We start from the raw sequence: 139,444 nt of genomic DNA on the forward strand, positions 1-139,444 counted from the left end.
GCCACAATGCCCGGCTATTTTTTGGTTGCAGTTCAGCCGGGGCTGGGTTTGAACCCGCCACCCTCGGTATATGGGGCTGGCGCCTTACTGACTGAGCCACAGGCACCACCAGAGAAGGGAACACTTTTACACTGCTGGTGGGACTGCAAACTAGTACCACCTTTCTGGAAGGAAGTATGGAGAAACCTCAAAGCACTCAAGCTAGACCTCCCATTTGATCCTGCAATCCCATTACTGGGCATCTACCCAGAAGGAAAAAAATCCTTTTATCATAAGGACACTTGTACTAGACTGTTTATTGCAGCTCAATTTACAATCGCCAAAACGTGGAAACAGCCTAAATGCCCACCAACCCAGGAATGGATTAACAAGCTGTGGTATATGTATACCATGGAATACTATTCAGCCATTAAAGAAAATGGAGACTTTACATCCTTCGTATTAACCTGGATGGAAGTGGAAGACATTATTCTTAGTAAAGCATCACAAGAATGGAGAAGCATGAATCCTATGTTCTCAATTCTTATTTGAGGACAATTAATGACAATTAAGGTTATGGGGGGAGGAAAAGCAGAAAGAGGGATGGAGAGAGGGGGGTGGGGCCTTGGTGTGTGTCACACTTTATGGGGGCAAGACATGATTGCAAGAGGGACTTTACCTAACAAATGCAATCAGTGTAACCTGGCTTATTGTACCCTCAATGAACCCCCAACAATAAAAAAAAAAAGAAAAGAAATGTGGAGGTATATATATGAGAAGAAAGAGATAAAGAGTAAAAAGAAAAAGTGGTTTCCTTTGGAAGGCACCAGAGTACAGATTTAAAGGGTCCATCAAGTGCCCAGTGCAATAAATTTCAAAATGATGGTTACAAATTTGTATACATATTGGTGAGTAGGAGCTGGTGGTGGAAAGAAGAGAACATAGCTGCATTTTACTAGCAACCTTGTATTAGAATTTAACTTTTTATTTAAAATTAAATTTTAGAAGTAACAAAAGGAGAGTTTTCTATGAAGAAAAAGGAAACCAGCACAAGGAATGCATTGGTATTTGCCCCCCAAAAGCCTGGGGGCGGCTTGCTTTCAGGTGCTGTGGGATTCAGCGCCTTGGATGATGTTACCAGGAGCCAGGGTGGCCAACTCTGCTTCATTTGCTTAAAACTTTCTCAGTGTTGACACTGAAATTTCCACATCCTGAGAAAACCCATCAGTCCCAGGCAAACCAGGATGGCTAGTCAACCACTCAAGGGCCCAGTTTTCCCTATTTTCTAATCCACCTTCCATCGGTCAGCAGCCTCATGCTCAGATCCCACAAGGTGGCCCCTGGACACATTTGTGTAATTGTCCCATCCCAGACACCTACCACTATTGACTTTTCTGCTCATTTTAAAAGACATCTTACTCCAATTTTATTTTTAATCCTTTCATTTTTCATGTTTAAGTTTTAAGTTTACGTTTTTTCTTTTTTTTTTTAAGCCTCTCACAAAAACATTTTTTTTTCCTTTTGGAAGTAGGCCACCTATAAATCCTAAATAAATAAATGCATCACTCTCCTTTCCACAGCTGTCTTGGCAGAGCAGAGTTCAAGGCAGAGCTGGCAGGCTCCTCGATAGGTTGGGACCGCCAGAGCAAAGTGAATTTTGTAGCGTAAATTATCAGGTTTGCTCATCTAGAGTGGCTAGAGGGCAGGACAGCTGCCAAATCTCCTCTTCATGCTGTGCTCGGTCAATTGCCAATAAAATCACTTGTTTTTATTTTGTTTTATCCACATACAGGTTTGGGCAAGAAGCTGCTTCCCTGGATTCCAGTTCATGTTCTCAGATCTATGGGCCTCCACGTTTGTGAAGTTCAAGGCCTTGAGCAGAAGCCAAGAGGAACAAAAACCCGTCATTCATTTGCAAGAATAGAATCTAGGTCCTCCCTTACCTCAGCAGGGGGACCATTCCAATGGACAGAATCAGGCAGGAGTTAGGAGCTGGGATGGGAGAAGAACAAACCTGGGTTCAGATCTGGCTCCCAGCTTTGAGGACCTGGCTAGTTACTCACTCTGAGCCAATATCTTGTTCTCCTGGCCATCTCTAAGCCCACTGTGTTTTTTTGTATGAAGAGGGAGGATGCAGCCCTTCTGTTTGGATGTAGCCCTACACACAGCTTAGGAGTGAAGCTGGGCTCAGTTTCTGCCCCCACTGTTAGTTGGAGCCACTAACAGCCTCCTCCCATCCAGGCGGGGCTGGGGGAATGGATAGGAATGCTCAGACCGCACCCGGACCATGGAAGGTTCACGGGCACAGCAGCACTACCTAGCAGAGACCTTGTTCTTTTTCTGTCTCTTGTCCCAGTTGTGCTCCTAAATAGTCACGTATGATTGTGAAGCCTCCCCCAAACGAATTCCAATCTGAAAATTCAAAATTCAATGGAACAGCTCACCAGAATCTGCCAAATGAAAAAAAAAAAGATAGTATCCAGCATTGGCGAGGATGGATGTGGAGTGAATGAGATGGTACCCAAATGCTGCCGGTAAAGGTGCAGAGAGAGTGTCCCCACTTGCTCGGAAAACAGCATGGCAGAATGGACTCAAGTGGTGAGTCACAGGTCCTGCGACCCAGCTATGCTCTCTCATTCTTCCAGTTAGACCCATAGAATATATTCACCAAAAGACGTGTGTCATAGTGTTCCCAGGGTGTCCACAGTAGCATTTCCTACTGAGCCAGAAACAGGAGAATGGAGAAACCAGTCTTCTATGCTCCCTTGATGGAATATTACACAGGAACAAACTGGATGAGCCACAGCTAACACAACACCATGGACAAGCCAACCTCACAAACGGAATGCTGGGAAAAGAGGCCAGAGACACAAGAACATGTGTTATAATATTTTGTTTACACAACTTTCTAAAACAGGCAAAAACCCATCCACAGAGTGGGAACTGGGGCCGTGGTTACCTTTGGCAGGAAGGGGGTGATGGCCGGTAGGGCACAGGACAGCCTCTGGGGACTGCAATGTGGCTTCTTGATCTATCCCAGGTGGGAGTGCTCACTTGGGAATATTCATTCTGATGATGTGGTGTCCTTTTCACATGGGTTTCATGCTTCGGTGGAAAACTAAAAATAAACACGATTCACATAAACAGGGTCAGGTTTCCTCTGTGAACAAGGGGTTGTGGGACTGGGTTGACAGTGACTCCCCTTGTCACTCTGGGCTTAGCTGAAATGTTGTCTTCTCGGATGAGCTGTCTCTGAAAACCTGTCCCACCTCCCCAGGGCTCACAGGCCTCACTCTGGCTGAGGACACATGGGCAGAGGTGGCAGCAGGTCACCACGCTCACATGACTGTAGGGGGGCACCAGGTCCCAGGTGTGCCAGGCCCCACCACTGATGTCACACCTGCACAATCAGACATTGAGCCACCAGACTGTTTATACTGCTCGGAATGTCATCAGGCCAATCTGGAAGCAAAGACCTTGGCAGCTTCTCCGAGGCCCATGGCCCCATCTCAGCTGAGGACTGCCGGGTGGACACCGCCCAGCCTTATCTGCAGGAGCACTCCACAGATAAGGAGCCCCTGCTTGGCCCCGCTAATGGTATTATTTTAGGGACCACTCAGAGGACAGGTTGGGATGGGGGCCCAGGTCATCTGTCATCCTTTCCTTCATTGACACACTAAATGAGGGTGGAACAAAAACCAGTGCCTGTTTGGACAGCGGAAGAGACTCTGCAGGCTGGAAAATCATCCTCTCCGAAGGCAGCTGGGACAGGAATTTGCTCAGAGTAGCTATTTCTGTCCCTCTCACAGCACCTCTGGGTGCCACCCTACACACAGACCAAGGTGACCTTGCAGGGTGAAGGGCAAAGCTGCTGCTGTCAACTCTTGGCTGGAGGGCAGGTGTAATATGCTTTTTGATAAAACCTTCTAAAATAGATCTCAGGTCTGGATTCAGTTAGAAAGGGTCGGAGCTCAAATATGTAATTTCTCTGCCAATTTCTCTTTAGCATTTGAAACCAGTTTTACTCAGCATTTCTCTAACTTATTAAGTTATATATGCAGCATCCAGGGTCAAGTACAAAGGTGGGGCCTCTGAGTAGATGATGGTCCAAAGGGCCACCCTCACCCCATAGTTGTCCCCATCACACACACATAAACTTCTGGGACTATTTAGTCTGCAACTCAGCAGCTTGCTTGTGGCATTAAACAATGACATTGAGTTTGAGCGGACATGCATCTAAGGTCAACTTCATCATTCTTACTTGCCCTCAGCCACTTCCTTTCTAGAATGAAAGCAGAGAAGGCAGCTGTGGTTTCTGGGGTGCAGGTGAAATCACTGCTTCCAGGCACAGCTGAGAAATCTTCCCCTGATGATCCCAAAATGCTGCCCAGCGATGGCCAAGGAGACAGTCGGAAGAAGCTGGCCTGGGAGTCCTGATGCCAACCTCCCTCTGAACTGGAGAGGCCCAGAGGACCAAGCTGCAGCCTCTCTCCAAGGCAGAGCCCTGTCATCTGATCCCCAGCATGAGTAACAACAGCACTTACCCATCAAAGTGTCAGGTAAGCTCTGCTGTGTGCTCAGCCCTCCAGAGCGCCAGACCAGCCACGTTCTACATGGCATCCCATGTGTTGGATGACATGGCGTCAAGGACGGAAAGCAAGCGACAAGAAAGCAAAGTGCTGGGAGAAGACTCAGGCAGCAAGAAGGATCAGAGGACTCTGGACAGGGTCCCTTTGGGCAAAGACCTGAAGGTGATGTCAAGCAGCCTGACCACTGCCTGCAGGGACGCATCCCCTGTCTCGGGGCAGAGCCAGCACCAAGGCCCCGAGACAGGAGCCTCCTGGGGCGTGTGCAGCCGCAGCAGAGCATGTGAGGGGACAGAGGAGATGGGTTGGGTTTTGGTGGACTGAATAATGGCTCCTCATAGATGTCATCATCCTAATCCCTGAGACCTATGTGTGTCACTTTACAGAAGATGGCATGTGTTACCATATATGAATTCACTCACACTTCTGACACCAAATGTGTGGGTTGCTTCTCCCACAACAACCAATTCTCCCACTCTCTGGACACCAACTACATGTCATTCAATTCAATTCAATTCATTCAATTCAATTCAAGTTATTCGGTTCAATTCTGACACTAACTATCCAGAGTTAATGCAGACCCCAGAGGTTAAGGGGGTCCCACAATACTTGCCCTCAACTCAGATGCCAATCAAAAGTCTAGGTTGTCACCTGTGCTTTTGACTGATCAGCTATAAATCAGGGGTTCCCACAATCTTTTCCTTGGGTTTGATAATTTGCTAGAATAGCTCACAGAACTCAGGAAAACATTTAACTTACATTTACCAATTTACCAACCTACTGTAAAGGATATAACTCAGGGACCGCCAAATGGATAGGGTGTGGGGTGGGGCTGCAGAATGTCCACACCCTTTCTGGGGGTTACGCCCTCCCAGAACTTTAGCATATTCACCAGCCTGGAAGCTATCAGAACCCCATCCATTAGGGTGTTTATGGAAATTCCATTGCGTAAGCATGATCAGTGAAATCACCGACTGTTGGTAATTAGGCAACCCACCCCACCCCCAGCCAGCCTCTCACCTCTCTCCAGAGGAGGTCAAGGTTGAAGCTGAAGTTCTGACCCCCTGATCACAGGGTTAGTTTTACTGACCATTCAAGAGCCACCTAGTTAGCATCAATTCAAGCATGGCTGAAAGAGTGACAAAAGATGCTCCAATCACCTCTACCAGAAAATTTCAGGGGTTTCCGAAGCTCTGTACCAGAAACCAGGGACAAAGACCTGATATTCATTTTTTATGATATCACACCTTATACAAAAGACTTTGCAGGTTGATGAAGTTAAGCATATTGAGACAGAGCAATTATCCTGAATCGTGTGGGTGGTCCCAGTAGCATCACAGGGTTCCAGAAGAGGATCACAGAAAGAGCTGTGACTGAGCTGAGGTCTGGGTGAGAGCAACAGAGGGGCAGACACTGCACTTTGGAGATGGATGGAGGGGCCACAAGCCAAGGAGGGCAGGGGACCGTGAAGGCTGCAAAAGGCAAGACTCATGGGGCTCCAGAAGGAACCAGTTCTTTTTCATTTTCTAAGAGAATAAATTCGTGTCATTTTAAGGCACTGAGGTTGTGGTCACTTATTACTGCAGTCACAGACTAATGCCAGGAAGGCACAGGCCCTGGAAGATCTTCTGAGGGGTTTGCTATGAGTGAGGCAGCAGCCCTGAAGCGCTTTGAGGCCAGGACTCTAATAGGATCATTTGACTGCTGCAAGACGCCAGGGCTACGATGAGCACTCTGCTTACATCATCTTACTTAATGCTGCCAACAGCTCTAAGGGCTTATTACTACTGTGCCCATTTTATGGAAGAGGAAACTGAGGCTTGGAGGAGGTATGACGCAGTGTGCCTGAGGTTGCTCAGCTCATAAGAGGCTCCAAATTCTTCCTTTGATAGGAAATACATCATTTGTGTCCTTTGTCCAGTGGCCTCACTTGCTATAGGAGTTTTCCTTCCACTGTCCTCTAAAACTGACCTGTAGCTCCCCGCTGCCCCCTCCCTGCTCCCTGTGGATCGCCACAGCCCTCTCAAAGAGGCAGGCGATGCTAGACTCATGATCGCCAGCCTGGCAGGTGGATGTCACTGGGGTGTCTTCAGTGGCAAAGTAGGGGCTCCAATCCCTGCTCCTTCACTTAAGAAAGTAGACCGACCCTCCCCCCTGAGAAAACACCAGCTCCTGTCTCTCTGGCCTCTGCTTCCAATGCAGTGGTTTGCAACTGGGACTGATTGTGTCCCCCAGGGGACATGTGGCAAAGTCTAGGGACCCTAGTGGTTGTCACAGCTGGAGGATGCTACTGTATCCAGTAAGCAGAGGCCAGGGATACTGGGAAATGCCCCCCAACACACAGGATGCCCCCATAGAGAATGATCTAACCCCAAATATCAGTTGGGCCGAAGCTGAGGGTGCCCTCTTGAACTCAGCAACCTCTCCTCTAGACCTCCTCTGACCCTCTTCCGTGGGACTCCCTCAGGGCTCCCCTCATCCCTTTGGGCTTGGGGCGTTACACGTCGGAGTTTCCGTGCACTCTCCCGTACACGCCTCTGTGCACATCTCTGTTCTTTCCTGACACCCTCCCCATTACCTTCTGGGCATTGACCTTTGACCGACCCTTCCCTCCTTGTTTACTCACTAGCCTGTCCTTTCTGCCACTGGCTGTACCATCCGAGAGCGTAGGTCCTCCTCTTGCTGCTGGCCACGGCATGTCCTCCCTGCCCAGAACACTGCCTGCAGCTCCAGACGCTGGAAAAGTACTTATTGAACAATGAGCGGGGCAGAGACGGAGTCCAGACCCCCCTCCGTAGTCGGAGTCTATGAGTCCTTGCTCTACACATAGACCAGCTATGGGACCGCAGACTCAGGGCAAAACAAAAATGTGAGGCCTTGTTCAAAAGTTATTAATAAATTCAAGATGGCAGCAGCAGAGCACGACACCAAACTCGGGGCTTTCCTGAGTGCAGAGCCCCCATCATTTGTGTCTGTCTTGCAACACGGGCCACCATTCCTGGGCCGGTGATCTGCGGACACCCTCAGTCGTCACGCCAGCCTCTAAGCAACCAGTACGGGGCCAGTTCTGGGCCTTGCATTCCACCCGAGTCCTCTCCTCACCTTGGCTACCCCTAGACAGCCACATCTGAGAGGCGCTGGGAGGAGCCTGGAGACCGAGGGAAGGAGGCCCAGCTCTGCAGCCCAGGTGTATGCTCCTCTGTCCAAACAGCTGCCACAACTCCAAAGCCTTTGGAGAGTTCTGTGTTTTTCCTGTTCTATTTTTATTTCCTCAAATCTGAGACCAAGAGAGGCCAGTGCCAAAGTCTTGAAGGAGTCTGAGCTGGGAAAAATGGACCCACAGATGAAAGGGAAAACAAAGGCCTAAAAGAGATCACCGTGTTGTCCTTGTCAGGAGTGGACGGGCTCCAAGATCAAGTGTGGGACTGGGCTCTGACAAAGGCTGGGCCCTATGAGCAAGGGTCCATCTTGACATCAGATAACCCCTGACCTGGGACTGACCAGGGTCATGCCACATTGCCCTCACTGTCGCTATTGAACAGTGTCCCAGGGTCATGCGGGCTCCAGTCCATGCAAAATCATTGACATTCAGCAAACTGTTAATGGTGCTACTCCTGCTTCCCCGGGCTTCAGTCCACAGTGGGAAGGGTGGTTTGTGTAGGGAGCTCGCAGGCTTGCAGTGAGCGTCCAATGAACTCAAGGGTAATGCACTTTTTTGTGGCTTGAGAAGGGTCCCTGGCCCCCAGGCCCAGAGGGAGCGCTCAGAAGCTTGAACTGTGTTTTGCAAAGGTTCAGACCAGACATCCTCTCATCCTTCCCAGACACAACGCAGACGTAGCTGGGGTGACGAGCGACTTTATGAACAAGTTTGAGACCATAGGTAACAATTTCTGGCACGTCAACCTCACAACTCAAGTTGCTCAAATCCTTTGTCAGGAGGGGAGGTTTCTCAGTGGGAGGAGCCCTGGTTCAGCCGAAGTCCTCGTTACCTTACTGTGTGCCTGTTGTGTGCTGGGTCCTGTATTATCAATGTAACTCGGAGTGTGGTGTGGCTTAGGTACTGTAGGGAGCAGAATTCTAAGAGGGATTCCAAGATTTCTGCCCTCTGTATAATCTCCTCCCCTTGAGTGAATGTGGTGGTTATCACCCCCAAAGGTGAATGGATTTTGCCAATTTAATGAAGGCCTCTAATCATTTACTTGAGTTAATAAAAGGGAGAGCGTCCTTGGGGTTCTGACCTAATCTGGCAAACTCTTAAAGGAAAGAAGAGAGATTTCTCCATTGGCCTAGAAAAATGAGCTGCCATGTTGCAAGAGGGCCATATGGGAAAGAATCGAGAGAAGCCTCTAGAACAGCGGTTCTCAACCTATGGGTCGCGACCCAGTGCTGTAGAAGCTGAAGGTGACCCAGGGCTGATGGCCAGCAAGAAAATGGGGACCGCAGTCCTACAACTCCAAGAATCTGAGTGTGGCCAAACCCCACATGAGCTGGATGAGGACCCTGACTTCCAGATAAAAACACAGGACCAACACCTTGCCTTTAGCTTTGTGAGATCCAGAGCAGAGAACCCAGATAAGACATGGTGGGGCCCTTGACCTGAGAAACGGTGAGAGAATAAACGGGCGATGAGTTAAGCTACCAAGTTTGTGGTAATTGTTATGTGCATATAGTTCATTGCCAGTCACCAACATCCTTAAAATGTTGATGGTAATAGGACTATGGCTTCTGATTTTGGGCTGTGCACATTGCCACCCAGAATAAAGGTCTATGGTTCCCAGTTTCCCTTGCAGCTAAGTGTGACTGTACCTTTACTAAATGAGAGAGTGGACCTTTGTGTCTGATCTATGGGAAGGTTGCTTAAAGGGATTATATAGCCTAGAATATAGATACGATGGCTGGTACTCCAGCAGCTATTTTGGACCATGAGGTGGCTTGAGAGGTTGGAAGCCATAAATTAAGACACAGACCAAAGGGTGGTGCCTGTGGCTCAAGGAGTAGGGTGCCGGTCCCATATGCCAGAGGTGGTGGGTTCAAAGCTAGCCCCGGCCAAAAACCCAAAAAAAAAAAAAAAAAAAAAAGACACAGACCAGAAAGATAGGAGCCTAAATCCCCAACGGCACAGGAGAACTACCATGCTGACCATAGGTGACTGGCCTTCAGACTTCTTTTAAAGGAGAAAAGTTTATTTTCTTCTTTAAACTACTATTACTCAGGGGTTTTCTGTTATATGCAGCTGATCTTAAATATTCTAAATAAGGGTAGGCACCACACCATCTCACAGATGAGGGAATCGAAGCACAGGGAGCATAAGGAAGAGCCGATCCCAGGCCCCTCTGCCCAGCACACGCTGCCTCTTGCTCTGTGGCATGAGAATTCTCCTCTATCCCAGATAAATATTTGTAAGAAGGCAGCAGATGTCTTCCTTGGGGGAAGTGAGTGTTTGTCCTCTCAGCCGCCTCCACATGTGAACTTAACCACATGCTGTTTCCCACCCCAAACACCGGAGCAGCCTCCCCAGAGGAGGAGCGGCTTGACAGGCACGCGAGGGGACAAAATGCTGCTTCCTCCTTAAAGCTTCTCGTGCCTCTTAGTGTCCCCGCCCCCAACATCATGTCTCAGCTCTTCCTATGGCCCCTACTACACTGTACATGGAGCTCAAAGTCCCCGCATGGCCCTCAGAGCCAAACACAGCAGCTTCCACTTTCCCCCACTGATTTCCTCCTGACCGACTCACCTGTCAGCCACGGCCTTCCCACCATCCCTGAGCAGGCCCACCTCAGGGCCTTGGCACATGCTGGTCCCTCAGGCAGCAATGCCGTTCCCTCTGGGAAGTCCACCTTCTCATGACCTTCAGGTCTCAGCCAAAAGGACCCCCTCAGAGCCCTCTCTGACCACCTTGTCCTCTCTTACTTATTACTTGGCATGGAGAGGCTCACGCTCAGGACACGCTTCTTCATAAAATTCAGTAGACACAGTGCCCAGGGTGGGGGTGGGGGACATGGTACTGCTAAGGGCCCACAAGGATGGACACTGTGCACATTGCCACCCAGAATAAAGGTCTATGGTTCTCAGTTTCCCTTGCAGCTCACTGTGATTTTAATGTCTTTTAAAATCAGAAAAAAAAAAAGAATATCATTCAGCCTGGCTTATATTCCTTTTTATAACCATGCAGTCATAACAGAAATTTTATTATTATTTCTATGGAAGAGAGGCCCCCGGTGTCTTGGTGTGGTGCTGGTTACTATTCGTTTGCTGAATGGAAGCTTCCCTGTGTCCACTGCCCTCACGGTGCCAGCCACACAGTAGACACAACACACAGGAGGAAGGGCTTTCGCTGGTGCCTCCGGAGGGAGTGCAGCCCTACTGACACCCTGATTTTGGACCTCTGTCCTCCAGTCTGTGAGGATGAATTTTTATTGTTTTAAGCCGCTGGATTGCAGTACTTTGTTATGGCAGCTCCGGGACACGCACACATTCACCTTCTCCAAGAGATATGAACAAAGGGTTGCACTCAAAATACATGTGGGGGAGTCTCTGCTGCAGATGGCCCCAGCAGCCCCGACTAACCCACCCAGCAACGTCCATGCACCTGCTGTCACCAGGCGACAGAGGAGAAGGCAGAGGGCAGGGATGACCAGTGTGAAGGTGGGAGGTGTGGCCCGTAAGGCCGTCGGCCCCAGCCATGGGGAAGCTAAAAGCTAAACGTCAGGTGCATAGATGAAGGGCCTCCGGCACTGTGGACACAGAGGTCGACTCCTGGAGCTGGGGGAGGATACAGGGAAGGTCAGAGCTGGGGCCAGGAATCCTGTTTCACCTGCAGCTCCAGGAGACTCCAGCTCAGGTGAGCCTGGGATTGAGCCCAGGCTAAGGGGTTCAAATTCTAGTTTCAGTAACTATGATATCAGCTGGGGGACTTGGAGGAAGTGCATTCACCTGTCTGGGTCTAATGGTAAGCAGGATTGATGGGAAAGGCAAGAAAATGCCCTAAAGGAAAAATGAGTGAAAGAGGCAGAAACCAGGGGAGGGGAAGATGAAGGCAAAGGTGAGGCCATCTGTGGTGCTGCAACCACAAACACCTGTGCCTTACGGGCCCTGCCCCAGAGTGGGGGATGGAGGAAGTGGGCCAGCAGTAAACAAAAGCACGTTTGTCCTCCCTGAAGTACCTGGTTCTCCCAGTTTAGCTTTTACTTTGCTACTCTCAAGGGGAACATAGGTACTAATAATTAGGTATCTACAATTTTAAAAACAGTAACTGACATTTGCTCCTCTGTATAAGACAATAGGGAGCAGTGGAGACTGTGGCATCAGCTGCCCCTCTGCTACAGCCATGCAGGGATGGGGCTCAGGGTGGCTAGGCCTACTGATTTTGCAAGAGAAGCCAGATTTGGGAAGGTTTTTGTTCACTCCAATCTTTTGATTTTTGAAAACATGTTGGCAATGAATTTGCATTTTGAAAAATTAGTATAAACACCAAGCAGGGGGAATAAGACATGTCTATAGGCCACATCTGGACCTCTGGTTTGTGGCCCTGGTCTTGAGCCTGGAAAATAGAACAAAAGCTAAACTGTGCATCAGGACAATGACAGGAGGGTTTGGAAATCATAGGGGCTGGAACTTGTTAGGAGAGGCCGCTTCGTTTAAGGCCACAAGAGAAGAGGGGGCAGGCTGACCAAGTAGGGGCTGGGATTCTAACAGCATCCCTCACTGCACGCTTCAAAGCACAGTGCACACTTCCACACTGCACAGTATGGCAATGGGCCCCTGGTGCCTTCCCCAGACCTGCTGTGGCCATCCACATCCCCGTCCAGAGCTGGGCTCCAATGGCAGCCCTAACTGCCTGGATCACTGATGCTGGACAATGTCGGCCCGGGGGCTGGCGCTGCTTTCAAGTTTTGGGTGTGCACCATTCGCCCTTTTCTCTCTTGTGCCTCTATTTTATTGAGATGACTAAATCTTTCAACTATGTTAGCAGTAAACACAGCTAATTTACCCCCTGCCTCTTTGAAACAGCTGCTGACAGCTGCACTGTAATTCAATCAAGGATCTTTGTAGTTGAGCCTACCAAGTTCACATTTGTTGTTTGATTCCATCTCTCCTGCCTGGAGCCCCAAACAGCTGCAGCAAATACTAACGCTGACGCGTGCCTGTTTCTCTCCGAGACCTGGAAGATAAAGAGCGTGTTAATGGTGGAGGCGAAGGCAGAGAATTCTTAGCAAACTGAGGGAATTTCAATGTCTAGGCATGGAGAGAAAAAACCAACACACACAGACATACACGGGCCCAAGAACCAGAACCAAATGTCTCCTTTTATTGCAAAGTCAAACCCTTTTTATTTTGTCTATTTATACAGCATTTTCACTAAGAACTGCTCTATGTAACAGCCGTGGTACATTGGTCCAACCATTAATAAATAGTCTTAAATAAGAAAACAAACAGGTCTAAGGACAGCAAGCTTATCATCCTGAACAGGGATTAAAGGAGGGTTTAAAAAGGGCTTCAGGTGTTAATAAATAATTTCTTTGTCTTATAACAACTATTTACATGTTTAAATGTACAAATGATGCTAACCAGAGGCTGATTGGGTGATTAAGTAGTAAAGAAACTTGCACCAAGAGGGAGTCACACAAAAGGACCCAGACTCGCCAATAAACAAAGCAAAATGCAGTGACTGTGCAGAGTAAAAGCTGTAGCCCCAAATACCGAAGAAGGAAAAATAAAAGAAAATAAAAACAGAACCCCAGTCTTTCTGGGAACCAACTTAATAAAAATGGAGAAACATTTCCCCAGTAGATTGGATTCCGCATGGACACAAGTCTTGCGGGGATAACTTTGTTCTTTTTGTAGGTGCAGGAAATATTCCCAGACAACCCAGCCCTCCCCAAGGCCTAGTGTTTGCAGCCGGAGCTGGGTGTACACCATGTAGGGACCCGCTGGCTAATGCAAGGGGGTCTTGTACCAAAATCCAGGTCAGAGATGCCCCCTCCACATCAGGATGCTTGGTTAGGGTGTCACCCTCAACACAGCTTCTAGATCCTTCTGTTTGCAATTTGAGTCCAGCACATCCTGCACCCATCAGACCTCCTAGTGGGCCATCTCTCCCTTACTTTAAGGAGCTGATTCGTTTGCAGAGCCTGTAACAGGGATCCTCAAATGAAAAGAGACAGCCACCGACACCCCTGCTGGATGGGAGCGTCAGAGCACAGTGACAGCTGGAGAAGGGAGGACTCCACACAGAAGACTGGCAGAGGCCCTGCTCACCAACCCCACTGAGAACCGGCCTTCTAGGACTGCTGAACATCAGGGTCCTATTGCAAGTTCTGTCTACTTGCTGTCCTGGTACCCTCTGCAACTTCACGTGGATTTCCTACCCCGGGGGCAAGCTGGAAGGCCAATCTCAAATGTTGCCCACGCCTATTTTAATTCCTGCCACCACACACCCAGCTAGACAATGGAACCTAGTTTTCCTTCAGGGTCAACAGCCTGCCCTCCTCCGAGCAGACATCTACCCTCTCTCCTCCCCACCAGATCTTGGATTTGGGCGAGTCTGGGTAAACACTGGGGACTTGTAAGCCTCAGAGTGAAACCTGCAACACCCCACCCCTCTGTGGGACGCAGCTTCTATTTATGAATCAGAATAAACCAAGACGTAGGGATAAATTGTTTAGGAAAATATATCTGTAACATCCTAACCATTTTCATTCATTCGTTTTATTGTGACATTTATTACAGGAACTTCCGCGTCAGTTTTCCTTCGGCACAGACACCAAAGTGCCCACCCCTCGCCACGCCCCCTTCCTCTGCTGCTGGGTGGCCTGGCTGGCTGGCGGGCACTCATAATTACCTCTGGAAACGAGTCTGAACACAGCTGAGACTTCACAGCCAGTGACCTTAGCCAGGCAAATTTTCTTTATGTTTTTTCCTGCTAGGTTTTGCCCGCAGCAGCCTGTAGGATCTTGCCCATTGGATGGTGCAGCCCCAAACCTGATCAAAAGCCATTTGCCACTCAAATTCCTTAATACGCTTACACCTTTAACGATGGGGCAGGGGAAGGGAAGGTCCCACAAAAGGCGGCTGGTCTGCTGACTCCCAGCCAGGCTGGGCAGTGGACGATCCAGAAGATCCCCTGAGGGTCTGGTTTTCAGGAGGGGTTAGTGGCAGCCGCAGGCCCGGACCACCATGTTTCTGTATTTTTTCAGGATGACGTTGGAGCTGTCATCGAAGTAGAGGACAGAGATGGCGTTGAGCTGCGTGGGAGCACAGCAGGGCTTGGGTACTGTCTCCGGGTTGATGAAGTGGACCTGAAACACACGTGGAACAGTGACAGTGGGGAGAGGCAGGGAAGCCCCGCCATCCAGCCCCAGTGTTAATGCAGGGAACATTCACTGCCTGGGCAGTGACCACAGGCAGCTGTCACTAAGTAAGCCCCAGTCGAGGCACCTGACTTGTACAACTCAGTTCTAGACTGTCCCTGGTTTACAGACGAAGGGACCAAAGTAAAGAGAGTCTTCATAGCTGGTAAGGAAGTAGCTGGATTAGACACCAGGGGCCAGATAATTCTTCCTTGTGACCCATGGGATACTAAACAAAGGAATAAAATCCTCAATTCTTATCACTTTTGCTGTTGGTAATAGAGCACTAATCATAACATCTTCTGAGTGTCACCCTGGGCTGGGCACCGTAATCTCATCATCATGTTAAATCTCCCCAGTGGCCCCACAGTTTAAAGTGAAATAGACCCACAGGACACCCACCCCCCTCCTCCCCGAGTTAGCCTGCTTGCCGCCTTCTCAGAACTTTCCCCTTCTCTGAAACTTCTCATCTGGTTACTTGAATGTTTCATCCCCTGGAAAATGAGGCCCTGAGTCCAAAGTCACATCTGTGCTACCCCTGCAGTGCCCTCGGCTCCCAGCGTAGATTCTCGATTGACACAATAAATACTGCGAATGACTAAACATCGAAGCTCAAGACTAGGAGAGGATGACAGGGGCTCTGTCCCGGGGAAGCAGGTGGTGCTGGGGTTGGAGTTGGTCCGGAGGCCTGAAATGACTCTCCCTGAGCATGGAACTGATGTGCCCTGACAGCCTAGGACAGTGGACCCCCAGCCAGAGGCCAGGCCAGGGCCCAGGGCTTGGTTAGGCACAGTAACAACTTTAGAAGCCCACGGAACAGTTTCATTACTTTTACAATTAGAACTTCATGGTCAGAAATTATGGAGATTATCTTTACACCAGTGCAGTCATTGGTCAAAATATAATTCTGGATTTTCTTTCTTTTTATGGAGCGAGGGCCCCGGATCCTGTGGCCCCCTCAGCCTGCCCCACCCGGCTGACCGTACTCAGAGACCACAGGACACCCACCAGCGTCTGCACGATGGCGTGGTTGGTGGCATTCATGTAGGAGTTCAGAGGGAAGGCGCATTCCCCCTCACAGTAGTAGGCGGCATAGCCTTCGGGCGCGATGATCCAGTCCTGTGGGAGGGAGAAGAGAGCTGGGAGTGGCCTGGGCGTGTCCACAGTCTCACAGAAAACCTGAGCCGTAGGCGAGATGCCACCACGCTAAGCCACATCCCAAGGGCAAAACCTCGGACCACGCCCTCCTGAGCAGTAGGGGCTGCAGTGGCAGGGGGTAAAACCAGTAAAAGATGCCAGGGGCTGGGCCAAGCCTGGACTGGGCACCCTGGTGGCTGCATCTCCTGGACAGCCACGGGCACAGACAGGATGCACAGATGTCCTAGGAGCCGGCCCTGGCACCAGCTAAGCTCCACAAGGTGGCAACACATTAGCAGTTTGCCTTAAACAAAACCTCCTCTGCCTTTAGTGCACCGCCTGCCAGAGAGGCTACCAGCCATAATGGCCTAGGGGGACGGCGCAGACGGCCTTATACAGCACCTGGCGTGCCACGCCGTGCCTGCCTCTCAGAGATACTGCTCAAGCAATCAGGACGTGCCTCTGTGATTCTTAAGTGCACGGAATCTTCCAGCACATGCCCCAGCAGTTTGGGATCTGTTCCAGCACCTGCCCAGCACCCCTTTAAGGGTGGGTGTGGTCATCAGGGCCAAGGACAGGCTCCCAGGAGGGCCCTGAGCTGGCTGTGGCCACAGGGGCCATGGAGGCCCTGAGTGTACCTGGATATGACACCAGGGAAGAATCCGGACTCTCTAAACTACAGGCTGCCAAGAGGCAGGAGATACCACCCCTTGCCCTGAAGACCTGCCAGTGCCCTGCCCAGGGATGTCTGAGCTCCGTGGGACAGACCATTAGTACAGCGCTCACACACATCTCTCATGCTCAGAGCAGGGCCCGGACATGAGGATGCCCCAGAACTGCTGGGGTATGAACCACACAGGAGCTAACCGCAGGTGCTCACCCAGGGCTCATCCCCTGCCTGTGGCCACACTTCATCCAAATGGCTCCAGAGGGAGCAGCCTCATTCCTAAAACAAACAGCTGACGGATTCAGCACCTGCCCCTGTCAGTCCCTTCTCTGGGAATCTGAACAGGGCACACAGGGAGAAGGGGGTGGTGGCTCTCCGCAGGAGCTGGGTTTGGGGACAAGGCTCACCCAGAGAGGGAGGCTCAAGTTCACAGTGTCAGGTTTGAGTCTCAGCTGCTTTTCTGCTCTTGGCTTTCATGAGACCCTGTGTCCTTAAATTCCAGGCCTTTTTATTTGTTAGGCCACTCGACACCTAGCAGCACAGAGCCCAGAGGCACTGCAGCACGGCCCCGGCACTCACCTGCCAGCCCAGGTCGCGGAAGCTGACGTACAGCTCGTGCTTCTTGCAGGCCTGCCTCTGGTCGCTGCTACTGCTGTCTGCATGGCAAGGAGGTGAAACAGGACCCGGGGAGGGGGAGAAATCACACACATTAAGTTCCCTTGGCCTAGGGCAGTGGTGCGAGCAGCAAGCCATGCAGACAGCTGAGGGTGAATCTGCCGACACAGAAGCCACTCCCTGTAGTCTTAAAACTCACTATATCCCCAGCAAAAGGCCCTAGTAAGGGGGGGCGGTGCCCCCATCCCCTCTCACACAGCCTTAGCTCACAGCACCTTTTCTGGACCCTTCTGAGCACACTGGTCACTTTGAAACAGGTGTGCTGTTGAAACGCTAGCGTCTGCCTGGCAAACCCCATCCTCATCCTGCAACACCGGCAGCAGGAGCCCTGCTTCCAAGCAACCACGTCCTGTGAGGCCAGCCTCTCTGGAGGGGCCAGGGGCGTCCAGACAGGGCTGGGGACAAGGCCCCCATCACCACCACCAGGAAGGAACAAGAGAGCAGAACATCAAATCCCACTGACCTTCCCGAAAAACATATTGCTGAGGTTTCTTTGAAGAAAGAAAATTAGGCACTGGGGTTTTACAGACATTTGTAAGTTTATAAGCACTGGGGTCAGGGACTGAGCACTTGTAAACACTGGGGAAATATGTCCGTCTGTCCCTCATACCCACACAATATACACCTTCCCTCCACTCTGCAGCTAGAGGGACTGTTTTCTTAAGCATGACCTGTCTTCCCTCCACCTCGGGTTCTCTGTCACCCCCACAGTGGTGCCCACACAGGCACATAGACAGAGGTGGGGGTCAGTGCTGTGGCTTCTGTCCACTCCTCTAGTGTCCTCAAGTCCCGGGAAGGTAATAAAGGCCAGCGGATGGGGCGAAAGAGAAGAATGGAGAGGAAAGGGCCAGAGATGACCCGGGCCTGCCTTGCTCACCTGACCCACTGCAGGAATTCCGGAGGCATCCTGTTCCCATTACTCATGCAGATGGGCCTGGGGATAGCCCTCCTGGGACTCTGGTGCAGACTGTCACAGCAGCTGCACATCCCACCCCTGGGATGGGTTTAAAAGCACGGGGCTAGGCTCATCAGCACACATCCTATTGCTGCAGGCAGGAATTGTTTTGGGTAAGGACAAGTGACCCAACTCAAACCAGTGGAACTTAGGGGCTTCTGGAAAAGTTTCCTCATTGCTAAGAAAGACCCAAGGGAAGGAGCCCACTCTCTTCCTCCTAATGCCCCAGAATAAAAACTAAAGAAGCCCCCTGGCTACGTTCAGGCGCAGCTTCCAGATAGGGCAGCACTGAAGACAACGGGGTGAGGACAAAGGAGCCAGACCTTGACACATGGCTGAGCTCTGGGGTCAGCCCTCCCTCGGGCCCGCCCAGCCTCAGTTCTGTGGGGCCATGTGTTGAAAGAAGCCTGTTTGACTTGAGTTTCTGTTACTTGTAGCCAACCTATCCCAACTGGCCCAGCCAGGGAAGGTTCATCCCAACTCAGGGAGTGAGTGAAGGTGAAGACCCCTGGAGGTGTAGACCCCAGAGCATAGCCAGCCTCTGAGCAGGGCCTGACCAGCAAGTCAGAGCCAGGTAAGGGGGACTGCCCAGGTGTTGAACCCTGGCTCTCCTGGACACTAGGCTTGGTTTGCAAAGTGGAGAGAGAGAACTTGCACCTCCCCGGGAGCCCTGAGCATTCACACTGGTGCCGAGCTCACAGAGTACAGTTACTGCACTGTTAGTTATTACTTTTCAGCACCCCCCTCATCAGGAAAGCCTACCCCCTCGCACACAGCCCACTCACACCCACATATGAGCTTCACGACTGCTCCCTCCAAGTCCACGGGCATGCCATTAGGGTACGTGGCAAAGAGCGGAACACGCTCAACGTTCAGCCTTCTCCTGACCCACAAGGACACTTTCTTTGTGGCTTCCAGGTTAGTAAGAAGTGGCATGATAAGGTCATCACCCAATTCTGTTCCCTGGGCCTTGGTCTCCTCATCTATAAAATGGGTGTGATGGGATGTGGTGATTGGGCCTCCTACAGCTGCATAAGCACAGTGACCAGATAGGCTGGGCATTTTGTTAGTCCTGGAAACCTGCAGTGTGCAGCCCTGGTTGACCCCAGGGCTGAGAACAATCCTGAGGTGACATGCAGGGGACAGGTCAGGGTGGGAAGGAGAAAGAGGGAGAAAGAAGACTGGGTGGAAGAGGCAGGAGGGCCCCGCAGCCCCAGGCAAGGCACTCAGGTCGGAGAGGAGGACGTGGTCCTGTTGGGCTGAAGCACGAGCTACCTTCATTTTCATCAGCTTTTTGGAACATCACCAATTTGTACACCCATATAGATAAAGCCAGAAAAGCGATTTCTGAAGATATACAAACCAACGAGAACATTACATTAAACACACAAGGGATCCTATGCGGAGGAGACACTCAGGACTAGCAGGGAAGTGAGGGGTTAGGGGGTGTGGCCTCCAGATGCCCTGCCCTTGCTACCTGCATGCCATCCAATCAGAGCGCCGCGGGACGTCTACTGGCATGCAGGCGCCCCTGGGTGCCTACTGGGGCACAGACATTGCTGTTTCAAGCTTTAGAGGAACCTCAGGTGTGAATAAAACAGAGCCCTGCTCTTCAGGAAGGAAAGCAGATGATAAATAGCTAAGCGAGTGCACATGACATCTACGGAGGTGGGGACGCCTGAGAGACCCCAGCAGGAGAGGGCAGGGTGAGCTTGCTGCCGGGTGTGTGCTGAGGCCTCTTCTGAGAAAGAGAGAGAGCAGGCCAGGGAGGTACCCAAGGGGGGCATTCCCAGATGGGGACACTGGGGGCACCCCTCTGACTGAGGAAGTCAGACTCGCTCTGGGCACAGAAGCTATCATGGAAGGAGGATGCTGAGGCCTGGGTCACAGCTGCAGAGTAGGGAGTGGGAAGGATACTGAAGCTACTTGAGGGCTCAGTGAGAAGAAAGTGCCACAATTGATTAGCAATGTCTGCATGAGCAGAGGAGGGGTGAGATGTGGCCTGAGAGCCACTTTCTATAACCCTGTTTTTGGCTTAATGTTCAAACCCAAGGCCCAACAACCCACAGCTGAGCACAGCACGCAAAGCCAGTTGTGGCATGCAGGTAGTGATGGGCACTGGCCCTGCCATCAGGGTCCCCAAACACCTGCACTGCACTTTCAGGTCTCTCTGGATCATGGCTATCCCAGGAGAAAGTGGCTGGAACGCCTAGGTATCACAATGACTTCTTATTAGCAGGAAAGCAAGCAAAGCAAGCAAATGAGAGACCCCCAGTTCCCCTGTCCCTCCACTCCTCCCCGCCCACCCCAAGCAGCAGAAAGCCAGCACACAGGAGACGGAGCCAGGTGTCAAGGCTGTTGCTTCAGAAGCCTCCATGAACCCCTGCCTTAGTAGCCCACAAGTCACAACTGGTGCTCAGACTCGGCCCCTGCCCCCGTGGGTCATCTGGAGAAGTGGCTGCTTACCAGGGAGCTGGGTGCAAACCTAGGTGGGGAAAAGGAAGCAGAGGGAGGCAAGGGACCCTCAACTCCAACTGCACCATCTGAAGAGACGTTGAAGACTTTGGGGGAGAGGAGTGGCCTGCAGGGAAGAAAGCTCTATGGTGGGGTGGCATGCCGGAGCACATGTCCCCAACCCCAGCACACCAAGAGCTCCTGTGCAGGCAAGGACTCAACTTCGGCAGCCCCAGGCAGGCTCCCCGGCCTGTCATGTGAGGGGGAAGCATTTCAATGGGCTCAGACACACTCACTCACCCTCAGGGGTTCAGGCTTCAAGACGAGGGTGGGGTCCAGGCCTCGGTAAACTTTTGGGCAGGGGTTAGAAGACTTAAAACTGGGCCCGGGTGGAGAAATCAAAAGGAAGGAGGCAGATTCCAAGAAGGCAGAATAGTTCCATGTGAGGTGGTGAGAGCCCTGTCCCGGGGCTATGTAAGTAGAGACTTCGAGGCCTAGTTCCTTCCCCCTCATTACTGAGGTGCACCTGATAGAGCTCTGAGATGCAGGGGTCCTTGCTGGGTGGAATCTGCCTGTACCGCCTGCCTGGCTGATTTGCTCTGAGCCCTGGCCTCTGCACCCCACCCAGCTGTCTCCTTTCTCAGAGCGACCAGAATGATCTTATCACCTACCCCTACACCACAGTTTGAAACTCAACAAAAGACTTCCAAATTTGTGTGGGATGAAGTTCAAACTCAAGATGTGGCTCCCAAGAGAACACCTGACCCTGTTTATGGCTCAACTCTGCTCCCCCACATTGGCTACCATGGGCTCCTCCCCTCTGCTGAGAGCTGCCAGGAAACACTCCCAACCCAGGCCCTTGCCCCGCAGGTCCCAATGCCCAGATCATTGCATCCAGATCAGCCTGGCCTCAAGGACGCCTATCAGGCCCAGAGCGCTCAGCTCACTGCCCATGGGAAGTCTGGTCTGCTCCTGGCCACCACCTCCGTCTCCGAGACTACTATTATACATGAATGTGAATTAGTGCCATGAGGGTAGTCCGGGCTCTACAATGGAATCCCAGCCCCCAAAAGCCCAGCATGGGGGACTCCCAAATATGAATGAAGGGATTCAGTTGGGTTTTGATTTGGTAAGTGGGGGGGAGGGGGGTCACAAACTCCTTTCAGAGGCCTAAAGATGGATCCACCTGCCAGACAAGTAACCACACAAGATTCCTGCACACACACTCTGGAGCCAGGCAGGCCTACTGAAGTCCATCAAGGGCCCCAGAGACATGCCAGGCCAGGAAACTGCTCCTAAAGAGGCCACCAACCATAGCAGAACTGCCTTCTCCCTCAAAAAGGAAAAGGATCATAAATTCCAAGATAGGTGAGAGAGCTCTGTAAAATGGGAAACTATCACCTTCAAAATCGTCTCCCAACATTATGGGCTAAAAGCAACATCCACTCCACAAAGATGGCCATTTATTATATAGTTCAACCCCTGAACCTTTCCTTTGGACAATGCATTAACTTTGCTTCTATGAATCTTTGAGTTGGCTTGCAATGAAAATGTTATTTGTCTTTAATCTTTTTTTTTTTTTTTAATATATATTTATTTATTTATCTTTACAGTTTTTTTGGACAGGGCTGGGCTTGAACCCTCCACCTCTGGCATATGGGGCCGGCGCCCTACTCCTCTGAGCCACAGGCGCCACCTGTCTTTAATCTTTTTAACTTAAAAAAACATTCCAAACAAACATACAAGTATCCCAAATGATATATTCTAAAAAAACTACCACTCAGAAGTATTAACATTTGCCATGAGTTTCAAATACTGTTTTACTTTAGGAAATAAAATTAAAAATGCAACAAACTCTCTCCCCACCCTGTGTCTTCCTCCCCAGCATCTTCCCACACACATTCCGGGTTTCCCTCCATAGCCCCATATCTAAATGTGGTTGTAAGTATAGCTATTGTTTGGTCTATTAATAAATTTACACGACGGGCACCTTGTTATAGGAATGTTTTCCTATTTGCACCTCTTTTTTCCCCTACAGATCTGGTCTAACCATCTCACCCTGGCTGCAGTGCAGTGGCACGATTACAGCTCACTGTAACCTGGGCTCAAGCGATCCTCCCACCCCAGCCTCCCTAGTAGCTGGGACTACAGATGTGTGCCACCACACCGGGATAATTTTTTCATTTTTTGTAGATACAGGGTCTTGCTATGTTACTCCTGGGCTCACGTGATCCTCCCACCTCTGTGTCCCTAAGTGCGGGGATTACATGTATGAACCACTACTGCCACTTCTAAACTAACTTACCACTTTTACAGAATGAAGACAAGGAGCTCTGCGCAGGAAAGGATCTGGGGGCATTTACTTCCTGCTCTATTTGCCCCAGAGCCGCCTGCGGACTCCAGGCGGAGCCCCTGGTGGTTTCCGGGCCAGGTGCTGCCCCCTCCGCCCAGCAGTACCTGCCACGTTTGCCATCCTCAGAGCCTCCTGGTTCTTGGGCGTCTTGGAGCGGTTCTGGCCGCGTTGCTTGCTGCCCGCGGACCGGACGCTGCGGAAGTGGACCTCCGTGGCCTTGAAGAAGGCCACCATGAAGGGCTGCTTGTTCTGGGGCCCGTGCCGCCCAATCAGGCCCGCCAACCTGGGGTTGATGCTCTGCCCTGGAGAGGAAGCAACCGAGAGCAGAGAAGAGGGGTCACCGGGGTCACGGTGCACAGGTGAGGGGCTGCAAGGAATGTCATCTGTGCCTCATGACCACACGCACGTTCATCGTTGGTCATTTACTGAGTTCTCACTGTAGGCCAGGTGTTGTCTTAGGGGCTTGGGACACAGCTGTGACAGAGGTGAGAAAACTCCCTGTTGGCTGTGTGTCCCTGCTGGTGGGGAGGCAGCAGGAAACTTGTGCCACGGGGACCAGGAATGCTGGCCTGGGCTCCGCTTCCTCCCTCACCAGACCAGAGCTCATCTTCCCTATCCATCGGGCCCAGGCCCATTTTTCCCTGGCTTCACCCGTGACGGCCTGGGGGGTGAGGCCAGGGAGAAATGGGCAGATCCTCAATCGTTAGGTTTTGAAATCCATCTTAAGAATTTGTTTTGGTTTTAACTTTGTGTTTTGAAATAAGCACATATTCACAGGCAGTTGAAAAACAATGTCCAGGGAGGTCCCGGGCACCCTCCTCCAATGCCAACACTGCAAATAACTAGAACACGACCTCTGAACCAGGAAGTGGCAGATGCTAGCTATATTCTGAAAGAAAAACCTATGAAATTAGTTAAGATTATAAAAGGGGAGAGAGTCATCTCATGAGGCTTATACACTCTTGGCCCAAGCCTCGGGAAGAGGGGGAAACCATGAAAGAGGCCGGGGTTGCAGTATTAGCTGGAGAGCAGAGGGCAGAAGGTGAGATGCAGAGTGGGTTAGCAGCCGTTGTCCATAATCCCCTCTTGACATCCAGGGAAGCTGACGGGTGAGTGTGGACCACTCCAGCCTAGGCCCAATGAATGGGAAAGATGAGCTCTGGTCTGATGAGGCAGGAAGCGTGGCCCAGCCAGCATTCCTGGGTTCCAAGTCCTGCCTTTATCACCAAATGTGCAGATGCAGCTCAGAGCAGAGCCCTGCACATCGAGAGAACTCAGAAGGTGCCAGATTAGACTGCGGCTTGGAAACCACAGGAACCCAGGCATCCTCAGCACAGAGACGGGATTTAAAACTGGGAGACTGACATGCTCACTTGTGGACAGCATGTACCGGGGCAAAGTAACGTGAAGACCGAGCCCAAGTGGCCTCTCTTTTCCACCAAGAGATCAGAGGAATGTGGCAGAGACTGTGTAATAGTGTCCAGAAGGAAGGATCTGGAAGAAGTTTGGACAGGAGACAGGGAGACACCAAGAAGATCTGGGGTCTCAGAAACCAGGGGAAGAGAGTTGAAGGAGAGATCTTGGTGTCCTGAGCTCTGCCACTGGGTCCAAGGGGCAGACTCAATTAGCTCTGACAACCATGAGGTCATTGGCAAATATATACTTAATGTCACGTCTGGTGGTGGTAAGTATTCCCAAGGAAAAAGAGAAGCATCAGATGGAAACAAAGTCAGAGAGGCTAAATAACCCGCTTTAAGGACACCCAGCTGGGAAGCAACAAAGCCCACTCTGAGCCCAGGTCAGGCTGGCTGAAGAGTCAGGAAGCCCAGGCACTGCAGGTTTGATGCCCCCACCTTAGCTGAGAGGGGTCAGAGGCCAACAAAAGCGATGGCTTCTAGAAGGTTCCGGGCCTGTCCACATCTGGAATTAACTTCACCTGGCATCCCCCAGACAGGCCAAAAGTCAAGAAACCCAGCCTCCCGCCCAGATCGGCACCAGGAGGTTCGCTTTGGTTTTTTAACAACTAATGTTTAAGAGAACAAGTCTCCCCCCATCCACCACTATTTTGCCTTAACCCCTTTTAACGCGCAGCTTTCCTGCATTCTTGAGTGGGGTTTTCTTGAGTTCACCCATCTATAATTTGAACGATTCTATAAAAGAAACCATTAAAACTGAGCCTCTAGGAATTGTGTTTCCCCCCTTGAAGGGTTTTAGGGCAAAATAAAAATGCCTGGCCTGAAAACCTGATGCTCCTCCAGATCCTTCAATCCCAGGGCTGTGCCCAGCTATTTGCTGTGAGGCTTGCTCTTACAGCTGTCAGACAGCCATGTGCAGGGACCCACGGCCCCAGCAGGGACAGAGGGGAGAGAACAGGGTCTCCAGGGTGTTCAGACCCACACAGGTGCCACTGACCTTCCTGGCCGAGGGGAGGGCAAATGCCAGGTCCACAAGATGCATGTGGTATGTTTGAGCACAGTGAGGCCACGAGGGAACCTGAGATGAGGCGGGCACACAGGCAGGGGCCCTCAAGGCCTCCAAGAGCCTGGCCGGGGTTTGGGCAGGGAGTGACGGTGACATGGCCGTAGCTCTGCAGCAGGAGGTCCATGCCGATCACTGTGTGAGAACTGACGGGTTGGGCAAGAGAAAGCAGAGAGAGTGGTGGTCTAGGAGCCATCTCCTCCTGTCTACCCCTGCGCCAGGCCCCATAACGCTCTGGCTCAGCCCTGGGGACGCTCATACCACTTCCTCCTCCTCCAAGTCCGACAAGTTAGGTAGGGACATTCCTTATTTTTTGTGTGTTTTTGGCCAGGGCTGGGTTTGAACCCACCACCTCCAGCATATGGGGCCAGCGCCCTACCCCTTTGAGACACAGGCACTGCCCCGGGACATTCCCTTTTACCCACTGCTCCAGACAGGTGCCAGCCCTAACTCTGAGCCCAAAGCACGTTCACTAGCCTAGCGTGGCCAACACAGCAGGCCAGCCCCACTAGGGCAGCCCAGACATGGAGCTGCATGATCCTCTTGTGGAGGGGGGCTGCCTGTGCTTCACAGGACCTCAGCACCCCCCAGGCACTCTCACTAGCGCCAGTAGCACCTCTCCACAATGCAACAATCACATGTCCCCTGAACATCCTGGGGGAGAGCCAGCTCTCCATACCACTATGTGGACCAGGCGGCCATGCAGACTAAACCGCAGGGCCTTAGAGACGATGGGGTGCTCCGTCACAATGAGGTCAATTAAATTAGGAATCATATCACGAAGTAAGGAATGCTGCCTAAACAACTCGCATCTCAGTTCGGGACCCAGCTCTGCTCTGCAGGCACAGCCAGAACCAGGCTGCCCCGACTCTGGGCTCTGGAGGGAACAACAGAGGTAAAGTTCCCTCAGACCAGCTGCTGCTAGATAAAGAGCAGAAGGGACAGACACAGAGGGACATGCTTGGGATGAGGGTTTGGAACAAGTACTAACACAGGTGGTTATGCACATGCATAATGTCTCAACCCCAGGAGGGCTGAAAAAAGTTATTTTAGGGGAGAAGAATTCCTTTTTGTTTTATGATGTTACAATATATCAGCTTTAGTTCATGTGTATAATTATTTGATTATTTGTATGTAAGTGACCCAACGAGTCACACTAACTAGGAAGCCAGACCAAACTTACAAGACACACAGGTTGAGGTGGGCGGATTAATTGATCTAGGCAGGAAGACTAGCTATACACAACATATTAACTGTAAAATTGACATCTTTGGGAAAGTTAGAAAACATTTTCTTTTTTAGCTGAGGGTTAATGAGATTTTAAAAAATAAAATAAAAAGCCTACAGATTCCACACACTGCTCCCCTCTGTAACCTCTCAAGGTAGGAACTGTGGCCCCAAATTTACAGATTAGGAAACAAGGTCTCAGGTGCAAAGTCAGCTATGTGGGACCCCTGCTAGGGAGGGCAGAGATGTTGTCCACACACTGGTCCAGCTGACTCAAACCTGTGGCTTCAACCGTGCACCACTTGCCAACAAGTCCAGCCAGATGTGGGTGGAGGGGGGCAGTAAAAGACTCCCCAAGTTCTGAAAGGATGCCCAGGAGTGGGCATAGGGGAGCTACCAGGTCTGCAAAGGCAGGAAGGGTTCACTGAGGCCCAGAGGGGGTGCCTTCTAGAGATGAGCCAGGTAGATGCAGGACTCAGGGAAGGTGAGTTGAGGATGGGGCAGCTAGTGTGTCATGGCTCTGCTGGCAGACCCTGGACGGCCCCCGCAGTCAGCAGGCTAGCCTAGAGGGGCATGGCCAGCTCTGCAGGAGGATCCCCCAGCACAGGCAGGGAGCACAAACGGGGCCGGGGCTGCTCAGGAACATCAGGGATGCAACCCACCCACAGAGAGGGTAGCATCTTGGCTTTCTTGTGGCTTCTTTGTTTCCAAGCCCAAGGCAACTGGCTGCCCCTTCAAGGCTCAAAGGATAAGAATGTGCCTCATTAATTGTGGAAAACATTAATTCCAGCCACTACTCTAGATGGACCAAGGCCCAAGTGAACTATGAGAACTATGTTCTCACTTGTGACATCTGCCTGGCCCCACGTACCCAATTTTGTCCTCACCTCCTCTGCCTGCCCAGCCCTGGAAGGGCTGACCCCAGCCGTGGGTCACTGGCCTCTTCTTTTCTCTCCCTTTCCAGCTTCTGAACAAACAGGATGTGAAGCAATCGAGGAGTGAAGGCACCTTGAAGCCAGCTGTGCTGTGGGCGGGATCACTCAACAACCTTGGCTTTCTGGGCTTAGTTTCCACAGCCGCTGCAGGCGAGCGGCACACCTCCCTGTTCCTCCCCAGCTGCGGCAGCTGAGAGCCACACTTGGACAGCACATGCCCCGCAATCCCATCCCATTCAATCTGGGGTGATTAAGAAGTAGGACACGTGCTCTCATGTGCCAGAGGAGAGATGCTTGGAGCTTGGGGCTCTGTGAGTGCAGGGACCTCCACAACACATGTTTCTGACCCCCAGCCTTCTTCAGGAGGCAGAGAAGTCGGGGAGAGGGAAGCTCAGGAGATGTAGGGCACATGGAAGCAGAACTGGAGAAATGGGTCCCTAGCGAGGAAGGGTGGGATGGGACAGAGGAGGCCGTCAGATTATCATCTTGCATCAGAGGCAGGGGCTGATTGGCATGTCCCTCCTGTGATTCTTCTGTGACTAAGGGTGAGAAGCAGACCCCAGTGAACCAGGACAAGATTCTGGGGTCCTCTTCATGGGAGCAAATAACCAGGTGATTCCATGTCTTCAAGGATGAGTGTCTCTCCAGCCCAAAGCGATCTTCACCTCCCCGCAGCAGGCTTTCGAGGAAACACCAGAGAAAACAGGTGTATTGAGCTGCAGAACAGCAGAAGCCCTCAGAGCTGCTCAGCACTTGACAACGTATCCTCACAACCCTACCCTGACCTTCAGCATATGGTCCCCTGTGCACCATCTGCTTCCTCATATGACAGCTCTTGTCCCTTGTTCCGTGCCAGCTGTGCCCCTAGTGCTGGGACAGTCCTCGGCACATCACATCACAAATGTTTGTTGAGTGAATACATGTTCTTCCAAGGTGGGTGAAGAGGCTGTTGCCTGTGGGTTCTAACAACTGGACACTGGGGCAACAGAGACCATCAGTCAGGGTCAATGGTGCTTTCAGGCACCCTCAAAAATATTTTAATGTCTCTTAAAAATCAGAAGACAGGATGAACTTTTAGTAGTGAAGAACACTTTAATTTTTAATTCAGCTAAGATGTATTTATCTTGATACCCACATACTCTTTAATTTTCTTTTAGTAGACAGAAGAGCTCGTGAAAGTCAAATGCTGCCTCAGCCATTTCTGTGAAGGGGGCTTCTCGGGTCAGTCCTGCAGGAAGCCCACCATCTTCCGGGTTCTTTAGAAAACACTTTCCTTCTTGGCCGAGACCCAGTGCATTCTAGGCCTGTCTGCGCCCACATGGCCCAGCAGGGCACCCCCCCAGGGGCTCACTGTTAACCCACCACCCCTCCAAGCCCCAGTGGCCATACACCATCATGGAAGATTTTCCAGGAAAGGGCGAAAAGCTGGGTCAGAATCCCAGGTCTGCCCCTGGGAGCCAGGAGACTTTCAGTCAAGTTCCTCAACTGCTCGGCCCTGCTTTCCTCATCTGTAAAATGTGGGTGACATTGAGTGTGCTACTCAGCAGGGTTACTGTCCGTGCCAAAACAATCAACAATAATAATATCAACATTCGTGAGCACAGACAGGTGCCCAGCCGGGGCTCAGCACCCCGTGAAGTCTCCTTCTTCCTCTTCCCAGTCACCTTCGGAATGGGTGATGTTATTACAGCCAAGAAAGAAACAAAGAAACAAGGCTTCCAGAGTTTGGACGGGCTGCTGAGACCATAGCGGTGACTCAAGGAGCTGTGCCTAGCCTGGGCAGGGGCCACTAGCCCATCCTGGTTCCAGAAGCCGCACATGCTCCCAGAACTCAGGGCCTGGCCCTCAGCAAGATTCCCTCTACTTAAAGGTGCCTCTCCTGCTGTGCCCAGGTCCCCAGCACCAGTGTGGGGGCGGGACATGCCTGGGCCGGGGGTGGGAAGCGTAGCCCAGTGGCCTGCCCAGGGGAGCAGGGGGCCTCTCCTCTCTTCTGTTCTGAGGGAGAGAAACAGACTCCAGCCCTCATGCCTGAAGTGTGTCCCTCCCCAGGGAAGAGCCCAGCCTCCCCAGTTGCTCGCCTCCTGATGAGCCGCAGGTGCCCGAGGAGTTTATGGGCTTCCCCACCCCCAACCAAGAGGGCACGCTGGCCCGGAGCAGAGCCCCAACTGTGCTGCTTCACAGGGTGACCACCAGGAGGGCCCAGCTGGGAGGAAGAGGGAACAGATGCATGCTGGCTGGGTGGTCGGGGAAGGGAAGTGAGTGCCCCGCCTGGGCTTGAGAGTTGTGGATAACTCAGGCAAGCAGGGGCTCGCCTGCGGCCAACCGTCCACGGCACCTGCACCTCCCTAGAATGGAAGCCAGCTGGTCCACTTACTCCCATCAACGTGCCTATTGTGTGGGTGAGAACACTGAGGCTCCTGTCAGGCAATCAGACCAGCCTCCATATTCAGGCAGCTGCCAGGGAGCCCCCTCTCCACTCACATGTGGTGTAGCTGCCTGGTAGCCGAGAGATTCTGCCTAGAGTCAGGGCGAGGGTTAGGTGGCCCTGCCTCCTCTAGCTCTCCTGGCAGACAGGCTGAGATGCAGGGCCTGAGTGGAGCCTGCCAGCCGGGCCCATCTGATAAACAGGGACCCCGGGAGCCAGGCAGGGCTCTGCCACAGTGTCGTCACTGGGCCAGGCCCCAAACTACCCAAAAGGCTTGTGAACAAAGCCTATTCCTGGGCCTATCCTCAAGGATGTGCCATTAGTGGGTGTGGGGTGTGGGGTGGAGCCCAGGAATCTGCATGTTCTGGTCCCTCCCGGGAACCCTGACAGTCACAAGGCCTGAGAACCTTTGCGGGACAAAGAAATTTCACAGCCCTGAGCCTGAGGTCTCAGAAACGCTGGACTCACTTGCTTCTTAGCTCATCCCCAAAAGGGCACAAAATTCGCACAGCCAGCTGGTCATCCCACATTCTGCCCTCCACAACTTCCTAGGTGGGTGGTCCTTTCCTGACCTGGCAACCCACAATACTCACTGCCCAGGCGTGCACAGCCCCTGGATGGGCCAAGTCCCCGGGCAGTGGGACCCACACCCAGTCCCCTGTGCTCTGCCTAGGAGGTGACAGAGTCCTAGTGAATCAGGGGCATAGCATCTAATCCTTGCCCTGACTCTAGATAGCATTTTGCCACTGGGCTAAAAGGAACAGACAGGGGTCTCCGAGTGGGCTGCCAAAATGCAGAGCCCCAGTTTCCTCACCTGACCACAGGACGTTAGTGACAGCGCCTCCCTGGTTGGGTAACTGTGACAATTTCAAGAGGCTCTGGTGTAGAGCTGCCACACACTGAGCAACCAATCCCTTTCCTGCATGAGCTCATCTATAATTAACCCCATTTCCCAGATGGAGCACATAAAGTGACACCCTGAGTCATATGGTAAGAGACAAGAGGGCTGAGATTCGAACCTGGGGAGGCTGACTCCTCCAGAGCCCAAGCTGACACCAGGGTGCTCAGCCAAGGCTAAGCCTCACTGACAGTGGGGCGCAGGAGGAGGGAAGCTGGAGGCAAAAGGGACCCAAGATTCTAACTTGGTTTGGGACAGGAAGGTGAGAGAAGAACTGACACTAGGCTGGTGTCACTCAGGAGAAAAATCAGGGGCCAGCAAGATAGAGAAGCCCCAGCAAGGTCCAGGTGGGAGGTCTGGCCATCGTCCACAAGTCCAGGGAAACAGTTACTCTGAAGAGGGGAAGGACATCGTCTTAGCCACATTACTTCATCTTTTTTTTTGTTGTTGTTGTTGTTGTTGTTCAATAAAGTTTTATTTTTCCAAATATATGGTTGGTTGGACCCTGTTCATGCATCTTCACCAGCAGCTGGGGCATCTCCACCCTTGGTATTTCTGGTGTAAATTACTTGAGCTCTGTGCTTTGAAACCAGTTTGATAAGGCCTTTACTAAGGAGCTCCTGAAGGGCTGCCCTGGCCAGGGAACCTCGAATTTTCAGTCTCTCAGAGACCACAGCTGGAGTGATAAGCTTATAGTTGGGAACTTCCTTATAGAGTTTGTCATACGTAGCTTTGTCAAACAAGACTAGGTTGTTGAGCTTGTCCCGAACTTTGCCTTTGGACCACTTCTTTTTGGCCTTGCCTCCAGATTTGTTCACTGGGTCTTTGTCTTTCTTGGCCGACTTTCCGGCATCTTTCTTCTTCTTGTCGTCCTTGGGCAGCATTGCGAAGCTAGGAGAGGAGCTGCCACTACCGCAACCTGGCTAAGATGAACACATTACTTCATCTTACTCTTACCCCAGCATGTCCCCCAGGGGCTTTTAAAGAACAGTTAGAGTTGAATGATGCAAGGTACCTTTGGAATCCCTGTATGCAATTTCCTATCCAGAGACTCACATGGATGTCAGCAAAATAAATGCTCTGATAAGTCCCGCAGAGGAACTTGTTTCATTTATCCAGCCTAGGGTTCCTCACCTGCAAGTGACCATGAAACCTGTGCTTTTTCCTGGGATATCTGTTGACATTTCATGGAACCAAAGTTTGAGAAATGCTGGCATGGAGCAGAGGTCACCAACTATTAATATAAACCATTCCTGAAAATAATAAGCATTTTCAGCATGGCAGGCCATAGTGTCTTGTGTCACGATGACTCAACTTTCCTGTTAAAGCACAAAAGCAGCCCTAGATTATACATCAGCAAGTGAGTGTGGCTGTGTGCCAGTAAAATGTTATTTATGGACACCAAAATGTAAATGTCACACGATTTTATGTGTTACAAATGTTATTCTTCTTTTGATTTTCCCAATCATTTAAAAATGTGAAAACTGTTCATAGTCCACAGGCCACAAAAAAAAAAACAAAAACAACACCCTAGGTTGTGGGCTGAATTTGATTGTGACTGGCAGACTGGCAGGGTATAGCTGCCAACCCTGGTTCAGAACAGAGGGTGCTCCAGTGCCTTCTGGGGTACCCTTTAGGTCTCAGGACAAAGAAAGGGGAAGAAAAACAGGGAAGGGGAAAGTGAGGGTACCACCAGTAGAAAGGGAACAGGAGTGTGGCCCTCAGCTCTGAAGCCCTCTCATATGGCATGTGACCTTAGGTGAGTAATTCTGGTTTTCTGAAACTCAGGCACAGGGAATGTTCTGGATAGGTGAGACGGACCTGCTTTCCTCACTAGACCTTCCACAGGTCCTCACATCCTACCGCCATGTTCCTGAGCTAGAGAAAGAGATCAGGGCCTCCTAAACCATGCTTTGAATAATTCATCCCCATGATTCTGGCCAGGCTTTTCCCCCAAGCTCCAGACCAAAGCAGGGACCTCTGATGGGGAGGAAAAGAGGCCAAGTCCAAGAAAAATGAAGGAAAAGGTGATTCCGCTTAGCTACACTGTCTGAATCCACTTGGCAAAAATCCAGCATGAGCAAAGTCAAAAAAATAAAAATTAAAACTGGGAAAATGTTTGCTGCTCAAATTGCCAAGACCCACAATTATGAAGAACAACCACCTCTTGGGACACAGGGTGAAGGACAGGGACAGACCACGTGTAGCGAAGAAAGTACAAACGGCTCGCCTGAGAAAATGCTCCACCTCACACAGAGTCCGACAACAAGACACCATCTGCCACCTATCAGGTTAGCAGCAATGGATGAATGAGAGGCTTGAACTGGCAAGAAAGGGACACGGTGCTCTCATGCTCTGCTGGCGAGTGAGCAAGTGGAATGGCCTCTGAAGAGGACAAAGTGACAAGGTCCATCAAAACCACAAATAGACAATGCCACTTTCAGGCACTTATCCGAGAGTTTCACTGTCTCAACTGAAAAATGCCCCATGCACCAGCTGTCCCACTGCAGTCCCATCTGTGAGAGCAAAACACGGAAACACCAAGAGGTACACTGGAAGAGGGAGGGTAGATAAGTCAGTCTGGGCAGTGGTAACAACAGTTGTGATAACAGCTCTCATTTAGGGTGTATGATCTAAGCCCTTACTACTCAAAGTATGGCCCCGGAGGCAGCAGCCTCTGCACACCTGGGCGCTGTCTGGGGATGCAGGTGCCCTCTGCCCCAGACCTGCTGCATCAGAGCCCGTATTTCACCAGAGGGTCCAGGGGACTCCCATGCACATTACAGCAACTATTTTTATAATAAAACTCTTTCCATATTAACTTACTAAGTCTCATAACAATCCAATGACCCAGGCCCTTTTATCACCGCATGTTGAGATGAAGAAGCCAAGCCTCTGACGGGTCAGGGAAGCTGTCCAAAGTCACACAGTGTGTGAGAGCCTGCACTATGTGGACCCAAAATACATCAGCCTTAAAATGAACAGGGAAGCTCTTCAATGGCTGATGGGACCAATCTCCAAGATAAGACACTAAGTGAAGAATATTGTATATACCAGGCCACCATTGGTGGGAAGAAAAAAGGAAAAAAAAGCAGAATCTCTACGTCATTGCTTAAATACCCAGAGAGCATCTCTGAAAAGATACTCAGTGATGGAAACAGCAGGTGCTCCTGGATGTGGAACTCTGTGAGAGTGTGTGAGCTGTTTGACTTTGGAGCCAGGGGCATGTATTACCTATTCAAAAATAAATGGGAAAAACTGTTTTTCTTAATGCTGGTGTAAAGAAGCTACAACAGTGAAATCACCTTCACTCTTTAGAAACACACTTTGCTGGGGGAGGAATTAGAATTGCCAGGCATTGCCCCAGCGCCCCCCTTACTCTCCGTCTGCCCTTCTCAAAGGAGGCATGTCCATGATGGGGGGAGGTGAGGACGACGGGCTAACGATGGACTTTACAAGATTGGGACTCAAGACAGCCATATTCAGTTCTACCAGGGGAGGGACTAACACCTTTCACCAGGGGCAATTTTGCTTCACAGGAGACATTTGGCAATGTCTAGAGACAATCTGGGGTGTCACAAGTGAGAGCATCTAGTGAGTGAAGACCAGGGCTGCTGCTAACCATCCTACAGGGCAGAAAAGTCCAGAATGTCCTGTGTCCCAGGCTGTCACCAAGGGCTCCAGTTAAAGTATAGGTTATGATGCAGCAAATAGTTGGGGGGGTTGGGAGTGGGGAGTAAGATTGTACATTTATAATAAAAGGGATGCCGCCTGCTGACATGAGAACCTTTGAGCAATGAGACCCAATTCAGCTGTGGCCAACCATGTGATCTTCTCACGCAAAGAGGGGAAGGGGCTGTATTTGGTTTGGATCAAAAGGCTGAACATTGAGTACTAGTTGGGGGCCTGCAGGAAACCTGCTCTTGATGGAGAAAAGCATGAGCCGTTCTGAGGTCCTCCTGAGGCACAGGCTACCATAGAACTGGTGGCCACATGGCCAGGGACTCACCATCCAGAGTCTCCACTGAGAGCTGCAGGCCCAGGTTGTGGCGCGGGTTGACCACCCAGTGGTTGCTTGTGGCTGTGATGTCAAAGACCAGCCACCCCTCCTCCGAAGCCCAGAGTGTGCGGCTGTCCAGCAGGAAGAGGTCTGATTCCCTGTGACAGAGGAAGAGAGAGACTCCTGGTCAGATAGGCCACATAGCTCAGCGCCCCGACAGCCAGCCACTGATGGACAAGAGAGTCTCTTGGGGTGGAGCAAGTGGAAGGGAGCCCAGGGTGCCCCAAAAGTAGGTTCACCAGACCAAGATCCAGATGCAAAGACCTTTGAGTATTCAAGAGGTACGGTGATATGCAAAAGGGGAGCTGCTGTGAGGCAATTGTGAGGGGAGATCCCAGGGGGTCAGCGCTTAGGAAGGCAGAATTAGACAGCTTCCATACTGCTGGTGAAGTCTCATGAGCAGAAGTTGACACTGGTCATAGTATTCCTCATTTACCAGACACGTCCTGACAGCTCTACATATTATCTCATTCAATTCTCACAGCCCTAATTTGCAGGGATATGATTTCCATTCAAAATGCAGTAAATACACTTGCCCAAGGCCATTTAGTTGGGAACTTGCCAAGTCGGGATTTAAGCCCAGGTAACTGAGCACCAAGGTAGCAACTTCATGAGCCTACCAAGTGTTAGAATGTGAATTCCTAGACTGATGTTATTAACAGAGGACATCTTTTCATTCTCTCTTCCTCACACCTTTTGAAGTAGCAAAATGGATAACGCCAGAATTAACCTTGAAGTAGCAAAATGGATAATGCCAGCATTATCTTTGTAGGGCAGTGACTTTCAATTTCACTGGTATGCTATGAGAGGATCTTAGGTGTGCCATGAAGATTAATTAAATTATTTTCAAAAGAAGTTCAAAGCACGGTAAGTATATTCTTTTTTTTAAATCAACATAATTTAAGTGTGCCGTGGAGGTTTATAGGTTCAAGTGTGCCATGAGATAAAAAAGATTGAGAACCACTGTTGTAGTGGTTAGAGGATGGCTGGCTGGGTGAGTGGATGAACAGATGTCTAGGAGTGGGTGGGTAGGTGGATGGATGGATGAATGTGTGGATAGATAAATCTTTACATTCTGGAAATAGAATTCTAGTATTCAAGGTCTTCATAGCATCTCTTGTGCACCTTTAATGATAAAGATTCTAAGTTTTGATACTTTAATTCCTTCAACAGTCAATTAAATATCTGAACCCCTATGTTGTGCCAGGTGCTGGGCTGTAACAATGAACACCACCACACTGGCTCCTTTCCTAAGCCACTGATCTCATCATACGAGAGTTACCTAGTTTTCCTGAGAATGAAGGTGAATTTTCTCTGCTCACACATAGATGGCAGACGTAACAACTATTTATTGAGCACTTACTCTGTGCCAGGTTCTAGGTTGAATGCTTCACCAGCATCATATCACTGTGTCCTTCCAACAAGTCTCTGGGTAAAGGATGATATCACCCACATCAAGGTGCAGAATGCAAAACTAAGGCTCAGAAACGTGGAGTTGTTTGTCCAGAATTACACCATTAGTACAGTGTCCAGGTAGGATGAGAACCCAACCAGGCTACCTACAACCCCAAGCTGGCAATGATACACGGGGACGGTTTTCCTGGACATTACTTTGCTCAGGCATAGCTGTCACCATTGCGGAGTCTTTGACAAATCAGACTTGCTGGAACATAACTCAATGAGCCATCAGCAGGAGCAGAGCAACAGAAGCCCCTTTAGATGAGGCACCTGTCTCTAGTTGGCCCAAGCCCCAGTGCTCCCAACTAAAACTAGTGACACAGCCATACCCATTTACCTTTCCTGACTGGTCCGGGGACCTCAGCTGCTGAGGTCCGCCAAATTATAATTCTGCTGTATTACACACGATACAGTAGACATCTGTCAGACACATCAGTATGTACAGGGTTCAGAGAAGACAAGCAAGAAATAAATCCATAACATTAGCTGGTTTCTTAAATTTATTTTTGCAATGAAATAAAATAACAGGGGGATGAACAGGTCCCTCAGAGAAGCCAGCACAGGGAGGAAGAACCAGGCTGAGAAAGACAGAAGCTGAGGCAGGTGTGTGGGAGCAGGGCTGTCACACTAAGCACATCAAAGAAGGAGCAAATCTGAGCCGTTTCCCCTGGGTTGCTTCTTTCCAACCAAAAGTCTGAGGCCGGAGAATCTTGTCGGTGCAGTCAAATCATGTGCCTGGCTCCTGGCCACGTGAGTGCGGGCACTTCACAGGTATGGGCAGCATTACCAGGACCACAGAGGATGGCAGGGGTCACCCCTAGAAACCCCACTTATTCGTAATACTCAACAACTCCCAGAACCCGATTCAGAAAATACTTAATTATAGTATTGCTGCGATGTAAGTGTTTGCACTCCTCCCAAAACTCATGTTGAAACGCAATCCTCGACGTAACAGTATTAAGAGGTGGGACCTTTAGGAGGAAATTAGGCCATCAGGGATGGATTAGTGTCTTTATAAAAGAGCTTAAGGGAGAAGGTTTGGCCCCTTTTTGCCCTTCCACCGTCCACTCCTTGAGGACACAGCAACGAGGTGCCACCTTGAAGCAGAGAACAGCCTTCACCAGACACTGACCCTGCCAGCACGTTGATCATGGACTTCCCAGCCTCTAGAACTGTGAGAAATACATTTCCATTATTGATAAACTACCCAGTCTTGGGTATTTTGTTATAGCATCACAAATGGGCTAAGATGATTATGCTGCATGTGTGAATGCCACATGACTTCTGATCTTACAACCAAAAATTCATCCCCACGATACAAGGCAATACATCGTCCCCCAGCCCGAAAAGCCATAGTCCCTCATCATATGTAAGAAACTTACTCTCATCTTTAACATAGAGAGATTACAGAAGTAAGGAAGTCTTTTTAGAGACACATAGGATTTTGAAGACCCTAAGTTTGACTTTCATGTCTAAACCGAATTAAAATAATGAGACGACTTTTCTTTTTTTTTTTTATTGTTGGGGATTCATTGAGGGTACAATAAGCCAGTTACACTGATTGCAATTGTTAGGCAAAGTCCCTCCTGCAATCACGTCTTGCCCCCATAAAGTGTGACATACACCAAGGCCCCACCCCCCTCCCTCCATCCCTCTTTCTGCTTCCCCCCCATAACCTTAATTGTCATTAATTGTCCTCATATCAAAATTGAGTACATAGGATTCATGCTTCTCCATTCTTGTGACGCTTTACTCAGAATAATGTCTTCCACTTCCTGAGACGACTTTTCATGACTCTTTTACTTCTTCCTCCTCGCACTATTTCAGAGGTGATTTCAGCCTGGCTTGGGGGATGTCCATACAGATTTTAAGCTTGCAAACAAGACTTTCCTGCTGTCTTCATCTCCAATTTGCCTTGATGACTGTCCTGGCTCTGGAATGCTACCAAGGTTGTCAAGGAACCAGTTAGCTGTTCTCCACAATTAACAGATGAGAGAAGAAACACCACTCCAAACCAAAACAATGTCTCCTACTGAATCAGGCTCCCAGGGCCCCTGTAGGAAACATCTTATACCATAGCACAGAAGTCACACACCCAGGTGGTGATATTGCTGGAAAATTGTTATTTGGAGGAAAATGTGACCAGATATCTGGACAGTTCCTCATGGATGGTAAAACAATGAATGGTAACTGAGGGAACGGGATTAAGCCTTTGAACAGAGAAAGCCTTGCCAAGCGATGCTAAACATTCTCTTGTTGCCGGCCATGACATTGAGGGCCAGACGTTACAGGCCAGCGTTGACTCACCGTGAATCAGGGTGATCCACTCAGCTCCCCTCCCTCAAGTCACATTTTGCATTTTGTTCCAGGTACGCTTAGAAGACCCAAACCTCCATCTGAAGGCACCAAGAGAGGGGAGCCTTGTTGAGATGGGTAGAGTGTGAGATGTTAACACAGGCTCTGCTTTTCGTTGTACATCCCAGGACCTCATGAAAAGGACAAGGAAGGAATTACTCAGCAGCTGGGAAAGTGGGAATTTCTAGCTACCACCTGGAATATCATAAAGAACACTGGTTCTTACAACCAGGAGAGCACTGAATGAGCCCTTTGTGACATTTTATTTACCTTGAACACACTGGCCTCCCTGACCCAGCCCAGGTGGGAAAGACTCAGAGTGCAGGGCCTCAAAGAACCTAAGTGCATTCTTTTACCTTTACCACAACTGAGAAGCTAGGCGCCTCCCAAGCATTGGTTTTCCGAATCTCCCCACCTGTCCAATGTCTTGCAAGGATGATTATTCCCACTTTACAGATGAGTAACGTGAAGATCAGTGAGGTGAAGACAACGTCCACATTGACAGGTTTTATAAGCGTCAGAACCAGGCTACAACACAGGAAACCTGTCCCAAGAACTTGAGCACCTAAGCCCTTGTCACCTCCTTAACTCACCAGGGGACAGGAGAGACACAGGAAGTTGTCGAATCCTGTCTGATGCATGTTGTCATGACATTGTATGGGGCAGAGAAAACAGTAGAGGGGGATGAAACCCAGGCAGTGGGGAATGGGGAAGGCAAGATGATCAAGCCAGCTAATTCCTGAGCCTCAGTTTCCTCTTCTGTATAATGGGGAAAATGCCATCTTTTTCAGGGACTGGGGACAACCAAGTTATGACTCACCTGGCAACAACTCCTGGGGCTCTCTGGGGAATACCTACAGTTATTACAAGCTATGTCAGTGTTGGTATCTATTCCCTGCTAAACTTCAGGAATTCTAAGATGGGAACACACCTTATGTGTCTTAGCCCCAGAGATTATGTGACTAGCTTGAGATCCTCCAGTTAACAGACTACATACCTACTCAAAAATGTTCACCTTAGACTCCAAAATTCACCACAAGTATATGAGGATCTTCACAGTAGTGCTAGATTTTCCAATAAAGCTGTGGCTCCTATTGCTATATCTGCTTGCTATTCTCTAAATAAAGCTGTGGAGTCTGTTCCCCATCTCTGATGTCTATGCTGACCAAGAGACCAGCTGTGACCAGTAGGACCAAAAGGAAGAGAGTCCCTGTCAGGTCCAAGGCCGGGACTTCAGAGGCTTAGAAGTTTCTGTTCTTGCTCTCAGAAAAGCTAATCACTAAATCAAGAAGTCTGACTACAGTACTGAAGAGAGAGACCACGCAGCGAGGAGGGGGCAGAGGGAGTAAGGATGAGACTCTATAAAGAGAGGGAGGGAGAAAGAACAAGCCCCAAGGTTCATCAGTGACCACAACAGACATTACAAAGTGTGGAAGAACCGCCCAGCCAAGCCCTGCCCAAATTCCTGAGCAATAAAATGATTTGTTACTTTAAGCCACTACGTGTGGGTGGTTAGTTTCGGAGACAGATGACCCAAAACAAAAGTTACATTGTTTACAACAGAAAAACTGAAAACTAGCCTCTACCAGTGGGGACTGGTAAACCACATGGCGCATCCAAGGCAACAGAACCCTATGCAGGTGCATCAGGGACCATATAAATCTAACATGTTGCCAAGGTAGAAACATAGAATAAAGGAAAAAGCTGTTAAAAAACAGAATGCATAGTATGTAAATTTAGGGGGAAATACAAAATGCTAAAATCAGTGCAAAAAGAAATAGAAAAGTTGGGCTGCCCAAAAGAAACTGAAATAAGAATTTTAAAAAGGCTTTTCCCATCTCCACACCCCAGAGGGTTTTATACTGCAATTCACCTAATTATCAATAGATAATTCCTGCTTGTACAGAAGTCTGGAATTCACATAGTAAAGCTGGCATGCCACTGACTAAAAATGGAGAAGGCCCATTTGAATAGACATTTCTCTAAAGTAACTAGTGAACATCTAAAAAGACCCTTCTTTAGCTATTAAGGAAATGCAAATCAAAACCACAAGGAGATAGCACTTTACACCTAGGAGGATGGCCAGAGCTAAGAACCCTGACCATGACCAGTGTTGTGGGCAAGAAGATGGAGAAACCAGAACCTCAAAAGGTGAAATATAAAGTAGCAATTCTACTACCCACAGAAATGAAAATATACACCCACACAAAATCGTCCGCAGAGCATTCATAGCCGCAATAGTCCTAACAGTCAAAGTGGAAACAGACCAGATGTCCATCAACTGATGAATGGATAAACAAGAGGGTAAATTCATACAATGGAATATGTATTTTACTATGTGAATTACTTATAGTTTTGGCCATAAAAAGGAATGAAGTATTGATCATTCAACGGCACAGATGAACCCTGAAATCGTCACGCAAGTAAAAGAAAGTGAACATGAAAGATCACATAAACTTAAGATTCCATTTCCAGCACCCAGAATAGGCAAATCTCTAAAGACAGGAAGTAGATTAGGGTTTTCCAGCAGCTAGAGAGGGAGGGAAAATTCGAGCAGCTGCCAATGGGAAGGGAGTTTCCTTATGGCAATGTTTTTCAACCTTTTTTTTTTATCTCAGGGCACACTTGAACTTATAGTTAAACTTACACAGCACAATTCAAGTATGTTGATCAAAAAAAGAATTTTAAAAAGTTATATATATATATATATATATATATATATACTGTGCTTTGAACTTCTTTTGGAAATAAATTAATAATTTAAAAAAATTTTTGCAGCACAGCTAAGATCCTCCCGTGGCACGCCAGTGTGCCTGGTACACGGGTTGAAAATCACTACCTGTGGGGTCATGACACAGTGGGTTGGTCGCACAACTCCAAATGAACTAAAAGCCACTGGGTTGTGCACTTTAAAAGGGTGTATTGAATGAACCCCAAACATACTGAACAGTGCCTTTATGCTAATAATTGTTGTAGGGTTTATATGCACATACTTCAGAGTCTCGGAGACAATCCCCACTGAAGGGTGCTGTTCCCCTTTACAAGCTAACACACGTCAATCAATACTGTCTCAGTTTAGCGAACACACCCTATTTCTGGAAAAAGCTACATCTGAATGGGGTAATATATTTCCATCCCTACTCAATGGGCAGGACACACCTGGACGAGGTGGCAGGCATGGCACACAGCCCCTCCCACAGATGTGTAACATTCTGCCAGCTCCTCTAAGTTCCTAGAGAGGCAGCAGAGACAAGGGTATGGGTCACAGGTCTTTTGCCTACAGGCTTGATGTTCTTTCCACTTTCTCATGCTGCTTCTGATTTACAGAAATAGCACAAGACTCTGAATGTCTTCCCTCCTGCAACCAGGCTTCACTGAAGCCCCGCTCTGTCAGGTGTGAACCGCAGGTGACCCCAACTCATCCGTGCTGAGAGGTGTTAATATTTAATCACCAGACTGGGGATAAAGTGTGTTGCCAGGGCTGCGGCACTTCCCAGGGACATGGATGCAGCACGCGGCTGAAATCTAATCCCAGAGGGAGGGGCAGGAAGAATGCAGCCCCCAGAGCGGGTTTCTAGGGCCCCTAAGCCCACCTTCCCCAGAAAGTCCTACCACAATGGAAAAGTGGGTATTTTAAAATCTCAAACGTGAGAAGGTGGAAAGTCATTGTTTTGCCCTCTGGCTACTTAGAGGCTATTCCCAGTAGAGTAGGATTCCCATGTAGGATGCAGGATGTGGCTCCCCTGGGCCTCAGAAAAACTGTTACTGCTTAAAGCTTGGGGAAGACAGCCCTGAAACTGGCTCTGCCAAGAACCAGGGCAGAGTTGGGAAGTCTGAGGTTTCTCTGACTCCAGGCGGGAGGAGCTGCCACTGGAAACACAGATGCCAACTGGGTCACGCTGCACCACCGCCTCGTTCCCTGAGACAGCTGCGTCCTGTCTTAGGACCCAGTGTTTGGGTCGGAGGGGGGAGAGATTCCTTCTTCAACCTCCTACCCCTGGATCCAGCCATCCAGGGTCTCCACAGCCAAACAGGACCCTGGCAATACATCCCAGGCATTTTGGTTTTCAGCTCAGAGAGTTTCTGTTTTCACACAGGCTACTGATGGCTGAAGGGGCTTAGGATTCTGTTCTGGGCCATAATTTAGGTGACTGTGATGAGAAAAGCTCTCGCCAGCACAGCCTGACAACCAGCCTGATTTCCCCCAGGGACCCTCAGCCACCGTCCACTAGGGAGCAGGCACAAGTCAGGGTTTGTTGGAGACACATTTGGAACCATCCCAGGGTTGTCGAGGAGGCCCGGCTGGTGGGCAGGAGCCTGAGCATCCCAATGCCACGACCTGGACACCTACCGTGCACCTGGGCACCAGTGGCACTCTCCCACCTCACCCCACTCCTCCAGTGAGGCAGCACACTCTTGACCCCATGTAACAGATGAGAACACTAGGGGACAGAGGGGTGCAGAGAGTACCCAGTCCTTCCTCCCCATCGGCCATCAGCGTTCAGACAGGAACTATCCCTGCCCCTAGGCTGAGGTGGGGGCAGAAGAGGGTGTGGTCACACCAGTGCCAAGTGGCCCCACCATTAAGGAAAGGAAAACAGACTTCAGACTATGCGGCAGGCAGAATAATGTCCCCCTCAAAGATATCTGAATGCTGAGCCACAGACCCAGGAGGATGCCATAACACACGACCAGAGGGACTTTGCAGACACAATGTCAGTTGGAGACTTAAGAGGTGGGGACTATCCTGGGTTATCCTGATGGGCAGAGTAAATATAAGGGTCCTTCTAAGGAAAAGAGGGAGGAAGGAGGCTGGAGAAGATGTGACAACAAAAGCAGAGGTCAGGGAGGTGACTGCCACAGGGGCGATGGGCCAAAGAGCGTGGCAGCTTTGAGAAGCTGGAAAAGGCAAGAAACAGACTGTCCCCAGAGTCTCTAAGGAGACACTGTCCTGCCGATGCCTTGATTTTGGCCTCGTAAAACCCAGTTCGGACTTCAGGCCTCCAAAGTGGAAAAAGAATAAATCTGTGTCTTCTTAAGCCACTAATTTGGTGTTTACTTGTTACAGCAGCTAAGAGGAACTAATACAGCATCACTCCTGAAATCCACACCAGGATGCCTCATCTACCAGGAGCTAGCGAAGCAGTGGCAGCCAGACTCGGAGTTCTAAGCCTGGAGGTGGAGAGCACGGCACAAGGAGGGTAATTAAAACCCTAATTAAGTGGCATAAAGAAGAGAAAAGTCCTCTGATGATCAAGACAAAAGTAAAGGACTAGTCTTGGGGCATGGAGGTAGGCAGGGAGGAAATCCCTGGGGAAGCCTCTTTAAGGGAGCAGGGATAAGCGTTCCCAGCAGAGGGAACAGAATGTGGAAAGTGTGATGAAATTATCAAGGAGGGGTATAGGTGCACAGCGGCCAGAATCTACAGCGAGCATGGCCTCGGGAAGCCACGTCCTGAGAGCTGGGAAGCTCGGGATAGTTGTGAGCAGGGGTGGGGATAATCTGACCTACCAATCGCAGCTCCACTCCTCCTTTGACCCTCGTCCAGCTCACCCTACTGTTCTTTAGAAAACTGTGAGGCTGGACCATGTGAAGCCCTGAGTGTTGTGAACTGCTGCCGGGCTGCAAGAACATTCCTCAGAAGAGAGCGTGCAGGGGAGTGGGCCAGAGCCTGTGAGCAGGCGGCCAGCGTGCTCCCAGGCTAGTATGATGTCAGGGAGAGACAGCAGACATGTGGTCGCTGAGGAAGCAGTGCTGGGAAGCAGCCACCCACCACACACCTGGACCAACAGCAGACTCTGCCCTGTGGGGAAGCCAGGGAAGGAGACCAAAGGAGCCCAAGGAAGAATTTGGCCCCACCTGGCCGCCAGCTCTTGGGCTCAAGGGGAGCCTCTCTTGACCTCCAGGCCTGGAGCACTAGCCCAGGCCCGGCTCCCCCACCCCAGTCACAGGGAAAGCCCTGCTTTCCTACCAAATCACCCGAACAGGTCCTGGCATCCCCCAGATAGGAAGATGACGTCAGTAAGGTCAAAGACTTTTTTAAAAAATACATTTTAAGACTGCACATATCCAGGAAGACTGAAATTAAGTCATTTGGGAGAAAGATGGAAAAATACACAAAGGAGCACAATATCCTCCTGCCACAGACGCGTTCAGGAGGCCAGCCCACGGCCTTCCACCCTCCAGGATCATCTGTGCCTGTCACTGGGCAGGGCCAGCTGACCGCAAAGAGAGCCCACTCGCCCATGCATTCACGGTCAAGAACACTCCTGCCCAGCGCCCACAAGAGCTGTGTGGTCAGAGACAGAAAGAAGAAAGTCAGCAGCTAGCAAGTTCTGGGCCTCAGTCTCCCCGTTTGCAAGACAAAGGGTTTAGAGTCATTACAAAAGTTTTGAGATACATAAAAATCAAGAAACCTAAAATCTACACTGATGAAAAGAAATGAAGCCTTCCCAGAAACAATTTTAAGCAGAGAAAGCTGAAACTTGCATGGTGAATCAGAAAGGACGCCGTCAGCTGTGTTTCTTGAAAGTAAAATAATGGACCATGACACAAACCATCTCAAAACTTTCATAGTGATCTACAAAAACTGCATCTTAGGATATGTAGAAGAGGTAAATGAGAGGGTCAAACCCCCCAAAAGCCCTATAGTTAAATAAGGCTAGGAAGCATCATATGATACATTGCTCCTTAGAGATTTCATAATGTAGAATAAGCTCTGTAAAGCCTCTGAGAAGTGCTGCTGCAAAGACTCTCTGGCAGTGGAGTGTGGGAAAGAGGCTCTCAAATTTGTGTCTGTGTGAGGGCTCGGAGGTCCTGATGAAAAGGATCATAGTCAAAAATGGAAGACTCTCCCCCCTCACAGATGCACTTGCCAGCAGAGATGACCAGGATGTCCGGGGGGAGCCCAGGACCCTCTTTGCAATGAAGTCCCCAGGGTGATCCTGGGGTCACACTTTGGGTGGTCATGGATGTAGGAATTATGACACAAGGCTTTGGGGTGGAGAAAGTTGGAGTCAAATCCCAGGAGAGTGACCTTGGGCAGGTCCTTCCAATTCCTTTGTTTGTTAAATTAACAGTGAGGATGGTTCTAAACATGGACTCGGTGGGATAACACGGTCAAGATGCCCCATCAAGACAGGCTCTGGGCTCCTAGGTGGCTGCAAAAGGCCTCAATGTCTGTGTGAACTGACAGCCCCCACCCTAAACCAAGACCGCAGCTGCAATGTGCTGACCCTGACTCAAGATGTAATAATCTAGCCTAGCTCTGCCCTAGGTATCGTACGATACTTAAACTGAAGGTGCCATTGTCCACCTCACAGGTGGGAGACAGAGGGTTAGAGAAAGAGAAAGCCAGGTGTACATACAGGTGGCAACTGTAGCTGGCCTGGAGCTCCTCATGTTGTGAACACAGGGAGAGCTGACTGGAAAACCTCGGGGTCCCAGCTCTACCCTTCCTGGCCCTCCCTTTCCCTGCCCCAGCTGCTTGAGGGAGGAGCTACCCTGCCTTATAAAGCCCTTAGTATAAGAAACCAAACTCCCTAATGAACCCCACAGTAAGGAAGACTGTGTAACTGATGGTCCAAACAGGGAAACTGGGGAGCCGGGGGGCTTTAGTCACCCTACGTTGGAGGTTCCAGGTGGCCCAGCCGTTTCTCCACACTCTCCTCCTGCCCCAGCCCCCTTTCTCGTCTGTGCCAGACTCTAGCCCACCATGGGTCTTCACACCCGCTGTTCCCGCTGCCCCCACCGCTTTTCCTCACCTTTTCATTTCCATCACATCTGCCCATCCTTGACTTCCCGAGGAAGTGTCTCCTGATGGATGCCCTAATGGCGCATCCACATTGGACACCCTCCGGGCCCTCCTCTCTGGGCACCCAGGCTGAAGTTTAAGTTTGTTTGCACAATGCTTTGGGTTTTCCTCCTTCCCCACTAGATTTCCAGCTCCCTGTCGGCAAGACCCAGCCCTATTTTGCCCCACGCTTCACAGCCTATCACCCAGCACACAGCATTGGCACACAGCTGGTCTTCACAACACAGACGCTGTTGTCTTCTGAGTATTCCCACCAGTCAAGGAGGTTTTCTATTTCACTTTTTTAAGTTTATATTTTTTCAGATTACTTAGGTACCTCCAGAGATGGCTCTGTACCTCCTTGTTCCCTGCGGCCTTATCTCCCAGGTCATGGGCACCCAGCCACATGGTCTCACTGAGGTTGACCTTGTCACCCCTTGGGCACTTCTACACCCCCTGTTTCCCCGGGGGAATTAAGGGGCTGTGGAATTTAGGGGCTGTCCACTTACCCCATTCTGGCCCCAGGTGGAAACTGCCAGATGGTAAGGGCTTCCCCCATGCCCACCACCTCTACAGGGCATTTCCTTTCCTAACACTCAGCAAAAAACAAGAGGACTCAGGTAGGCAGAGAACAGCCATAGGGAAGAAAGCGAATCTCCAATTTACTTTTGGACCCAACTCTTATTTCCCTTTGGTTAAGATTCCAGGGTTTAAGCCCCAGAATTTCTGGAAAATTGAAGGTCCTGTCATTCCATTCAACCTCAATGTGACCCACACGGAAACCCAGGAACAGGAGATGAGTTACTGTTGATTCTGACGCACAGATCAGATGGATTTATGGGGAAACATTCAGAACTCTGGGAGTCACCCCAGAAAAATCAGGCCTCGTGGGAGGCATTGCGGAGCCTCTGACATAGCTCTGGGGAAAATCCTGCACGGATGGGCAGCTGCCCACATCTGGCACCGTGGAGGTGGGCAGGCAGCCAGGAGCAGTAAACTCGTCTTTCTAGACTCCCCTGGTCGCCCCATTTCCTCCATCCTCCAGCTACAGACCAAAATAGAATGAGGTAAATTCAGCCTCTTTCACACACATTCAAGGAACAAACAACACAAACACAGTTTTCATGATGGATCATGTTTCCAATCCTTTTTTTTTTTTTAAGAACCACAGGCTGTTTTAGAATTCCAAGCCCAGAGACAGAAAAGTGGAGTGAAGCAGACAGACAAAGGGGAAAGGAAATGAACTTAACAGTGGAGTTCACAGACAGAAGTGAGCCACACCATTAACAAATTCAAGAGTTTCTGGATGTCTACATGTAAAAGACTGAAACTGGACCCACACCTTTCCCCACTCACAAAAATTGATTCAAGATGGATAAAGGACTTAAATTTAAGGCATGAAACAATAAAAATCCTCAAAGAAAGCATAGGAAAAACACTGGAAGATATTGGCCTGGGGAAAGACTTCATGAAGAAGACTGCCATGGCAATTGCAACAACAACAAAAATAAACAAATGGGACTTCATTAAACTGAAAAGCTTCTGTACAGCTAAGGAGACAACAACCAAAGCAAAGAGACAACCTACACAATGGGAAAGGATATTTGCATATTTTCAATCAGACAAAAGCTTGATAACTAGGATCTATAGAGAACTCAAATTAATCCACATGAAAAAAGCCAACAATCCCATATATCAATGGGCAAGAGACAGCAATAGAACTTTCTCTAAAGATGACAGATGAATGGCTAACAAACACATGAAAAAATGTTCATCATCTCTATATATTAGAGAAATGCAAATCAAAACAACCCTGAGATATCATCTAACCCCAGTGAGAATGGCCCACATCACAAAATCTCAAAACTGTAGATGCTGGCGTGGATGTGGAGAGAAAGGAACACTTTTATACTGCTGGTGGGACTGCAAACTAGTACAACCTTTCTGGAAGGAAGTATGGAGAAACCTCAAAGCACTCAAGCTAGACCTCCCATTTGATCCTGCAATCCCATTACTGGGCATCTACCCAGAAGGAAAAAAATCCTTTTATCATAAGGACACTTGTACTAGACTGTTTATTGCAGCTCAATTTACAATCGCCAAAATGTGGAAACAGCCTAAATGCCCACCAACCCAGGAATGGATTCACAAGCTATGGTATATGTACACCATGGAATACTATTCAGCCATTAAAAAAAATGGAGACTTTACATCCTTCGTATTAACCTGGATGGAAGTGGAAGACATTATTCTTAGTAAAGCATCACAAGAATGGAGAAGCATGAATCCTATGTACTCAATTTTGATATGAGGACAATTAATGACAATTAAGGTTATGGGGGGGAGCAGAAAGAGGGACAGAGGGAGGGGGGTGGGGCCTTGGTGTGTGTCACACTTTATGGGGGCAAGACATGATTGCAAGAGGGACTTTACCTAACAATTGCAATCAGTGTAACCTGGCTTATTGTACCCTCAATGAATCCCCAACAATAAAAAAAAAAAAAAATTCAAGAGTTTCAAAAACAGATGCCAGGTCACAAAATCTAGAAGAACAGGGGCCTTCTGTCCAGAATAAGTGTCTAAGGCTTCTGATGGCAGCATCTCCAAACCAGAGCAGGGTTGGGAAAGAGGGAATGCTGAGGAAATGAGTAGGCACTTGCTGGCTGCTTCAAAGTAGGTCCTCAAAGCAGACCCTGGGTCAAGGACATGAATGCAAGTAGTTTGAGAGGTGAACTGGAGGGGGCGGGCCAGTGAGGCAGGCTTGGAGATCAGCCAGATGGGACACAGTGGCTCTGGGGCTCATGCCCAGGAGACCTCTGGGGGGCTGTGCTCTTGGGGATGCCCTGTGAGCTTGGAGGCCAGGGGATTTACCTGAACTCCCACTCAATGACAGATGGCTGCTCGAATGGGCCTTGACTCCTCAGTAGGTCTAAGGTAGCCCCAGGGCAGAGTCCCCACAAATGGAAAGGTGAGTACTAAGGGGAAGCACTGGGGTCTATGGCTCAACTGGGCCATCCCTCTAGGAGGGGTGGAGGCCCTGTCCCAAGTCACAGCTAGAGAGGTTAACATAGTGGGAGTCATCCAGCCTGGGTGGCCAGCAACTGCTTCCCAGGCTCACGGCAGGGACCCCCACCAAGACGACCTATGGGGGTGGTGCCTGCAGAGAGCAAAGACTCAACACCAGTGCTGATGTGGAAGCTGGGGGTTCCTCTATGGTCCAGCAGCAAGATTACAGGCTTCACAGTTTCTTCTAGCAACTCATCCCTGGGATGCTCCCCAAGCCCCAGCAGTGCCACACGTGAGGGTAAAAGGCTCCCAGGCAGGGATGGCTGGAGAGAGCCTGGCACAGAGAATCCCAGTTTCCCTTCCCTTGACCGTTACGGGTGTCCCAGGTGGCTCCTGGCTCTAACTTCGGTCTCTTTTGCAGACTTGATTCCCAAACCACCCCCACGCACCCTCTTCCACCTGCAGGCCCAGCCTCAAAGCAGAAGGCCGAGCAAATCCCTAACCCACAACACACTGGGGAGAGAAGGCCTCTTTGGAACTCCAAGCGTCATCTGTAAAGAGTCCTTAACTTGGCCCTGGAGAAGAGAGAAGGAAAAAAGATCTTACCACTTAAAAATGCTCTTATAATCTAATTTCCATTCACGAAGCAAAGCCATGTGAGGGGGTGCTGTGCAGGGTACTGGGGCGTGATGGCTGACAGCCCAAAGGTTGTGGGGACTCCAGGGACCCAAGACTGTGGTCACCTGCTGTCCAAGTTCAGAAGACAGTGAGACCACAGGCAGGGAGTTGAGTTTTACAAGTTTACAAGTGCACAATTTGGCTGAGATAGACTAAGCGATCTGTAGTTGGAGAGGAGAGCACATCAATTTCCCATCAAGAGCTTGTTGATGGTCAAGGTCATCAGAAACAAGAAGGGCTGAAGAAACAAATCCACTGGGAGAGCAGCCTCGGGAGACACCAGGACTAAATGGCACGTGGTGCCCTGGCTGGGACCCTGAACAGAAAGACAGTAAGATACCAACAAAGGGAACCTGATAAAATGACTTACTAAGTTAAGTTACTAAGAATGAAGATTGGGTCACTAATTATAGCAAATGTTCCGTACTAATGTAAGATGTTAATTCCAGGGGAACTGGATGTGTCTGTATTTCAGTGTATGTGCACGGTCTGTGTGTGTTTCCATGTATCTGTGTGCACAGGAGATAGCTGGAAATGAGGCTGGGATTGCAAGCTACAAGCCGACCATGGTGGGGCTTGGGCACTATGGCCCCAGACAGGTGCCTATGGAACAGCTAGCTGCATAGCTGGAGCCGGGCAGTGTCAGAGGGCAGGCAGCAGCAAGCGAGATGAACGGGGAAAAGTGGGGAGAACGGGAGTCAGTAAGTACCGTCTACTCCTGTACTGAGGGCTGAAATTTCTAGGCATGGATGAGAGGTGTCCAGAACCACATAAATGTCAACAGACACCCACATCCAGGGGGCTCACGGGGCTGGCTTCTCGGGCACCTTTCCAGGGCAAACAGGGTCCCACACAAGGAAGGATTCTGTGCTTTTATGTGTTCTAATGCTCTGCTCTTGCCATCTTGAAGCCCTTCCTACATTTTTAACAAGGAGCCCTGTGTTTACATTTTGCATTGAGCCTTGACAGTTACGTGGCCAGTCCTGGAAGCTTGTTTCTAAACATTAGTAACCCTTACACCAGACCTGCTGGGGTTAGACATGGGCGTCAGTGTTTTTCTCTTTACATGTTCCCGGATGGTACTGACCACAGTGGGGCTGGGGCACTATGGCCCCGGACAGGTGCCTGGGAACAGCTAGCTATACCGCTGGAGCTGGGCAGTGTCACAGGGCAGGCAGCAGTGAGCGAGATGAACAGGAAGGTGGGAAGGACAGGAGTCGGTAAGGAGCGTCCTACTCCAGGTGAGGCTAGCCCTGGCAGCATAGCCTGGAGCATGTCCCAAAATGCAGAATTTCAAGATCCTTCCACCTGGACACTGAGTCTCCCAAGCCCTCAACCAGAGCGGACATCCCTGGGTCTCGGCATCCTCTCCTCCACCCTGTGCTTCTCACTCAGTGGCCATTCTGCCCCCCAGGGGATGCTGACAAAACTAGAGGCATTTTTGGTTTCATACCTGAGCTCGGGGAGGGCTACTGGCACCTGGTGTGTAGAAGCCAGGGAAGCTGCTAACCTCCCTCTGATTCACCAGACCCCAGTGCTGACAGTGCCGAGGCTGGGAAACCAGGCCTTAAAGGGCGAGCTAGAAATACTTCAGCCCCTTTGACTCGACTGGGGTGAGGGTGTGACTTTCTCTCCGGGACCCCATGCAGGAACGAGCCCACGCCTCCCTTTGGGGACTCTGTACAGCACTACCCCCTTACCTGGTCCCCTCCCTTTGGGGTCCCACTGCCTCACATACCTACAGGTCTTTCCCAGAAACATCTTCTGATCATTCACTTTCACAGCCACACAAGACTTGTCTCTGGGTTGGCTTCAGATAAACCTGGCCTGAAACCAGGGGTCAACAGTTTTCCCTCAGTGGCAGCTTCCCTCAGTCAGCAGCTGCCTCTGTTAGTGGCACTGTCCTGAGACCCAGGTGAAACCCAGGTTGGGCAGGAAGGAGTTCCCGGATCCATTAGCAATGCCTCAGTCCAGGGTGGGGGTGGGAGGGAGAGGTAGGGAGGGGTGGCTCCCCAGAGCACATGCCAGGTGTCAGTTCTCCTTCCTCCAGCTTGGAATGACAAGATGGGCATAAGGAAGAACTTTGAGCATTTACCCAGATACCTACTCCTGACCCGAAGTCAGGAGGCTGCGTTCACCATGGTCGTGCTGGTCAGCTTTGTCTCCTGGTCAGCTCGCGCTCCCACCTTACTTAGAGTTCATATTTGAGCAGGCACTTTTCTTCCTAGCTACAGATGACTGCTTATGACCAAATTGAAAAATATTAATTCTCTTTGTCTCCTGCCAAAAAAGGCTAAAGCAATTACAGATCCTGATTTGAAACACAGATGTTAATACATTTGGAAAAACAAGCTCCTATAGGCGAGCAGAGGCCCAGGTCCAAGCACCAAGCGCTTTTGGAATTCTACCGAGAGCCTCCCCTGCAGTAAAGCACGTTCTCCCAAGATGCTCCCTACCATGAGGAGCCCAGGGCCGAGGTGCCCACGCGGGTGTTTTCCCTGTTTGCAAACAAGAGCCAACCTACCCTTGGGCACTCACTGGCACACAGCTCTAAATAACATAATTATAATCATCGCAAGGAAACTTTCAGAGGATCGAAAAGTATCATAATTGTAGGCAATTTTCACTTTGTGGAAATTGGGCTCAGACGCTGAAGGAAGAAGGCAGGCCAAGTGCTCTCGGGTTTCAGTTCTGGAAGAGAGAGCACGCTGGAACATTTGCTGGAATGGACCAGACCAAGGACAAAGATGCTGGCCGCTACCAGCTCATCCAACAGGTATCTGCTTGTACACGGACTTGGGCCAGCAGGACATATGGCATAGTCTGTGACTTTGGGACATTCACAACCTCCATGGCAAGTCCAGGTCATTCCTTCATCCCTCTGTGCACCTGATATCTTACTGACAGCCTACCATTCGCCAGGCTCTAGGCACAGTGGATAAGACAGTAAGAAAAACAGACAGCACCCTGGCCCTCCAGAGGCCCATCTGCTGCTGATCTTTGATGTGCAGCCTGAGAGGTGGGGAGGCCTGCAAACTACCCAAGTTCACGTGACTTCCAAGTGGTGGAACAGGAGGCAACTCCACGTGGGTCTCCAAAGCCCACAGTCTTTACTACCTAGCCACGCAACCTTGCTGGACAGGTTGGGTGGGTCATTCTGTTTTCTCGGCCTTAGTTTTCTTAGGTGGAAAATACAATTCTCCCCACCATTATCCAATTCACAGGATTGCCATGAGGTGAAAGGAAAATGTGTGTCCACCAGCCAAAGGAAACTATATATGACCGGGGAAAGATGTGAGCCTCTCGTCCTCCGTCCCCGAGGACTGTGCTGCAGTTTCCCCATCTGTAAAGTGGGGTGTGGAAGGACACATCCATGGGGGACTGCACACATCAGCTCTGTCATCACAGACCAAAGGTGGCCATTGCTCGTCCCAGTACGGAGAAGCATCACTAACCAGAGGAGGCTCACAGACTGTGCTGTAAATTTAGCCAACCCCAACAAAACACAAAGTGGGTCCCCAAGAGGAGGAAGACTGACCACTTTTTGGGGACTTTGCTTAGCTTGGCCCCACATGACCTAACACTCATGTGTGCCACCTGCTGAGCATCAAGGGACCATCGCAAGAACCCAATAGATGGAATCCGTCACCAGATTCCCTGACCACCACCCATACTGTCCCTGCAAAGCCAGGCTTAGGATGAATTACAGAAGGAAAAAAAAGGCACAAAGATTAACAAACCCACCGAGGCCCACCAGACGGCCTCAGACCACAGAACAGGAAGCCAGCAGGCATGTGTCCTTGGGATGCTGAGCAGGTCATGTTAGCTGTGTGTCCAGCACAACTGGACTGGACATGGTGGCTGCTCTCTCTGCTTGGGATGTGGGGGATGCTGAAGGCAGATTTTTACCCAAGAGGCAATAAAGGCTCCTCACTCCTGCTCAAGCAGCTCCAGGCTGGGATTTGGAAAGGGTCCAGAGAAAGGTGCTGGGAGGAAAAGTGCCCCGGTGTCATTGACCGAGGCTGCTCTCCTCTGACCTCCCAGGACATCCTAGCGGCTCCCTGGAGGTCAGCTGCCCACTACTTGCCCTCTGAAAAGGCTACTCAGGAAGCTGAACCAGCACGTCCTAAGAAGGCAGCCTGAAACCAGAGCTCACGCCCTGAGGCTGAGGTGTAGTGGAGAGGGGTGGAAGCCAGGAGATGTGGAACCAGGCACGTAGGCCTCAGGAGCAGCGAGGAGACTCTGGAAGCTTCCGGAGCCAGAGAGTCCAAAGGATCTCCACCCTCAACCAGCCCTTTTTGGTGCCCTTGAGACCGATAATCATGGTCTGGACCACACTTTGGGTTCAGTCCTGTAGGAAAGAAAACAGTGTTCTCCGAGAGACCAAGCCAAGGGGAACACGGTCCCACGCCAGGAGGAATCTCTCCCCTTCCATCCCCTGGGCATGGAAGGCAGCTCACAGAAGAGAAAGAGGAAATCTCAGCCACCTGCCCACAGCCGTGGCACGCAGGGCCTCACACCCTGCTGGCTCAACCCTCATGTATGGGCGATTTAAAAGCCCCCAGCTGACTACAGTGCACAGCCAAGGTGAAGACCCACGGCTCAGACCCATCAACTGGCCCAGGTGAGCCCCAGGTGAGGAAATCAGCACAGTGAGAAGCTTTGAGGTACCACCATGGAATTCGGGGACCCAGGTTTGAGTCTAGGCTCCACCACTCCCTAGCTGTGTGCTCTCAGATAAGTCACTTACCATCTCTAAGCCAGTCTCTACCAGGCATCCTCAAACTTTTTAAACAGGGGGCCAGTTCACTGTCCCTCAGACCGTTTTTAAAAAAAAAAAACCAACAACTATGAACAAATTCCTATGCTCACTGCACACATCTTATTTTGAAGTAAAAAAACAAAACAGGAACAAATACAATCACACCACCTCATGTGGCCCACAGACCTCAGTTTGAGGACCCCTGCCTATAAAATGGAGTGACAAGTCTTCATGGGATCATTTCCAAGGCACATAACAGAGAAGTACCCAGTACGTAGTCACAAACCGTAAGTGCCAAATAATGAGAAGCCTCGACCACAGAAGTGCGACGTGCTCTGACACGTGACCATGTCCGTCTGCCCAAACATGCCCGTGGTAGCTAACATCAGATCCAGACCTGCCCAGAGTCTTGCTGCCAGGCTCTAAACCTGCACAGGGTGTTATCACTGCTGCCCCCCAAGTCCCCAGGAGAGGACGGGGCAAGGTCCCACGACCTGACATCCTGAAGCCACCCTGGGGTGTAGGGACGGCTCCCAGGCTTCCTTCTTTTACACCTGGCCCTGTGTACTTGCACAAGTCTGTGAACCCAAAGCAAGAGGGCACACCCCCAGAACTCGTCAGAAATGCAAGAACCAGGGCCTCCCACCCAGACCACTGCATCAAATCTGCATTTTGACCTGAGCCTGGGGGAGGTGGGCTAGAGAAGAGTTGAGCTGAGCTGCTGTGAAGGTGAGAAGGCAGGCTGGGTCAGGATGCCCTGCACGAAGTGTCCTTAACCAGAGGTGAAGGCAGGAGCCTATGGCTGGGCGGGGTGCCTCACGCCTATAATCCCAGCACTCTGGGAGGCCGAAGCTGGTGGATCACTTGGCTCAGGAGTTTGAGACCAGACTAACAAGAGCGAGACACAGTCTCTACCAAAAACAGAAGAGCTAGCCGAGCTTTGTGGAGGGTGCCTGTAGTCCCAGCTACTTGGGAGGCCAAGGCAAGAGGATTGCTTGAGCCCAAGAGACTGAGGTTGCTGTTAGCTAGGCTGACACCACTGCACTGTGTCCAGGGCGACAGAGTGAGACTCTGCCTCAAAAAAAAAAAAAGGCAGGGTGTGGGGAGGAGCCATAGGCCTTGGAGGGCTGGGGGCACTGGCTGGGGAGGGAACTTCTAACACCTCCTCACTGGGGGAGGGCCACTAACCAGGCTGTGGTTATAGACACTCCCACCCAAAAGCCCCTGCCGGGAGCTTTCGGCAGTCAGAGAGCCAAGCCTCAGCCTCCTCTGCCAATGCGCCCACGTGGTGGGGACAGTTCCCTCTTCCTCTGAGTGACTCAGGCTATGGCTGATCCAAATCTTGGCCCTGGAGACCACTCTGAGGTCACCCTCCTGGCAGCCAAAGTCCCTGAGATGGACCCAGGGACATTTTTCATCCAGCTGTCGACATCATCTCGACCTTGGTGGCGGCTGACTCCCTTGGAGCTGATTCTGCTGCCCTGGCTGGCCTCGGCCTCCCAGGGCTTCTCAGAGCACAGCCAGGTCTCATCGCCTCCAGATGCAGCAGCACGGTGGTGGGGGGCAAGCCCGGGACATGGCACGCAGGGGTGGCAGGGGGAATGCTAGGGTGGAAGAGCTGGGTCTCAGCTTCATGAATGGAACAGGTTAGTAGCATGACGCATCCCAAATGCCTGCACCTGCAGCTGGAGCCGGTGCAGCTCCGGAAGCCTGGCCCAGCTGGATGCAGAAGACGAGGATGGGGCTCCGATCCTTCAGCCACTCCCATGCTTCCAGCAAGGCCTCTGGAGCCAGGGCCACCATCCACAGACCTGCCTCTCAGCCCCCACTTGCTCCACAGCCCGCCAAGGGCGGCTCCAGCATGTCCTTCCAGCTGTCTGGGGCCATGCTTCAAGCAGGGCTGGAGGGCCGTGGAAGGCCTCCAGCCTGGCTCATTATTGGAATTTAATCTGGATTCCGAGAGATCAAGAGGGCTCGGTGGAAAGTGACTCCCACAGGGGAGAGAGGCTGAGGCCGACCCAAAGCCAGCTAATCCCCGGCACCCCCAGGGCTTTCCTGGAGCTCGGGTAGAGCTCGCCAGAGAGCCAGATGTCCCAGCCCTGCACAGCTGGGCAGCCTGCAGTAGGAGGCCATGGCTCCCTTAGCACAGGGACCCTGCACAGCAGGGGCAGGGACAGGAGCAGGCTCCTCTGGGCTCAGACCAGGGGAGCCCCTCAGTGGAGGAGGGGCACGGCTCCTGCTCTGAGGACACACAAAGGAGGTCCCACACCCCTCCCCAACAGGCTTCAAAGAGCATTCAGATCTCTAGCCTGTGTTCCCACCACAGGCTACAGAATGAAGTGGCTTAGCACAAAGTACCCGGGATGGTGGCCATCAGCCACAAGGCAGAGCTCTCTCCTCCCCCAAGATGGTCTCTCCACTTCCACCATGATGATGACATTTACAGAGCACTTACTGTGTACCAGGCACTTCTAAGCATGTTTACCTCCCTGCATCCTCACCACAACCTGGGAGCAGGGGAGATCCAATTATTATCCCCATTTTATAGAAGAAGAAACTGAGGCTCCAAGGGGTTATGCTTTCCCAGGGCCCTGCTAGAACCTGGTGATAGGATTTCAATCTATACTTTTAATAGCTGGTTTTTCCCAGCTGGGGAATTATACAATATCATCTTGATTCTAGATTGAAAAACAAAACAACCAGCCCAGGAGAAAAATGATGTATTTTTTAAACGTTACCCTTTTGACTTTTGAAGAATGGGGCTTCCTCTCTCAGGCACAGAAAGAAAAACTGGAAATCTAAAGAGACCAGCCCTTTCCTCCCCTCCTGCTGCCTCTCTTCCCTATTTGATGAATGCTCTCCACCTGCAACACCATGGCCTCTGCTCCTGATGAGCTCCCAGGGGGTATTAATGGCCCCATGCACAGCACACAGCAGGTGCTCAAATATTTGCTGAGCAGGTACTGCTCCTAACAAGCCAGGGGGCCCCAGGAGCAGGACCCTAGCACCAGAACAGGCACTCCCAAGCCCAAGTTGCTTCCTGTAAGTGACCTGCCAGGGAGCTGAGGGTGCCTGTAATGCCACCCCTCTTCCAACCACAGGGGCTCAGTATGTGCCCCACACTGTGGCAGGACCAAGTGTCCACAGTTCAGCAGGATGAAGTTGCTTCCTGTAAGTGACCTGCCAGGGAGCTGAGGGTGCCTGTAATGCCACCCCTCTTCCAACCACAGGGGCTCAGTATGTGCCCCACACTGTGGCAGGACCAAGTGTCCACAGTTCAGCAGGATGACACCGCAGAACGCTAGAACGCTGAGATGCTGCTGGAGCCAGTTGGGAACCGAGACAAGAGCCTCTACCCACAGGTGTCCAACATTTTTCCTTCTCTGGGCCACATTGGAAGAAGAGTTGTCCTGGGCCACACATTAAGTACACAAACGCTAACAAAAACTGATGAACAAAAGAAAAAATAAATAAGATCTGTGCATAATTTTCCTGATGTCTGCCACCACAGATAAGCAAAAAAGTTCTCATGTAATAATCCCAATAATGCAGCAGCCCATTCAGAGAGTCTTTTAAAACTGTTGAACACTGGCTTGGCACCCACGCTCAGTGGTTAGGGTGCCCTTCACATACACGAGGCTGGCAGGTTCAAACCTGGCCCAGACCTGCTAAAAGACAATGACAACAATCACAACAAAAATAGCCAAGCGTTGTGGTGGGCTGAGGCAAGAGAACTGCTTACGCCCAAGAGTTTGAGGTTGCTGTGAGCTGTTATGCCACAGCACTCTACCAAGGGTGACATAGTGAGACTCTATCTCAAAAAAACAAACAACAACAACAACAACAAAAAACTATTGAAAAGGTTCTCAGTTTGTGATCACTAATATAGAAAATGTACGTATCTAAGTAATAAAATGTCTTTGGCTTTTTGATATTTTTTATTATAAAAGTAAAAGTGGGTAACATAAAACTAACAGGAATTTTACATTGTATTTGAGAAACTCATGCATCCATATCTGGTTTGATGGCCATAGCTGCCCTTCTCAGTGAGTTCTCAACGTGCTCTCAGAATTCTGGTTCTATAGTCGCTCACAAATGCAGGCACTACCAAAAAGTAATGACATGAAAAAGGTGTGATTGTGAAGTGAGGGCTATTTGTCTCTGGGAAGACAGGACCTATAAAAGTCCAGTCAAGAGACATGATCAAATTTTTCTTTAAGTTGGATGTCAGACTTTAGCTCTATGCATTCCATTTGAAAATTGGCAGGTAACATATTTACGTCAACTGAAAATGGAGTTGGCAAATGCACCAAAATGTTATTTTTCCAGAAATCTTGAAATTAGATTTCAAATTCTTGTATCAAATTGAAAAGCTAGGGTGCATATTTTCTACTGATCTCAGGACTAGTGTTAGCCAACGTTTCAAAATGTTTAAAGTGATTTGCCTTGATTTGAGCTTCCATAACTTCAGTTTTGTTTGGAATGCTGTTAGGGTTTGAAACATCGTATTGATAAATTGGTTTTCACCTTAGAGACACGTCTATGTTTCACCTCATAGTCATGCTAAATCTGTAAGCCGGTTTTTGTCATCACGTTCTGGCACATATTTGGTTTTTGATACCATAAAGGACTTGATAGCATGTCATAAATCACAAGATCTTTTCAACATTTGGCCTCCACTTAGCCATCTCACTTCTGAAAAGTTAATGATGTCGCCACAGTCAGCATCAATACTTTTAAGAAATTCCTGGAATTGGCAATGATTCAATCCCTTGTCCCTTATGAAATTCACAGTCTTAATGACGACTTGCATGATGCTACCTATCTAAAAGCTTTTGTGCATAATTTTTTTGATATACCATGCATCAAACATGCAATGGCATTGTCTTCTATTTATTTTATGAGAAGCTCCGTCAATAAATTATATCAGATACATTGACCATGCACCAAGAAAATCACTGTCACGTATTTTTTACTGCTTTGTATAAATCTCCTGATTTAGTTGTGTCTTTTTTTTTTTTTGAGATGGAGCCTCAAGCTGTCGCCCTGGGTAGAGTGCTGTGGTATCACAGCTCACAGCAACCTCCAACTCCTGGGCTCAAGCAATTCTCCTGCCTCTGCCTCCCAAGTAGCTGGGAATACAGGCGCCCACCACAAGGCCTGGCTATTTTTTGGTTGTAGCCAATCATTGTTTGGTGGGCCTGGGTTGGATTCGAACCCGCCAGCTCAGGTGTATGTGGCTGGCGCCTTAGCTGCTTGAGCCACAGGCGCCGAGCCTTAGTTGTGTCTTTTACTGGCAGTAACAAAGCCATTTCTTCAATGACATTATACTCATCTTCAATATCTAATAAAAATGGCAAGTTGAGCTGTATGTGCAGCACCAGTGCTGTCATCCATCGCCAAGCATAAAATTTTAATTTTACTTTTTTTTATTCTTAGTGGGAGCACACCAATCCCCCTCCCTCTTCCCCTCTCTCCTTCTCTCTCTCCTCAACTTGAATTAAATTGAATTTTCCTCTTGTGAGAGCACGTATTAGATCGTCTACTGGCTTCATATTAGTATTGAGTATATTGGATATTTGGTTTTCCATTCTTGTGATACTTTACTAAGGAGAATGTGTTTCTACTCCATCCAGGTTAATACAAAAGATGTAAAGTTCCCATCTATTTTATGGCTAAACAGTAGTCTGTAGTATACATACACCACACTTTATTAATCCATTCCTAGGTTGATGGGCATTTAGGTTATTTCCACATCTTGGTGATTGTAATTGAGCTGTGATGAACAAACTAGTGGAAATGTCCTTACAAGAAAACGATTTTTTGTCTTCTGGGTAGATGCCTAGTAATGGGGTTGTGGGATCAAATGAAAGATCTATTTTAAGTTCCTTCAGGATTCTCCATACTTCTTTCCAAAGAGGCTGCTTTACTTTGCAATCCCACCAACAGTGTAAAAGTGTTCCCTTCTTTTTGCATCCACAACCAGCATTTGCAGCTTTTCAAATTTGTGATGTGGGCTATTCTCACTGGGGTTAGGGGGTATCTCAAGGTGGTTTTAATTTGCGTTTCTCTGATGATTAAGGACAATAACATTTTTTAGGTTTGTTAGCCATTCATCTGTCTTCCTCAGAGAAGGTTCTGTTCACGTCTCTGACCCAGTGATAGATGAGATTGTTTGCTCTTCTTTTGTTGATTGAGTTTTCTATAGATTCTAGTTATTAGCCCTTTATCAGATTCATAACATGCAAGTATCTTTTCCCATTCTGAAGGTTGTCTATTAGCTTTAATTGTTGTGTTCTCAGCTATGCAGAAACTTTTCAGCAAAGCATAAAAATTTAAGTTAGCAGCTTTACTCTCCCGACTTTTTTTTTTTTTTTTTTTGCAGTTGTTGGCCAGGACTGGGTTTGAACCCGCCATCTCCGGCATATGGGGCCAGCGCCCTACTCCTTTGAGTCACAGGCACTGCCCCCAAACTTCTTTTTATAGCTTTACCAATTTCTTCATTTCACCTGGCTGTCATCTGGTGAGACAGACTGATTTTAGAAATAGCCCCCCCCTTTTCCAAGGCAAATTATATCTACCACGCTTTCCATACCTTGCTTAAAACTCACCATCAGTAAATGGTTTTGACATTTTGCTGTTAAATATGCTACCACATAACTAGCTTTTACAAGGGAATCCTCATAAATTTTAGCTTTCAAAAGTTTTTAAAAACAAACTTTTGTTGAGAAGGCAGACCTTTTTTCATCTCTGCCCTTTTCTCGTTTTGACGCAATCCTTCGCATGCAGTGAATTTGGCACTATGTTTCTGCATATAATGTCCTTTCAAATTATAGTCTTTGAAAACTTGCACAAATTCCCTACAAATTAAGCAGCGTGTCTTACTGTCTTGATGAAGAATCTGTCCACTTTCATTGAACAATTTTCATTTTTCTTTTGGGTGGGGTTGTGTTTTCTTTTGAGACATTGTAGAAACAATGCTGGGATTAAAAAATAGTAATAATACATAAGGGATTATATTTACTTTTATTCTAAAAATTAACTGACATTTTTTAGGTTTGGAGAAAGCACAGTTTGGGCCCTTCCACATCTCAGCTACTGATGCAAGCTGAGGCAAAGGGATGATTGTGAAGTATGGCGGGCAAGTGTGAGGTACCACCGAGGTGTGGAATTACCTAAACATCAAATAAGAACTCCCCTGACTCCTACATCACATTAAACACCCATGTGGCTATGGTAGGTTGAAATATTATTGATTGTCACTGCCTCACCAAGTCACGGCGAGCACATGGAACGTCTGACAGTGTTAGTTCGACCATCTGAGCTTAGAAGATAACACACAGGAAGCTGAGCACCACCATAAAACTGAAGCCACATAGGCGTACAAATACCGCATGTTTATTTTACATGACGTTGCAACATGACATTGTTGTCTAAATGCTCAAGAACCATGCAATAGAGTTCGACCAAAAAATATCACAATAAAAATCTCATGATGTTTGAAGTAAGTTGATGATTTTGTGTTGGGCTGCATTCACAGCCATCCTGGGCCACATGCAGCCCACGGGCCATGGTAGCACACCACTGCTCTACACAGAGACTACTGTTTTGTCCTAAGAAAGGAGTAAGCTGCTTACCCCGCCCTGGCCTTCCTTCCATCCTCCCTACAATCCATGTTTGCCCCACCTTAGTGCTGAAGCTCTAGCAGTTTCCCTGAGACCCTTTTCCCCCTGCCCCCTGTTGCCAGGTCCACCTTGTCAGTCAATCATTCCTAATTCATCAAGGCCATCAGTCAGCAAGACCCTCCCCTCTAATGTCCACCCCATCACATCATCTTACCTGACCACTCACAGCAATCAGCTTGTCTATCCACTGTCCCTCTTGTTCCCTGTCCATCTTCTTGTTCTAGATGGAACTGTAGCCCCTAAAAGACACATCCGAGTCCTAACCCTCAGTAACTGTCAGCGCATGCTTATTTGGAAACAGGATCTTGTGAGTTGAAATGAGATTATGCCAGAGTAGGTTGGGCTCTGGTCCAAGATATGAAGGGAAAGAGACACACAGGGAGACACCATGTGAAGCCAGACGGGGCCAGGTGATGCGGGAGGCAGAGGCTGGACTGATGCGGCTGTAGGCCAGGGAACACCAGCAACCCACGGCCAGAGGCGAGGGAGGGCCTCCCCTACAGGCTTCGCCGCCCTGCGGACACCTCGATTCTGGACTTCTGGCCTCCAGCGACTCTGGGAGAATAACTTCTGTTGTTTTAAGACACGCAGTTTGTGTTGTTTTGTTACAATAGCTCGAGGTCCCTCATACGCGTTCACGGTTCCTGCTGTTGTGACATTGGCTCGTTTGCTCCCACGGACTCAGTTTTAAGGGCAGGGCCCACCTTGGCAGCAGCCAGTAATAGTTATACAGGCGATGGCTGAGCTCACAGGTCTGTCTCTCTGTAAACGCCGTGGCCTCTGCTCCCACCGTGCCCAGCCTGCCAGTCACTGAGCCTCCAGAGCCTTCCACATGTGGGGAGCAGGGCAGGTGCACACAGGCGGGCAGACCCAGTGAGCACCGGCACCAGCGGCTCTGAAAGGGGAACACATTCCTGCCTGAGAACTCAGAACAGGTACATCGGTAACCCCAGCTGACCCTTCCCACCCTGTTCAGCCAAACCCACTCAGGGCCGCCACATTCCTGAAGTTAAACTCTCGATAGAGCTTTCTGGGGCAGGGCAGGGAGCCTGCTAGGAGACCCCGGGGCATGAGCTGGGCTGGGGCTCTGCACGAGTGGGCCCATCAGGTACCTGCCTCACCCCATTAATCATCCTTCATGAGAAAGCTCAAACACATGGTCTTGTTCAAAGCCTCGGAGAATTGGCCAAAGTAAACATGTGTAACTCCTGAGAATGGGCGCCACCTCTCTTCCTGTAGTTAGGCCCGGGGCCCAAGGCACGGCCCCCCAGGGTCCACTGGGACACCTGAGTAGTAAGATTTAGAATTGACTGCCAAGGCTGTAGGCCCCACCCCCACACCATCTCTTGGCAGGAAAGAAGTACAAGGTAGTGCATGGGATGGGGGGGCTCCAAAATACAAATTTAAACCACACTGAGATGCCATTTGTCACCCATCAGCCTGACAATGAACACACAGGCCTAGTAATGACCGTCTTCCCTGCCTGCTAGGTGTAGAAACTGACCCCGGCTCCAAGCAGAGCTGCTCAGCAACATGCACCAGGGTCTCCAAAGTGTGTTATCCCACTGACAGACTTGCACAGGTTCATACGGGAGGGACCACCACACTCACACGGGGAACTAGGGGAATATCTCCTGTTTTGTGGTGAAGGTTCCAAGGACAAGGACACTCCTTGTGAACCAACAAGGAAGCCACAGCAAGTGTGAGCATATGGTGGACTCTGTCTGTGGAAGTGCAGAAAAGCACACGTGTACTTGAAGAGACTTAAGAAACTAGGACATGGGTGGTGCCTGTGGCTCAGTGGGTAGGGCACTGGCCCCATATACCAAGAGTGGCAGGTTTGAATCTGGCCTTAGCCAAATTGCAACAAAAAATAGTCGGGTGTTGTGGTGGACACCTGTAGTCCCAGCTACTCGGGAGGCTGAGGCAAGAGAATTGCCTAAGCCCAGGAGCTGGAGGTTGCTGTGAGCTGTGATGCCACAGCACTCTACCGAGGGCAACAAAGTGAGACTCTGTGTCTAAAAAACAAAAAAGAAAGAAAGAAACTGGGCCAGGAGCTGCCTCATGGATGGGACCTGGGGCTCGGAGATAGAAAGCAGCCTTAATTTTCACTGTAGTTACTTTTCTTTCTTTTTAATTTTATACCATACAGCCGTCTTCCCTATTCAAAAACAAATTTTCAAACAACTGCTTTACGTTGGCACAGGCTCCAGCTTTCCAAACACAGGCTCGAGCCCTAATGTGGCCATTTCCTCTCTGGGTGGCCTCACTCCCCGGCTTTGGGCCACTTCTATTCTCCCCTACTTTGCAGTCACCCATCTCAAAAGGCTCTTGTGAATATGAAATGAGATAACCGATGCAAAACACTGCAAACACTCTAGAAAAGTCTTCTTTTCTCAGTATTTCAGATGACCCCCCCCCCAATAACAGTGCTTGGCAAACTTGGGGGAGAAGGTTCCCCTGTCCCTGTCTGCAGTAACCAGTCCCCCGTCTCACTGAAAATGCTAGGGCTGACCATCAGAGGGAGCCGCCCACACCGCCCTTCTTCCCTTGTCTCCCACACCAAGGCCTACGGGCAGGGAGGCCACAGAAGCCGGGAGTCCAGCAATCCACGACTGAAGAGTGTACTTGTTAGATGGCCCAGACCTTCTCTTATCCTTCTTACCTCTCACAAGACCTGGCAATTAAAGGGCCTCAAGAAATTTCAGCACAAACTTTTGGTTCCTGACCTAGGATTCTTGGGAGGCTGAGAGTTCTCTGTTTTTGATTTGGGATTTTTTTCCCCCTCACGCTTTAAGGCCAAGGGCCACTTAGATTTTTTGCCTGACATCTTGTCCTGGGTTTCAGCAACGTTTTTTCCTCTTCTCCTTCTCTTCTGTGCCAGATCCAGACCGCCCAGAAGTACCCACAGGGGAACACATACCCCCGCGCTTCCTGGCCTGCTGCTATTCCTACCTGAAGTCACTGATGTTGACAGTTTTAAGAAACAGTGATACACACCATACACCTCCTTGTAACATGGTGTCTTTACAGGGCCTGGAATGTGGTTGGTATTCCAGGGCCGAAGCCAATCTGGCTGGTCCTCCAGCCATTATCCCTCCCAGGCACCAGCCCGGCACCCACCTGCTCAAGTGCTCCTGGAGCACCTGGTAAACGCTGATCCGGAACGTCTCATTATCGAAGCGCTCCCTGATGTAGTCCTTGTAGATCCGGAATTCTGCTGCAGTCACAGCTTCCCCCTCTGGGATCTTGGAAAGATCAAACCGGAACTCCCGATGGTGGTAGCGCGGGTGGAAGAATTCCTTGTCATGTTCCACTGGACGGGGAAGAAAACACACACCAGCACCAAAAAACCATTAGTATCTGGTTTTCTCCCTTATCTCACAGCCCAAGCATCTTGCCTAAGCTAGATGGAGGCTTGCCCACTGCCAGCAACCCCTGCTGGTAAGTGTCTGTCCCACAGTGACCCTGTAGACAGGAGGGCCACAGGCTCAGGCCCATGGTCATCTTGACAAGAGCATGACTCTGCAACCAACCTGCTGGGAAAGTGGGGCACTGACCATAGCTGTCCGAGAGGTCCTGGCCAGACTCAGGCCTGTGCTAGAATCCAGCCTCAGCCACTAGCCAGCTGTGTGGCCCTGGGCAAGGTGCCAGGCAACCTATCTGGACCTTAATTTCTTCATTTAAAAACTGGGGATAATAATCCCCTTTCATGGGTTGTTGTCAGGGCAGAGTGACCTAACTTATATAAATAGTTAAACATCTGTTAGGGCTAGATAACTATTAGCTACTGTCAGCAAGCATAAACCTTACTATGAATATCATAGGATGCCTTGGGGCCAGTAGTTCTAGGGCCTGGGTGCACGTGAAAGTCACCAGGGAAGCTCTTAAAAAATATTGATACCCAGCGGTGGCTGGTAGACGTTTCATAACTGGTTCTCTAGGAGCTGATCTGAAGTATTTGCCAATTTCCATGGTGTAAATACTGCCATGTTGGCAGATTTCAAGCTACCAAAGTGAGGCCACTGAGCTTGGAGCTGGGAAGGGAAGCAAACACTGAGATCCAGCATCTGGCTGTTCCTACCCCACCCTGAACCAAGGGCGTCAGTGTCTTTCAGGAGGGATCTGGAAGTCTCTACCTTTTCAAGCACCTACAGATATTCCTAATGAGTAGCCAGGGCTTACAACCATAGCCTCAGACTAAAAGTTGTAAAAGAGGTGAATGGCAGGGCGGCGACTGTGGCTCAGTGAGTAGGGCGCCGGCCCCATATACCGAGGGTGGTGGGTTCAAACCCAGTCCTGGCCAAACTACAACAAAAAATAGCCGGGAGTTGTGGCAGACGCCTGTGGTCCCAGATACTCGGGAGGCTGAGGCAAGAGAATCGCCTAAGCCCAGGTGCTGGAGGTTGCTGTGAGCTGTGACTGCATGGCACTCTACCAAGGGCAATAAAGTGAGACTCTGTCTCTAAAAAAAAAAAAAAAAAAAAGAGGTGAATTGCAGAGCCCTGGGGACTTTTTAAAATAACTATAGGACATAACAAGGCAAAAGGCCTCAGCCCGTCCTCACACCTGCAGTGACATTAGAGTAGTGTGGGGGGGTGGGGCACAACTCTATATTGGGAGGTGCGTACCTGAGATCCAAGGTGCCCAGTGGTCTGCCAGGGTAGGCCAGAGAGCCAGGACTCAAAGCCAGGTCCCTTGGCCGTGTCCACAGCTTGGCAGGGAGAGTTCCTCTGCTGATTTGTTAGAACTTTTTTTTTTTTTGAGACAGAGTCTCATTATGTCACCCTCGGTAGAGTGCCATGGCTCCACAGCTCACAGCAACCTCAAACTCTTGGGCTTGAGCGATTCTCTTGCCTCAGCCTCCCAAGTATCTGGGACAACAGGTGCCCACCACAATGCCTGGCTATTTTTTGGTTACACGTCTCATTGTTGTTTAGCAGGCCCAGCCGGGCTCGAATCCACCAGCTCTGGTATATGTGGCTGGTGCCCTACTCACTGAGCTACAGGTGCAGAGCCTATTAGAACTTTTTAATTACACTAGTACATACACATAGCGTGTGCCCAGAGCCTGCGTGTGCAGCTCAGCAAACTGTCACAAAGTGAACCCACTCGAGGGAGGTTCTTCTTATATCAAGAAACAGAACATCACCAATCCCCTCTCCTTCCCCAGCTTCTCCAGCCAGGGTTAGTTTTGGCTGTTCTGGAACATTCTATGTGGGGTGTGATACAGCATGTGTTCTTTTGTCCCTGGCTTCTTTCATTTAATGGTGCGCATGTGATGCGCCCATATCACTGTGAATGTCCACTAATCCTTGCTGTCGTATGAGACTCCAGGATTTTATTAGGCCACAATTCACTTAGCCGTTCTACAGTCCATGGACATTTGGGTAGTTTCCAAATCGGGGCTGTAGCACAAAGCAGTGCTCCACTGAACATGGGATCATGTACCTAAAAGTGGAATTGTGGACCGGGCGCAATGGCTCACGCTTGTAATACTAGCACTCTGGGAGGCTAAGGTGGGTGGACTGCCTGAGCTTACAGGTTTGAGACCAGCCTGAGCAAGAGAGAGACCCTGTCTCTAAAAATAGCCGGGCACTGTGGCGAGAGCCTGTAGTCCCAGCTACTTGGGAAGCGGAGGCAAGAGAATCGCTTGAGCCCAGGAATCTGAGGTTGCTGTGAGCTGTGACACCATAGCACTCTACTGGGGGCAAGAAAGAGAGACTCTATCCCCAAAAAAAAAAGAAAAAAGTGGAATTGTGAGAGTGTGTGGCCAAGCCATTTCCCCAGAGTGCTACACAGCTGAGGAGTTTTAAGAACACACCAGAAGGAGAGAAGAAGAGGTCAGGCCTGCCCTAAACAGGAGACGGCGCAGTCTGGGGACGCTCACGGACTCCTCAAGTGCTTTTCTCCCCAGGAGACCAGGAAGGGTAAAGCTTGGATAAAGTCTCATTCCAACCCTCTTCCCTTCTCCTCCCCAGCACGACCAAACCTCCGGAGGCTGGGAAAAGCCCTGGAGCGTGCAATGCTTCCACTGTTGGGGCTGCTTCAGCAATCATGCCCCAAGCACCAAGCTGCCGCCCCCAGGACAGTAAGTCCCGGGTAAAGCTCAGCCCCCTTGCTCCTGATGAGTCCTGGTAGACCTCAGCTCCCCTGCTCCTGATGTTGGGGTGGGCTGCACCTTCAGAGCAGCTCCTGGTAGAAACATGGATCAACTGAGCAGAAAACTGCCTGGAGGAGCTCCCCGTCACAAATGAGGGTGGCTGGAGAGCCCAAACAGGCAAAAGGCACGTTTACTGAGTGCTTAGTCTGTAACCAGCCACACCGACATAAGCTGGTGAGGCAGAACTGATTCCCATTCTACAGATGAGGAAACTGAGGCCCGGGAGGTCATGTAACTTATCCAAGGTCACAAATCAGGTGAGTGGCTGAACTCGGAAGCCCATGCTCCTGAACTTAACACTCTCTAGAGCCAAGGGGCCTAAACCTGAATCTCAGCTGGGTCACTTGGCGGCCATGTGACGTTGCCGAATTACTTTATCCCTATGTGCCCCTTCCTGCTCTGGTGCGGGAATAATGGTCCTTTATCATGGAGGTGTTAGAAGCACACAGGAGTCAACAGGTGTATCAGCACCTGGCAAACAGTAAGTCCATGTGTGTTTGCCAGTGTCACAGGACCTCTAAATGATGAACTGGGAGGGTGACAATCAGTGCAGGAGCAGCAATGTGTGCACGTAAGTGTTTACATTGTTCAGTTATGATCACTTTATTTGCAAAAAAAAACCCTGCAGTGGACCCAACAATAAAGATATGTTTGCATAAGCATGACATAAACACAATCATTAAAGTCACGCCCAGTGGAGAAGCACAAAGTGCTGAATAACCTTTCTCAACGCAGGAGATAAACTGTATCTTCACAGTCTTAACAGTGTTATCACAGGGAAGACACAGTTAAGACAGTGTAGATATCGAGGTTCTATGAACAAAGCGCCTGGCCACATTCTTGCAGACATTTGCGGGCTCTTTGGGATGGACAGCCTTCATTATTTCAAGACAATTAAAGACACAAAGCATGATGTCATTCTGTTCTTTCTAAAACCCACATCGTCACATGTTCCAAAATTGATTATGTATGAATTATCAAAGAATGGTCATGGAGTTCACACACACACATACACACTGAGCCCTCAATAATTCAAAGTCCAAAACAAATTCCAAATCTCATCTTCCCAAACTTTCCCTTTTGTAAGGGAACCAAAGTGTGACATCTACAACATTTCAACTCAGGAATCAGGACAATTTGACTGTAACCACTAAAGTAGGCAGAAGCTTGAGTGTACTTTCAGGGAGAGGATGCATACTTTCTTCTTAACCTACTATAGTGGGTTACCCTGATTGCCTGGGACTTGCATTTTAAACTGTCTAGAGTTGGCATTTCCCTATGCCTATGGAGAAAAGCTTCCCAAGGGCCGGCACGATGGCTCATGACTGGAATCCCAGCACTCTGGGAGGCTGAGGCAGGTCTGGATGGCTTGAGCTCAGGAATTCAAGAGCAGCCTGAGCAAGACTGTGGCAACCCCATCTCTACTAAAAATAGAAAATCTAGCCAGGCGTCATGGTGGGCACCTGTAGTCCCAGCTACTTGGGAGGCTGAGGCAAAAGGATTACTTGAGTCCAAAAGTTTGAAGTTGCTGTGAGCTATGATGCCACAGCACTCTACCTGGGGCAAAGAGTGAGACTCTGTCTAAAAAAAAAAAAAAAAGAAAAACGGAAGGAGAAAGAAAAGCTTTCTAAGGAAACCAGAGGCTGGGATTTCAGCTTCTTCTCCCTCTGCCAGTTACATTCCAGCACCCCATGGGCCAAGAGAGCTCACAGAGTTTAACAGAGGACTTTCATCTTCAAAAGATAAAAAGGGCCCAAATCTCCGTGACCAAGAGATAAGTCCAAAGAAAATGGATTCTGGAAAACACTATCCTGCCAGTCCCACGACTATCCCCAAAGCCAATTCTAGTGTCCTTCTTTTGTACAAGCCTGAAATAACAACCCCAAAACTGGGAAGGTAACTTCTGGGCTGGAGAGAGTCACTAAACAGTTAGAGGCAGGCAGGAACAAGAATTGCTCACCTGGGGGCCCCTGTCATGACCCTCTGCCCCACTAGGAAGACCTCAACCCCAGGTGGAAGTCACACCAGGACACCAGCAGCACCCAGGAGTGTCCTGCCTCCACTCAGCATCTGGGTTCGTCCTCCCACTTACCGTTATAAGAAATGTTCCAGCAAACCCCTTGCTAAGTTAGAGTCCTCTGAACAAGGGTGCTTACGTGTGTACCTGATCACACACAAAAATAAATGGAACAATGAAGTCTTACAAACGTGAGAAGATGGGTGAAGAAGATGCAGTATTTCTCCCGCTGCCCAGAGGATGGCTTTGTGCTGGGCACAGCTACCAGGATGCCCTTTGAGGAGCTCCCTCGCTGCTGTCTCAGCCAGCCCATGGGGTTCCAAGGGCACTGCCACCTTGTTCCACAATCCCCCTTCTCCTGAGTGAAGGGATCGGAGGGAACAAGCCCTAAGCTTGGCCAACTGTGGTTTTTTTTTTTTTATTTTTTATTAGAACCTGGCAGGAAAGAGGCGCTGTTTGTTTTCTCTGCCTTCAACACCAAGGATGTAGGCTGGTCCTCTGGATATCCACTCACCCTACCCTGCAGAGACAGCTGGTCCATGAGAAAGAAGCTTCCAGGCAGGAGGACTGAGGTGGGAAGCCAAATGGGAAGCCAGGCAGTCCTGACCCTTCCTGAAGTCTAGGGTTTCTGTTGTCCCAATTTGGCAGTTACTCTGAGATCCTTCAAAGAAGTCTCCTTTAAGCTAATTAGAGCTGGGCTGGTACCAGGGCAGTTCTAAGCAAAACAAATGTAAGCCCCATTATTAACGTGCACACCTAGACACGAATGGGCGGCAAACACACCCAGGTAATTGTATTAATAGTTATCTCCAGGTGACCACGTGCCATGAAAACTGCCTTCTTCAGACCTGGATCATTTCCAAATACAAAATGATCTCCCTTTCCTGAGCACTGCCGGAGCAGGGACAATGACCAGCTTCACCCTGTATCCCATACACAGCACAGCCTGACACTTACTAGGGCTTCATAAAGCTGTTGGATCGACTATATTGCTCCCTGTGTAGTTTCCTTCCAGTCGTTAAGTAAACCGTCTTATTGACACATCCAGGAAAGCACACCGGTAAGAGCACGTGCAGTGTGATGAAGTTCCGCAGCGAAACACACCCAGACCGGGACATAACGCGTTGCTACCCGCACCCAAGACATCACTGTAGGGCCCCTTCCTTCCCATCCCAACACCTGCAGACTGTCTTTGTCCCCATGGCACTTGACTGTGGCATCACAAAGGTCTTCCCTCTGTAACCCGTTCCTTCGCTTGATCTCACCCTGCTATTGTAGGTAGCCCTAATCCATTCATGGCCACTGCCGTCCAGGACGAATCCCATTGTATGAACATGCCAAAACTTATTTTTTGGTGGGCATTTGGGTAGTTCCCAGTTTGGAGCCATTACAGATTGTGCTACAGTGAACATTCTTGCACAGGCCTTTATGTAAACACATTCTATTGGGGAAAGGCCCTCAGGTGGGATTTCTGGGTCAGTGGGTTTGTCCAAGCTCGGCTTCAGTTTTGGATCCATTTCCATGTCAAGAACTTGGAGACACAGGGTATGGAGCCAAACTAGATACAGATACCATCTAGATACTATCCCTAAAGGGATGGTTCATTTTTCGTTTATTTCAGTAAATCCCAGCACGTGTTTAGGAATGAGGAAGGGGGAGGGAGCTCTGCAGGTGGGAGTTCCTCAGGGAAGGGTGTTTAACAACTCTTAGGAAGAATGGAGGTTAACCAGCCTGAGGTCAGGGAAGGGCACTGTAGACACAAGGAACAGCATGATCGAAAGCCTAAGATAATAAAAAGACTATGTTGGCAAATTTAGGTAAGAATTTTGTTGAGAATAACAAGAAAAAAGCAAATGAGTTCTTCATTAGGAAGGTACATGAATGCCAGGCTAAGGGTCAATTACCGGCCCCATCGACCATAATTGGCCTGGTCCCTCATTATGCGGGATAGTACTTTGATCAGATCTATTGTAGATAGAGGTCTGGTAATCATGTGGAAAGTAGATTATAGGGACTGAGAGCAGAGGGAGGGAGCCCAGAGGAGGGACTGGGTCAGGGATAATGCATATCCAATCCACATGCCCCCTCCCTCCATTCCTGCACCCAAAGCAGGCATCACTAAACAATCACAGCACTCTTCTTCAACCTGGCACTCAGACAGCCACTACCAATCCTGGCTGACCTAAGACAGAAAATGACTGTCCAGACAGTCCACCCCTGGTCTGGACTACAAAAGAAGTAGAATGAACTAGAAGCGCAACCATTTGAAGAGAGACAACTAGAAAAGGACTAGTTCCCACTGTGATCCTGGATTGCCTAGCAGGCAATAATGTCAAAAGCAGGAGGAACAGCACAGGAGGGGACATGCGAGGAAGGAAAACACGTGCAGTGCAGACAGGTTAAACTTGAGGTGACCCGCAGAAAGTCTGAGCGGGTAGCTGAAAAGAGAGAGGACAGGAACATTGGCAGCAATGTTCAAGTTGGGAGCTGTTGAATTGAGTCTCTGAGTAAAGTTATTCAGGAGGAGTGCACTTACAAGGGGAAAGACAAGCATGGCCTTCGAGGAGCACTGGGGGCTAGAACCATGGCCACCAGCGGGACTTGGCCCCAAGGAAGGACAGGACCAGAGGACAGGAAGGACAAAATGACCCAGTGGTGGCCAGATTCAGATGAAGCAGACAGCGAGGCCAGTCACTGTATTTTGTCACCAGATGAGCAGAAAGCAGCTCTCACGGGGACAACCATGCAGAAAAGGACAACTGAAGACCAAGGCTATAGTCAGTTGCATAAGAAATGTGTTTGTATCCACGGAAGGGAAACTGTCAGCCCATGCAGAGCCGTCTTCATTTCCTCCTGAAGCCACTCTCCAGGCCAGGGCTAGAAAGAGTTGATAAATAGGTAGTAAGCAAGTTAATCACCCAGCAGCTCCTTCCAAAACTTCATGGTTTTCAGAAAAAGCCTGGTTAACCTTCTAAACTATGTGGTCCTCTCACTGCCCCCAAAGATGCCACTAAAAACTATGAGACAGGAACAAATATTTTATGAGCAAAGGGTGCTTTCCAGGCAAAAACCGCAAGTCCAGCGTTAGAATTCTGTGCTTCTCACTTGGAGTCTGTTTTCTGTGAGCTCAGACTAGTCCAAAGAGTTCTCCAGCTCCTGTTAGGGATTGGGAAAGACCCCTGCAGCCCTTCCTCAGGCCAAGGCTTGGGAAAATAAGGGAACCAATCAGAGTCCACATCATCCTCAGAAGCTAGAGCTGGATTTTCATGGACCTGGGACTGCTCAGGGTCCCACAGCCCAGAACCTTACCCAGATCCACTCTGACACCAACCCTGGCTCTTTCCTTTCCTACGGGGCTACAACTTTTCGAGAAGTTCCTAGCACACACCAGAACTCACTGCCGCTGACTTAGCAAGGCTGCTGCTGGAAGGTGATTTATGGCCCCGCAGCTTCGAGGATGTGAAATTCGATGATGGCTCTTCATTCATTCAAAGATTTACATGGCAAGATTAAGGAGCTTGAAAAAGCCACCAGAGGCATGCAATAAACAGGGAGTTCTGGAAAACAGAATAGACGTGCCAGACTTACACTAATGGGAAAATGTTCTCTTAATAACACGCGCAGCACTGAGCCCAGAGAGGCCACAGTGGCACAGTGGCAACTTCTGGGAGGAGGGAGGAGCTGCCACAAGCCCAAAGAAACAGGACCCGGCCAGGAGTCTGCCCAGAACACACCTCGACACCTCCTTACACCCCACTGTACACATTCAACAGTATTCCTGGCCCCCTCACCTGCCCTGCCATAGTAGAGCAGCTGACAAGCCTATGAGAACCGTACCCCTGTCACCTATGTAACCCCCAAGTTAGAGAACAGCTGACTTTTTTTTAATTTTTATTTTTAATTGTGGCAAAATACACATAAGATAACATTTACAGTTCTAACCACTTTTAAGCATACAGCTCAGTAGATTCACGTCACTGTGCATCCATCTCCAGAGCTTTCTATTTTGCTGTCCCCATTAAACTCCCCTTCATTCTCCCTAGTCCCCTGGCATCCACCACTCCACTTTGGATGTCTGTAACTCTGACTATCGAGGGACTACATATGAATGGAATCACACAGCATTTGTCCTACTATGACTGACTAATTTCACTTAGCATATGAGGCCTGACAGTTAAGTTCGAGAACTTTCCACCATGCACTTACATGGGTTCCATCACACAAACAACTCGGTAAGTTTTCATAACCTTGGCACATCAGTGTCTCACAGCTGTGTTCACGTCGTGATGTGTGCTGGTGTCTTACTAAGTGGTGTGTTTTTGTGTGCCATTGCAAGCTTGGATTAGAGCAACAAACAAACATTAAATTTCTTGTTAAACTTGGCAAGAGTGGAAGTGAAATCAGGGATATGTTAGTCCAAGTTTATAAGGATAATGCCATGAGGAAAATGGAAGTATGCAAATAGATTAAATATTTTTTCTGAAGGGAGAGAAAGCATCACTGAGGAAAAGATGTCAGGGTGGCCAGTAATGAAGAGAACTGATGAAAACACTGCAGAAATTCATCACATTGTACATCAAAATCATTGGCTGACTATGAAAAGCTCATATAGAGAAATAGTTAGGAAATTTTTAAGTGAAAATCTTGGCATGAGATAGGTATGTGCAAAAATGGTCCCAAAGGAGCTCATGCCAATGAACAAAAGCAAAGGAGAGGTGACATTTGCCAAGACATTTTGGAGAGGCAAGACAGTGTCCTGGGCCATGTTATCACTGGTAATGAAACATGGCTGTACCAATACGAACCTGAAACACAGTGTCAAAGTGTACAGTGGAAGTCAGTCCATTCATCATGACCAAAAACGTGGTCAGGACAAATTAAGAGTCAAAATGATATTGCTAATTTTTTTGATAACAGAGGGATTGTTCATTATGAATTTGTACCAGGTGGACAAATAGTTAACCAAGTTTATTATTTGAAAGTGCTGAAAAGGTTGCATGAAAAGGTTAGACAAAAATGACCTGAACTTTTCACCACCAACTCATGGCTCTTGCATCACGACAATGCACCAGCTTACACCATCCTGTATGTGAGGGGGGGGGCTTAGCTACTAAAGAAATAACTGTATTGGAACATTCTCCCTATGCACCTGTTCTGGCCTTCAATGAATTTTTTCTTTACCCAAAGATAAAGGAAATATCAAAAGGAAGACATTTTGATGACATTCAGGACATCAAGGGTAACATGATGACAGCTCTGATGCCCATTCCACAAAAAGTTTCCAAAATTGCTTTGAAGGGTGGACCACGCACTGGTGTCAGTGCATAACTTCCCAAGGGGAGTACTTCAGAGGTGACCATAGTGATATTCAGCAATGATGTATTAGCATTTTTCTAGGATAAGTTTGCAAACTTAATTGTCTGACCTCGCAATATCTTCAAGGTTCACACATCCACATTATATTCTTCATCAGAATGACCTTCCTTTTTAAGGCTGAATAATATTGTGTGGCTGTGCCAAATTTTGTCTATTCACCCCTCGAAGGCTGGATAGCTTCCAGATTTTGGCTACTGTGAATAATGCTGCTGTTTACACATTATTCACAGTAGCCAAATAATGTGAATAATGCAAATATCTCTTGGGGACCCTGCTTTCAACTTCTTTGGGGTATATACCCAGAAGCAAAGCTGCTGGTAGTTCTATGTTTGATACTGTGAGGAACCTCCCCTCTGTTTTCCCAACGCCCACACCATTTTAAATTCCTGCCGGCAGCGCACAGGGTTCCACCTGCTCCACACCTCTACCAATGCTTATCATCTCCTGTTCTGTGTTGTCATGCTTGAGAGTGGCTGTCCTGACACCAGGTGGACAGCCACCCTCCTGTTGGCCTGGAGGCCCCATCGCATGTGTCATAAAAGCCCTGCTCAGAGGGAGGTACACACATCATGCCCAAGGCACAGACAAGGACACTGAGGTGAGTCCTCAAAGGCCAGTGCCCTCGTCACCCAGCCATGCCAACCCTTCCTCACACAGGAGCCACAACCAACGCCATAGCTGTGGAGACAACTGAATAAGCATGGCTCCGAGCATGCCTGGCACACCCCGTGTGCTCACCGCATTCATGTCACCCCGGGGCAAAGGCGATGCAAGGGATGGGGCCCCTGCCTGGTTTGTAAATTCTGCTCCTGCCTAATGCCAGTCGCCCCCAAGGGAGGGAGGCTGAAAGCTTGACGATTTGTAGCAATAGCCCCCTTCTCATCACCGCTTCCCAGCCCCTAAACCGGGGGGCAGGGCCCCGCCTGGTGGGGGGCACACAAGCAGCATTGTCTCCCCACCCCTGAACTGCCGCTTCAACTCTCGAACTTTCCACCAAATGCGTCAACTGCCAACGAGACCACCTGGAGTCCTAGCCGCCAGCTCTCCGAGGGTCTTTGGAGACACTGCCTCCTTGTTAGACGTAGGGGGCTGTGTCCAGAGACCGCCGGCGGGCCAGGCATCTCCAGGTGTCTCCCCCACGGGAGTGCTGCGGCTGCACAGATGTTGGGGGTGGCGTGGGGGCAGAGGGAATGACTGTACCGCAAGATTAAACACTTCAATGTCAACATGTGTGCAGCCTTGCTCGAACAATGTTATCATTGTGAATTGAATGAACCAAAGGGTTTAGGGGATGGGGCGGGAGAGGGAGAAAAGATGGGTTTAATTATCTCTAGAGCTAAGGCCGGTTGTTTGCCTAAAAAGACCCAGACGCTGGTAGAGCTGAAAAGAAAAATGGCCAGAAAGCATATGTTGATCTTTCTACCATAGACAAGGCTGCTGTCCTCCATCCATGGTGTCCAATCTCCCCAGAGGAAGGGACCCTGCCACTAGGGACCTCTGGGTCCCAGCCCCATCCTCAGCTGATTGAAAATGAAGGAAAAGAATGAAAAGTAGTGACTATTTTCAGCTAAACCGGCGATCCTCAGCCAGGGGTGTGTCTCCCCATCAAGGCGCTTTGAGCAATGCCTGGAGTTCAGGGGGGTGCTGCTGGTACCTAGTGGGTAGAGATCAGGGACTAAACATCCTTCATTGCCCAGGGCACCCCACCACAAACAATGATCCAGCCACAATGTAAACAGTGCTGCGTGGAGAGTCCCTGAGCTGACAGCTCTCAAGAGCATCAGGAAACCTGGGTTCTGGCCCACCTGGGCTATCAGCTAGCTGGTGTCTCTAACCCTGGGCTCCCCTCACCCAGAAACAAAAAAGTCTGGGGGCTGGGCAGAGTGATTCATGTCTGTAATTCTAGCATTTTGGAAGGCTAAGGCGGGTGGATTGCTCGAGCTCATGAGTTAGAGACCAGCCTGAGCAAGAGCGAGACCCCGTCTCCACTAAAAATAGAAAAACTGACGCAAGAGGATCGCTTGAGCCTGAGTTGGAGGTTGCTATGAGCTATGATGCCACAACACTCTACCCAGGCCGACAGCTTGAGACTCTGTCTCCAAAAAAAAAAAGTCTTAATTACTCTGAAGTCCTCTTTCTCTTCCACAAGCCTTTACCATATAAAGTTGCCAACAACTTACCAATTTTGAGTCACACACAGTTCAGCCTTGTACCCCTGAGTAGCTTGGAGCCTGCATCTGTGCCGTCCAAACACATGTGGCTACTGAGCACCTGAAATTGGCTCCCGTGTTGCTGAGAATTCAATGTTTAATTGCAATTCGTGGTAAATGGTTCCGATCTAAACAGCTGCACGTGGCTAGGGACTGTCACGCTGGGCAGCCCAGAGAGGGGACCTCTCTGTGCCCAACATGCCGCTTCTCATGGCAGCAACAGGATTACAGAGGATGGCTGCAAACCGGGGTCTCAACAACACGTGTGCCTACTCAGGGATGCATGCGAGGTTTTTCCTTTAAAAAGAGGTTCCCAGTGTGAGAAATCTGGGGAAGCAGGAAGAATTTAATCCCAGAGGTGTGGATCTGGGGCCTGGAATGACGCTGGTGGTGGTGACAAGGCACCCCTCAGCTCTGTAAAACAGGCACGAGGATTCCTGCCCTGGTCGCAGGGTCACCTGGGGAGTGGACATTCGTCACCAGGCACTTGGCAAGTGACACCTTCCTGAGTAAGAGGCAGATGTGCCAACCTCAGGAACACAGGGGCTCTGCTCTGTGCCCCCTGCAACCAGGTACCATGGTTCCCCCTCCCTGAGGCTGAGCCCCAGTGCCACCCTCTCTGAGGCCCCCTTGCCTCTTGGCCCCTTTCATTTCCTTCCTAGAACTTAACCATTGTGACTGTTTCGCTGATGGGTCTGCCGACCTTTACTCACTGTCCAAACATCTAGATTTTAACACCAGGAGACTAAGAATTGAGTGAAGAAATGAAACATGAGAGGTCTGCACAGCGGAGCGGGACGGCACTGTGTGTACACCACTGAGCCCTCGGCCGAGTCACTGCTCCTCTGTAAAAATAATACTGACTTCACTGGGTTGCCGATTACAACCCAGGATTAAAGCAGACCAGGGATTCTCAAACTCAGTGTGCTCGAGAGTCCCCCAAGCACCTGTTAAAGCATAGACTGCTGGGCTCCACGGCCAGCACCTCCCACTCAGCAGGTCTGAGACGGCCCCGGATCGTGCATTTCTAACACATTCTCCCGTGACGGCGAGGACGCTGGTCTGGGGACCCCACTTCAAGAACCACTGGCAAAGAGAAGATCCATGGAACATTTGGCACATGTATAAGTCTCAGACGATGGCGGCTATTATTTTGTTGTTGTTGTTTGCCACTGTTCCACCTTCCACACTCACGTGCCTGGCATTTGGCAGCTTCTGGAGTAACTCAGGGAAGAGTGATTGGAAACTTTCCCAGCAATGGGTCCATTAGGAGGGAGAACATCATCCCCCACAACCACCTCGGCCTCATTCAACTTAGGGGGCAGATTAGAACAGGCGTTGAGCGTGGGCCAAGGGGCCTAACAGTCTGGGTCAAGCCGTCTCCGCCAATCATCAGCCATGACTCAGGACAAGTTAACCCATCTCTGGAGGCTCAGCTCCCCCAACTATAAAGTGGAAACTCATAGAGGCTCTCAGTTATGGGGCTGTTGTGCAAATCTGGGGAGACAGACACTAGACATCATGGAGCACAGCAGAGACCAGTGCCCTGCCCACTCTCAGCTACCAGAGCAGGCCATAGGGGCAGCCAGGTGGGGCGCAGAGCTAAGGTCCTCCCTCCTTTCCCCAGGACGGGAAGAGGCCTGCTCAGACCATCCCCCAACACAGACTCTATGCCTGGGTCAGCTGGGCAGGCACAGCTGGTTTAAGGTATTTTAGAAGCAAATCAAATCAAATGAGAATTTATAATCCTTCCTGAGGTCTGGGTTCCATCAACCTAAACTCATTAGGCCCCAAAGGTGCAGGTGCAGCAAAGGGAAAGATGGTTGTGTCTCTTGCTCATGGCAGGCCCCCATCTCCGTTTCAAAATAAGAGTTTCCTCAAAGCCTTGCTCTGTTCCTGGGACCAAAACACTGAAAACAGAGTCACCAGCTTCTGTCTCCAAACAGGATGGTGCAAAGATATGGAAAGGCTGCCCCAGGAGCTGGCCCAGGAGGGTTGGTTGGTGGAAACTCAAAATCTTCAAGAACCTCAAATATCTAAAGTTCACATTTTAAGAAACCGAGCTTGAGTTCCTAGACTAAACTATCAAAACACCCTTAAAATGGCAATGTTGTTCTGTGGTGTGGGAAGGGGGAGAATCTGAGATCAAACCAAAGAAGGGTTTTCAGTTACATTTTGCATCCTCCTTGGAATGTAACCAGGAGAGGTGCAAACAGACTCTGAACAGTTCTGAATGGGGTCTTCTTCCCAAATCATTGCTCCTGTGATGAGTGATTTAAAAGAGCATTCCCTTATAACTGCATTTATATCACATGAAGTTTGGAAATCTTGTACACTATCAGAAGACAGGACAGTAATTACCGTTGGGTGCAGGGATGAGGGAGTTGTGGGAAGGTTCTCCTTCTTGCTTTGCAAAAAATTCACAAGTGTTCCTTGATTTGAGTGTTGTTCTGTACACATAATACTCCAATAAATAGTTTTATCAACAATTCGTCTCCAGTTCTACTCAATACATACTCTTCACCATACAAAGAGTCACACACAATCAATTCCGTGATAGCTCTTTGGAAAAAAGATGCCAATATCTTTATCAATTTTAAGGCTCAGGATCTGGACTTCCAAATCCAAATACACTCACTGACTATTCATTGCTTATTCTCTCTGCTTAGTTTTCTGGTCTGTAAAATAGGACTAATAATAAAAGCCCCCACGTGAAATGGTTGCTATGAAAAGAAAAGAAGTGTTATTTTAAGTGAAGAGGAAAAAGGATGTTAGGCACAGAGAAGCCTTCCACAAATTTTAGCTACTAAGATTATTATAACATAGCTGTAATCAGATAATAAACACACTCCTGTGCCCCCAACGCCCCAACAGAGCCACAGGGGCCGGAGGCTGACTCCAGCAACTTTGGGTATGTAGTGTGAGCCACCTTCCAGCCCAAACGGATTCATGAGTGAACATGTGAATCAACCTGCCTAAGAGTCTGTCCCCAGGAATTTCAGAATCAAAGTTTCTCTTGTCTTTTTTGCTCTGCCACTGTCTACATGATGACTTTTAATCCTTAGGCTTCCGGCTCATAGTCACAAGATGGTTGCCATGGCTCCAAACATCATGTCTTCACAAAACCACATTCAAGGCAAGAAAAGGGGGTAGAGGACAGAGAGTTCTCTTTGCTCAGCTGTCACTTATAAGAAAGAAAAATATTTTTCAGAACCACCTCCAAGCTCATTCTACCCTCAGCAGGTTTTCTCTTGTGGATAACTAATTAAAACATCTCATGGCCATTCCAACCTACGAGGAGAGTTGAGAAAGCAATTATGTGGTGGCTAGATAGCTGCAACCCCAAGTTGCTGTGGGGTGGCCATCTTTTCTCCAATAGGCAAGGCAGCAGAAGAACCTAGTGAGGCAGAGAAGGAAGAGGGAAATTGCTCAGGGAAGGAGATGAAGGGACTTGGAGAAAACAATCCCTGCATTCTCTAGAACCTTCTAGTTGCTAGTCTGGTGTGTCCTTCCCAAGGCATGGGAATGCACTGATCCCCCCACCACCACCAGTTAAGCTACTCAGAGTATATCTCTGTTGTTCTGTTGTCTGCAACCAAAATTCTGCTAAACGCACTTTTGTTCACACCAAACACACACTGCTGAGAAACAAGTCCTGAGAAGACCTTCTACCTTCCTCCTCTTTCTCCCTGATTATCTCTTCCAACCAATGAGCCTAAGGGTACACCCAGACCTAACACATCAGTCTCCCATGGGAGCAAACAGAAGCAACACAGGTGGCCCACAACCCTTTATCAGAAAACATTCTGTCAGGCCCTTGGTACATGCGAGGTGCCACCATTCTACCAAGACAGGTATACCTTTCTTCTAAGCAGCTCTCCACCCTTGGTTAACAAACAATGACACAGATTCTTAAAATGCTTTGGGTATCTTGATCTGTTCATCCTCTACCCAGAGGAAACAGGAGCCATCTGTCCCACAAGCAGAACTCAGACCAAGCTTCACCCCACCCTCCATTATCTCCCAAAAGACAGTAATTCCTGGCCTTCTCAGGTCATTTTCAAGAAATTTTGCTCCTATCCAAAGAGATCAAGAGGGTGCCATTAGTAAAGCTTGTTTTCAGCAAACAACTAGCTGTTGGCAGCCTTCAAAATTAGAGATGAAGTTGTATCTACTTGTAGGTTAGAGTTTAAAGAAAAACTAAAATCTCTCTATGGGTCGCAGAAGGTCTGGTTAAATTAATGTCAACATGCGAGCAGCCTTCTCATACTGACAGCAGCACAGCACTACCTGGAGACTCTGGAAGCCAGCGTAGAATGTCTATTTATCTATGCATACAGTGAGGCCAAGTCATATGTGCAAATATGTAAATCCAACTACTGTACACACAATGTAGGAAACAACTATGTGGAGGGAGTGAGAAATCATTTTAATAATGTGAATGTGGATACCCAACAACCACTTCCACCCACGTTTCCCTCACCCATCTCTCACTGTGTTGGAGAAGCTGCATACCTTCTCATCTTCCCTTATAGCAAAACCTGTCCTATGCCCAGTTTGGCCCATAAGAATTAGATAAAATCTTCTAGGGGATTCCAGGAAACCAAGAAATAAGCAAGTAAGGAGAGCTCTTGAGACCCTTGTCCTCCCATCTTGAGTGTCAGATTATTTGAGGGTGTAATGTTTGGAGCTGCAGCAGCCATTTTGTAACCATGAGGTAACAGAAATGAGGACTTGAGGGGAAGGGTGGAAAGCTCATGGATTCCTGGATAGTACTACTGAACTGCCATCCCAAACTTGAAATCACCTCCATGGAGACTTGCTGACAGGGGTGATGAAAAGATAATGGCATGTGTTTGTGCCAAAGCCACTCTAGGCAGCTGATCTGTCACCTGAACCCGAACAAATCCTAAATCTGCTTCCTCACCCCAGAAGAAGGTAGTAGGCATTATGGTATATATATCTTATAGTATCTCCCATCCCAGAGGGTGGTTTTTAGGTAAGTTTAAAGATAAGTATTTTGGTACCATATAGGCCCTAAACATAGGCGATTACATCTCATGTACAGGACGCTGGAAGAAAGACTGGTAGTAGGGACTTGCCGCACAGAGACACAGTGCAACGTAGCAGCCTCCTAAGGGCTTTCAAGGGTACTTTTCATTCCGTCCTACTTCTGTCCTACCCACTGTCTTTAGTCTAACCCAACTGAGGGGGTGACTGCAGCAACACACTTTTCAAATTCCCAGACTGTTTGTGAAAATCTATAGTGGGAATTGAGTAAATAATTTATTTTTTTTAATGAGAAGCTACTTAAGGAAATTTATAGTCTTCAATATGAGGCCACAATGGATTTGGAGAGGAACTTCCAGGAACCACCAATGAATTGCAGCTGCCAGATCAAAACATCATCAGGTGATAGTCCATCGTCGTGTTCACATATGGGGCTGAAACAGGCTCTGCAGCCAGACTGGGCCCCAAAGGGAGCCCCAGGAGTAGCCCTGTTTACTGAGAGCTCCCATAGGGGAGGATGGAGTCCTTTCTTGCCATAAACTCATTTAATCCCAGTGCCCTGAGCCCCCCACCATGGAGAAAAGCTGAGTAGCCTGCCTAAGGACACATCAGTGGCCCGGACTCAGGGACAGACAGATTTGCAGCCCCTAAAGACAGGAGAGTGACTTGTCACCCCTAATCCCGTTTGCACACACATTAAAATAAACGTGCGAATTGTGCTATTGGGTGAGTGGCTGGCATGGGTGAGTCCACACTTCAGATGGAGAAATGTCAGTTGTCCATACTAAGACAGGAACGCAGAAATGCTACCCCACCAAGGCCGACGCAAAACAGTGTTCAGAGCAACAAAAAAGAAACTGGTACTTTACTGGGAATTTTTTATTTATGTGCTTTTTTTCTTTAAAGAGTAGGCCAGTCCGCAGCCAAATGCCTAAACCTGACAGGTTGCCTGTGCCCTCAGCTGGCAGGGCGTACGTAGTGCTGGCCCTGATGGGTCAATATTTCCTTAAAACTCTGCACCAGTAAACACAGATCTTAATTGGCAGGGGCAACCTTCTAGTATAACAGGATTCGTCATCATAAAACCAGCTTCCTGCTTTGCCTCCTGCCCAGTCAACACAGACAAGCAAGCTTCCCCTTCCAGCCTGGGGTATCACTGCAGAGGGAGGGCCAGCCCTGACCCAGATCCGTGGAGACAGGGCCCAGCCACTGGGCACACAGCCTGCTCTCTCCCTGTGTGCTAAGGGCTGCTAATGGGCTAAAGTTTGCCAAGTGACTACCTTACTGCCTAAAGCTGATGTCACCAGCTGCCTGCTGCCGGAGGGACCATGTCCTCCTGCCTCCCCCATGGCAGCCCAGGAGCAGGCACCATCATTAACTCCAGTGAAGGAAACAGGGGACCCCGTTCTAATAACCCAAGGTCTGTTAACAAGTTGCAGAGTGGTCTGACCCCAGAACTAAAGTCTTAACTGCCACCTGAGATACCTTAGGAGAAATTTTTCAAAAACAGAATATAGGGAAGTTGGTGTTGGCACCAAGAAAACTGAGGACAAATTTTGCAGGACTTCACCCTTGTAGGGACTCAGAATGCATGTCTCAGGTTAAAGATGCTGAGAAGTATCCAGAGGGACAGCTGTTTAAATCAGAGCTTCCTCAAACTCGGAGGCACCCCTATGAACATCATGGAGGACAGAAGGGGTCCCTGAGTGTGTGGATGTCTGCAGAGGGACAAAAGGGAAAGACAAAACTCAGGCTTTTTTATTTTTAACACTTTTCCCACATAGGGGATCTGGATTGTTTAAAGCAGAGATCAGCCAAGTGCGATGGCTCACTCCTATAATCCCAGCACTCTGGGAGACCCAGGCAGGCGGATTGCTTGAACTTATGAGTTCGAGACCAGCCTGAGCAAAAGTTAGACCCTGTCTCTAAAAATAGTTGGGCGCTTGGCAGATGCCTGGCTGAGGCAAGAGAATCGCTTGACCCAAGAGTTTGAGGTTGCTGTGAGCTGTGACACCATGGCACTCTATCAAAGGTGACAAAGTGAGACTCTGTATCAAAAAAAGAAAAAGAAAAAAAAAAAAAGCAGCAAAGATCAGCACACCTCCGTGAATGGCCAGAGAGTGAATATTCCAGGTTTCTGCCATCACATGATCTGTGCCAAAACTGCTCAACTCTGTCCCTGTGGAACACCAGTGACAGAGTTTGTAAGTGAGCGAATGTATTCCAATAAAACTTTATTTATAGACCTTGAAATTTAAATTTCATGTAATTTTCACGTGTCATTAAATATTCTTCTTTTGATTATTTATCACTGTTTTTTAAAATGTAAAAGCCATTCTTAGCTCATAGGCTGAACAAAAACAGGCAGCAGGCTGGACCAGCTGTGGGCCAGAGTCTAACACAAGCAGGTCTCCCCGCTGTAAGCAGCTTTTAAGCTTAAAGCAGCTTTTAACCTACAGTGAGACGTGGAAAAATGCAGCTTCTCAGCTCAACTTCCCTCCCCCACCCCAGAATAAGTTACTTGCCCAGAAAGGGAACAAAGGTAAGACAGAGATTTGCCCTGTTTCCTTCTGGGGACCACTGGAAGAGAAAAATAAGAGAGCCCAGTTCTAAATGTGTGTTGAATAATCTTCCAGCAACATCGGGCAAAAGGTGCAATAAAGATTCTGGTTCTCTCTGCTCTGTAGGGACTCGGCCCCTATTGGAATCTCCAGGGCATCTCAACATTTCAAACCCTGTTGGGGGAAGGACCTCGCGTTTCGATTGCAATCTGTGTTCCTTTCAACCAGAAAATAACCCATCCAGCTAGAAATGCTATTTCTCCCACTGCCAACTGTGGCCGCATGGGTTTGAAGCTGAGGCTCCCAAATGAATTCCCAAGTTTGAGGAACAGTACCCTAAACCAGTAGTTCTCAATGGAGGGGGGCAATCTGCCCTGCAGGGGACATTTACCAATGTCTAGGGATGTATTTCCCTGTCACAATTTGGATCAGGGCCAGGGATGCTGCTAAACATTCCACGTGCACAGAACAGCCCCAACCAAGAACTGTCTGGTTAACAAAGTCAGTAGTGCCCAGGCTGCGAACCTCTGCCCTAAGCAAACCTAAAAGAGGACTTCCAAGTTCCAGACACCCAGAGATTCCAGATGCCCCACCCCCTCACCCCTCCCTCCCTGCCAATATATTAAGACAATTTGAGCAGGTATAAGGCAAGTTGCTTCATTTATTGTTTCCTCCTAAAGGAAATGACCAACCAGTGCCTCCATCCTATAAACATTTACTAGCCCTGGAAGGTTCCGAGGCCCCACTGCCATTTTTAAGGGTTTCTCTCTCCAGAAATGTCAGGTCAAGGCAATCAGAAAACGGAACTTGAGAAGGACAAAGATGCCAGTGGGGGGACAAGGGTCACATGTTTTGCAAAGTTCAGGACCAAGAGGAAAATTTAACAGTGTAAAACAACTTCCTACCCCCTCTTTCTTGCCTATAAACAAATGGCTTTATATTGGGCATCTTATGAACAAGGCAGGCAGAGTTTTAAAGGTCTCAGGGTACCATCCTGTGGGGTTTTCATTTGCTCCCTGAGTCCCCATATTGTTAAGGGGTCTGTAGATTGATTAGATATTGGCCTTTGGGGGGTGATACCCTGAACACACTCTAGGACTGGCTCTCTTGGCCTCCAACTTCGGGAACAGCAGCACCCAAGAAGCTGAGCCATGCGTCCATAACTAAGAATTAACAAGCATTAACGTCATGGGTGCTTCCTTTTTAAAAAAAAATAAACATTTATTTTGGAATAACTTTAAATTTATAAGAAACTTTAGATCTAGGAGATTCATAAGAAAGAGTGCCCCTGTGTCCTTCAGCCAGTTTCCCCCAACGGGAGCACCTTCTGTAATCACAAAACGTGTGACAAAACTAAGAAACTGGGAACTAAACTCCAGACGTTTTTTCAGATTGTACGTACTTTTTCACTGATGTCCTTGTTCTATTCCAAAGTTCAATTCAGGCTTTCTCTTGTTTTCTTTTTTTTTTTTTTTTTTTGTGGTTTTTGGCCGGGGCTGGGTTTGAACCTGCCACCTCCGGCATGTGGGACCGGCGCCCTACTCACTGAGCCACAGGCGCCGCCCTCTCCTGTTTTCTTATTATTAAAAGAAAGAAATCTTGACAGGAACAAATGGAATGTATTTAAAACTTCCTTCCAACCCCATATCTTCTCTGCCTCCCCAAAGGCAGCGTCACCCCGAAGGTAGTGAGTCCTTCCTGCCCATGTGCTCACGATGATATTGCAACCTGTACGAACCCACAAACAGTGAATAAGCAGTATTATTTGGTGCCCTTCTATGGTGTGAGTGTGTGTGTGAGATGGACAAATGGTTACATAGTTACATACCAAACATCCTCTGCTACTTGCTGATTCCAACTTGACTTCCACTTTGGGTCTATAGTGATACATAAAAAGAAGTCCAGGGCTGGGCACTGCGGCTCACACCTATAATCCCAGCACTCTGGGAGGCCGAGGCAGCTGGATGGCTTGAGCTCAGGAGTTCAAGACCAGCCTGAGCAAGAGCGAGATCCTTTCTCAAAGACTAGTTGGGCATTGTGACAGGTGCCTACAGTCCCAGCTACTTGGGAGGCTGAGGCAAGAGGATCACTGAGTCCACGAGTTTGAGGATAGTGTGAGCTAAGATGCCACAGCACTCTACCCGGGTAACAGAGTGAGACTGTCTCAAAAAAAAAAAAGTCCAAGCATTTGAACAATTCAATTCTGTTGTCTTCCCTTCCTACATCCATACCAGTTTATTTCTCCCAACCCCTGCTCATGGACATTCAGACAGTTGGTGGCTTTATGATACCACAAACCACATGCAATAGGAATTCAGGGACAGACAGTAAAGATAGCTTCTGGAGTCTTTCTATACAGCATCTTGAGGAACTGCTCTTAAAATACCATTTTCTAGCTGCCTCTGGAATTTCCCCAGGGATGGAGTGTGGGTGTATGTAACCCCCCACCCTCACACATGGGTACTAAAGGCCCTGTGCCCTGACAATGTTTTTAAGCCGTAAAGTCAAAGGAGAGAGGGGTTCTCAAAAGCAGGATGGTTAACAAAAGGGAGAGGTGTGCGCCAGCTTATTTTTATCTTACTCATCAGAGTATGAGACCACAAAGTCAAGGTCATGGGCCTGGCTTCTGTTTTTGTGGTCTCATGACCACCTCCCCCACACTCCTCCTCCTTAGCCACATATGCTGACAGGTCCAGGAGGGAGAGCTGGATGCACATGCCAAGCCCACACTTCCCAGCTGCGCAAGTTTGGGCCCTCGGGCTTCTTCCTACCTAAAATGAGAAAGACATCACTTACTTTGCATAACGCTGGGAGAATTAAATGAGGAGCCCGATGAAGATGGCTATTGTAAATCCACTGCTGCTTAACACACTATGAGTTATCCCAGTGATGCCTTTAGGTGATGAAGGACTCTCTGAATTTAGTTTCTAGATTCCATCATGTGAGATCCTGCCTGGACTAAGAGCATTCAGGCCACTGTATGCCCGGAGAAAAACCAGCTTTTCCATTCAGGGCAAAACTTCGAGATAAGGCAACAATCTACACCTTCTAGAGAAACACTAGCTGTCAGCACAGGAGTCGAGACCAGACTGGGGCTCTTTAATTCTCTGGGTAGTGAACCAGACTAAAGCTGAAGCTTGCCTGTGTTGAAAGACAAGCCTTAAAGAGGGAAGTCATTTTACAAGTGGGAACAGAAACAAATGGCTATTCTTGGTGAACCAACTTGAATAACTCCGTGAGATGGAAGCTTCTAGAAAAACTGGTCTCTAAAATGGGGTGGAAGCCCTTGGGGCAAAGCCAGACAACCCACACGAACACGAGAAAAAATACATTACAATTATAATTGTTCACTAAATTTCAAGAATGACTGACAGATGGGATGGAAAGATGAGGCTCTTGTTTTAGCAACTCAGCCAACCACTCACTTCTTCCAGTATCTTTAGATCTTTAGATCCTCCTCACCCGTGACAGTGTGGCAGTCATTCATGCCACTTCCCACGTACTTTCTGGTATTCTGCCTTCCTAAGCATGTGGTGGAACTGTGGTCTCCTGCCCAGGTTGGGTCAGGCTTGGCCACAGGACTAGCTTTGACCAGTGAAATGTGACCAGAGGCTCCTCCAGGTAGAAAGTCATTTCCAGCTGGGGTGGCTCACGCCTATAATCCCAGCACTCTGGAAGGCTGAGGCAGGTGGATTGCTTGAGCTCAGGAGTTGGAGAACAGCCTGAGCAAGAGCAAAACCCTGTCTCTACTAAAAATAGAAAAACTTTCAGGTGTGGTGGGCACCTGTAGTCCCAGGTACTTGGGAGACTAAGGCAAGAGGATCACTTGAGCCCTGGAGTTTGAGGTTGCTGTGAGCTATGATGATGCCACAACACTCTACCCATGGTGACAGAGTGAAACTCTGTCTCAAAAAAAAAAAAAAAATGTAACTTACAACTAGAAATTTTAAAAGCCAGCTGGGTGCAGTGGCTCTTGCCTGTAATCCTAGCACTCTGGGAGGCTGAGGCAGATGGACTGCCTGAGCTCCCAGGTTCAAGACCAGTCTGAGCTAGAGTGAGACCCCCATCTCTAAAAAAAAAAAAAAAAAAACATAGCCACGCATTGCGATGGGCACCTGAGCTTGAGCCCAAGAGTTGGAGGTTGCTGTGAGCTATGATGCCACAGTACTCTACTGGGGGCGACAAAGTGAGACTCTGTCTAAAAAAAAAAAAAGAAATTTTAAAAGCCAATCCACAATTTACATTTTCTTTCCCTCCCTCTGGAATTGGTGACTACAGTGACATTCTGAGGATCTGAGCCTTTCCTAGCAATCCCCGCTGTCACCAATGTGCAGAGCCCCCACCAACCCACCTCTGTGGCTTTAAGCCACTGAGACTTGTGAGGGTTTTTATTGCCACACGATAACTGTATTTATGTTGGACAGACACCGGGTCAAATTTGATGAAATTTGGGACCAGACCTTGAGCTCTGTGATCTCAAACTGTTAAACCATGATTCTGAACGTTCCACCACACTGCAAATTTTAGAAGCAGCAAAGTTAATAAAATTTTATTGTCTGTTAATTAAAACTGTGGTAACAAAATTAAAATTGTATTAATAATGATCAGTTAGCATGTATAGTATTAATTGACAAACATTAAAATGTTGTATTGTTTTTGTTTGTAGTGCCTCCTGTTTAAATTTCTACAATCATCCATGTTTAAAAAGTACAAACTATCTGGGCAGCGCCTGTGGCTCAAGGAGTAGGGCTCCAGCCCCATATACTGGAGGTGGTGGGTTCAAACCCGGCCCTGGCGAAAAACTGCAACAACAACAAAAAAGTGCAAACTATCCTGGGAGTTATACAATTTATTTCTATGTAGGTTGTATACGCAAAATATTACCAGTAGGAATTTGAAGACTCTGCTATGCCATGAGGACTCTGCAAGGCAGTATGTGAGCAGGACAGTGAGAATGTCTAGAAGACAGCAGCCAAGACAAGTGTCCTTTACCAAAGCCAGAACACAAGCTATTGAAACCATCAAAAAAAGTGCCTGCCTTTGCAGGTGTGTGTGCAGAGGAGCACTTAGACAGCCTTGTGCTGAGTGCCTTGCTTTTTCATTGTTGTTATTTTCTTTTATTTTCCCCGAACTATATGAAAGTAAGAGAAAGGTCGGAATTACAAGATGGTATAGGCCTAAATCCAATGCTTAAAAACATGCAAGTCCTTGATTCTGGAAACAGGGCCGTTTTTATTCACAGCCAAATTGAATTAAGCCAGACAACAAAAGATTGAAACTTGAAAGCCACTCCAGGGAGATAAAGATGTGATAGAACATGTGACCTCAGAGATGCAGGGAAACTTAATACTCACTAAGTCGGATTTTTCAAATAGCGCAGAAAGAGTTGAAGGGAATTTATGGGAAGCCTTGAGTGAGAAAGCCCACCCCGCGGTCTCGGGCCCTGGAGACATTCTCTTTCGTCCTCTGGTCTCCAGAGGTTTCTAAATACACTGAATCCACACAGGGCTTTGTTGTCACAGTGTAACCCCAGCTGCAGGAGCCACAGACAGCCTTGCACCTGCTCCAATAAAAACTGGGAGAGTTATGCAGTTCTGTTAATGAATGCTTTGGGCTTGTCACTCCTTTGAAAGGAAAGACAATTTGTACTTTGACCATCTTCCAGAAAGAGGTGGGAATAAATACTTCAGTAATGTAATTTTTTAAATTAAACTTTTCTATTTTAAAATAATTTTTGGTTTGAATTTGCCAAGACAGTACAAGTGTTCTTGTATACCCCTTACTCGGTTTCAGTTTCCCAAGTAGTAAAATTTGTAAACAACCACAGAAACATTCAGCATTACCCTATTCATCCTCAAATAAGTTTGGTGTGTTCATTCAAATTTCACCCATCTCTGAGAGAGTCCATTTATATATATGCCTCTGGGGACTTCTCCTTGACATAAAATAACATATATTGCTTAATCCCAATATTTTAAGATTAAGTCCCTAAAAACTGAAATTTCAACTAATATCCCAAAATGAATCTTGATCTGACCAACAAAATAAAAACAAGAGCTAGCATTTATTGTTCACCAACTGTGAGCTGGACTCTACACAGGTGATAGGATTCTGTCTTCTTCAGAATCTGTTAAGGAGAGAATTAATATCTGGCCTTTATAAAATGAGAAGGCAAACTCAGAGATGGTGAATAACTTGCCCAAGGTCATACAGCTAACTTGCAATCATAGTGGAACAGACACATGGGTTTAAGCTGTGTCTGAAGAGAACCACTGTGGAAGCCGTTCCAATCCCCCTCGCCAAGTCACACCCACCGCTGTCACCGAGAACTTCCGTTACGCTGCGATGAAGCCCCCCACCCCCCACTCCATATATCACCCAGAATTAGCTGCAAAGTGTCAGGAAACTTGGCCAGGCAGCCCCAAGCATCAGCGAGGGCTGGAAGCCTTCACTGTGAAGCCCTTTATAGAAAGCCGCGGTTGGCAGCCCCCGCTCCTGCATGGGAACAAATTAACATTGGCATTCCAAACACAGGAAAGGAAGGAAATTGGAAACACAGTTTATACTTGGCCAGCCCTTTGAAATACTGTACCATGCTACCGACATCAATTAATGAAAAGCAGGGTTGTGTGAGAGGCTCTGGTTTGGAAATGCATTAACACACGTTAAACATGTTTGCACAGGAACCGGATTATAAGCACCCTGGCTCCAAAACAATAAAGCAATTACCCTAAAACTGGTGCTCTCAGAGTTGTCATTAATTCAATCCACTCCACGCGGATCAGCAAAGGCTTTACGCGGCTCCCCACAACGCCTTCCAACACAAATGTTGAAAGGACGGCAGTGCATATGTTACTCCCAGTTTCACATAAGTAAGTGTCAAACTTCAGGCGCTCCTAATATCGCCCCAAATCATGAACGCTTTACTTTGAAGAGGGGAAGCACACTCAGCGGTGGCCCTGGCACCCCCTGGCACTGCTATTTCACTTTGGGTTTGAGCGATTTTTTTGCCAGGGAAAGTTAACTATCCACTATCTGTCCCATATTGAGAAATAACAAGTTACATTTTTTGTCAAGTATTATTTGTCAAATGCCATTTGCTGCAAAACCCGGAATTCAATCCCAGCTCCATCACACGGCTAATAGCAAATGGCTCACATGATAGACATGGTCAGACATGGGATCCTTTGCAGTGAACAAACCTCCCTGCCTCTATAAACTGTTTCAGGAACTGGAAAGAAAAGCATCTGGGGCTCTGGAAAAAATAAAATATCGTGCCTTGAGCTGCCCAGTACAAAGGACCCTGCGTGTGTAAGAAGAGGCTTGAAAACAACCCAAAAGCAAGTGCCCACTTCACAACTTAGGAAGAAAGCTAAGAGAAAGGATTTTATGTGATGAGGGTGAATCTCAGTATTTCTGACCTGCCATAGAAAGAAGCGACTCATTTCGTCAAAGACCAGCATCCCCAGCTGGTCATCTCCAGACCTGCCCACCTGCGTCCGGCATCGGGGCCAGCAACAGACACCAGTGACGTCTCCTCCCTGCTCCCTCACCCTGCTGACGTCACCCGCTCAGCTCCGCGTTGATCTGGGATCCATCAAGTTGGAGCAATTTGAGTGTGTAAAGCTAAATGTGTTATCATTTTCACCACAAATTAACAGTTTCTATGTAAATATTGGTATTTCCTCACCCCATAAAGGCGAAAGAAGGCAAAATGACACTGGCCCATTGGATTTAAACTAATTAAAAGCAGAGGGTTGTGCAATTCAATATATTGATTTTACCAGTGGGACTTAAATCTTTTATAATAAGTGTACACAGCTGCAGTGCTCTCCCACCACTATGCTGTAAAGGCTAATCCGCACATTCCTCTGACAATAACATGACAGGTCCCACACATCCCTGCCTGTGCCCTAACCCCGGTGACACTGCCAAAGTGCATTAAGGGGAAACATTGCAGTGACATGCCAAAAACTGAGTGTGTCGACAGCCCCCAGCTAAGTCTACAGAGTGAGTGGGAAAAAATTAATATGGCCAGCAGCCTGGTGCAAAGGGCTCTCCATTCAAAATATTCAGCTGGTTAAATGGATGGGCAGACTGGGAAAGGGTGGAGACAGGGCAGTTTCAGGACACTCTGATGGCTGCAGTGGGCCAAATATGACCTTACCAAATGGGGGGGGGTGGTATTAAAGTGATCAATCAACTTAGATGGGACTCTCCCTGAAATGAAGTCATCACTTGTCTCCGAGTTCAGTGGACATGTGATATTCACTCACATCTCAGGCATTCCGGTGGTCAGGGGATCGTACACCAGCTGTGTTTGTCTGGGCAAAGTCTGGACAGCCTACCAAGGCGAGGTAAGGCCCCACACTGCAGTTCACAAGACCTGCATCTCTTCCCTCTGGGCATTCAAAGAACCATCCCCCTTGCTGCTCTGAGACCAGTTTTTATCTGGGCCACCACCCTTTCCTCTTTGATGGGGCCCACTTCACAACCAAATAACAACCCTGGTATAAAACTCCCAAATAGCCCCCCAAGTTGGCATCCATGGTTCAGCCTTAACCTGCCACGATTCCAGAAATGCAGAGAAGATCAAAAAAGTTCAAATCTGGGTCACGTATATCCTTGGGAAAAGAGGGGAGAAATCTTTGATTTATATAAGCAGGAAAATGAGGTTTAAAAGAAGTGATTTTGAAAGGGTTACTAAAAACACAGCTGCTGGTGCAGTCCTGTAGTGAAGGCGCTCTGCAGAAAGAGAGAAAGAAGGGGGAAGGCAATGTGACATCTATATTAACCTTTGGCTGCTTACCAGTGAGGGCCGGCGCTCCGAGTGCTGGAATGTGGAACAGCCCCTTCCAAATTTTAACACAAGCCAGGTTACAGCTGCAAATGCCTACAGTCCACGCTCCCTTCTTAAAGCACTCCCTGAAGGAAATTTTTAAACTGTAACAGAATCTTTTTCTAATACTCTACAGTGGTAGGGCCTGCTCTTAAGGGGCACAGGGAGAGATCTTAATGCCAAACACTTGTCAACAAAAAGGACAGCCAGATGGCACAAAGCAAAAATCAAACTGCACAGCCTTCTCCCCACTCTCCGTTAACAAAAGCCACTTTTATATGCTGGCTGCAATGATGATAGGTTTCCAACTTTCTCTCTTTTTAAAAAAATTTAGCTTCAAAGATTAAACAAATGTCATTCCTTCATAACCTGGACCAACCAGAGATAACCAAGAGTCACCCTCTCCCAGTATCAGCAGCTTCCTTAGGTGATTCCAATCAGACCCTCTGCATTTCTCCAAAGAAAGAATGGCAAGGGTGAAGGCTGGATTCGGTCTGCTGAATGGCCACTGCCTGGGGACTACTTAAGAGAGGGTAGCCTGTTTTGAATTCCAAAATTAAGTCTACACAGAGGAGTCAGGGGCTTGTTAATCCAAACCAGTTTACAAATCTTGCCATTGAACTTAAGGGGCCCAGGCTGGGAAGATGTGAGTCTCACTCAAGCAGCTCCACTCACATTGCACGGGTTTTATTGTACAGCCTGGGCTTTGTCATAAGGTGCAGGCTGAAGTCCTCATTCCCAGCACCTGGTTTTGTCGTAAATTCCCCCTCTGGTTTCCCCTCTAGTTTAGCTCCTGCTCAGCCTGGCAAAAACTTGAATTCCGAGGAGAACGACTTACAGGAACAAAAACCAGTTTGGCTGCAGACAGAGGAAGAAGGTCTGTGAAAGCCTTCAGAATTCAGGCAGGGGTCCTCCACACTCACCCACACACGCCCCGCCTGCAGGACCCCAGAGGTATGCAGTGCAGGGGGAGGGGGAAGCAGAGGGAGTCAGCATCCATCCCCCCAAGATCCTCATCAAGGGTCCTCCAAAGTCCCCTCCCGTGATAACAAATAATGGTTTGAGAGGTGCAAGTGATATTTTCTCATTCTTAGGTAAAGTGTGCGAATAAACTTGCCTTTAGAAAACTTCATGAATGCTACAGATCAATTCATGATTTGTAATCCAGGAAAAATAGGGCACCTTCTCAGAAAACTCGGTGCCCCCAGCAAGCCTCCTACATGAAGCCCCCAACTCTCTCGAACCCCACCGCCACTCCCAAGTTTCTCCTATGGAGAAATTCCAAATGACACCAGAAAAGAAGGCACAGGCAGTTTATTCTTGTGCTGTACTGAGCAGAAATTAAAGGCCAACCTTCAAGCCATCTACAGGCAGCATCTTGCCAAACTGCAGTCCAGGTCTTCACCCAACTAATTACCTCGAGTTTGGAGGCAGAGAAAGAAAGAAAACAAGGTCAGTGTGCTCTGTTAAAAGCCACTCTGCCATCTAATTTGGAGTGATGGTCCAGAAAGCTGGACCTGAGAAAGTCAGGGTCTCACAAAGCCCAAAGCCAGCCCAACTGATTAAGAAGCTCAGACAAGCCGGTCTTTGTCCTTTCAAGATGAAAGAAATGGATTGAAAGGTGTGTGTACAGCCAGAGGAGGGAAACCACCCAGCTGTGGCCTCCCAAACAAGTCCCAGCTTGCTTCCACAGCCATGAGGGGAGCAAACAGCCTGCCCCAAAGTCCCCAGAGTCCCGGAATGAGTAACCTGGTCCTTCTATGGGGTACAAGAAGCCCCCCCACGGGGTCTGGCCACACTACTGGGCCCTAAGCATCAGGGGACTTTTTGCACACTGGGTTTGCAGAGCCTTCAGAAGCCAGGGATTACAAATACCTTTTTAATGACCCCAGCCAGGCTCTGAAGGCAGCCTCTGGGACCTGCTGCATTCAGCGGGAGTCCTGAGTACCCAAGAACGGAAGATGTCATAAATCCCACACCAGAGAAAGGGCCCTGGCTAACACCAGGCTTCAGGAGGGCTGCAGAGCTCTGCATTCACTAATTATTTTATGTGTATGTATTTGAAATTTTTCTTTAGTTTTTGGCATAGGCAATAAATACACATTGTAAAAGAAAAACAAATCACAGACTTAAGTACAGACAGTGAAGTCTCAGCTTTGCCCCCCACCCCACCCCCAGCAAAATCTCTTTCCAATGCCTGGCGCCTACTTCCAGCCGGACACTCACGCACACATGCAACCGCGCTCATCTGCACCTTGCTGGCTTCCACCTCATACATCTCGGAGATTGTTCTAAATCAGGACATATGCAGCTGCCTCTTTCCTAACTGACTGCTTAGTATAATTTAAACTTTCCTGAAGTTATTCTGGCATCTAAACCTCCCACCCCTTGCTTGCTGAAGCTTGTTTCACTGTTTGAATTCGGTTATTATTAAGTAGGGACAATGGCCTCCCGGGAACTCCAGGGCCCTTATCTGCAGCGGGAAGCTTTAAGGCGGATCTGCGCTTCCCCGCACCCCCTATCCGTGCCCCGGGTGCCCAGCGTGGGGCTTTGCCATCATTATTTCCACGTTGACACAGCTCCTGTGGGCGTGAGTTTGCTGTCTTGACTTGGTTCAGGGTTTCGCAGCAAGTTACACAGTAGAATGAAAGCGGCTCAGGAAACCGCGCTATGGGGGCGTGTTATCTCGGAAACCAAATATTTGATCGTCAGCCCCACCGCGCGCTGCCGGGGGTTAGTTTGAGCAAGTCCGGTGAATGTGCGCGCACAGATCCAGGGGGAACCACCGGGCCCCCTACGCGGCCCCAACCTCGCGTCCTCCAATCGCCGCGGCTTCAGCTGGAAACCGAGTCCCCCGGCGACCCCCAGCATGCGTCTGCTCAGAGATCCCGCGCCACCAAATCACCAAAGCCCGTGGTTTGCGCGCCACACGTGATAAGCGCTGAAAATGGATTCTGCCGGCCTGGGACCTATCATTAAATATTTAAAATAGAAAACTCGGAATGACAACGTTTCTTTCCCAGCTCCAGCCAAGAGAAAGGGGGGGGGCACCCAGTGGCCGAGAGAGGGGCCCCAAGGTGCTCCGGGGCGTGTCGCAGGTAAAGGCGGGCGCAGCATGAGGGGACAGGTAGGGCTTCCCAGGGCTAGGAATGGAGTGCCACGCCCACAATGCCAGGGCCAGGCAGGGGTAAGAGGGGTCCAGGAAGGGCGGGAAGGCTGCTTTGCCAAGAAAGACTCTTTCAATCCAGGTAGCTCGGGCCGCGCCGGCTCAGGACAACTCACATGACGGAGCCCAGTGCTTTGAACTGACCCGCGACGGGGCCAGATCCTCGGGCATGAGATGCCGCCAGCGGCCTAACAAGTAGGGGGCTTCGGATCAGCCCCTCCCTCCCAATAACCCCCACAGGCCAGTTGAGCTTCACCCGTCCTACCTAGGGGCGCGCACAACTTGGGGTTCAGTAGGACCGGCTGTGAGAGACCCTCTGGTGGGCACTTAAGTTTTGCAAACGGCTGGGAGTAGAAAGCTGATCAGGCTGATGTAAGATGCGGCCCCCTCCTTGTTCCAAAGCACCCTCTAACAGAGATGCGCACCCCTTTCCTGCCCTTACTCACCGAGGTTGACGAAGCTCATGACCATGTCGGCATCGGTGAGGAAGTGGCTATCTTGCAGACTGGCCAGAGGGGGGCCCTGGGTGCTGAAGACGGCCTTGTAGGGGTAGGAGAAGCCCTGGCCGTCGGGCCCGCCGCCCTCCTCCACCGCCATGGCGTTGTATAGGTCCAGCATGAACATGGGCGCCGAGTTATGCTTGCCCTGGAGGTGGGGGCGCGGGCGATGGGGCAAGCCCAAGATGGAAAGGATCTCACGCTGCATCTCCCGCCGCTCCTGGCTGCGGAGGCGCCTGTGGATGAAGCTCGAGTGCACTTCGTTGTCCAGGCTGAAGTCGGCCAGGGCGGAGCGCAGCAGGAACAGGGGTGCCCAGAGCGCCACGAAGCTGTGCGGCGCAGCAGCGCGCAGAGAGCGCACGTGCATCGCGCCGGCTCTACGCGCAACCCGGGCTCCGGGCTCCGGGCTCTGGGCTCCGGGCTCCGGGCAACCGGGCCCGCGCCGCCCCAGGTGGCAGACGGGGGCAGGCAGCCGTCCGCGCCGCTCAGTCACTTGCTGCAGACGGGCCCCGCTGCGCCCGCGCCAGACATGGCCCCTCCCCGGCAGGCTGCGCTCTGCCCCGACCCCCGCCCCTTGTTCGGTGCTGGCCCGGGGCCCCTTGCCCCGCACTCGCCCAAGCGCACCGCAGGGCTTGGAAATCAGCTTCAGCGAGCGATCAAGCGAGAGAAGAGGCGGGCGCGGATGGGAGGAGCAGCCAGCAACCCTAGGAGTCCAGAGGACCGAGCACAGAGAGGCAGCGAGGCGGCGGCCAGCGGGCGGGCGGGCGCTCCCTCTCCGACTCCTGTAGAGCTCTCGCCTTCGAGCAACGGCGACCCAGCCTCTCCCAACCTCCAACGCTGAGAGCAGGCGCCCCGGATCGCTCTCCCAGCCCTGAGCGCCCAGGATCGCACAAGAGGCCGCCTCGGGAGCCCCAGAGTCGTCAGCGCTGGAGCCTGGAGGGGGAGGAGGAGGAGGACGGACTTCTAGGGGCCCCTCCCGCGCCGACGGCCTCCCACCTGCCCTAGGCCCCGCCCTCCCCCCAGCTGTGCCCAATGGGTTCATTCATTCCTTCTAGTGCGCTCCACAAATATTGACCGAGTGCCCACTGGGTGCCCAGCGCCGGGCCGGACGCCGCGGGGATGCCGAGAGGGTAATCGGGGCGGGTCCGGCGCTCTCCCGCCTCGCAGTCGGGGCCAGAACCAAGGCATAGGCAGGATCCACAGGGTTCGGCCTGCGGTGGGAAAAGCTTGGAGGAGTGCGGAGGAAGCTCCGGGATAGGAAAAAGCTTTGCGGAGGCCGTGACTCTTGAGCCCGCCTTGGCCCCCTTCTTTTGCTCCAGCCACGCTGAGCCCTTCACGCCTCCCCGAACCCGTCGCCAACTTGTCTTTGCACTTGCCTTCCCTTTCTCCTCTCAAGAGACCTTCCAAGACCAGCCATGAGAAGGCCAGTCACTTGCTTTCCTCAATCCCACTCACACTTTTTTCCCTTTAATTTCTCTTACTGCCTGCTGTTTGAGTTACTCCGCGGCTTCTTCACGGTCTTGTGTCCCCGCGGGAAACCGAGGGCCCAGACCAGCGATCTGCTCCCCAGCTCCTGGAACCCAGCGCCCTAGCCGCTGTGGCTACACAATCAGTATTCGTTGAAAGAATATGTGAACTTTGTACGAGCTAAGGCTGTTTCCCCTCCCACCTTCTCCTCTTTGGGACCCCCACTCAGTCCCCTCCACCCCTGTCCAGAGCAGGCACTGTAGCACCCCACTGTCCGCCCCACTGTATCAGTCCTCCCCTGGCCCCACCTGAGGAGCCACCATCTCTTCCTTGGCAGTGGTCCCCTCCACCCCATGGAGACCCTCTGGTATTTGGAATGTCTGTTTACAGGATGGCCTCCTGCACCTGGGACAGACAGTCCATTTGCAAAGGAACAATAACCAGAGAACCATCAGGAACTGATCTTGGCATCTAGTTCCGCCCTCCCCCTGCCTCCCAGGGTCTCTGCCTGAGATCTCATCCTCCAGTCATCACATAAAAGATAGGAGCCACCCACTCTGTCACAGGGAGGCCCCAGACAGCTAAGAACCTACCAGTCTCCACTGCCAATGTGGACCTCATGTGAATTACTGCTCCTCAGAGCCTCAGCTTCCTCATCTGTGAAAATGGGAGTAAAATAATCCTTCACTCAGAGTGGTAGTGAAAGCCCACTGGTAAAAGCTTAGCCCGGTCTCCCTCCTCTCCTGGGGCTGGGCCAGAGGGAGCAAGGCCCCAGAGGGACTTAGGAATGAGAAGTGAAGGGGGTTCCCTCTGGCTAAGCCCCATGTAGGGGCTGGAACAGGAGGGCTGGGGACAGGCCAAAGGCCTCCGTGGAGGCTTTTGGACAAGATGGCAGCCCAAGAGGACGTGTGCTGAGAGTTTGCATGGAGAGGGGAGAAGCCAGAGGTCCAGCAAGAAGCAGGAAAATGCCAGGCCCCAGGTCCTAGCCACTCACACAGGCCCCAGAGTAAGATGGTGCAGGTCCTAAGCCCCTTGAGCCGGGGCTCAGCCTCTGCCTAGCAGCCCACCGAGGCCCCTGAAAGCCCACCCCACCTGCCCTCATTTGGTAACTCCTTCCTTCTTCACATGCTTGTTAAGCCCTGGGTGTCAGGCTAGGTGGGTTGCATGGGCCACAATCTGGGCAGTGGCATAGGGCCCCGAGTTCCCAAGGGCCCCACACTTGGCTTCCTGCCCTGCTGTCACCATAGTGCAGTTTCTTACTAATCTATGAACAAGGGGCCCCTCATTTTCATTTTGCACCAAGCACAGTGCTGGGCAGGAGGACACGGCAAGGAGCAAGCCTATGTGGAGGATCCATCCAGACGCTGGTTTACAGGCCAGTAGAGACAAAGCAAGAACCTTAAATAAGGTTGGGGACAGACAGGGGGGTGGCTCTAGTCCATGGCTTCTCTCCAGGAAGAATGCAGGAGAATAGAGGAGGAAAGACCTGGTATGGCCATTGGGGGGCACAGGAGTCTGGCCCAGGGGTGCACAGGCACTCAATGTCCATCTGAGAGTGTGCAGGTGAAGAACTGGCATCGTTCAAGAGGCATAAACAGGGTGGGGTGGGGAAGGGTCTCCCAGTGGAGATGCCACTGACCTGAATACTGAAGCAAGAATGGGAGCTGGGATTCCCCAGGGGGAGGCATCCCAGGCAGAGGAGCAGCCAGTTCAGGAGCCCTGAAGAGTGAGCTCTGTCCCGGGGCCCTGGGTGTGCCTTCAGCAGAGATGAGGAAAGTAGGTTTCTTCCAAAGGGGAAATGAAAATGAGAGCCTAGGTGCAGCACTGTGTGCAGCCTTCCCTGCTGCTCAGTCCACTCCCAGGTCATTTGGAGGGGCCTTCCTAAATGGGTGAGGGTGAGTGCAGGGCAGCTGGTATGTGTGCTACCACTGTACCTATGGAAACAATCGATTTGCCAGGATCTACCTTTGTCCCCCCTCAGCCACTACAGAGAAGTCCTGGAAGCGAAGAAAGACTCTAGTTTACCCTTTTTTATCCATCTCACCCAAGCCCACCCTGGCTCATAACAGGTGCTCAATAAGTGCTAATTGAATGAATAATAAAAAGTTCAGCCAATCCCCTAAGAATTCAGTGGCTGAGGGCAGGCGCCAGGCTAAGGAGTCCCCCAGACCCCACACCCCAGAGGCCCTTCCAGAGACTCCATCTTTTCTCATGCAAGATGAAGAGACAACACACTCTTCATATCCAAGGCCCCAGAGATAAGGTTTCCTCTGAACTCCGAGACCCCCCAGTTAGCTTTATCTTTCCTATGATCCATGCTGGGGGAGGGGTGGGCTCTTTTCTCTGCTTCCTCCCCTAATGCAGTCCCCAGGACTGCACCAGGCCTTCGGCAATGCTGCATGCATGCATGCATGCATGAATGAAGACAAGCAAGAAATATCGGCTGGGAGCACAGCTCAGGCTGGTTTGGGAGCTGAGGCCATCAGCCAGGAAAGGCTTTGCAATTATTGAGGTGAGTCTCGGGTGGCAGGAGCCTGCCCACGTAGATTCACCCCCTGCTCTGCCACTTCCTGCTATGTGCCCTGAGCAAGGGCCTTCACCTCTCTGTGCCTCAGTTCCCCCATCTGTAGAAGGGAGGACTGATAGCACCTATCTCCAGGGTTGCTGTGAGGATTCAAAAGGTAATTCAGTTCATGAAATGGCTGTACATGGAGCCTGTAGCCCTTGATACGCATTAGTTACCATCTGGATGAAAAGGTAAGTTCCTTAATAGGAAAGCCTCCTGAATTTTAAAATAACAAGACTTTTCGTGATGATCTGCTTCTTGGCCAAGCAAAGAAAAGTAAATCTATCTATCCTTAATCTGAGTGCATGAGTGAGCAATAGTGTAAGAGCAAACCATTGGAGATGTAAGGGTAATCCCTACATTCCCCAGCCCCATCCAAGGCCAGCCCAGGGCCTAGGGACTTCCCTGGGGCCTATCTCATTTCCCCAGTAGCCAGCCCCCCACCCAGATCCCACTCTCAGTTGTGGTTCCCCCAGCCAGGGCACCCAGCCTGGGCTCCAGGGCAGAAATCTGATCTGCCCCAGTCTGCTCCACACCTGGGGCTGCCTTCTCCTGGATGAAAGATGGCCTGGAATTGTGAGGGGTGTTACTGTGTCCCCAGTGTCCGCACCCTTCTTCTGCTGGCCACCAGCGCTGGGCAGGGAGTTTTCATTTCCTACATCATCAGTCACATCTTGCCGAAGTGATTCTGACCTCGTCAGCACGTCTCTCCAAGGCAATAAAAAGGAGAAAAGAATTCTGCTGACACACACATTGTTCCGCGAGGTGGGGATCTCATCTTCATCTGCAGAACTCTATGCCATCTGCCCTGGAGGAAGCTCAGCCAGCCTGGGTGCCCAACACAGCAGCTGTGGGCTGCTCTTTCTGTCCACCCCACCTGGCCTAGGCCAAACGACCCCAGGCCCCAGCAGAGCTGAAAATACTTGTGTGCAAAGAAATCTGCCCTGCAGAGGAAATTATTAGCATATCTGTGATGAAATTTTGCCTCCTATGCAAATCTTCTGTGGCACTGAGGTCCTGGCTGCTTGTGCCCACTCATTCTGGAGGTTTCTCTGCAAAATGTTTCAAACAGGGGAGTAAGAGAATAAATGTCCTCCATCAGTCTTAAGTACACATGGCAATGGGCATAGTTCTAAATGAAAACACAAGCAGACAGAAAAATAATAGACACACATACACAGTCCAGAGAAAGCTGATACCACAGCGGGGTGTCCAGGTTCTCACAGCTGGGGGAAGCTGCGGTTTTGTTTATTATTGCAATAGCTATTATTTCTTCCTCAACTAGGGGAAGTCTGGTTTTGCTCTGAGCATTAACTATCCTTGGTTCAGCTTTAGAGGGAGCCCTTTCCTTCTCCCAAAACTTGCATTTGCTCCTGCCAGGCACCTGCTAAGCCTGCACTGCTGTCACCCACACCAGCCTCTATACGGAAGGGCCTCTTCTGCTCCCCAGATCAGAGAGAAGGAGCCCAAGATTCTGAGTGACTGTCCTGAAGTCAGATAGCGAAGCTGTGATGGAGCCAGGCCCCAAAGCCACAAGCCACATCTGTCTCTACAGCCCAGGCCTTGAATCACAGGTGCATATTTACAGTTTTTGGCCAAGACTGGGTTTGAACCCACCACCTCCGGCATATGGGACCAGCGCCCTACTCCTTTGAGGCGCTGCCCCACAGGTGCATATTTAGTGACCTGAAGCAGCCCTTTCCCCCTTGCTCTGTCTTAAAGCATCACTTCCCCAACCCAACTATGCACACGGATTCCCTGGGATCTGTTAGGACACAGATTCCTGCACAGCCCGAGTCACTCTCAGGGGAGTGCCCTGAGAGTGACTTGCACACAGTGGGTGCCCTGTCAGTGTTCAATAAAACCCAGGGTACCTCTGAGCTCCTCTTTAATTCTTCCTTTGTTGCAGAAGTCAGGCACTTAAATGCCCAAAGGCACCCCCTAAGTGACACAAATACATAGATCCAGGGCCCACATCGTGAGGCTCAAGGAATATTCGCTTTCCTCCTAATTCCACTAAAGGAAGCAGAAGCACAGACACCAGGGCAGGTGGCAAGGCGCACTGGCCTAGATGCAAGAAAGAGGGGTGGGCACCAGGGTGCACTAGAAACCACACGCCCATGGGTGCTGCTCCTCAGAAATTTCCGATGATCAAAAAAAAAAAAGAAGGGTGGCACCTGTGGCTCAAGGAGTAGGGCACCGGTCCCATATGCCGGAGGTGGCGGGTTCAAACCCAGCCCAGGCCAAAAAAAAAAAAAAAGAAATTTCCGATGATCCCAATCAAATCTAGATCTGATTTTTGAAAGAAGCTGGAAAACTGGGCTTGATTGTGATAATTCTCAATGCTTATGTATTGGCGACTAACTCAATTTGGTTGACTGTTAGACCAAAGAAGACATACCAGCCTGCTACCAGTCAGAGTCGGCAAATCCAGTTTTCCCCTGCCCTTATAATGGGCTCCGCTGGGCTTGGAGGATGCATCCAGCCCCTTCCTGACCGCCTGCCCCCACACCAAAGGACCACAGCTCCCTTCAATTCACTATTCAAGGATCACTGTGAGAGTGGTTGGAAGGCTGAAACTGCACACCCCCAAGGCACCACCTGACCCTGACCCTCTCCATAGTCCCCTTCCCACTGACACCCTGTTGTTTGGCCCTGCTGACTGAGCTTCTGACAAGCACCTTCCCTTCTAGAAACATCAAAGAAAACAGAATTCTATTTTTATGAGCAGGAGTGAGTGTTCATTGCTCCTGCCTTCAGTATCTCCCTCCTCCCAGAAATATGTGCACCTGTTCTTTTTTTTGAGACAGAGCCTCAAGCTGTCACCCTGGGTAGAGTACCGTGGCATCATAGCTTACAGCAACCTCCAACTCCTGGGCTCAAGCGATTCTCCTGCCTCCACCTCCCAAGTAGCTGGGACTGCAGGCACCTGCCACAATGCTCAGCTATTTTTTGGTTGTAGCCGTCATTGTTGTTTGGTGGGCCCAGACTGGATTAGAACCCGCCAGCCCAGGTGTATGTGGCTTGCGCCTTAGCCGCTTGAGCCACAGGCACCAAGCCTGAACCTGTTCTTATATTTAGAGATTTCCCATCTGGTGAAGACGAATCTGCCCTCACCCCCCTCCCCCACCTTAAATAGGAGTTGAGCACCCGGGAGATGAGCTGTCCCAGACAGCTGTGCTTTCAGAGCACTGGGATGTAAGCAAGTCTTAGCCACTCAGAAGCATCTGTCTCAGGAGCTATCAGTGAGTACCCAGCCCCCTCCCCCACCCGGCTCATGTTCTCAACTGCAGAGCCCCCAAGCTGGGTTCTCTCGTCTTCCGGGAGGTTCTGTGAGCCCCTCAAGATCTCTTGAAGAACTCCTTCCCTACATCAGTCAGCCAAAGATGGTTTCTGTTGCCTGCAGCTAGGAGCCTTGCAGGATAGAGCCCTGGAGAGCTGGCAGGGGATGGGGAGATCATGTCAATGATAAGACATTCTCTTCTTTCAGCAGCTGAAATTTTTGATCAAGGAAGTTTTTCAGACACCTACTACAGAATATTGAAATAGAGCTTTTCTGGTTAAATAGAGCAGGGAGGAACTACAGTTGCCACATTAGGCAAATTAAAAATACACGATGCCCAGTTTAATTTGAATTTCAGATAAACAATGAATGAATGTTTAGTATAAAAGTATAAGTATGTCTCAAATAATTCATACGATATACTTATACTACCCACTCATTCATTGTTTATCTGAAATTCTAATTGACTGGGCATCCCGAATTTTATCTAGTAATAAAATAGCAAGGGCCTAGAGCCCTCATATTTGGTTTCCTTTCACTCCCCTTTTCCCTGATCCCAGGATTCTACAGAAAACTTTTTGGAAACTGCTCATCTAGTTTGAGACCCCTGTCTTTCTCTCTTTCTTCTGGTAAGAGTTCTTTTATTTTTTCTTCAGTGAAAATTCCCCTTCTCCACTCTCAGCCCTGCATTTTAGGATGGACAACCCCTCTCTCTAAGTTCTGGGTGGAGGTGGAGGAGGAGGAGTCCAGCACATGACCAGGCCTAGCCAATCAGAGCAGCATATGTGATTGGCTCAGTGAAGGTCATGTGACTCAATCCAAGCCAATGGGGCTCAACTTTAGAACTTTCACGGGAGCTACTGAGGAAAAGGATCTCTCTTCTCACTGAGGTCCCTTAGTCTGGGCCTGCTGCCAATTGCCTTTCTCCTCTTCGGGGAGAGCCTGCCACAGAGAGAAACTATAGGGGACAGCAAAATGAGAAGGCAGGAGGCTGACACCATCTATGAGTCCCTGGAGCCCACTGTGCCTGAAGCCAGCCCCACTCAGGACTTTTCAGCTCACGCCACTGTGTACTGAGTTTCCAGTCAGCTCCATCAAAAGTCCTGCAGACACATGGTTCAACTCCTTCATCTTAAAGATAGAGAAATTGAGACCCAGAGAGAAACTGTTGGGCTCAAAGTCTTAACAGTGTGTCAGGGCAGAGCTGGAATTAGAATTTGGGCTCCTGGCTCCCACTGTCCAAGGGATGCTTTACCACCCCACACAGCACTTCTCCCCTTCTCTGCTCTTTTCTGCCTTCTGTGTCTTCCCTCACTGTTTCTGCTCATTGCTAAAAAATCTATTCTTTCTTCTACTTCAAATGTTATCTTTCTTTCTTTTTTATTAAATCATAGCTGTGTACAATAATGCAATTATGGGATACAATGTGCTGGTTTTATATACAATTTGAAATACTTTCATGAAACTGGTTAACATAGCCTTCACTGCGTTTTCTTAGTTACTATGTTAAGACATTTATATTCTACAGTTAGTAGATATAACATGTAAATTAAATCCCAACAATGACCCTCTCTCCACCTATCCATCTCCTTCCCTCCCCTCCCCCTCCTCTTTCCCCTTCATCTTGGGCTGTAGTTGGGTTATAGCATCCATATGGAAGTGTGGGTGTTTATAAATTGGTTTCATGGTAGGGCTGAGTACATTGGATACTTTTTCTTCCATTCTTGAGATACTTTGCTAAGAAGAATATGTTCCAACTCCGTCCATGTAAACATAAAAGAGGTAAAGTCTCCATCTTTTTTAAGGCTGCATAATATTCCAGTACAGATACCACAATTTATTAATCCATTCATGGTCGATGGGCACTTGGGCTTCTTCCATGACTTACCAATTATGAATTGGGCTGCAAAAAACATTCTGGTACAAATACCTTTGTTATAATGTGATTTTTGGTCTTCTGGATATATACCTAGTAGAGGAATTGTAGGATCGAATGGCAGGTCTAGTTTCAGATCCCTAAGTGATCTCCAAACATCTTTCCAAAAGCAATGTATTAGTTTGCATTTCCACCAGCAGTGCAGCAAATGTTATCTTTATTGCCTCCTCCTTGGTAAACCCTCACTCTGAGTAGGTTAGTCCTGACTGATGTGAAAAAGATAATACGGGATGATTAACAGGTTGGAATTCATCTTACATACGATGCAAAGACAGCTGAGAATTAGCATCAGTGACGCTAACTGGCGTTGAAGCTGCACAGAGTGTCTCTAATCTTCTAGTCACCCTGAAACTAGATGCGACACCTCCCATTCCACAAAGGAAGATATGAAGGCCCAGAGGTCACAAGAACCTGGCCAAGGCACACAGCTGGTGAATGACAAAGCCAGCATTCCCATTCAAGATGACCTACTTCTGAGTTCCCTATTTCTTCCAGCCAGTCGCCCTTGTAAAGACAGCCTGAAATTTTTATTTCTGGAGTTCTCAGGTTACCTGAGCACTGTGGGGTGCCATATTTCAAATAACAACAGAGAAGAGAACAGTCAGTTAAATCTAAATTTCAGACAAACAGCAATTATTTTTTAAAATATAAATATGTCCCAAATGGTAGGCAACATACTTATATTAAACATCAGTCACTGTTTATCTGAACTGCAAACATAACTGGGCTGTACTTTATCTGGCGATTCCACACTAAGGAGCTCTTATTTAAAGCAAGAAGCATTAGCTGTGTTCTCATTTCTGTCTTATAGCAAAACACCCACCCCAGGGCCTTGGCACTTGCTGTCTCATCTGCCTGGAAAGCTCAGCTGCCAATGTTTAATGTCCCCCTTCTTCCCCTCCTCTGGGCCTCAGTCCAAATGTCATTTCACCATTGAAGTTTTCCCTCACCACTCCATCAGAAACGATCCATGATTTCTCTTTCTCAGTAACAACACTTACTGCCATCTGAAACATCTGATAGCTACCTGTTTCTATGTTTATTGTCTCTCTCCCACTGAAGAAATGAGAGCATAGAGTTCACTGTCCTGAGTACAGTTGCATTTGCTGAGTGCGGGAACAAGCTCTCTGAGACCACATCCTGGTTTCTGTCTGGAGCACCGCATGACTCGGGATCGGAAGCCAAGACTGTCACCACACTCAGTCACCTGGTGCGTGGCAGAGGGCAAGACCCTGAGCTCCCCACTACTTGGGTGGGGCTCACCATGCAGCCCAGCAGAGCTGGGAGATCAGGAGACAAAGCAGCCTTGACAGTGGGTTATAGGCTTGAACGAATGGTGTTCAAGTGCTCAGATGGTGTTTCCTTTTCTCCTTCAGGGCTCCTGCCCCAGACAACCGCTCCCCAGGAACATAAAACCCTAAAAAACATCCTTTCCCATTTTTACTGAATGGCCAGGGTTGTTCAAACTGCCCCACTCCCAGTGTCACTGTGGACAGCGGCATGAAGCACCCCTAGGTTGGAGGGAAGGAAAGGACACTTACAGATGTCAGCACACTGGCTATAGTCTAGGTTTCCAGTGGTGTTACCTGCATCACCTCGTTTATTCCTCACAATTCTTTTGAAACAGACATTATTCTATGCCCATTTTACAGATGAAGAAACTGAGGCTCAGGGAGATCAAGCAGTTTGCCTAGGGTCACACTACCAGAAAGCAAAGGAGCCATGTTGAACTCAGCTATCCTGAAAGCAGTCTCTGAGCCCATTTCTTCACTTGTAAAACAAGTGTAAGAATAGCACTACCTTGTTGGGAGGTTATAAGGATAAAACACAGGTATGTCATGTGTAAAATATCTGGCAGATTATGTACACAGGCAAACTTGTCCCTTCCCTAGCCAGAAATGATTAGGCTAGAAGGTGTTGCATGAGGACACCATTCCAAGCTGGCTAGAATAACTAATGACGTGGCTTCGACATTAATACAACAAGACAACTAGCCAGGTTTATCAGATTCACTCCATTTTCTTCAAATACCCAATGTAGAAAATTGTATTTGACAAATAGCCAGATTTATCAGCTTCACTCCATTGGGTATTTGTAGAAAATTCTGAGAAAATGAGGTGATAGGAATGAGGCTTGGTCAGGAAGTAGAAGTGAAGTCAGGGTGGTCACGCTGAATGATGAGTGAGCTGGCATTATAAGGAGCCCAGGACCACTGGGTCCAGTGGTATAGGTTGCGCAGTGCACATTCTCTGACCACTATTCCCATTCTCGGCTTTGACAATGGTGCAGTACACACCCTGAGCAACTGTACCCAGCAACCCTGAGATTTTATCCATTCATTGATTTGTTTACATATATTAATATTTATTTATTTCCACTAAGTGACAGTTTCTTTTCACGCTCTGAGGCAGTAATAGTGGAAAGCCATTGAAGACCCTTTATACAGGTATTTTAGCTAAGGAGACAGACAAGAAATAAGAGGGCTAAGCGTCAGAAGACAAGGGGGCCAGTGTCAGAAGAAAAGGAGATCAAAGGCTGAGGCAGTGAAGCCTAAGAAGGAGCCAGGGGAATGGGGCAACATGGGGGACAACATGGGCAAAGGCCCTGGGGGTACCTGAGAACATCTGGGACTACTTCCTTCCAGAAACCGCTTCTCTGTGCCCAGGTCCCCAGACACACGTGTCTATATGATACCACCACATTCTTCAAGTTGGCTTCAGGGAATGCCTAACTTTTTTTTTTTTTTTTTTTGTAGAGACAGAGTCTCACTGTACCGCCCTTGGGTAGAGTGCCGTGGCGTCACACGGCCCACAGCAACCTCTAACTCTTGGGCTTACGTGATTCTCTTGCCTCAGCCTCCTGAGCAGCTGGGACTACAGGCGCCTGCCACAACGCCCAGCTATTTTTTTTTTTTTTGTTGCAGTTTGGCCGGGGCTGGGTTTGAACCCGCCACCCTCAGCATATGGGGCCGGTGCCCTACTCACTGAGCCACAGGCGCCGCCCATGGAATGCCTAACTTTTATAGCCAAAAGTTCTCAGCCCAAACTCCCAGCCTGGTTCCTGTCCCAGAATGGAGTCCAGATGTGGGTGCTGTTTGGTCTTAGTCTGTCCTCCCCAGCCCCTTCTGCCCCCAACAAGCACCCAGGGAGTTGTCTCCACTGCAAAGCCATGAAACATGATGGGCCCAGACATCAAATGGTCTGCAAAAGCTTGTGGTCAAACCCAGACCCAGGTGTTGTGCTAACCTCCTGTCCCTTAGGCTCCAATGAAGGGTAGAAGCTACCTTCGTCTCAAGCCACCAGCATCTCCCCACTGCCACCACAATCCATGCCTCCCCGAAACCTCCACCTCTCTAGCTAGCAGTGAGGCCCTGATTTTGTTTCTATGGTCTTTGATTCCCAAATGCCATGTAGGGATTTGCTGGGGGTGGGGTGGGAACCAGAGAAACAAAAGGATGATTTACAGGAGTTCAAAAGCCTCATTATAACCAGAAAATTTAATTTGCAGACATTTGGTTCTTTTTTCCCCATTTTTTAAGAAAAGGAAGAAGAAAATCAGTCTAGCGCAGTCGTACCAAGTCCCCCTGGCTTGGAGGTTAGTTCAAGGCATCTGTGACTCCAGAAAGCTTTCTTGGCGTTAAGCAGTAAACAGGCTGAGCAGATAAAACCATCCGGTGTTTAAAAAGTGGGTCTGTCTCTGAGGCAGAATTTTTATAGATAAAACAACAAAATGTGACTCAGAGAAGTCGGGTTATGAAAATGGCCCCACGTAGAGGCAAAACTCCTAACTCAAGAGCTAAGTCTGAAAGCATCCCAGGAAGGTTTGAGGGATCCAGATAATTCTCTATCACCCTGAAGCCCAGTTTTCCAGATGAATTTGATGTTGCAAATCTCACCTTCCACCTGTGCTGCTTCACTGCCTGGAGGGGCCTCTCTCTTTCTCCTGGTTCATCAAAATCTCTGCACATGGCTTGTGTGGAAAAAGGACTTTCTGTCAAGCAAGTTTAAGAAATGATGAGCCCAAGAGAGATAGTAGGTTTCTTCACTGCGGGATTTCTCACACGTTTAATCAGAAAGAAGAGGGGACAGTGTTTCCAAAGCTGTTGAATGGTCATCTATCAAGGGCAAATGGCATAAACCCAAATGGAGCAGACTAATTCCTAACAGAGAAGTCCTGTCCGGGCAATGCTGTGCCCAGGGGCACACAGGGTGACCTCTGTCTCAGCCACTCTATCTCTCTAGCTCCATCTTTCGACTGAGCTTCCTTTTGAACTCTGACTTCACTAGTTCTTACCACAACGGGCTTCTTCTTCTTCTTTTTTTTTTTTTTTGTAGAGACAGAGTCTCACTTTACTGCCCTCGGGTAGAGTGTCGTGGCATCACACGGCTCACAGCAACCTCCAGCTCTTGGGCTTATGTGATTCTCTTGCCTCAGCCTCCCGAGCAGCTGGGACTACAGGCGCCCGCCACAACGCCCGGCTATTTTTTTTGTTGCAGTTTGGCCGGGGCTGGGTTTGAACCCACCACCCTTGGCATATGGGGCCGGCGCCCTACTCACTGAGCCACAGGCGCTGCCCACAACGGGCTTCTTCTATGTGGCAGGGGACCTGGGTCACTGATTGCTCCAGATGAACAGGACCAGTTGATGACCATGGGGAGAGGACATCCATGTCTTGGCTCTTCTCTGGACAAGTGATGGCGAATGGGGAATAGAGAGCATCAGGATTTCCCGGCCCTGGCCACCTGCTCACCCCTCAGTCAGGGCAGGGGTCAGGGCACTGGGTCAGCCCTACCAGAGACCCATGTCATGGATCCGGAGCAGTTTCCCCAAACGAAGGGGTGCTCTCATCAAAAATACAGGGAAGGGATAGTGGGTGGATGACAAGTTTGATCAAGGAACCCCTTTTATGGCCACATACTCGGCTGAGTAGGGTTGTGCACAGAGACAGACGGATGACCTGGGGACAGGCACTAACTGCTGGCAACAGCTCTCCCCTCAGAAATTCCACCTTCCCCTGGTTGTTGGCAGATTGTTAGCACCCGATGCCACGTGCCCATGCGCTGGAGGACACTGCACACACAGTCTTGTACTTTCTAACACAGAGCTCTGCACAGCCTCACTCGTCTCCCTCGGTGTGCTGTCTGACTTCTGGTCCTCCTTCCTCGAGGTGATGTCGGCCTGCCCATGAGCAGCACCTGACTGCCTGGGTCACCTGTGACAGCGCCTGGCAGACCATGGCAGTGGAAGCAGCTGCCGAGCTGGGTAACAGACAGCATTTGCCAGTGGGTTTTGCTTGTGTGTCAGTTTGCTTTTCCCTGTCTTTGTTCCTACCTTTAATCTTAAACTTCCTTCCTCCTCTTCTTGAATTTATTTTTCTAGAGATTCATTCTGTCCTCACACAACGAACACTCACTGGGTATTACTCTGTGCCAGGCATTGCCCTGAGAGCAGAGCGGAGAGGAGAGAACAACACAGACCAGATGTCCTAACGTGTGGGGCTTATACCCTCATGGGCATGTCGAGCTGGTGACATGGAGCAGGGGTTCGGAGAGGGACAAGCATGTTACTTTAGCCACAGTGATTAGAGAAGGCTGCCCAGAGGAGATGTACCCGAGCAGAGACTCCTGAAGGCTGTGGGGAGCAGCATCCACGGTAAAGAGACGGCAAGGGCAACACGGGTTCAAGGAACAGCCAGGGGTCCCTGTGACTGGAGCATTACTGAGCACAGGGGTGGATCAGCGGCCACATTGTGGAGGGTCTTTGTTAACACCATTGCCACAGACAGACCAGAGGGTGGCCCCTAGTTATTCCTACCGCCCAGCGTTCACACCCTGCATCCTCCCTGCCCTTGATGTGGGCAGGACTGTGACTCACTTCTAACCAATAGCATGCAGCAAAGGCGGTTATGTCACGTAGGGTGGTATCTCCTGTCTTACCGGCCGACTGGCTTCCCTGCTGGCTTTGATGAAGACCACGCCTTGCCGAGAGCTGTGCTGTGGAGAGATCCACGTGGCAAAGCACCAGGGGCAGCCTCTGCCAGGAGTCAGCGAGGACCTGGGACCTGTCTATGACCGTGGGAACTCGGAAGAGATCCTTCCTCAGTGGAGCCCTGTCCACCCCCTTGACTGCAGCCATCAGGGGACTCAGCTAGGCCAACAGCCAGACCCCTGGCCCACAGAAAGGGTGAGGTGATAAACACGGATTGTTTTAAGTCACTAAGTTTACTGTTAGGCAGCAACAGATGATGGACACAGATGAGGACTCTGGGTTTAAGTCTGGAAACCAATGGATGGTTTTGAGCAGGGATAAGCAGGATCAGAATGACATAATAAGGGCTCAGCCAGGTTGCCAAAAGGACACTGGGTCTTGGAAGAACTGGAGGAGCAGCAGGGAGCAGTGGGAGTCCCTGGGGCATCTAGACCAGACCCGGGTGGGGCCATGGAGGTGGTGACATGTGGTCCAATTCTGGATCCTCTCTGAAGGTGGATCCACCAGGTTTTCAGAGGGATGGGATGTGGGATGCAGGATAAAGAGTGAGTTGAGGATGGTGCCATTTCCTGGGGGAGGGGGGGCATGGGAGGACAAGGTTTGGGGGTGGGGTGAGAGGCATCGTCAAGAGTGATGCTTACCCGATTTAAAGTTTTACGATATAGAGGACACTCTCACTTGGGATATGTCTGGCTGCAGGGAACCCCTGACCAGTATCTTGAGTGACAAAGACCATGCTGTGCTCTGTAGTGACAGCAGGCCAGGAGCAGACGGGGTAGGAGTGCGTAAGGCCCTGCATTCAAGGGCACAGGATGAGACTAAGGTTATTTGCGTCTTCGGGAAAGAAAGAGAAATGCAGCTACAATTATGACAGTGTTTAAACTACTATGCAGAAAAGTACTAAGACTAATTAGTACTAAAAGTACTAATCACTCCTTCCACTTACTCAAGCAGCCTCCTAACTCCTCACTGAACCGGAGAAATAAATGTTGTCATTAACGTTCATTCCATGTCAAAACATGTCGCCTTACCACCTCTGCCTGTCACTCAAGATGCCTCAGAGGGCACGAGATTTTACCTCTGACATTACCAATTCCAAACAATGACCATCTAGTTAAGTATGGACTGTGTGCCCAGCACCGGACTCAGTATTTGAATCATCAGGATTGTGTTTGGCTGTGACAGAAATCTGTCCATAGCAGCCTGCTCACACAGGGAATGTTTTTACCCATATTATAAGTCTATAGGGAGGAAGTCCAAGGCTGTTGGAGCATCTCAGAGAGACTGCAAGTACCCTCCTCCTCTTACTCTTCCTTCTCTGTGTCCTGAGCCTGAGTTGCATCCTTGTGGTTGTTATAGCTGCTCCAGCTCCAGCCATCACATCAGCCTTCCAGGCAAGATGAATGGAAGAAGGAGGTGGCAGCTGAGTTTGTCCCGTTTTTATTGGGAAACTAATAGCCACTCCCGATATCATCACACTTCTTCCTCACATCTTTTCAGTCAGCACAGGGTCACACAGGCATGCTTAGCTGCAAAGGAGGCTGACAAGTGATCATTTTTAACTGGCACAATGTCAGTTCTAGTAGGAACCAGAATGGATACTGCGTCAGTAACCAGCAGCATCTGCCCCCATACATCACAAGCTTAACTCATTTTATCCTTCCACATCCTTCCAAGGCCAGCACTATGCAAAGCCAACTATGCCCAAGGGCCAAATTCAGATGGCTATGTTAGTAAAGTCTCATTGGAACACAGTTACCACCAGGTGTTTACATTGTCATGTATGGCTGCTTTTGTACTACAGTGGCAGAATTAAGAAGTTGTGACAGAAGCCGAGTGGTCTACAGAGTCAAGGATATTTAGAATATGATCCTTTATACAAAGTTTGCGAGCCCTTCACTCTCTCCCCACTCCAACTAGGATCAGCAAATGAGCGGGATCTCAGTCCCTACCCACCAGGCCTGAATCAGAACCTGCCACTTAACTCACCAGGAGCTTGGACAATTTACTAAACCTTTCTGAGTCTCTATTTTCCCATCTACAAAATGGACAGATTATTTCCTTCATGTATCTCTCTCCTGTTGCCAGGAAGAATCAGTGAGATAATCCACAGAAAGTGCCCAACACAAATTCCTCCAGAAGTGATAACTGATGCCTACTACCAGTCTCCCGTCAGCCTCACAATCCACATTTCCTCAGGAGGGCACCTTGGAATCCCTCAGGGAGGAGGAAACATGGGCTCCTGTGCAATCCTGGTTGCAGGGCTCGGCGGAAGGTGCATCCCCTGACATCCATCTATTTTAGAAGTCTCTTTGGGGTTTTTACTGGACACCACACGGAAATGCTTCAATACACCAATCAGCCTGTAGCTTTGGGGCTAGTTCTCAGGTGTTTGCTCTCGGGAGTCATCCTCAAGCTTTTGTGGGCACATTTTCCTTCAAGTGTCCAAAACAGCAAGATTGTTCCTGCGACTCCTTTCATACGAGCCCCAAAGAAACTGGTTCTGAGCAGCCTTAGACCTTGCATGGCCAGTTTAGCTGGCAGCTTGGGGGAATGACCATTCCAGAAATCTAGATGAAGAATCCTTAGAAACTTCAGTACAGAAAATAAAATAAATAAACTAATTTTTTAATAAAAACAAAAATTTTAAAATAGCTTCTTTCAGGCAGTCCATTCTAAGGAATAGACATCACTGACCTCATCTGATGTCCCAGAAAGCTGACCACAAAAGTCCCCATCCCCATGACACAGAAATTGTTCCACTTTGGGGCAATTCTCCCTGCTTCTAGAAGGTTCTTTAAGTTTGCTACAAATATTCCTGCCTGTTTGGTGCTTCTCAGCCGCAGAAAATCACTAACCACAAAAGTTTCGGGGCAAGGCTGGGCACCGTGGCTTACACCTGTAATCGTAATACTCTGAGAGGCCGAAGCAGGTGGATTGCCTGAGCTCTGGAGTTTGAGACCAGCCTGAGCTAAAGTGAGACCCCGTCTCTAAAATTATCTAGGCATTGTGGCGGGCACCTGTGGTCCCAGCTACATGGGAGGCTGAGGCAAGAGAATCACTTGAGCCCAAGAGTTTGAGGTTTCTGTGAGCTATGACACCATGGCACTCTATCCAGAGCGACAAAGGGAGACCCTGACTCAAAAAAAAAAAAGTTCCAGGGCAGGCATCTAAAATCAACCTAAAGACACTCCCCGTCTACACGCTCCTGCCTCCATGTGCTTTATCATGATCCAGTTGCACACTCCTCCTCGCAGACAGGATCAGCATTCAGTCCAGGAATTCTTTCAAGGCACTCTGGGTGGGTACATGTGATCACCTGAGCCTGTGTAGTAAGAGGAGAGCTCCAGTTACCAGGGGCTTCCGAAGGCTTTTAATGGAAAACATTTGAGCCAAATAAAAAGGCTTTTCCTTGTGTTTTGCTTTAGCTGTAAATTATCTGCTCCAAGGATCCATCCAGAAACCTCTGCTGAGGGCGGACTCAGCAGCATGGCCGGATCCAGGTCTGTTGCTTGGTCCAGATAGATTTTCAGCTGCTGCATCCAAACTGCAGCCAGGGGGACAATAAGAACAGAACTTCTTTTGTTCTGATGAAACTGTTTTTAATAGTCCCTTCTAGGCCGGGCCCTGGTGGAAGCGTCAACAAGGCTGCTCATTGAAATGCCCTTGAAAGAGCTGAGTGGGGAGTGCGAGGGAACCCTAGGGAGGGGCTGGCGGCCCTTTGCTCAGCCCCGGTGGTCTTGCCGCAGACGAGAGCTGGGCTGCTTTATTTGTTGTCTGAGATGGAAAAGGGGGAGGGGGTCAGTGAGATGAAGACTGTCCCACAGATTTCCATAATTACTGCCTGCAAAGTGTAAGGGACTCAAACACACACACACACACACACACACACACACACACGCCACAACATCAAATGTCAACCTGGAGGCATAGGGGGTCCACAACGCTGAAAACCCAGAAGCTGGTAGAGCAAATCCACTAAATGGAACAACATGTGTTCCCCTGGCCCGAGAGCTCTGACTGCATTAAGGGAGTCACATTTCTGACCACTTTGCTTTTCATCTGGAGGCCTCAGGCAGCCCCTGGGTTCATGCAGATTCCAGAATCCGGGACCCAGATGGAAAAACACCCACCGCTCCTGAGGCACCAGCTGCTGCCTGCTCGATCTGCTGTTCAACTCTGAGGTCTGCACGTGTCAGTGCTCCAAAGGGTCTCCTGGTGGCACCTGAAGGATGCTGTCTGGGTAGCAACGGGGACAAAGGATCAAGAAAACAAAATCTGCTATTTGTTTCTCAGAGGAAGTGAGGATTTTAAATGAGATTTTAAGTTTACTTTTGAAGAACATGCTTAATTCCCCACAATAGTGAAATCTAGATCAGTAGTCTCAGCAGGGGGCACTCATGGCCCCACAGAGGACATGGGGCAACATTTGGGGACATTATAACTGTCACAACTGGGGAGAGGGGCTGCCACTGCCATCTGTTGGGTGGGGCCAGAGATGTTGCTTAACACCCTCCAGGACAGGATATGGCTGGCCCAAATGGGAGGACCTCAGAGGTGGAGAAAGTGACCTAGACCCCATCACAGCACCACCCACACCTGGACCCCAAATAGGAAGGACCTAGATTCCCACTTATTTGAAGGTTAGAGAAGATGAAATTTCTGCCTGACTAGTGGAGGCACAGCTTCCCTTTCCAGAACACATTAGAACAAGGAGACTGTGGCTCTTTGAAGAAAAACTTTAGGGTTTGTCTTTATTTGGCATTAAATCATCTTAAATTGTGCAGGGGAAATGGAATACAATTCAAGTTGTATTACTAATCAATCTTTGCGTGAACTACATCACATGGAATTATATTCCATTCAATCTGTAAGTAATTAAAGGTCAGGCAGACTTTGTAGGGAAAATTCTGGACTTTCATCAAGTTTCTCTCATGCTCACACCTCCCACCCCCCAAAGAAAACACACCTGCTTCTATCACCAGGGACTGTCTGGAGGTAGAACATGCTTATTATTTGACATATTGATTTATTAATCATGTTTCTTTTTCTCCAAGAATTAATGGGAAGGGGCTGACATCTGGGAACTTTGAACAGAGAAGGAGAGGTGAGACATGGGATCTGGGTCCCAAGGTTTGAGTTCCAACTCTGCCTGAGGTGTGACCTTGGGCAACCTGCCCAACCTTTCTGAACCTTGGGTTTTCTCATCTGTAAAAAGAGAATAAAAATAGTTACTTCCCTGTCAGGTTCCTATAAAGATGGAAATGAGTCTGTAAGTGTGAACTCCCCGGCACTCTCCTGGCTCCTGGGAAGTGGTCAAATGGTGTTGGTCACGGTTACAGGCCAGCTTTATTCTGTGCAGCCTCTGGGAAGCCTGGAGTGATGGGCTCTGTGAACTGCCTCATGTTGCTGGGGCACCGCACTTCTCTGCACCTACATAATTATCTCAGTCCCAATGACATTTGTGGTATGGAGTCTTGAGAATGGAAGCTCCATGAGCACACAACAGGACTGTCCCAGCACCAGGCAGAGGGCACAAGGTAAGCACTCAATAAATGCTTGGGGAATAAAAGAATGGCCAAGAGAACATTTGCCCCACAGGAAAAGCCTGAGATTCTAGACCTTTCTCTACAGCTTGGACTTGGCAGCTGTGGACCTGGAGCAACAGAGACAATAGCCTTCTCTTTCTCGCTGGCACATCTAATTCAACAGCAGGCCAGGTGGCCTCTTTAGAGTCTGACTCCACCCACTTCTTCCACCTGCCCTGGGTCCAGGCCACATCTGCCTGGCCCACAGCTGCAGCCTCCTTCCCAGCCCTGAGGTCCATGCCATGGTCCAAGACTGCCTCTCCTCACTGACAGCCCTTACCACTTCTCCCCCATTCCAGATGTTCTGGCCACCTAGCTTCCCCCTCAAATATCGCCGCCCAGACCACCCTATCAAGATACATCCCCCCTTTAGTGTCCTTCTAGTTACTACCAGTCTCTGTAATTGTAATAACTTCCCATTCGTCTGCTGTGTGTGGTCTTCCCCTCCCTGTGCAAGCAGAGTCTCTCTCTTCCTCACCTAATCTCTTTTCCGAGTGCCTAGAACAGCACCTGTCCATTAAAAAAAAAAAAAAAAAACTCCAGAAATATTTCCTGAACAACTGAATGCATCGATTTCAATAGCTGATGATAGACTAACAAACAGTAAAGGGCCCAGGTTCTGAACCTCCTCGGGCATAGGATTTGGGCCTAGGAGCATCAGTTGCTTCCTCCACTAAATGGGGCAACAGCTGTATCCACCACACCGTTGCTACAAGAATTAAGCTGTGTCTATAGCACACACTGATTTAATCTCATGCTGGCATCTCGGGGCATCTCAGTGAATAGGTGAGGATGACCCCACACATTTTCCTTCACATTGACTCATTTAGAACATCATGGAATTGCTGATATTCAACAATTCTGACCTACAAAAATGGCAGTTTCATAAGGTTCAGAGGGGCGTTTCCCTAGGTCACATGACCGGGAACTGTTGGAGCCAGTCTGGAATCAGACTCCTGCCTGGTGTTCTAACTGGACCCTCTGGGCCTTCAGACAGGGCGTCCGACGCTAAGAGGATCACATTCACTTTGTTCTATCTGGTGGCTGGGAAGAGGCAACTGCCCGAACAGAGGTGGCAGCGGGCTGGTGGCCACCAGGAGCCAGCACCAGCAGGGCCCACTGTTCATCTCAGTAAGAGGTGGGCTCTTCCGTGATGGGAGAAGATGCTCCTCCGGCCTCCAGAGCCCCACGCCCTAAGCGTAGCCCTCGGTTCCCCACTTTCCTCCTTCCCTTCTTCCCTCACTTCTTTGTCTCCTTTCTTTTCTTCAATTTTTAATTAAACAATGACAGGATTCCATTCTAGCAGTTTCACAAGGGGTGAAATCACTTAGCAACCTTAATTATTTTCAACTTAATACCTCCCTGGGGTGGGGGAGGCCGAGCCCCTGTGGGTGGAATGCCTCCCCTGCTCAGCTGCTCAGAGGCTGGCTCAGGAGCAAATGAAGCGTCTGACCGAATGCTTCTCATATTTTCCCTCTCCCTGGGAAGGGCTTTTGTTGGGAGTGAGCCTTTCTTCTCCCCCTGATAAACATGAGTGACTACAGTTGATTGCAATTTTTTCAGCTGGCTGTAGCTTCAAAGGTTTGAGGGTTTTTAAATTCCAGGCTTTAAATTACATTTTCCCCCCTTTTGCTCTCAGATATACCTTATAGTAGATAGCAGAAATATGAATCTCATCTTCAAATAAGAGAGAAATACAGAGGCGTGTTCTGGGGAGTAGTTATCAGTGAGGTCAGATCAGCGTGAATAGTTTCCAGTGGTGGAAACCCCATAAATCATGGCAACCTACTGAGTAAGGACAGAGCGCCCAGCATGCCCCTGCCAAATGACCACAGGAAGCTGGTACCAAGCTCCGGCCATGGGCAGGCACTGGGCAGCGGCCTTCACAGAGATAGTCACTGAGCCTCAGACCACCCTAGAAGATAAATGCCAACATTCTCACTGGAGAAGCTGAGGCACAGAGAGGTTAAGCAGCTTACCCTGGGTCACACAGCTCCACAGTGAAGCCGAACCCAAATGTGGTTTGTCATCTAAGCCTGCCTGCCTTCCTCAAAATCACTCTTTGTAGCACGGGGCTAACACTCTATAAACAAGCAGCCATAAATCAAGGCAAATAAAATATCTACTTTGAAGCTCTGCTATGGTGATTCAAGAAGATAAAGGGCATGAGATTCTGGCTCATGATTCCTTTAGAAACATTTGCCCATTTCCTGCCTCTCCCAACTGGCAAGACACATTTGTAAATACCGAAGGCAAAGATTCAGACAGATTAGGGTTCAAACTGGGCACACACATCATTTACCAGCCATGTGATCTTGGACGGGTCGCTTAACCCTTTCTAAGCTTCAATTTTCCTCATATGGAAAATAGGTCTGTGGAGAGAAGTAAGGGAGAAAGGGGATCAATAAATGTCACGATAAATGGCTCGATAAATGTCACTTATATTTTAAAAACAGACCAAGCTGACAGAATTGCAGAGGATGGCGCTGGCCAGATGGTTTTTGCAGAAGCAGAAATTCTGTGACACAACCTGGAGAGCACCATGGTTCCTTTCCTCAGCATTTGCTTTGTGCTGGACACAGTGCTGAGTTCTATCCATGAACTGGCCCAAGAACGTGGCTGCCCTTCTCTCATTTAACTCTCCCAATGACCCTAGGAACCAGGACCACGAATGAGCTCCGTTTTATAAGTGGGAAACTGAGGCTCAGAGAAAAGTCACTTCTTCAAGGTCACACAGTGAGGGGAGGCAGTGAGAATTTTGGCCTAGGCCAGTCCAAAGTAGCCCTCCCTGCGTCCAAACCCCGCTGCCATCACACCATGGTAGCCACTTCCTTCATATTAATGTTTTTTAAAAGCTCAGTATCCACTTACAATGGGTCAGCCACTGAGTGACCAAGAGCACTATGGTCAGAACAGTTACGGCAGGCCTGGCTGACACCTTTGTGATGTAGAAGGACAGGAGAGCAAATGACCTCATAAGGAAAAGGCTCTGGGACCCCACCTTAGCAAGCATCACTCAGGGGAGAACAGTGATGCAGTGTAGAAGCAAATCCTGAATTCTTGTCCTTAAATCCTGAATTCTTGTCCTTGGCCAAGAGCAGTGGTCTGGTCAGATATTCCCATCCTCCTCAAGGGTGCCTGGAGACCAGGCCATTCTTTGTCATGCTAATGAATCATTTTAATAGGGTGTTTTAACAGAAACATTCATCACCTTTTGTGCAAGAAGGATTTTCTTTTTGGTTCTATTTAAATGGTTAAGTAGGTAATAAACGCCTATCAGCTCCACTACCACAGTCCAGTAATCCCTCCAGGCATAAATCATAGGGGGATTATTAGTGTCCTCATGAATTAACACGTGAAGGGACCTGAGAGGCAGGGTTTGGGGCTGTCAGTCCCACAGGACTGGGAAGGAAAAGCTGGGTCTCCTTGGAGCCCTGTGGAGTGGCTGGCCAGGGTGGGCCAGGGGAGGCCCCCGACACCAAGGCTGTGGTGCCACCCAGGAGATGGGTGCCTCTCTCCCCTTGCAAATCCCCAACTTTTTCTGTCCATTACAAAGGCCTTGCAAGGTACCTGGAAACTTGCTGGGCCCTGGGGCAACCAATAGAAAGAAACAGAGGACAGTCTCATCACTGGACCCTGAGGGAGCCGGCAGGACTGTCCAGTAGCACCTAGAGTGCTACTTAATCACTGGTGTAGGTGGCACCAGGAAGGAGCTGGGCAGGGGCTGGCCTAGATGGGTGCACGGGGCAACCTCCATGAGGACGTGACATTCATCTAAGAGGCTAGGGTGGTTCTGAAGGACCCACGGAGCTGGGCCAAGCCACAGTTCCCAAAATTCCCTTTTCTGCAAGTATTGGGTGAGGGGCTCGGATTGCCTTCCAGGGGCATCTGTATGTAACAAGTCTCCCAACACTCAGTCGGTGACTGAAAACCACAGACAGGTGTTCTCTCACAGGGCTGGAGGCCTGAGGTCCAAAGTCGAGGTGTCACGTCACTTCCTCCAGCTCCACGCTGTCCTACAGTCTTCCCGTTCTGTGAGTTGGTGTCCACGTCTTCCCCTGATGAGGGCAACTTCCTATTGGATTAGGAGCCCACCACCTCATCTAATTATGCCTGCAATGGCCCTACTTCCAAATAAGGTTATGTTCTGAGATCCTATGGGCTAGGATGTCAACGTGGCTTTGGAGGCCACAAGAGAGACTCTCATGTGAGAAAGGAAGGGTGACATGGAGCCACAGCACCACAGCTTCTCCAGGTCCTGGGCCGGGTGTATTCAGGTCCCAGTTGCTGCAGGACACGCTCGTCACCATGGTCAGAGGCAGCAAGAACTGACGCAGTTTCAGCCAGTCCTCGAGGGCTCCAGCGCACGCTTATGGATTTAAGCTTGTCCCTGCTATCCCCAGTTTGCCACCCGCCTTCCATCCCAGACTGTTCTCCTGACACCGAGCACCTGTGTCTGCCATGGTCTCCTCAGAGCATGGTTCTGCTCTCATGCTCTCCTCCCAGCTGCCTCAGGCCCCCTCACCTGCCACTCCCGCACAACTGCCACGGCCAAAAAGAATCCCCGTGGGATCAGGCTCCTCTGGGATTGTGCCTAAAATCACACCCATTTGTTTGACTTCTTCCCAACCCTGTCCTGGACACACATCCTCAATAAATCCCCAGCATGCGAACCTGTGTCTCTGAGTTGTCTTCAGGTTCGTGCAGAGACATTTAGCAAAGTAGTTTCAAACAGCAGGTTAGGAGTCAACCAGACTGTGCTGAAGTTTTTGGAAGTCAAGACCAGGGGTATCCGCGAGTCAGCATGGGTAGATCACATGTGTACATCGCAAGAAACTATGCTGATTGGGCCATGCTTTGTATAAACGGGGGACACACCTGGCCAGGGCTGTGGCTTCATGAAGAAGAGACTTTAACCCACAGGACCAGGAGGTCCAGTCACACAGGCTGCTCTCCCCATGGGACAAGTGGGGGCTAAAAGCTCACTAACTGTTTGGAGGAATGGGAACATTTGCTTGTTAAATTGTTTTGGAAATAATTTTAGACTTTTAGTAAAGTTGCAAAAACAGCACAGAGTTTGTATGTACCCTTCACCCAAATTCCTTTATTGTTTGTTGTCTATCAGAATCATGGCACAAAGGCATCTTTTTAAGGCTTACACTAAGGTACTGGTGGCCAGCAGCCGATGTCCATCTAGAGTGAGTGGGTAGGTCAGGGAAAATGTCACCTAAGATGGGAAGGATGGGTGAGGTTCTCCAGGAAGGGGTAAGGCGTACCCCAGGAACAGAGAAAGGTGTTCTGGGAAGAAGGAACAGCTTCTGCAAAAAGCTTGAGGTCTGTTAGGTGTAGCTAGATGCTGGGGTGAAGGCTGTCAGGCTCCTGGTCCTGTGGGTTAAAGTCTCTTCTTCGTGAATCCACAAGCCCTGGCCAGGTGTGTCCCCCATTTATACAAAGCATGGCCCCAGATGGGTCCCTGGGGGCCCTCTCCAATCCCAGAGATTGCTGTATTCATTTCAAGAGCGTGCAGAAGGTGAGGGCAGGGAATAGGTGAACTTGGAGTCCAGGGCTCCACAAGCACATAAAGAATCCACAGGGACGGGGGTTCCCAGGACCAGATTCAGGAACATGGGAGGGGGGATATACCAGCTGGGATGTCGGGAAATAACTTCCAGATACAGGAAAGGCCACACCCCAAGGGCTCTGTGGGCTCTTGGGAGGAGCTCTGAGCAGTCCCACCTCTCCTTCAAACCTTCCTCTGGCCCACCCTGCTGGGAAGACTCCACCCCAGCCTCCTCCCAAGGGGTCAGGAAAGGCCCCTGGAGGCAGCTGTCTCCACACTATCAGATGGTCACCCCCACTCAGCCCTACAGTCTCTCTCCTTCCTGATAAGCCTCAGGGAATGGGATTGTCCCTCCTTCCTACAGGCTTAGTGCCACATCTGGACATCCAGGAGGTACCTGGGAAGGGTGAGGTGCTGATCTAATTAGCCCAGTAAAATAATTGGCACTGAGCTGTGAATACCTGCAGCCTTCACCTGGAGGTGGATGTTGGTGGCTACAAAGGGAAGCAGATGGGGAGGAACGGGAGGTGGCTTCCCCAGAGATGTTAGAAAACCCCAGAAGAGATTCACCTTGTGGTTATCTGTGAGGGGAAGGCTTTCTGCCATTCTTCTTCCCCTTTGCAGGGAATTCTCTGCCCTCCCTCTTCTGGCTAAGTGGTATCAAAGTCTCACCCTGGGAAGAGTTTTGCCCTCCCGTGGATAGAACGCTACCCATGTCTGACATGTGTTCCCAAATCATTCTAGCACCCCATACGGTCATGGGCACTGTCTCTGCCACCCCCAAACATTACCAAACCAAACAATGACACATACCGGGAATAATTGGGAGAGGAGTCACTTGAGTGGTCCAGGAACCCCTGGGTGGCTGTGGACTTCTTTTTTTTGAGACAGAGCCTCAAGCTGTCGCCCTGAGTAGAGTGCCGTGGCATCAACTCCTGTGCTCAAGCGATTCTCCTGCCTCTGCCTCCCGAGTAGCTGGGACTACAGGCGCCCACCACAACACCTGGCTATTTCTTAGTTGCAGCCGTCATTGTTGTTTGGCAGTCCCAGGCTGGATTCAAACCTGCCAGCTCAGCTGTATGTGGCTGGCGCCTTAGCCACTTGAGCCACAGGCACCGAGCTGGCTGTGGACTTCTTAAAACCACTTCCATGTAGCTTCTGTTTAATAGATTTCATAATTCAAAATCCCTTTGTACTGGCAGGGTGGTCATAAGCATTTAACCTCCGTGCTTTGGTTTCCCCATCGGTATGGTGGGGTAGTAAGAGTTCCCATTTAACCTGGTGGTTGTGAAGAGCATAATGACATGATCTGTGTGAAGCGTTTGGAAGGGCCCCACGTATGGGAGCTTGATCCTCAATGCTTCACTTCCATCCCAGCACAAGGAGAGAGGCCCTGCTGGCAGCAGCAGACTCAGACACCACCTTTCTGGAAGTCGATATTGGAATACAAGTCACAAATTAAAAGATACCTCTTAGAGATTTGTGATCTTAATTACTTGACCACTCTGTCCTCCTGCGTCCCCACCTGGAAATGGGGCTAATTGTGCCTGTTTCATAGAACACTGTAAGGATCAAATTAATTAATACCCGGGACACATTTTAAACACACCCCAGGATCTGGTGAGCACTTGATTATATTATGACTATTATTTGACCCAGTGATTCAATTTTGTCCAATTCTATTCAATTTTCAGTTTTTATGATTCCAAGTGTCTTAATAGACACGTATAGGCTATTTGTCATAGCAGAACTGTTTATCGTAGCAAAGAATGACTTGATTTGGAATGATGTCCAAGATGTGTCTGAAGTTAAAAAAAAGAGGTGACTAAACAATATAAATGGTCTGACGCCATTTGTGTTTGAAAAATACTGTCAGGTGCCACCCTTTTGGGGGCAAGACACAATTGCAAGAGGGACTTTGCTTAACAAATGCAATCAGTGTAATCTGGTTTATTGTACCCTCAATGAATCTCCAAGAATAAAAAAAAAGAAAAAGAAAAATACTGTCAGGATAGGCAAAGAAATAAATTCTAAAAGAATTTTCACAAATTTCTCATTTCAGGAGAAAGAAATTTACTTTCTACATCCATACTTCTATACTTTCATGATGAAAATATATGACTTTAATAATCTAAAAATAAAAATACAATAATAAAGATACATTGAAATAAAAACGGCTGTAATTGCTCTCTTTGGAGAAAATTGGGAACAGACTGGGGGAAGACACTGGAAATTGGGGCAGCCTAGTCCCTGAGGTGAAATTCCCCACCAGTGACCTGGAAAGGACTGTCACAGACTTTGCAAAAGGAATCTCAGGGTATCGAATGGAAAGGACTGTCACAGACTTTGCAAAAGGAATCTCGGGGTATCGAATGTGACTTATGTGGGTGATCTGTGGGCGAGGCTGGAAGGCATGTTGCTAAGCCGAGGTGTGGGCGGGCAGGGAGTGGGACTTGTGGTGCTGGTAGCTCACCAGGGCCACCCAGACAGACCTACTTGTTAACTTTTACAGTTTTTACAAATTGTAAAGGCAGGAATTTCAACTCATTTTATGTTGAAACCAGCACGAAACAATAAATCAACCAACAAACAAAAATGTCATTGCTAGAAAGCTCAGTAGAGACTCATCCCATCACCCAGTATAACCATTGACCACCTTCTACACACAACACATTGTCCAACCTATCTGGGTCCTGAGGTGCCTCATTGTACTGCAAACATTCCTGACACTTTGCAGGACCACCTCCAGGGATGAACCCTCCAGATCCACTCTCAAGTAGGACCAAAGTCATTTTCGTGCAAGGTTACTTATGGCAGTTCTGATCCACAACCTAGTATTGCCAACAAGGGGGGCAGTCCTTACAGTACATCTATTTAGTAACCGCTGCAGAAGGAACGGCTTTGTGGGGTTGGGGGGTGAGGGGAGGGAAAGCAGCCCTGGCTACTAGTGACGGCTTCAGTGAGCTAGGAGAGAGGGGTGAGATGGCCCCCAGAGCCACAGGGGACAAATGCGAAGGGTGTCACAGCAAGCCCAGCCTTGGAGAATAACAAAGTTAGGACAGCCTGGGGCAGGTGGGAGGAAAGGGTTGAACCCAGTGCCTGGTGTGGAGGCAGGACAGGGAAGAAGGCTTGATGGATGGAACAGGGTGTGAGTACTAACACCCTTCTGTCTGCACAAAACAGACCCACTCTCTTCATCTGGGAACTGCTGTTCTCCAATGTGCTTTTCCTACCTGGTCCTGGCGCAGACTGCCAATCCCTATGCCCATGGTGTGGGGCATGGGACTCACAATTGTGCATCTTCACAAAGAGACTTTAATGATGCAGGGAAATGGTTACATTCCTTAGGTGAGGAAGCAGCACACACAGTCCTATACCTACAATGGCCTCCATTAGATAAACTGTAATGCATAAAACAAAACCTGGAAAAAATATGGTTTCCTCTGAGTATGAGATTACAGCAGTTTTTTCTCTATATTTTCCAATATGGCCACACATTATTTTATAATCAGAAAAGAAAACATTGTTATAAGGGGGAGCCCACCCCTCAGGAGGAGCAGCTGCCCAGAGACTTACAAAAGGGGCTGTGAAAAAGGGTTGGGGTTACAGCCAGAATCCCCCAGCCAGAACGCTGACAACAGAAATGGAGATGAGTGAACACTATGAGAAATTGTTATTAATATTTAATTTAAAATTTTTGTAGAGGACAGTTAATGTTTTTTTTTTCTCTCAGTATGCTTAGCACTTTCTTCTAGAAATTTCCCTTGCAGACTGTTATGAACCGAGTACATCTGTCTCCCAAAATTCATACATAGACGCTCTAATCCTCCCCCACCCCCACACTGGGATGGTATTTGGAGATGAGGCTTTTCGGAGGTAATTAGGATCAGATGAGGTCACAGGCCCTGGTCTGATGTGATGGGATCAGTGGCCTTCTAGGAAGAGATGCTGGAGAGTTCACTCCCTACCCCAGCCCAGCTCCATTCACACCCCCTGAGCAGAGGCCATGTGAGCACACAGTGAGAAGTTCGCTGTCTGCAAGGCAGGAGGAGAACCCGATCATGCTGGCACCTGGATCTCAAACTTTCAGCCTGAGAATTGTGGGAAAATACAGAAGTTTAACCCACCCAGTTTATATGGTCTTGTTATGATACCCAGAGCAGATGAACACAGATACTCACCCATCCTCTCAGCCCACACAGTTCAGGTGGAGCTGGCCTTGGCTCTGTCTGGGGTGAGCCAATCAGGCAATCAGGTTCTGCCTCTTCCACACCACCCAGCCGAAGTGATTGGTTCAGGCTAGTCAGAGTCAATGCCACTCAGCCCTAGGATTTCTTCTGGCCTGCTGGTGAGAGGCATTTCTCTCCTCTGGGGTTACTGTGAGCTTGGACATAGCCTGCTGATCACCATCTTTCTGAAAGAGTGCCAGCCTGAGAGAGGGGATAATACAGGGAAAAGCATCTTTAAACACCTGGAAACAGCCTCACCTGAAGCCACCTACTCTCCACTTTTCAGCTACATGAGTTAATATTTATTTCTTACATTGGGCCAGTTTGATTAGGTTTTCTGTCACTTGCAATCCAAAGAGTTCACTGATACCCAAGGGCAACACACACATACTTGCTTTTGAAGTTGCTATGGTGGCCACACCTCCTGGATTTGCCCTTGGAGTTCTGAAGATGGCTGTAAGCTGACCCTCCTGCCAAACAGGTCAGGCTCCTCTGGGAGGCCAGGGGCAAATCTTCCCAAACTCACTCCCTGACACCTGCAGCCCTGCCTTCCTCTGACCTTCCCCCTTTATACTATTTTTTCTTCTTCCCTTCACAGGCTGTCTTCTTTCCTGTTTTCCTAAGAGAGAGACTCATGGACCAGTCGAGGGTCAAGAGAGTGGAGTTAGAGTCAGACATTCCAGCTGTGTGGCCTGGACAGATTACTTAACCTCTCTGAAGCTGTTTCCTTTTCTATAAATGGGGGTAACAAGTCCTATTCAAGGGGAGTTTTAAGTAAGTCATGCCCGGTGCCTGGCCCATAGGAAGTACTCATTAACAATGACAACACACGGCTCAGGCTCCAGCCACATACACTGGGGCTGACAGGTTCAAACCCAGCCCAGGCCTGCCAAACAACAATAACAACAACAACAACAATAATAAATAGCTGGGCGTTGTGGTGGGCACCTATAGTCCCAGCTACTTGGGAGGCAGGGGCAAGAGAATCGCTTAGACCCTAGTGTTCGAGGTTGCTGTGAGCTGTGATGCCATGGCACTCTATTGAAGGTGATATAGTGAGACTGTCTCAACAACAACAACAACAACAAAAAAACACGACCACTCACTACTGCTAGCCTTTACCTTCTCGCTCCAATTTATTCATGCCCATAGCCTTCATGACCTTGAGCACTAAACAGCCCTTGGCTATCTCCTTCAAAGTCTCTGTGAAGTCATCTGCAGACTCTGTTAGCTGATGGCTTAACTCCTCAAACAGGCCCACCCCAGTGAAATGTCTGCCTGCCCAGCCAGGTTTTAAGAATATAAATACCACCATCGGCAAGGTTCAAAGGCAAGGACTGGCTAATGACTACCCCTAATGGGCCCTTGTCTAAGGCAGGTCTCAGCTTGCTATGCAGGGGATAGATCGGAGAGGCTGCAGCCAATAGTCAAGACTTGCAAGGAGCAGTTCATCTCAGCTCATGGGAGCTGCACTGTTTGTCTTCTGGGTCCCTGGGCTTGGCACTCTTAAAGCAGAAATGAAACACAGTCAATGCACAGACATTTGCTGGAGGATGGTAGTAAGTCTCATAATTGAACTTAGCCTGTGAGTGAATCAGAATGGCATGCCCACCCTAACCCTTCACTGAGAACGCTATTGGGTAGTGATATGTATTACTGGAGCTTTTTCTATTCACTGAGCACTCTTCAAACATCCTATCTGTGTAAAATGCTTAACACCAGATGACACTGAGGTCATAGCCCAGGCTGTGTCCTTGCATAACTGGGGATTCCCTTGGAATGACAAAGGAGTCAGTCCAAGGCATAAGGATGTCAAAGAACACAGGTTTGTGACCTGGGTATAGGCTCCAGGGCCAGTCCTTCTGTAAGGAAAGGGATCTGAATGGTAGAAATGAAGTACCTTGTCTGCATCTGACCCTTTTTAAAAAGTGTGGTGCACAGCACCGTCATTTGTGCAGTTGTCTCCTCGCCCAGACCAAACTGCAAACTCCTTGTGGGCAGGGTGGGTCTTCTTGGGCTCTGTGCTTGGCAGCTGCGAGTGCTCTGGCAGCTCCCTTCTTTCCCCATCTGCTAAATGGGGATCTTACCAGTTCACAGGGTTGCAGTCAGAGTAGCTGCCTTTGCCACATCCAGCAGGGTGTCTTTCGAAGTGCATTGCAAGCATGGCCTCATTTAATCTAGCAGCATCCCACTGAGACAGGTGTTCCTATTACCCCCTTTACAGATGTGTAAACTGACACAAAAGGATCCTGAGGCACTCGCCCAAGGTCACGGATCACCACGTACTGTGGCCAGAAGTGAACCCAGGAAGTTGGCTACTAGAGCTCAGCTTTCTGACCGCAAGCCCGGCTGCTCCCTGGTTCAGGGCGACAACAGATGTGGAAGACGTAGCTCAGCATCTCAGCATCTGCATCCATCTGATCACTGCTCGTGCCCCCTGCAGTACTCGACTCGCATCATACGGTACTTAGTGAATGGGCTAGTGCCAGTGTTCCTCAGACACTAATCAGGTTCCTACAAGGCACAGAGCACTCGCAGCTCTGGACACTGGGAAGGAAGCAGCAGAGAGATTTGCAAGGCTTCTGTTCTCCTGAAGCTTCCACTGCTGGCAGCAAACCAAGAGTTAGATATGACATCAGATACGCTGTCATGTCAGGTGGTGACATGAGGAAAAGTAAGGCAGCCCCAGGGGAAAGACATGGCAAGGAGCTGAAAAGGGAATGATTTCCAGTTTGTTTGAAATGTATTATTTTTAAAATGGGAGGAGCAGTGAGGAAAGTCCCAAAGGAAATATATTTGTGAGTTTTTCACAGTTTGGTCAAATTAAATACCACCATCTAGCAGTGGAAATGATAAGAGGGATTTTGAAATGGCAATAGAAAGAGATGGCTGGGCAGCACGTGTGGCTCAGTGGCTCAGTAGGGCTCCGGCCCCATATACCGAGGGTGGTGGGTTCAAACCCAGCCCCGGCCAAACTGCAACAAAAAAATAGCCAGATGTTGTGGCGGGCGCCTATAGTCCCAGCTACTCGGGAGGCTGAGGCAAAAGAATTGCCTAAGCCTAAGAGGTGGAGGTTGCTGTGAGCTGTGATGTCACAGCACTCTACCAAGGGCGACAAAGTGAGACTCTGACTCTAGAAAAAAAGAGATAGCTGCTGAGGTTGCCCTGGGGAGCAGAAATCTAATACCACACCCCCTCGGCTCAGTGTGAGGACAGGGACCACTGTCCACATACCTCTTACCTGTAGCTTAAATGACTTGGGAAGCGGGCTCTTGAATCTGCATTTTGCCTTCTTTGGGGTGAGTGTCAAAAAGGCCAACACAACCTAAGATGGAAAGTTCTAGAGGGTCATAGTGCAAGTGCTGTACCCCAAGTGACAGCATCTGGACACAGAGTGAAAAGTTAATTGACACGGAACTTATAAGCACATGATAATGAGGACAGCTTTTCTTGTTGCATATTATGCAAAAGAGGGTGGGTACAGCTGCAGATAAGTGGATAAGAAGAAAACAGATCTGCGTGCAATTATCTGTCAGTGCTGAGTCACAAGGCACACAAGCCTATGTCCTGTGGGAGGCTGGGACTTGCAGGCTGACAGCCCTGGCTGGTGGCCTCTGCTGCTGTCTCCCAGCTTCTTCCCCTTCTTTGAAGACTCCTGGGAGCTCAGGGTGACTTCATTAGAGTCCAGGTCTAGCACTCCAGACAGAATTGAATGTGTAGAGTCCAGGTTGAAGTCGGCCAAGGAAATCTACCAAGATGGCCAGGCATGGCATTTTTTTTTTTTTTTTGATACAGAGATTTACTCTGTGCATTTAGTAACCTCAAACTCTTGGTCTCAAGTGATCCTCTTGCGTCTCCCTAGTACAGGCACCCACCACAATACCCAACTAGTGTTTCTATTTTTAGTAGAGACAGGGTCTCACTCTTCCTCAGGCTGGTCTCGAACTCCTGAACTCAAACAATCCACCCACCTCAGCCTCCCAAAGTGCAAGGATTGCAGGTGTGAGTCACCATCCCAGACTAGGGATGGAATTTAAAAGCACGAAAAAGGAAGAATTTTCTGACCCAGGGTTTCCCCACAGTCAGTGTGGGAGTTTCGTTAAGATAGTCAAAGAAGCCCACCAGAGGACCCCTTCCAGAAAGGAGGTGCCTCAACCTGGCCTTCATGGGCTGATTGGTCGAAAAGACTCCCAATAGGGGCCATCACACCATCCTAGGGCTTGAGGTCTTGCAAGCTGATATGGACAGCACCCTCAGAAGAAAAGGGCAACATCAGACATGAGAAGGAAGCCCAAGTTTATAAAAATCATCAATGCTCCCCAATGAAGTCAGATTCAGTGTGCAACTAAGGGCCTGCTCCCTGCATGCCCAGCCCGGAGACTGAAGCATCGGCTGCCGAGTGACACGTCATGTTTGTCCTTTGTCTCTAGCAGCTGAGGACGTGGCTTGCTGGGCCATCCCCAAAAGAAATCCTTGACAAGAACATTCTCCTTCTATTGAGGAGGGATTTGAGCCAGCGGTCTGGCTCTTCCCTGCCTCTCTGGGGAGCACACTAGGACCAGCCCTAACACAGAGAGGCATAGAGACTGACAAGGAGTCCCCGGTGACCCCACTCCCCAGGGTTTGCAGATCACAGGACAACACTTCTTCCCCATTCCTGTCCCTGGAGAGACGCCTCCCCCAGGGGAAGGAGGAGCTCTGCACTTTTGGAGACAGGCCTGGATTCAAGTCCTGGCTCCACTACTTTCTTGCTGCAGACTCTCTGGCAATTTGCTTAACCTCTCTGAGCAACAGTTTCCTGGTAAAATGAAAATAACAGCACTGATCTCAAGTGACTTCACAAGGACTCAGTGGGATAATGTAACTTGAATAGCAGCCAGTGACTCACACTGGAGATGAGAGTGTTCGTTTTTTCTTTCTTTTTTTTTTTTTTCCTGTGACAGAGTCTCACTCTGACACCCTGGGTAGAGTTCTGTGGTGTCACAGCTCACAACAACCTCAGACTCCTGGGCTCAAGTGATCCTCCTACCTCAGCCTCCCAAGTAGCTGGGACTACAGGTGCTCACCACAATGCTCGGCTAGCTTTTCTATTTTTAGTAGAGATGGGGTCTTGCTCTTGCTCAGGCTGGTCTTGAACTCCTGAGCTCAAGGGATCCTCCTGCCCTGGCCTCCCAGAGTTCTAGGATTACAGGTGGGAGCCACCTCACCTGGCCCTGAGAGTGCTTCTTAATGAAACTCACTTGGTTGATGGAAAAGCCAGGACTGGCAGAAAAACTGGAGTGACGAGAACCACAAGGGCATGTGGAATGGTGCTGGGATGACTAAGATCAAGGGGCTGCCCAGAGCCCAGCACATGTGGACAGAATTACAAGGCCTGTGGACATGGCTTTCATGGTAGGTAGAAGAAAGCAGCATGAGAGATGGAGAGGACAGCTCCCATCACTGCCACCTCTAGAACAGGAGCCAAGGGCATGATTCCCACCTACACCATTAAATAAGACCGCACTTAATTTTGCCTAAAGACAGGTGGGCTGAGCACACGCCTACAGGAGGCTGTTAGGCAACAAAGCAGCCTCTTGCCTTCTGCCCCTACCGTGGGGCCTCATAAAGTCAGAGGGGAGGGAAGCTGATCGGCTGAGCTGAGGGGCCTTGGACACAGTGACGATGGAGATCAATGCATCTTCTGCAGTGCCCCAGATGCACAGGTCGGCAGGGAGGCAGGAGAGCCTTGTGGTTAGTTCTCCAGCTCCACATCTGGATGGCCAGGGCCTCAGCTTCCCTTGATGACTAGAGCACCCAGGAAAGTACTTGTCACTACCTTAGCTCCCTCCTCTGCTCATGGGGATTCCCTCAATGGGGCTGCTGACAACACTCATGAGTGTGACACAGGACTGCATGTGTACCTCCCTGAACACAGCATCTGGTGCCTGGTAAGGATAATACTTTTATTATTTTCTGCCATCGTTACTCTGCCCTCTGAAAATGATCACCAGGCCTTGTCCCCACTGCCATGCTTGGACATAGTGACCCTGCCCTCCTCCTCATAAGTAGCTGGGCCCATCATGTCTTCTCAGAGGTCAAAAGGCTGGTTCTGCCCACACACTGGCGACCTTGGACAAGGGTCTTAACCTTTCTGAGCTTCGTGAGAAACAGGGGTCAGATAGATCTACGTGCCCCACAGGGTTGAGACGAGGATCAAATGAGTGACAGTGTGAACAGCACTCAGCATGGCACTGGACGCATGGGTGCAATTTTAGATCTTATCTATGCACATTGCTCTTGCCCCATCCATCTAAACTCTGAGTGCATTCTGTGTGTCAGGAGGGCTCTAAATGCTGTGGGCACGGCAGTGAGCAGGACCAGATGAAGCCTTGCCCCGGGGGTGGCAGTTCTCCAGGGGGAAACAGGCAGGAACAGCAGGAGGGGAGCAGTGAGGAAGGACATCAGAGCAGGGCATCATTGAGCATTTAGGGTGACTAAGGAAAGGGTAATGCTGAGCTCTGCACTGATATTTTTGGCTCTCCTCCCAGACACCTGTGACTTGCTTTGACCAAGAAATGTGAATGGGAGTAAAGAGCCACTGTGTGATCTGCGACACTCTCCCTGCCCCCAGCACTGTGACCACAAAGGCACAGGCAGAGCTGCGCTCCTCACCAGTCTGGGTCTCTGACAGATCATCGTTGGCCCACTGGCAATGACACTGGAGGTATAGTGTGCTTGAGAAACAAAACTTTGGTGTGTCTGAACACAGAAAAGTGTGGGGTTGTTTGTCACTAAAGCATAACTGAGCCCGATACAAAAATCCTGTGTTTGGAGGAGGCATTTGGGCAGAAACCTAAAAGCAGTGAGTCCTGGTACCTGGAACAGGATGCCAGGTGCCAGGATTAGGTATGAGAAGAACATCACAGGCAGAGGGGACAGCAGAAGCAGAGGCCCTGAGGTACCAGTGCGCCTGGTGTGTGTGAGGACCAGTGAGGGGCTCTTGTGGCCAGAGCCCCAGCAGAAAGAGGTGTTATGAGTGTGCCAGAGAAGAGAGGGGCCTGATAATGTCCTTTGGCCACCGCAAGGCCAAGTGGAGTGATTATAGGAAGGGGTTCTCCAAGCCAACTAGCGCCTCTCCTTCCATATCGGTTTCTAATGCAGGCTTTTCTTTCACAAGAAGATGTAATGGTTGGAGCCCCTGTCCCCCGACACACCAGCTGGTGTATGTTGGGCAACCCTCCCCCAACCCCTGTGGCCCCCTGGCTCTGGGGGCCTCTCCGCACCAGCTGGGGAACCTGCAGATGGATGCACGTTTGGCTGCAGGTCCTTGTTTGTTTGGGTGTTGGACAGACTTTGCGAGCAGTGTCCCTCTATTTACAAAGATGACGCTGCTGTATGTACCTCCTGGAGCTGCTCTGTTATCCAGGCATCAGCTCTGCTGATCTTCTCCATTTCTCTCTCCAGTAAACAATCAGGGCAAAGGCATGGCTCTGTTGTATCTCCACAACTCCTGCTGCCTGTGCCAAGACCTAATAGGACACCGAGATAACAAGGGCTGATCTGAGGGGAACAGAGCGGGAGGCTTTGGAATCTCCACACAGAAACCAGGTCTCTGCAGTGGCCAACGCAGGCCCAGAGGTATGGGCTGAGCCAACTACTCCAGGGGACATCTGCTGCTTTGGCCACCAGTGTCTGTTCCCTCTCTGGCAGCACACAGCACCCCAGGGGCCCTTCAAAGGAACACCCTCCACTTTCCCATTCTGGGGCTCTCGGGTGGCTTAAAGTCCCCTGCCCCTCTCACCTCCAGGAAAAGATGCATGGCCCAGGCCCAGTCACTAAATTTATTCTAACCTCTGGCCTTTGTGGTTGGTTTTGCAGCAGTCATGTAACCCAAGGCATGTCATCTCCAAGAATGTTAGAGGAAAAGTGGTGTCTCTGCCTGAACTGCTAAGATGGTAGGATGCAGACTCCCACCGCTGCTGAGCCCTGCCTGAGAAAGAAGACATAGCAACGTGAGGGATGAAAACACAAGAGTTTTCTGAAAACACTATTTGAGCTCCTTGATCCAACTCGGCCAGAAGTGCCTGGATGCAGGGGTTAAGTAGTTTGTGCTGATTTCCTGGTCCCTCACAATCAACAGAGCCCTGACTGATTCACATACACACATTGAGTGGTAGATGGACAGATGTCGGAATTGGGCAGGCTGGAACACAGGAGGTGGCTGCGTGAACAAAGCCCAAGGCAGTCTGAGAGCTGCACCTTCCCAGCGGCTTTCTACTTCCCTGGGCATAAACTCCGATGTCTTCACTGCACCCCCAGAGCCCCACAGCCTCGGCCCCACTGAGCCTCGTCTCCTCTTTCCCCTCTTATGCCCTTCTCTGTTTTCTATGCGATGGATTAAACTGCCCCATAAATTAAAGTTTAGCAGCTTAAAACACCTGCTAAATTTTAGCAGCTAAACACCTGCTTCATTTTTTTTTATTAGCTCCTGGTTCTGTAGGTCAGAAGCCCTGCACAGTGTGCTGGGTCCTCTGCTCAAGCTGACACCATGGTGTTGCCAACTGTGTTCTCACTGGACCACTGGTTCTCTTCCAAGCTCGTTCCTACAATGGGTCTTCCCAGGACCAGATGGTGCAGGACTGTGCTCCCCATTTCTTGGTAGCTTCTGGGGGCAGGAGGCAGCTTTTAGCACCTGGAGCAACCACCTGCCTTGTCTAATTTCTCTCTCCATCCTCAACCCAGGCCCCTCAAAGTCTTCTGTTTCCAACTCCCTGACTGTCCTTCTGCCACTAGTCATAGAGGACACTCCGCTCTAACTGGAGCCGGCCCGCCAGTTCATAACTGCAACCCCTTCACAGCAGCACCCAGACTCACGACTCCAGAACAACCAGAGAATGAGAACAGAGGACCAGTTTCACAGTGCTGCCTTCCCCTGCCTCCTTGTTGTTCCTGAAACACCCCGATCATGGTCCCTTGTGAGTCCCTGAATGTGCTGTCCCCTCTGCCACAAAAGCACTGCCCACAAGCAGCCATGAGTCTCTCTCCTTCGCTCTGTCCAGGTCTCTGTGCAAACGTCCCTTCCTCAAGAAGCTTCCTTGACCTTCCAGCTCAGACATCTCCTGCCCCTTAAGCCTGCTTCCTTTTTCTTCCCAGAGCTTATGTGGTTTTACAGACTTACTTGGTCCCCACACTGGGCCATAAGCCCTAGAAACAGGGACTTTATTTCGTTCATAGACCTGGCACAGAGTAGATGCTCATCATCTGTTTGTTGAATGAGAGAAGGAACATGTGTGTTAGTCTCAAATAGTCACCCAGAGGTCTTCCTCTTGTTTATTTGCAAGCCCCAAGCTGTTGGAGTCAGACTGCCTGGCTTCGAGTGTTATAGGCCACCCCTTTGAGCCCTCAAAGCCTGTTTCTTCTTCTGCAAAATGCCCTTCTCCTGGCCACACAGATTCTAGTGACCTAGTGGCCTACTATTATTTACCTCCAAAGGCGTCTGCAAGTGCTAAATAATCCAGGTAAAGGACCTAATAAAACCACAAAGTGACACTGTGTCACACCTACTAGATGGACAGAAAGTAGAAGATGCTGGTGCTACCATGGGGCTGGCAAGGATGGTGTGGCAAGGACTCTACCCTGGGACTGTACCTTGGTTCAATCGCTTTAGAGATTCATTTGACAAAATCTAGTCAGGGTGAAGAGATATGTGTCCTGTGTCCTGCCAAAGAGACAACACAGGAGTCCTCACCTCGTGTTGGCAGCTGCCCCTGCCAGCACATACCATGTCTAAGGCCTGCATTACATGGGAAGATCTCACAACATGCACTCACAGATGCTACCAGCAATGGTACAGCTTCACCCACTTGACTGCTAGACATGAGAGCAAGCACTTTACTCAAATAGCCTCATTTCATCTCTCCCCATTCAAAACACTCGAATCTGCATACCCATTTTGCAGATGAGAAAATGATGCTCCAGAGAAATGTGAATCACTTGCTCCAGATCAAACAGCTGGGAAGTAGTAAAGTTCTGATCGGCAGCCAGGACCATGGAGAAGACAGGGGAGGCTGGGGGGAGAGGAGGCAGGAGGAA

The 139,444-nt window shown here is 49.4% G+C and overlaps 2 protein-coding genes across 2 annotated transcripts; both read right to left on the reverse strand.

Moving 5' to 3' along the window:
• Positions 1-12,852: 12,852 nt before the first annotated feature.
• BMP7 (bone morphogenetic protein 7) lies at positions 12,853-99,127 on the reverse strand. Its single transcript, XM_053574643.1, has 7 exons — positions 98,703-99,127; positions 66,038-66,230; positions 35,128-35,276; positions 23,260-23,457; positions 17,298-17,374; positions 15,923-16,033; positions 12,853-14,863 (listed from the first exon to the last, which is right to left on the reverse strand). Exons 1-7 carry the CDS (start codon positions 99,118-99,120, stop codon positions 14,714-14,716), a joined length of 1,296 nt encoding a protein of 431 aa, XP_053430618.1. The 5' UTR covers positions 99,121-99,127; the 3' UTR covers positions 12,853-14,713.
• LOC128574024 (40S ribosomal protein S25-like) lies at positions 31,581-32,036 on the reverse strand. Its single transcript, XM_053574644.1, has one exon. The coding sequence runs from the start codon at positions 32,000-32,002 to the stop codon at positions 31,628-31,630; it is 375 nt and encodes a 124-aa protein (XP_053430619.1). The 5' UTR covers positions 32,003-32,036; the 3' UTR covers positions 31,581-31,627.
• Positions 99,128-139,444: the final 40,317 nt, after the last annotated feature.

This window comes from Nycticebus coucang, chromosome 21, assembly GCF_027406575.1.
Source record: "Nycticebus coucang isolate mNycCou1 chromosome 21, mNycCou1.pri, whole genome shotgun sequence".
Taxonomy (NCBI): domain Eukaryota; kingdom Metazoa; phylum Chordata; class Mammalia; order Primates; family Lorisidae; genus Nycticebus; species Nycticebus coucang.

Bases quoted from the DNA above. Each gene is read 5' to 3' on its own strand.
- LOC128574024 (XM_053574644.1), bottom strand. From the start codon at position 32,002: ATGCTGCCCAAGGACGACAAGAAGAAGAAAGATGCCGGAAAGTCGGCC.
- BMP7 (XM_053574643.1), bottom strand. From the start codon at position 99,120: ATGCACGTGCGCTCTCTGCGCGCTGCTGCGCCGCACAGCTTCGTGGCG. The intron at 66,231-98,702 runs GTGAGTAAGGGC...TTCCCCGTCCAG, and splicing joins CATGAGCTTCGTCAACCTCG to TGGAACATGACAAGGAATTC. The intron at 23,458-35,127 runs GTGAGTCCCTGG...CTTCCTCTCCAG, and splicing joins CTCAGTGGAGACTCTGGATG to GGCAGAGCATCAACCCCAGG.